General features: G+C 44.9%; 1 protein-coding gene across 2 annotated transcripts; it reads right to left on the reverse strand.

Annotated features, from left to right (window-relative positions):
- Positions 1-13346: 13346 nt before the first annotated feature.
- LOC120977492 (complement factor B-like) lies at positions 13347-97549 on the reverse strand. Of its 2 annotated transcripts, XM_040405470.1 has the most exons (19): positions 97528-97549; positions 92623-92770; positions 88807-89010; positions 87746-87931; positions 85793-85966; positions 84089-84184; positions 82298-82431; positions 60647-60785; positions 57701-57832; positions 57147-57242; positions 47610-47744; positions 47182-47282; positions 43191-43308; positions 42906-43050; positions 29242-29321; positions 26787-26890; positions 25564-25696; positions 25250-25299; positions 19130-19667 (listed from the first exon to the last, which is right to left on the reverse strand). In XM_040405470.1, exons 2-19 carry the CDS (start codon positions 92675-92677, stop codon positions 19512-19514), a joined length of 2238 nt encoding a protein of 745 aa, XP_040261404.1. In that variant the 5' UTR covers positions 92678-92770; positions 97528-97549; the 3' UTR covers positions 19130-19511. The 2 variants fall into 2 exon arrangements, with proteins under 2 accessions (XP_040261405.1, XP_040261404.1); XM_040405471.1 differs by lacking the exons at positions 19130-19667; positions 25250-25299; positions 25564-25696; positions 97528-97549 and adding exons at positions 13347-13356; positions 23021-23030; positions 25857-25864 and having other exon boundaries at positions 26838-26890; positions 92623-92752.
- Between the last annotated feature and the right edge of the window lie 46630 nt (positions 97550-144179).

A 144179-nucleotide genomic window follows, 5' to 3' on the forward strand; every position in this document is an offset into this window, starting at 1 on the left:
TGTCTTAACCCCGCTAACGGAGGCATGTTGCTGCAACGCTCTGACTAAAGTTATCTGCTCTATGCCCTACGGCAGATAGGCACCGGTGCCAAACTCACAGTTCTAAAGGTATCTGTGATGCAGTCTTTTCCCACAAAGTGGATGCTTGTCTTGTCCAGTAGGTGAAGAAAGATGTCCTCTGGCTCCTGATGCAGACACTTGACGGTCCCAACGCGTGGTCTTTACCTCGCTCTCTCAGGGATGCAGCTGCAAAACTTCTCTTTAGAGTTCCCTGTAACTCTGTGTCAGGAACAGTCAGTGCTCAGAGCATAATCAGCCAGGCTCTGTGTCTCCTCACCAGTCTCTGCTTGCCCTTCTCACATGGCAAACAGACTCTCTCTCCTTCTCAGGGCACACACACATGCTGTCCCTCTGGAGCTTCCTGCCCCCTCCTTCTTCTGAAAACCAACAAGACTTCAGCTGCTTTTGCCAAAGACACAGCAACATCCGTTTTTGAACGACGAATACAAATGCGGACTGAGGCGTCCGTCACTAGCACATCTTCCGCTAAGAGGCCACCCTGTTTGTATTTAGACGGAGGGAGTAGTTCACTAACCCGAAAGGCTCCGAAAAAGGCCAGGCAAAACGCGACCCGAAACAATAACACTTCCTCGGGAGAAGGACAGACAAGGCCCAGAGACTGAATTAGCTGGAGCAGGAGCTGGAACGAGACGGGGCGCCTGCACTCGGTACGTATACCTTCCTTACGCCAACCCTTAAGGGCCTGGCGAATAATGAAAAATTTGGTGACGTCCTCCCAACCCAATAAACAGAAATAAAAACTGATTCCCGCCAAGCGCCTTTGAGCCACCACCGCTGAAACCCCCGCCTCCCTCATTCGCACCACAAAGTGAACTGTAACCCCCAACCGGTCAGACACAGATGAGTGAACCGGGACATTACCAGCAAGCGCCACCCATTCAGCCCAGGCCTTACCATAACCCGTCCATGTTCGGGGCGCAACTGAAGCTTGAATCAGCGGCATCAACTGCTCAGCAGGATATCCCAGAGATGCGCCGGGCACCTGGAGCCCTCCGGAGAAGCCGCTGATACTAGGTCCCGGAACTCCTGCCAATTAAAGCGAGAGAGTGCATCGGCAGCTCTGTTAATGACACCTGGCACATGAGAAGCACGGAAATAAATATTATACTGTAAACATCTTAGAACAAGGTGGCGCAACAACGCCAGGACCGGGGGGGGCGAGGATGTCAAACGGTTAATACAGTGAACCACAGACATATTATCTGTCCAAAAACAGACCATCCGGTTCTGCAAAGAGGAACTCCATAACGCCACAGCCGCTACTATGGGGAAAAGCTCCAACAAAGTAATGTTAGAACAAAGACCCGCCGAGCGCCACTCATCAGGCCAGGGGGCGGAGCACCAGTTGGAGCCCATGATTGCACCGAAACCTAAAGAGCCAGCTGCGTCAGTAAATAGAGAGAGGTCATGATTTGAAACGGCTGGGAGTTGCCAGCACGTGTGTCCATTGTAACTAAGCAGGAACGAGCGCCACACCTGCAGGTCACGCTTCAGCTGGACAGTCAAACGTATGTGGTGCCTAGGATTAGAAAGGCCACGAGTGGCCAAAGACAAACGCTGCGAGAATACCCTACCCGTCGGCATGATGCGGGGCACAAATACCAGAAGGCCCAGGAGGGACTGCACTTGTTTAAGTGTAACCGATTTTACCGCGCAAAAACCCTCTAGCAGAGCTAACATTTTTTCCAATTTGTCGCTAGGGAGCCTGAAAACCATCGCCTGTGAATCTATTTCAATACCCAAGAAAACGATAGAGGTGGCGGGGCCTATTGTTTTAACCGGGGATAGAGGAACGCCGAATTTAGCAATTAGGAAACTAAACGTATCCAAAAGGAATTTGCACTGGGGGGAGTCACGAGGGGCCACAAAAAGAAAATCGTCGAGGTAATGGATTATTGAGTTGGAACCTGACTCATATCTCACGGCCCATTCCAAAAAAGAGCTGAATAATTCAAAAAAGTAACACGACATTGAACAACCCATTGGCAACCGTGTATCGTAATAGTAACAACCATCTAGCATGCAGCCAAGCAGATGGTAACAATCCGGATGCACCGGAAGCAACCTAAAAGCCGACTCAATGTCGGACTTAGCCATCAATTCCCCTTGCCCCGCTGTTCTGAGTAACGAAACCGCCCTATCAAAAGACACGTAGGAAACTGAGGCGTCGTCTTTTGTGATGCCGTCGTTAACCGAGTCGCCTTTGGGGAAGGATAAATGGTGAATGAGCCTAAAAGAGCCCGGTTCCCGCTTAGGGACGAGGCCTAATGGGGACACCCGGATGTTATTGAACGGGGGGTTAGAAAAGGGGCCCATAATCCTACCCAACTCTACCTCCTTTTGGACTTTGGACCTCAAAATTTCCGGATACCGAACCGCCGACGGCAGGTTAGGAGCCTTACTGGGGAACCATGACAGCTGGAAGGGGATGAAAAAACCGAATGAAAAACCAAATCTAATTTCCGCAGAAGCGCGCTTATTGGGGTAAAGATCTAACCACGGGGCCATCGCGGCTACTCTCACCGTTGTCTTTCGCGGTAGGAGGTTGTTTAGCTGACTGATGTCTCGGGCATCTGGTGGCTGCATGAGATCCCCCACAGATAGAGCACTCGTGTTTGTACTTACAGAGTGCAAAGAACTTACAGTGTCCTTCGTTATACAGTCAGCAGGCGCCCGGCCTGCGGATGGACACCGACCCCTGGCCGCCGGAAGACGAGCCAGAGGCCGAGGACTGAAAGGGCACCACTTTTTGTGACAGCATCAGCCGCAACCAGAGGTCCGTGGATTTGACTCCCCAACCGATGTCCGGTTGGAGTGCCAAACGCCTCCGGAATTCCTCGTCGTAGCGCCACCAGGCAGAACCGCCATGGGATTTGAAGGCGCTGTAAATGGATTCCATGTAAAGGAATAAACTACCACACCTCTCCGGATAATTCTGAGCCATCACATAACCTAACACTGAGAATGCCTGTAACCAATTACCCATGGTTCGGGCCACCTTGGGCTGGCGATCAATGAATCTATCGGAATTGGGGCGGCGTTCTTTGTCAATAGTAACTAAAGACCAAATGTCAACATACTGGTTGTTCTATATTTTTTCCAAAGTATCAGGGTCCAAATTCGACCCAAGGGGGGACAGGCCGCAAAAAAGTGAATCCTTATGATCGCCGGCCCTCGTAGGGGCCGAAGAAATTTTACTTGCGGAAACCTTACCCGCATCAAAGTGTGACAACAAAGCCTTAAGCACTGGGACCAATTGAGGAGCCATAGAGGTCCCCTAAGCCACTGCAAAGTTTAACTCACCGGAAGTTGGTGGACAGGGGGTGTCCACAGGAGAAGGCTGAGGATCCGGATTGTGCACCGCGCTGGCCCAATCGGCCCAGCGAGACGACCTTCCAGGCGCGGCGTTGCCACCCTTTCGACGAGAATGAGGCCTGCCAGCGTGATCGCTGATGGGGTATAAGTAACTCCATTTTGTCTTTTTCAGCAAGATGTATTACGATTACATCTGGCCAGTGCACTGTTCCAAGATCCCCCTTCTCCCTTCCCCCCTCTGTAGAATTTGAGACCAGTTTAGAATAGGCATACATGCCTTTGTTTAAACAGCCTTACTTTACAAGGTCATTCCCACTCAAAGCATACTAGCCCACGTGTTTATACCTGAATGATTAACTGTTGTTACTATGAGTCATCTATTCTGTAAATGCAGAGCTCATGTGTATTCAGGCCATAGGTTAAGACAAATGCTAACATATGATTGGATGTAATGGGAGGTCAATCCTCCCTATATTAAGTGTTTGCAAGCAATGAATAAACAGAGTGGATTGGAACAAGACACGTGTTTTAGTCTTCAATCCGATTCATTCTCCTGGTACCAGATAAGACTTAATTCAAGCTTGCCGCCGAAAAGTCTGGTGTCAGGGAAACCATATAGGCAAAGAGTCCAGATTGCCTTACAGCTTTGGGGGCTCAGGTTCGGGATTGAGAGGGTCACCCTTGGGTCTGCTGTGAAAGACATCAATTCTTGTCCTCCCTCGGATCCGAGGGCACTGACCACGTCTCGACCCAAGTAAGTTAAACCATTTACTTAAGACTTCGGTACATTTTTGTGTCCAGGGGACACATCAGTGCTCAGGGAGCCAAGAAAGATGATTATAAGAGACTCTGGGAGTCCATATCACTAGATATAAATATAGTGCACTATGAAGAAATCCTGTTCAGGGAACAGAAGATTACAAGCTTGGATTAACTCTTATGTATATATAGTATAAGTATTTTAGAAGTGATAAGATTATCTGTCTGTGTGAGATGTTGACCGGGTGGTAAGTATACGATCACATCCCACTGTGAAATCATTCTGTTTCCATCAATGCCAACATGTAAACTTTATGTTGCATGGTCTAGTCCCACAAATTACTTCCTAGTTAACCCATAGGTAGACAATTTGGCAGGATGTGAGAATTGACAGTTAAAATGTGAAACAGAATGTTATGCCCGGCTGGCAACAGGGATGAAAATCTGTAAGAATCTGTGAAGATAGAGCTTACAGACTGTGTACATCAGAACTCCTGTGATGGTGAAGGGGGGGCTCTGGTGAGTGAGAAAACAGAGCAGTGTCAGGAAGTTAATTGATGGCACTAAGCAAGAAAGAAAGTGCTTTAGTGTCTGCAATCAGAAAGGGCTTGTGTTAAATGTTCAGAAATGAACTGGTTAAGTTTTGTTGCCCTAATGATATGTGTGTGTTTAAATAGGGACGATCCATAGCCCTAGAATTAGAGATTACAGCAGTAAAAGATGGTCAGTTAATGGATAAGTGTATTGAAGGAAAAGAGAAGTTGGTTGAAGGATAATAATAGGCTGGTGCATACTGAGTTATGATGAAAAGTGTCCATGGAAGTGACTGAGAGAAATTGAAAGTTGGAGAAATGAGTAGCATTTCTTATTACAAGATGGAGGATTTTGAATCCTACAGAGAACAAAGAAGTTGCCATGTGGCATCCCTTCCCCCACCAAATCTGCTGTAACATTCAAAAGCAATTATTTTACTTGTAGTTCCTCAAGAACTTTTCCTGTTTTCTCTCTGGAATGTGCTCTTATTGAAATCCCCCTGAGGAATCAACCCCCCTCCATATGAAAGGGGGGGGGGGGCTGGTAATTGGTAATGCATATGCAGACTGTGAAGATACTAATGTATGTTATCTATAGATCTTACAGACAGGGCTCCAGCATTGGATTAGATCCAATGATGTTTGCAAATCCACTAGTTAAGAAAGTGCCCACAGTGATTGTGCTATGATGCCAATTGGAAGTGTCCAATCCTATCAATCTAAGGTTGCACCCATTCTAAGTCCTTATTCAGATATGAGTAAAAGTTTGAACGTTCTGTGATGGACGGATTTACTTCTCCTGCCTTAAACAAAGAAACATTCTTGAGATAAGAGACGCAAGGCAAAGGAAATGGGGGAAGGGGAATTATATAGGGTAAGTGACATATGTGTGCAACACTAAACTAAGACCACATGGCATATAAGATGATTTGAGTTTTAACAAAATTACTGTATGATTATAACATGTATATTGTCTTCTTATAAGAGTTGATTAATCACTGAGTGAAGACCAGAAGACATTGGAAAAAGCAGCACAAACAGTGACAGACCATTAGCAATTCTGGGTGTGGTGTGGATATCTGTTTCCAGGAAAGCTGTGTTTGTCTGTGCTGCAAGTTTTGGAATGAAACAAAGAAATTGTGTGACTGGGTTGAAAGATACATGATTCAGTGGAATGTGAATGGGTGTGGCTTTGAGTTGTAGTGGAGTTGAAAATGTACGAAGAGTGAGAGAAGTTTTTAGCAGAGCTGTGTGTGCAATTCAGTTTTTATGTATGAGGGCGAGGTTATGAGCTGTTTGTGAAAATAAGTATATGAAAATGTGAATGCGTATGGAGTACGGTATTTGTTTTCATATAATATGCGCAGTGAGAATTAAATTTTATTTTTCTTGGAAGTTTTTGGTTTTTATTGGTGCCAACAGCATTGATCAAGCTGTACATTTTTTTTATTGAAATCAATGAAAAGTTTTTATGGGCCTTTTGTGTGTTCATGCCTGTTTTGTCAGATCTGTTTGTTTCAATGTTTGGAGTTATGTGTTACATGTTAAGTGTTGTGCTTAACATCTGAGCTCTGTTCTCATGGGCAGCTGGGACACTAATAACAGACAGAAGGAGGACCACAGAGTCCGACTAAAAGGGGTGGACTTAGATGACTAAAGAGTGGGAGGAAAGAGAATCTGAGCCTTCTATGTGAATTAATGGGGTTTTGACAAAATCTTTCAAAACTGACTCACTACCACTCGAGACCATGGACAGGGAATACATCACAGATCATGTATTTAGCATTATACTAGATTGCCCAGTCAGCCTGTTAGGGAGAGATTTGTTCATTAAGCTTGACTTGCAGGTATCAGCAAAGAATCAGGGCATAAGAGTACACTCAGATCTCATTTAAATCTCTACACCAGTGCCACCGATTCTTGCAAACATACAGGATCACCCAGAACTTAACAACATTAACCCTGCATTATGGTCTTCAAATGAATATGACACAGGATTCATAGATTGCACACTTTACACAGCTACTGTGAAACCAGGTGTCATCTCAGTGTTCCAGAAACAATACCCGCTGTCAAAAGAGAAACTTGATGGACTTGGGCCAATGATAGAAGAATTCCTACAAAAGGGAATCCTGGCAGAGGTGATTTCACCCTACAGCACGCCCGTGAATCCAGTGACAAAGGCAGATGGTGCTACCTGCTTGTACAGGATTTAAGGGCCATCAACAACATCATTGTGCCTATAGCCCCTGTTGTATCTGATGTCACTTAATTATTATCTGCCATTCCAGCAGACGCTGTTTGGTTCAGTGTGATCGATCAGAAAAATGCATTCTTTTCTATCCCAGTTGATAAGTTGATAAGATAACCAGACTACTTTTTGCTTTTTCCTTTGACAACTGACGTCAACTGACCTGGTGCAGAAAGGCCCCAGGGATATGCTGATTCACCTGTAGTGTACAGCATAGTCCTCCAAGCCACGTTAAAACCATGGTACCCCCCCCCCCCCCAAGGTTCTGTGCTGCTGCAATATGTCAATGATTTGTTACTGTGTAGCATGTCAGTGGAGGCCAGCATTCAGGATGGTTTATCACTGTTAAAATGGTTGTCAGGATGTGGTCACAAAGTAGCACTTAAGAAATTGCAATGGTGTAAAATGCCGGTTGAATACTTGGGCTTTGTCCTCACAAAAGGTGAAAGGAGAATCAGCGCAGAAAGAGTCCAGTCTATTGCGGGTCTGGTCACCCCGCACACCAAGAAAGAAATGTTATCTTTCCTTGGGATGATAAACTACTGTAGACAATGGATTCCTGATTGCTCCTATTATGACAATGTTTTGAGACAAGCCGCTCTGGACGAAAATCCAGATTTGATTAAATGGTCTTCTGAAAATGTACAATGCATTTGATTATCTGAAATGTTTACTCATGTCGAGTCCAGGGCTGGGCCTCCCTGACTATAATATGCCCTTCCACATGTTTGCACGCCAAAATTGTAAAACCATGGCGGGTGTACTGATACAAGAAAACGGAGGCAAGTTGCGTTCTTGTGTATTTTTTCTCAAAGGTAATGCCCACCCCTGTCCAAGGGATGCCGGCATGTCTGTGTTCTCTTGCAGCCTGTGCTATGATGGTAGAGTTGGCAACTCCTTTCATAATGTGACATTACACCATTTTGCACACCACTCATGATGTTGTGGGCCTACTCAAGGACATCCATACTCAACACAGCAGGCAGCTGAGCTCATTGCACTCACTAGGGCATGTATTCTACATACTGATAGACCTGTCACCATTTATACTGAGAGTAGGTACACACATGGGGTAGTGTGGGACCATGGTATGATTTGGCAAAGGAGAGGATTCACGGCAGCAGATGGTAAGGATCATGTCTCACAGGGCAATGCACTGGCAGATAAGGTGGCGAAATGAGTGGCCAAATGCAACCTCACAGGTTTGTGTAACCATTGGGAGATGCCATGTTTGGCACCTCCAACCCCTGAGATGTTGCAAATGCTTACTGATCTTCAGTGGTATGCTACTGAACATGAACAGTAAGACTGGTGTTATCCAGTATTGCAGAAAAATCCTAAGATAGGATTAGTCTGCGAAGAGGGGAAGCTATGCATTCCCCAACACAGTGCTTCCATCTTAATAGCACATTTCCACGTAGTAGGACATAACAGCATTGAGATACTCATGGGGAGGCCTTTCCCCACCCCCTGGGCCCAATGATAGTGTAGGAAGGAGACCTTGATTTAGTAAGGGAAGACTATGTCACCAAATTGATACAGGTACTTAACAAAACTGAGAAAAAAAAAAAAGTTGCTTGTAAGTCTCCCTCTCTTCCACAGGAACCCACCCACCCATACAGGGTGGGGGGTGAGGTGGTGGTCGAAACACTGAAGAAAGGAAGAGCTCAAGGTGATTTCGTATATGGCCCACCTACTACTGTGGTTGTAGTAACCAGAACAGCTGTGCCGACTGAACAATCTCCAATTTGGATCCACGCCACACGAGTGAAGCTTGTGAGAGAAAGAGAGGAGGCAGGAACGGAGGCAGACAGCCTTGGCCTTGAAGAAGGACAGGAGGTACTAACGGGGGCAGACAGCCCTGACCTCCAACGAGGCCCGGAGGTACTAATGGAGGCAGACAGCCTTGACCTCAAAGAAGATACAGAAGGGGTACTAACGGAGGCAGACAGCCTTGACCCCCAAGGGATGGCTGAGATGCAGTGCCTTAATAATTGCAATTTTGTGTCTCCTACTTACTGTCCCACGGCTGTGGAACAGACAGACATACCTGAAAACGGAATGCAGAGGGGAAGACAATCTGTGGAAGACAAAGGAGAACTTATGGCTGTACCTGGCCAAAACTCTGAACTTAACTGACTTCTTTCTCCGAACCACTTTATCTGCATCTAACATTTTGGAGACATGTCTGGTAGCAGTCCCCACCCCAGTAGATGTATGGACTGGGCTCCTACGTTCCCAATGGAATGACACAGATTTGGAGGATCATGATGTTAAATATGGATATGTAAATCCTTATCATGCTTGTTATGACTGTCCTACATATGAGACTCTGCAAAGTAATATGATAGAAATAATTACAGGTCTTGTCACAGCAGCAGAAATATGTTATAATTTCACCTGTGATTAGACACTATTGCCCCCCTGCATACAAGCAAAAATGCAGAACAAGACTAAGCCAAATATTTGCGATAGAGATCTAGATAGTTGTAAAAAGATAGTATCAGGAAAGAATATGCAATGTAATATTACTAAAACAGTACCATCCCTAGACAAACATGTACCTCTACCAACAGGATGGGTATTGGCCTGTGGAAATACTAGTCACACATACATACCGGCCAATATTACAGAGGGACCCTGTACAATAGCTAGGTTGACATTAGCAATGATACCACTATTCCCAGCAATGCAGACACGACACACGAGAGACACTTCCCTACAGCTACCAGAAAATTGTGACTATAATGTGAATCTCCTCTCTAGATCAGAATATATGAGTTTAGGGATGTCTTTGATAGGGGTACCAGGGTTGGCCATATATAACCACAGGACAATATCAAAACTTGCCTGTTTTATGGTAAAACAAATAAATGTCACTAGTGCAATTCTGCAAGATATGCGGCTGGATATACAGGGTGGGCCATTTATATGGATACACCTTAATAAAATGGGAATGGTTGGTGATATTAACTTCCTGTTTGTGGCACATTAGTATATGTGAGGGGGGAAACTTTTCAAGATGGGTGGTGACCATGGCGGCCATTTTGAAGTCGGCCATTTTGAATCCAACTTTTGTTTTTTCAATAGGAAGAGGGTCATGTGACACATCAAACTTATTGGGAATTTCAGAAGAAAAACAATAGTGTGCTTGGTTTTAATGTAACTTTATTCTTTCATGAGTTATTTACAAGTTTCTGACCACTTATAAAATGTGTTCAATGTGCTGCCCATTGTGTTGGATTGTCAATGCAACCCTCTTCTCCCACTCTTCACACACTGATAGCAACACCGCAGGAGAAATGCTAGCACAGGCTTCCAGTATCCGTAGTTTCAGGTGCTGCACATCTCGTATCTTCACAGCATAGACAATTGCCTTCAGATGACCCCAAAGATAAAAGTCTAAGGGGGTCAGATCGGGAGACCTTGGGGGCCATTCAACTGGCCCACGACGACAAATCCACTTTCCAGGAAACTGTTCATCTAGGAATGCTCGGACCTGACACCCATAATGTGGTGGTGCACCATCTTGCTGGAAAAACTCAGGGAACGTGCCAGCTTCAGTGCATTAAGAGGGAAACACATCATCATGTAGCAATTTCGCATATCCAGTGGCCTTGAGGTTTCCATTGATGAAGAATGGCCCCACTATCTTTGTACCCCATATACCACACCATACCATCAATTTTTTTGTTCCAACAGTCTTGGAGGGATCTATCCAATGTGGGTTAGTGTCAGACCAATAGCGGTGGTTTTGTTTGTTAACTTCACCATTCACATAAAAGTTTGCCTCATCACTTAACAAAATCTTCTGCGTAAACTGAGGGTCCTGTTCCAATTTTTGTTTTGCCCATTCTGCAAAATCAGTGCGTCGATCTGGGTCATCCTCATTGAGATGCTGCAGTAGCTGGAGTTTGTAAGGGTGCCATTTGTGAGTAGCTAATATCCGCCGAAGGGATGTTCGACTAATGCCACTCTCCAGTGACATGCGGCGAGTGCTATGCTGTGAGCTCTTGCTGAATGAAGCTAGGACAGCCACTGATGTTTCTTCATTAGAGACAGATTTCATGCGTCCACATTTTGGCAAATCCAACACTGAACCAGTTTCACGAAACTTAGCAAGCAGTTTGCTAACTGTAGCATGGGAGATGGGTGGTCTCGTAGGGTGTCTTGCATTGAAATCTGCTGCAATGACCTGGCTACTGCGTTCACCAGACATCAACACAATTTCTATTCGCTCCTCACGTGTTAACCTCGGCGACTTGTTTCTCTAAACAAAGAGAAACTTGTAAATAACTCATGAAAGAATAAAGTTACGTTAAAACCAAGCACACCATTGTTTTTCGTGTGAAATTCCCAATAAGTTTGATGTGTCACATGCCCCTCTTCCTATTGAAAAAACAAAAGTTGGATTCAAAATGTCCGACTTCAAAATGGCCGCCATGGTCACCACCCATCTTGAAAAGTTTCCCCCCTCACATATACTAATGTGCCACAAACAGGAAGTTAATATCACCAACCATTCCCATTTTATTAAGGTGTATCCATATAAATGGCCCACCCTGTACAATCATATAAAAAGGCTATCTTGCAGAATAGGGCAACTATTGACTATTTATTGCTTCAACATGGTATAGGATGCTCAGCGTTTGCAGGGATGTGTTGTTTCAATTTATCAGATCACTCCCGTGGAATAAAAGATAAAATAGGCCAACTAGAAGAGATGATTAAACATATAAAACAAGATGTTGACCAAGGTTGGTGGGACTGGCTTTTTGCCTTACAATCGCTACAGGAGCTAACCTCCAATGATGAAGGCGACCGCCAGCGAGACGATCTGGAACGGGTACTCCTACGCGTCCGCCTTCCAGACCGTGAACGATGACGGGAACAGCGGGATCGACAATTCACCGACCTGCGCCGGTAACGGTGAGTTTGAGGAGGAACGTCTGAGAATAAGATCCCATGTCCCTTTGAACAGTTGGTGCAGGGGCCCCAGGAGGAGACACAACTTGCCCTGCATTCATATGTGAGGAGGAAGGGTTAATGCTACCAGAGGCAGTAGCATGAGTGTTTGGGGAACATCCTGACATATAGTGGCTGCAGCCTGAGCTGACTGGGGAGGGGGAGGGGGCACCTGACTGGGATCGATTACAGTCTGAGTAGCCTGGCCATCAGTAGATGGTTCATTTCCAGGCTCCTCAGCAGATGAGACCGCAGACTGATTATTGCCCATTCTGCTTTTATTCAGGAGGCCACAGGTAGGTAGGGGACCGGAGTAAAGTGCGGGAAAACTACCCGCTCTGCCGGCACTGGCGGGGGGCGGAGCCACAGACTGCGCTGCCGGAAGTTCACCGGGAACTCCGGTCACCGCTCTGGAAACAGCGCCCCCCCCGCTGCAGGCCTGAAGGAAGCGCTGCATGAAGAAGCGCCAAAAATTCGTCACAAGCCTGTGCTCCGGCTGAGAACGGCGGCAGGCGGACCGATGGGGACAAACTCGGGACCACGCCTGGACCGGAGGTGCCAGAAGCAGCAGGACCCACAGGTGTATAGGCGGGGGGCGGAGGGCCAGAACGCGCCGCCTGACGGGTCACACGCGGGACCGCTTGCTAGCAGTTAAGTGAGGGGGACTGGGGCTGAGCCTATCTGGGGGTCTAGTGCGCCGCCTCGGGCGAACATAAGGTTCGTCCCTCACAGCAAGTGCAGGAGGGGGCTCCCGCAAGCCTGCAATTACAGCTGACAAGAACGCAGGATTTTCTTGTACTCTAGCAGCAAGGGCTGCTAGGAGGGCTCTATCATCAGCCATATCTGTTAGGTGCTGGACAAAGAGGACGAAACCCAGGAGGCCCTCCTTTTTATTATCTTTGAAGGGGGAAGAGGAGGGGCGCCCTGGCATTTTCCCACCCCTTAAACCTCTGCACCCTTTAATGCCCTGCACTACCCTGGTCAGCCAGACAGAAAGGGGATATAACAACTGCCTACACTCCGTCCCAAGTCTGCAACGCCTGCGCTATACGCTATGGCGTTTTATAGGACAGCTTTTCCAGGGCAAACTCTGCCAGTTGCGGCCACAAATCCAGTTTGGCCGGATCTTCAATGTGGGGTTGCAGGTTGCTGTCCAAGTATGCCACAACCTGCTGGTTCAGGTCCTGCTCCAGGTCTAGCTGCTGCTGCTGGTGAGTAGTTTCTTCACTAGGTGGGTAAGGAAAGCTGCTCATCAGCGACTCTAGACTAAAGTTGCTGCCGATGGAGCTGGAACTGCTCCTACCCCCCATCCTGCCACAGTAGCCATTGCAAAGGAACGTGAGCGCAGAGGGCCCCCCAGTTAGACCTGCGAGAGGATGGATGATGGCGCAGATAGGCAGCGGCCAAATGACTACATAGGATGTCTCTATAGTAGTTCAGTTTGTCCTCCCTCTCAGCGGGTGTAAAAAAGGCCCCCATTTTGGACCAGTAGCGCGGGTCCAACAAGGTAGAGAGTCAGAAGTCATCCATCTGCCAAATGCTGAGAATTTGGCTGTCACTACACAAGCAAGTGAGCATGCATCAGGCCATTTGTGCAAGTGACTCGGAGGTACTCCCTGCCTCCATCTCCACTGCATACTACCATGGTGTGGGTCCTCTGCCTCATCTTCCTCATCGCCCTGTAGCTCCTCCAGATGCTCCTGCTCCTCCTCTCCTGTCAACTGTGTATACAAAACCACCCATTTCGCTACACATTGCTTGTGTTCCAATGTCCTCCTCCTCCAGTTCAGCCCCCACAGGGCTCATGTGGCCGTGAGATCTAGGCGCCACGTCTCCTGTCACCTGACCAGACAGATTTACCAGCATCTGTTCCAGGACATGAAGCAGTGGAATGAGGTTTATCCCGTAGTCCTGGCGACTGACAAATAACGTGGCCTCCTCAAAGGGCCTGAGCAAACGGCAGGTGTCACGCATGAGCTGCCACTGTCTGACATCGAAGTTACACAGGGGAGTACTCCTATCCGATCATCAAGAAATCATTTATGTCCTTTCTTTGTTCGTATAGTCGGTCCAACATATGGACAGTGGAATTCCAACGGGTGGAAACGTCGCATATCAGCCTATGTTGGGGGATGCCGTTCTGCCACTGCAGCTCAAGGACGGTGTACTTTGCGGTGTACGAGTAGCTGAAGTGCATGCAGTTTCCTGGCCATTTTTAGGATGTCTTGCAGATGGGTGGAAGACTTCAGGAACCGCTTGACAACCAGATTAAACACGTGCGCAATGCAGGGCACATGGCTCAGCCCTCCTTGACGCAGCACCGACACCATGTTCTTCCCGTTGTCGGTCACCATGGTTCCGATTTTGAGTTGTTGCAGAGAAAGCCAGGACTCAATTTCTTGATGAAGGACACAGAGCAGTTCCTCCCCTGTGTGACTCAGTTCACCCAGGTAAACGAGGTGCAGAACAGCATGACACTGCTGTGCCCTGCACATGTGGTATGCTGGAGGGGAACTGTGACTTGTCTCTGCAGTAGAGGCTGAGGACATGGTGGAGGATGAGGAGGCAGAGGCAGACTTTGTAGAAGGACCAACGGCGTGAGAACGTGGAGGCAGAAGCGGCGTCACCTGGCCAAGTTGCCGGTGTGGCTGTGCAGGAACCACGTTCACCCAGTAGGCCGTAAAGGACATGTATTGTCCCTGACCGTAATTACAGCTCCACATGTCGGCGCTGACGTGCACTTTGGCAGACACTGACAGGCTCAAGGACTGGCCCACCTTCTGTTCAACATACTTGTGCAGGGCTGGTACTGCCTTTTTGGCAAAGAAATGACGGCTTGGGACTCTCCACCTCGGTTCGGCACAAGCCATCAGTTCTCTGAAAGGTGCAGAATACACCACTTGGAAAGGGAGGGACTGCAGCACCAGCAACTTGGCCAGGAGCACATTCAGTTTCTGCATAGTTGGATGAGTGCAATCATACTGTTGTCTCTTGGCAATTGCTTCGGTGATCGATTGCTGACGGAATGACTGACAAGGAGGAGGAGCAAGTGCATCAGGACCAGCAGATGATGGGAAGGACAGACAGCTCCCTTCGACTCAGGTGGTGGAGCCTTGACTGCCTGAAACCGGGTGCATGCCACTGGGTGATGCAGCGGTTGCTGCAGCAGGCTGGACCACCACATCGGAGCCACAGTTCTCCCAGGCCACTTTATGGTGACGCTGCATATGTTGACGCAGGGCCGTGGAGTCAAAATTGGCACCCTGGCCACGCTTCACCTTCTGCCCACAGATTCTACAAATGGTCATGTTCACCTCCTCCGGCGGCTTAACAAAAAACTACCACATCGCCAAGTAGGTGATTTTACCCTTAACACTTCGCACTGACTGACTGCTCCCGCCGCTGCTTCCATGAACCCCTGCACCACTACTTTCCAGGCAGGTAGGCTCCTGCAAAGCGGGTGGTCTACCCCAGGCACGTTTGGTTCCCGACCTCCCACTGCTGCCACCCTGCTGACTCCTGGCCACGTTAGCGACTTGCTGGCTCCGCCGCTGCCTCACAGGCAAGCTGCCACCCTCTTCTCCCGATAATGATGAAGCCCCTAATTCATCTAGCTCCTAAGTGCGATCAGCTACATTATCATCATCGAGTACTGTCTGTACGTCACTGATGTCCTCCTCAACGGTATCTGGGTCAGGAGCCTGACGAGGTGGATGACCGAGTCAACCATTCAAGAACCGCTGAGTTGCTGGTCAAGACACGACCACTAGATGACACCGGGAGCTCAGGCCTCTCGCTGCGACTCCTGCTGCCATGGCCCCTTACTCTGCTGCGACCTGTGCCTGCGCCAGAAACATTTAGGCCTCTGCCACTCCCCTGTGCATGGCCTGGCACTTCTCTGTCTGACATACTGTTAGATCAAATAAGTAAATAAAACGGAAATTAAAACACCCCAAAAAAGTCTGTAATTTTCTCACTTCACCACACAACAGCTAATAAGTCCTTTTTTCCCACTAATACACACCAAAGAAGGCTTTAGAACATATAACTGCACCGCTGAACGGCAAATAATATATATATTTTTGCCACTAATACACGCCAAAAAGGGATATCATTTGCTCACTTCACCACACAATGGCTAATAAGCCCTTTTTTCCCACTAATACAAGCCCAAAAATGCTTTAGAACATATAACTGCACCGCACAAGGACAAATAAGACGTAGAAATATTTCCTTGTAATAAACCCTGTTAACCACTTCCCATCTGGGCCCTTTGCCCCCTTCCTGACCAGGCCAAATTTTGCAAAACTGACATATCTCACTTTATGTGGTAATAACTTTGGAACGCCTTTATTTATCCAAGTCATTCAGAGATTGTTTTCTCGTGACACATTGTACTTCATGATAGTCATAAATTTGAGTCAAAATATTTAACCTTTATTTATGAAAAAATCCCAAATTTACCCAAAAATTTGAAAAATTCGCAATTTTCTAAATTTCAATTTCTCTGCTTTTAAAACAGAAAGTGATACCTCATAAAATATTTATTATTTAACATTCCCCATATGTCTACTTTATGTTGGCATCATTTTGGAAATGTCATTTTATTTTTTTAGGACGTTAGAAGGCTTAGAAGTTTAGAAGCAATTCTTCAAATTTTTAAGAAAATTGCCAAAACCCACTTTTTAAGGACCAGTTCAGGTATGAAGTCACTTTGTGGGGTCTACATAGTGGATACCCCCATAAATGACCCCATTGTAGAAACTACACCCCTCAAGGTATTCAAAACCGATTTTACAAACTTTGTTAACCCTTTAGGCGTTCCACAAGAATTAAAGGAAAATGGAGATCAAATTTTTAAATTTCACTTTTTTGGCAGATTTTCCATTTTAATCAATTTTTTTCTTTAACACATCGATGGTTAACAGCCAAACAAAACTCAATATTTATTACCCAGATTCTTTGGTTTACAGAAACACCCCACATGTGGTCATAAACTGCTGTATGGGCACACGGCAGGGAGCAGAAGAAAAGGAACTCCACATGGTTTTTAGATGCCATGTCCCATTTGAAGCCCCCTGATGCACCCTTACAGTAGAAACTCCCAAGAAGTGACCACATTTTGGAAACTAGGGGATAAGGTACCAGTTTTATTAGTACTATTTTTGGGTACATATGATTTTTTGATCATTCATTATAACACTTTATGGGGCAAGGTGACCAAAAAATTGGTTGTTTTAGCACAGTTTCTATTTATTTATTTTTACAGCGTTTACCTGAGGGGTTCAGTCAAGTGACATTTTTATAGAGCAGATTGTTACGGACGTGGCGATACCTAATATGTATACTTTTTCTCATTTATTAAAGTTTTACACAATAATAGCATTTTTGAAACAAAAAAATTATGTTTTAATGTGTCCATGTTCTGAGAGCTATAGTTTTTTTATTTTTTGAGAGATTTTCTTATGTAGGGGCTCATTTTTTGCAGGATGAGGTGACGGTTTTATTGGTACTATTTTGTGGGACATACGCATTTTTGATCACTTGGTGTTGCACCTTTTGTGATGCAAGGTGACAAAAATTGCTTGTTTTGACACAGTTTTTTTTTTTTTTTTTTTACGGTGTTCACCCGAGGGGTTAGGTCATGTGATATTTTTGTAGAGCTGGTTTTTACGGACGCGGCAATACCTAATATGTATACTTTTTTTTATTTGTTTCACTTTAACACAATAATAGCATTTTTGAAACCAAAAAAATGATGTTTTAGTGTCTCCATGTTCTAAGAGCTATAGTTTTTTTATTTTTTGAGAGATTTTCTTATGTAGGGGCTCATTTTTTGCGGGATGAGGTGACGGTTTTATTGGTACTATTTTGTGGGACATACGCGTTTTTGATCACTTGGTGTTGCACCTTTTGTGATGCAAGGTGACAAAAATTGCTTGTTTTGACAGTTTTTTTTTTTTTTTTTACGGTGTTCACCCGAGGGGTTAGGTCATGTGATATTTTTATAGAGCTGGTTTTTACGGACGCGGCAATACCAAATATGTCTATTTTATTTTATTTTTTCTATTTTAAATTTTTTTTTTTATTCCTTACTTGGGAACTTTTTTTTTTTTTACATGTGAAACTTTATTTTATTTTTTCAACCCTTTATTTTTTTTATTTTTTTTTACACTTTTCGTCCCCCATAAGGTCATACAAGACCTCTGGGGGACATTTGCTTCACTTTTTCTTTTTTTTTTCACTGTTGATTTCTCCTGTAACTGGGGCTGACATAGTAGCCCCAGTTACAGGACAAATACACCCCTAGAGAGGCTGTACAGCAGCAATCCAGCGCTGTACAGCCTCAGAGCAGGGCTGATCGAGGTCTCTGAGAGACCTCACACAGCTCCTGCACACTCCGGTCACGGCGGTCACATGACCGCCGGGCCGGAACAGGAAGCGCACAGCGCTGTGTCTGCAGCGATCGTGAAGGCAGGGACACCTGGGCACTGTCCCTGCCTTGTCTTAGGGTTGCCCTGCTGTCACTGACAGCGGGCAACCCGATCAGCAGCTGCACGATTAGCGTGCAGCTGCCATTTCTGACAGGACGTTCTAAAACGTGCTGTCAGAAATAGACGTCCACCCATAGGAGGTTTATAGTCTATGGGCGGACGTGAAGCGGTTAATGGCTGTAACACCCCATTAACAAGAATGGTTTGTTGGAATTACAGAGCTGTATAATGGAAATTTGGATCCGCAGTCAGTGCAGCAAGGTGTAATAGGATTGTTCCTATTACCCAGGCTGTAACCTCCCCTACTGAACCCTGTTCTGCTTCAATACTGTGGAATGATTCCTCCCTATCCTTTCCCTGAACTTCTATACAGCAAAATAAAAGTTTTAAAGTCTTTCCTAGCACTGTCTCCCTGCACTAGGTACATTGGAAAATGGCTGAATCCAAGATGGCTGAGGCTATTTATAGGGCTGTGACATCACAGGGCTGGCTGCTGATTGGCTGCATGCATGGTATTGTGGGTGATCCCTCATTCCCAGAGTTCCCTGCTCCAAGTCCTAACATGTGCAGCAGCCATTTTAGGGAAAAATGTGATTCGTTACCACGAAGCGTGAGAAAATTCGGATTCGTTGCAAATTAAATTTTTCCTGAAATTCGGATCGACGTCCACTTCGTCATCTTCGATTCGCTCATCTCTAATTGGTGATTAAAATACATCTTTCAGGCAAAACTGAAGTTTTATTTATTTATTTTTTTGTCAGAAATGATCCTCTCTCAAGTAAAAAACTGGGAAAAAACATTATATTAATAAAAAAAATAGGTAATATAGGGCCTCTCTGATAAACATTAGTTTAGAGAATAAGCGGGGGTGTTACCGACAGGAGCCAATCAGATTATAGCTCTTGTATCAGAAGCAGGCAACATCGCCACCTACTGACTGCACTACTTATTATACACGAGCATAAATCTTACATATCATTAGGAAGTCAGAGGGTCAATAGGGTCAGAGGTAATTTCATATAATTTCAGTAGTACATTTATTGTATTTGTGCAGATGATTGCTCGTAACATTTCCAAAAGCTCTCTGAAGCACGGCGCCATCGCCTGGAAGCTTTATTCCAAGAAGTCCAACTCATACGCCTTTTCCTTTATCCAATCCAACATGTGGAACAGGTCAGTATGGAAGTCCCGAGACAGAGCCGGCACCGGACCTTTATTTCTTTTGGGTCCCTTACAGCTGTTGATCGTCCCCCAGCTAATAACACCCACCTAAACGGTAAAGAAGAAATGAAGTCAGTGCAAATAGAAAACACCTGAACCTTACAAAAACTAACAAAAGCTCAAAGAGAGGATAGTGTAATATGGGTTACTAAATGTTAGACCTTTCAATGTGCGTATGAAGACAGCCAGGATCACTTCTACAGAGGGTGCAGTGGTAACAGTTATGGCTGGTCCCTGATGCCTCCCCAAAGGCTCCTCTGCTACATTAGAGGACACTAGTATTACATATTCAGCATGGTAAGTAGGGGCCCTGTTACAGATTTTGCAATGGGGCCAAGAAGTTGCTGTTTTGCAGAACACTCAGAGGATTTAGCCCTGCAGAACCCCAGAGTAAGGCTACATGCACATTACCGTTCAGTTTTTGCGATCCGCAAACCGCAGATCCGTAAAACACGGATGGCGTCCATGTGCGTTCCGCAATTTGCGGAACGACACGGACAGCCTTTAGTATAACTGCCTATTCTTGTCAGCAAAGCGCAGACAAGAATAGGACAGGTTATATTTTTTTTACGGGGGCACGGAATGGAGCAACGGATGTGGACATCACACGGAGTGCTGTCCGCACCTTTTGCAGCCCCATTGAAGTGAATGAGAAACGCACACGGACGCCAATCCGTGTTTTGCGGATCTGCGGTTTGCGGACCGCAAAAACGGAACGGTCGTGTGCATGTAGCCTTACTTCGGCTCGGATGCGGACCAAAACAACGGCTGCGTAATGTAATGTTATACTTTGTTTTGCACCCAGCATAACCATGGATGGATGGCACAGCCAGGGTTAACAATCCTGGCTCAGTCCTTGTAGAATGGTAGGTGTGGGCTGGTCCTATCCCTAACTGTAAATTAGTTCAGAGTTTTCAGAGAAAGTGAGCAGTTGTGTTATGCCATCTCTGCGTGACTTACCAAGAAAGAGACCTTTACGTTGAGATACAGAGAGATAGAAAAAAAAAAGAAAAAGTCGAAAACCTAGAGTCTGCATGGCTGAGCAATGGAGTAGTAAAGTAAGCTGCTAATAAAGCTGTTAATACTTTACTGCCTTGAAGTACATCGTTAAGGCGCTCTATGCACCTGGACACAACCTGGCCAGCTGTAACTCTAAAACCCTGTATCCCTAAGTGAACATTACTGCCACCATTACAAGAGTACAATTGCCCACCATAGATTCTGCAGGAAGAAACTTGAGAAAGATAGAGACGCAAGAAGGCCATAACTCCCATCCATGCGTAAATCTGTACATTGTTGTCGGGGAAGAATTGCACCGTCTACAATTGGAGCAGTGTTTTTTGCTATAATTGGATGTACTAAAACTCCTATTTTACACTAAAGTAAACAGAGATGATTGTTCTGCTACAAATGGCCTTGTTACTGACTCCTGCACCATATTCTGGCTATTGTACTCTACGGACCTTGTCTTGCACCCCCTACAAACACTCAACATCACAGGCACTCCAGCTATTATCAGGCAGGAGCCCCAAAGCCAGGGTGTGCCCTCGTTCCACTGCATGGGTCCTAGGGAGCAACAGTATGAAAGCCGCCATGATTGACTGTAACAGCCTGATCCAAAACTACTGCTATTTTCTGCTCCAGCTCCTCAGGGGCTTGCTGCAACAGCAACTCTCTAATCTCTATCCTTTTTCCATTCCAGCTCTGGACTGGCACACTCACAGACCATTTTTAGGCTAGGACTATGCAATGACTTGTGGCCTTGTAACATTAAGATTGCAAAAGTCACGCTGAGGCTACATTCACACGTCCGCAAGTGTTTTGCGGTCCGCAAATTGCGTATCCGCAAGACACAGAATGCACATGGCCGGCACTATCATAGAAAATGCCTATTCTTGTCCGCAATTGCCGTCAATAATAGGACATGTTCTATTTTTTTGCGGAAGTGCGGAACGGAAGCGCGGATGCGAACAGCACATAGTGTGCTGTCCGCATCTTTTCCGGCCCCATTGAAAATTAAGGGGTCTGCACCGGTTCCGAAAAACGGATGCGGACCCATTCATGCGGATGTGTGAATGCACCCTGACAGTGAATGAGGTGGTGCAGAAATGAAGCAGGCTGGGATTTTTGAAGGACCCAGCTGGACTTCTGCTGCAGCTTGATTCTTCTTTGTCAGCAATATTCTCTAAATGATTGTCTAAATACATCAAGGATAAGTTGGCAGGTCACAACCTCCCCACGACCCTTGATGACTTAATTTTCCTTGTTTCTAAAGTGGTCCTCCGATTCTGACAAAGGTGTTTTGAAAGGGAATATATCTGTCGACATTCTAGTCTTGAGCCCATGCAATTGGGTTGATTTGTCCTAACTCCACAAGAAAGAAGCAATGAGCTAATGAGCTAACCCCCCCAGACTATTTCTGGATTGTGGAAAAAAACATCACCAGTGTTGCAACTGTTTTGTATGTCCAAAGATGTCAGAAAACTACTGGGACTAGGTGACCGTGGGGACATCATCTTATACCTAACTGCTACATGCTATGATGGCAAATTTCTGGTGGCTGCCACTCAAAATAACAAGACCAATGTTCATTTTATGACTTTACAAGATCCTGGATTCATCGATTTTAACCTGGTAAACATACTTCAAATTCTTCTGCTGTTACTTCAAAATCCTGTTTATTTAATTCCTATTGATAGATCTCCATTTTTACTGGGCCATGTTGTCTACCATATGGGTCCAGTATATATTCAAGTGGATGCTTTTTATTCTGAAAATATTTCCTTGCTGGTCTTACCTCACACCAGCAGTCCAGTACTTAGGGTATGCCCTGGCTCAGGCGTCATTCACCATCTGTTGACTGGTTATTTACCCAGATCAATCACTGGGGTACCTTCTGCTTCCATTAATGCTTCCTAAGCTTAAGTCATCTTCATTCTCTTCCATTAGGATCTGTATCCACAATTCAAAATCCTTATCTGGATTTTTGTGATGTTTTTATGTATATTGATCTAAACAAAGGGTGAAGACTCTACTAAAACATCATCCCCTTGATTATCCCATTCCAATTTTCCTTGTGGCAGCGGCAGCCCGCTCTCCTCTAGCTCATAAAGGGCAAGTACACACTAGTCTTCAACCTTGGGGTACTTACAGGATCTTCCAGTGTAGGAAGGTGCCTGAGCATTAAGTTCCTAGTTCTCTAGTGTTCTGCTAGGTGTGCTGTCATACTTTGTCAGCCGAGTACCAACTTCTGCCTGTTTTCCAGATTTCACCCTTCGCTGCCTGTTCTGACCCCTGCCCAATTCCCGTACTGACCCCGGACTGCCTGCCCAGACCTTTAACAGTTTTTTGGATTGCACATACTCTGCCTCCCCTGATCAGAGCTTGTCCCCAACTATCACTTTCTATTGACTTCCCCATGGGTCAGCTGTCAAGATAACTGAGATTACTCCAAGAGATAGCGGCCTGGTTGTTCCCCTTAAGCGAAGTCCAGATCCTTGTATAGGGTTTAAAAGATGAAAACCAGGGAGGGGGGCAAGTTAAGGGTCTTAGGCGTAACCCCAAGTCAAATCTGTCCCATTTACACAGTGGTTCCACACCCTCTGTGTAACACTCCCTGGTCTTGAGCTTCCCAGAAGAAGGGTATATCCTCTGTCTCTGCCTAAAACCAAAGGCAATGTCACCTTATTTTAACGAAAACCTAAAGAGAGCCTTCATCTGGAAAAGTTTCTTGCCTGCCAAAGCAGCACACCTCTTATTGAAGAAGGACGAATCTCCGAGACCCTGTATAGATTATCATTGTCTGAAAAAAGGTCATGGAGAGACCAATAACCACCACCTCTAATCTCCAAGCTTTTTAACTTGATCCATGGGGCTTAATTTTTTATCAGACTGGATCTTCGTGGAGCCTATGATCTGATCCAAATTAAGGAGGATGACAGGTGGAAGAAAGTATTCATTACCCAGTATGGTCACTACGAACATCTGTTTTGACAATACCTTCATCTACTTCAATCTCTGAAGACCCATCTACTCAATGTCAACTCACTTTTATGAAGGTTACGGAAAAATCTTCATTCTTCTCCCACTTCCTAAAACTCAACATGGAGAAAACTGTATTCATTGTCTTTCCCCCATGTCACTCAGCCCCAATACTTGACCTGTCCATTACAGTTAACGCTTTCTCCACACTTAAGGGTCTTCTGTCTGGGGATAACATTTGATCCTGCCCTGTCCTTTAAGCCACACATCCAAACCCACACCTCCACCTGCCGTTTCCAACTTAAGAATATCTCTTGTATTCGCTCCTTCCTCACCCCTGAGTCAACTAAAATACTAGTGCATGCTCTCGTCATCTCCCGTGTGGCCTCCCATCCAGCACTCTTGCTCCCCTCCAATCTATTCTCAACTCCGCCGCCCAGTTAATCCACCTATTCCCTCCTTTCTCCCCCCTTTGCCAATCTCTTCACTGGCTCCCCACTGCCCAGAGAATACTAACAACTACATGTAAGGCTGTCCACAACCTGTACCCTCTTCACAACCTCCTCCTCTGTTCTCCTCTCATCTGTTCTTCACACAATCCACTACAGGATTTCTCACATGCCTCTCCCCTACTCTGGAACTCTCTACCCCAGCACATTAGGCTCTCCCCCAACATCCAAACCTTCAAGAGTAACCGGAGAACCCACCTTTTAAGGAAAGCCTACCATCTGCAATGAGCCTGCTGCCACCACACAGCCACATGAGCAGCATTTACCCTCACCCACTGTGTTCTCCCCTTCCCTTGTAGATTGTAATCTCTTGCTGGCAGGGTCCTCTACCCCTTTGTACCTGTGTGTTAATAGTTTCTTGTTTATTATATTTTTATATTTGTGTAACCTTGTCTGGATATACAGCACCATGGAATTAATGGCGCTTTAAAATAAATAATAATAATCTGTGTTATCATTCATCAGAATAACTGACTGACCGACTTTTCAACTGCAGTTGGAGAATTATCTATGTTACAGAATGGAGCTGTATGTTAACATTTATTCCTAGAGCAAACCGTGAAGTGGAACGTCTCTCCTGTTATTCCAAAGTGAACACTGGTCGAGTGCAAAAGTATTTTATTTGTGACTGTGTACTTTAAAGAATGTGGACTCTTTTCTTACTACAATTGCTGTACCTGCAGTTTAGTTGAGTGATTTTTGAGGGATGGATAATATTATTATATTGGATCTATTAAGGTGCTTTATAAAAACTTTAAAATTTGGGTCAAGATCGTTCATAATTAGGAGTGGTTCTCACAGGACTTTTCACTGGTTTCTAGTTTACACCCACCCAATGCCATGAGAAGAGAACATGGCATCTTTTCACTCACCCCTACTGGAGTAGAGGGAAGCATGAGCCTGGGGTTGGATGTTCCTTCCATGGTTTGCTGTGAAGAGAGGGAGCCATGTGGAACAGAAGGTGCCTCCCTCTCCATAGACCGTAGAGGCTGCCTCTAGGCATGCAGCGAACATTTGGCTTTACCATTTGAAATCATGACATCCTATTACAGTATGGTGGACAATAGACCCAACATGTAGCAAACTCAGCCCTAAAACCGGAAGGGCAAAGAGATGAGCTTCTATATGAAAGTCACTTACCTGAATGTAGCGTTGCTTGTATTGCACAATAACAGGACCTCCAGAGTCACCTAAAATAAGACAAAAAGACATTTAACGCTGGTCTCATGGTTGTACTAGGCCTTTTCCAATAATGACCAAGTATTTCTCAATTGAGGGGGTCCAGCTGTCCCCAAGCTGCCATTCATGAGTATGTAAAGCCCTCCTCTTGGTATTCCTTAATTCCATTCCCCCATGGGGGATGCAGTTGATAACCATAATACTAAATTACTGGTGGGTTGTGGTCATGAACACACCCAAAGGAAGTTCTGAAACAAAAGACTATGAATGTTTACCTTTGCAGGTTTGTGGATCCACCTGAGGTTCTATTCCCCCAGTACATAAGAAATTGTCAGTCACAGCGTCTCTAATGTCTGGAATATCCTTGAATTTATCTATTTTTTTGGTATCATCTAGACAGGCTTGTCTCTGTGGAGAAGAAGAGAAGTTGCCATTGCAAAAAGGAAACTGTTTATTGTACAAAGCAAATTACATCCTTAACCAGCTCAAGACCGGGCCTTTTAACTTCTTCCTGACCGGGCACATTTTCCATTTTTTTTTTTAGTACATGCATCTTCAAAGCCATAACTTTTTTTTCTATTCAGTTATGTAAATATTTTTTGTGCCTTTATTCGGTGATACATGGGGCTTTATTTTTATTTAATTTTTCGTATTTTTTGTCTTTATTTTTTTATAAAAAGGAAATATAAAATAAAGGGGGAAAATGTCTATTTTTCATATTTTTTATATCAATTTTTTTTTATTATGTCACCTTTATATATTAGTCGTTTTGATATATGTGTTGTATGGATTATGGTCACTGGGAGGGAGGCCTAGAAGCTGCGGTATGGCATGTGGTGGTGTTTTTTGTCTTTATGTTTTAATTCACTGTACAGCCTCACTGGAGAGCTGATCTGGTTCTACTAAGACCCAGCAGCTCTGGCAGAGTCCAGGGCCCCTGAAATCATATGACCGCTGGGAGCAGAGGAAGAAGCGGCATTGCTGTTTTCTGTTCTCTATACAGAATGCTCCCTCAGCACTGTGTATACACTGTGTCTGTGAAAAAAGTCCCTGCCTCCTCTATGCGGAGCCCTGCTGTCACTGACAGCCGTCTTCCTGCTTCTGCAGCTGCACGATTAGCATGCAGCTGTAATCTCTGCAGGGATATTTTAAAAAGGCTGTGTCAACGGACGGTCGGGAAAGGGTTAAAGTTAATCTCCACCTTTTATAATATTAAAAAAAAAATAACAAAAAAATAACTAAAGTTTATGTTCACTTGACGATTTATACAGGCTGAAAAATATGACGCTGATTTCAAGAAAATTCTGCATGAGAAATGTTTCGTAGGTGTGTTGACCTGTTTTTGATGCACGGACTGATCAGTGCAGAATGCCAGCCAAGAGCTGATACTTCTAATCAGCGGCATAGAAATCAATGGAATGTTTTTTGAGAGCGTAATCCACACAAAACATCCAGTAAAAAATATGGTGTGAACATGTTCATTGCTCATTCTTCTTACCTTACTCCCTCGCTTTATCAACACATTCATCCTCTCCAATTTTTTATCAACTTCCTCTGCAACAAACATGGCCTTCACCGCTTCAGACGAGAGGATTTCCTTTTCTAGAAAATAAAAAATATTATGGGTTCAGACTTTTTTTGTTTTTATATTTTCATTGCTCAGATTAGGGCTCTTTCACACTTGCGTTGTTGGGTTCCGGCAGCATGCTGTGCTTTTTGCTCCGGCCAAAAATCCTAAACACTTGCCGCAAGGTCGGATCCGGAATTAATGCCCATTGAAAGGCATTAATCCGGATCCGGCCTTAAGCTAAACGTCGTTTCGGCGCATTACCGGATCCGACGTTTAGCTTTTTCTGAGTGGTTACCATGGCTGCCAGGACGCTAAAGTCCTGTTTGCCATGGTAAAGTGTAGTGGGGAGCGGGGATGACGTGTCGCATGGATCACGTCATCCATGCGCATGGGGCGCCCTGACGTCATTCTGGAGCGCCCCGGGAGCCGCAGGGGCTGTAAGCTCCCCCGCTCCCCACTACTACTATGGCAGCCAGGACTTTAATAGCGTCCTGGGTGCCATAATAACACTGAACGCATTTTGAAGACGGATCCATCTTCAAATGCTTTCAGTTCACTTGCGGTGTTACGGATCCGGCGGGCACCTCCGGCAAATGGAGTGCACGACGGATCCGGACAACGCAAGTGTGAAAGAGGCCTTACTACTCAATGGCACTTTAGACTGTAGACCTAGTTATTTTGTCTGCTGCCACCCACCACTAGGGGGAGCTGACTGAAGACAGATTAATACAACTCCCATTGAACTCAATAATAAAACTGTCTTCAGTCAGCTCCCCCTAGTGGTAGCTACAGACAGCCAGAATTGGCTGTGTGAGGGGAAGCAAATTATTTGGAGCTTTGTATCATAAAAATGAACTCTGATTCCTTTACAGTGCCTTGAAAAGGTATTCATATTCCCTTGAACTTTTCCAAATTTTTTTCATGTTACACCCACAAACTTAAATGTAGTTTTGGGGGATTTTATGTGATAGACCAACACAAAGTAGTAAGTATATGTGAAGTGAAAAAAAAAAGATAGATGGTTTTTAAAATATTTAACAAATAAAACATTGGAAAGTGTGGTGTGCATTTGTATTCAGCCCCCCTGAGTCAATACTTTGTAGGACCAGTCTTTTGGGGGATGTCTATACCAGCTTTGAACCTCCAGAGGCTGAAATTTTTGCCCTCTTTTTTTTACAAAATGCAGTGGCTCGCCCACAGTCAGAATGGATGAAGAGCATCTGTGAATAGTGTCAACTCTTTTGCAGCCTCTACCAGGTTTTCCCCCAGGATTGCCCTGTATTTAGCTCCATCCATCTTCCAAACAACTCTGACCAGCTTTCCTGTCCATGCTGAAGAAAAGCATCCCCGCAGCATGATGCTGCCATCACCATGTTTCACTGTGGGGATGATGCCTTCAGGATGGTGTGCAGGGTCAGTTTTCCACCACACATAGCGTTTTGCATTTAGGCCAAAAACTTTGGTCTCATCTGACCAGAGCACCTTCTTCCAAAACTTTGCTGTGAGCCCTACATGGCTTGTGGCAAACTGCAAATGGGACTTCCTATGGCTTGCTCTCAAAAATGACTTTCTTCTTACCACTCTTCCACAAAGGCCAGATTTGTGGAGTACACCACTTATAGTTGTCCTATGGACAGATTCTCTCACCTGAGCTGTGAATCTCTGCAGCTCATCCAGAGTAACCATGGGCCTCTTGGCTGCTTTTCTAATTAGTGCTCTCCTTGCTTGGGCTGTCAGTTTAGGTTGGTGGCCATGTCTTGGTAGTTTTACAGTTGTGCCATTCTCCACCATTTTTGGATTATGGATTGAACAGTGCTCCGTGAGAAGTTCGGAGCTTGGGATATTTTTTTATAACCTAACTCTACTTTACACTTCTCCACAACTTTATCCCTGACCTGTCTGGTGTGTTCCTTGGTTTTCTGTTAGATCACTAATGTTCACTAACAAACCTCTGAGGCCTTCACAGAGCATCTACAGTTATACTGAGAATAAATGACAAACAGGTGAACTCTATTTACTAATTAGGTGACTTCTAAAGGTAATTGGTGACACTGGATTTTATTTAGGGGTATCAGAGTACAGGGGGCTGAATACAAATGCACGCCACACTTTTCAGATTTTTCTTTATTACAAATTTTCACTTCACACATACTTGCTACTTTGTGTTGGTCTATCACATAAAATCCAAATAAAATACATTTAAGTTTGTGTGCGTAACGTGAAAAAAATGTGGAAATGTTCAAGGGGTACGTATACTTTTTCAAGGCATTGCAAATTTACTGTAAAATTAATGAGAACAGAATATTGGACCTAAACATGAAACCATGTCTATAGCTGGAAGCACACACATCTATTCTGTTAAATTCTTCCTTCTGACACTCACCGTGATCACTGCATGTTACAGATTTCCCTAGTTTCCTCAAAGCCCAGGATGTCCCCGATGTGCATGGAAGGCAAATGGGTCTGCAGGAAAAGCAAGCATATATTTGCTTTCTAAATAATTATATTCAATTCCACTCTATTTAAATAAGCTGTAAACCAAATTTATAGGACTTATCTAGTCCTATAGATGGCACTGTCTGCTCAATACAGACTTTCTCCAGCACGCCTACAGTGGGTTTCCATCTCTCCAGTGTCTAAATGAAGCCATATAAATATTATTGGAAATGGCTACTTAATACACTGCTCAAAAAAATAAAGGGAACACTTAAACAACACAATGTAACTCCAAGTCAATCACACTTCTGTGAAATCAAACTGTCCACTTAGGAAACAACACTGAGTGACAATCAATTTCACATGCTGTTGTGCAAATGGGATAGACAACAGGTGGAAATTATAGGCAATTAGCAAGACACCCCCAATAAAGGAGTGGTTCTGCAGGTGGTGACCACAGACCACTTCTCAGTTCCTATGCTTCCTGGCTGATGTTTTGGTCACTTTTGAATGCTGGCGGTGCTTTCACTCTAGTGGTAGCATGAGACGGAGTCTACAACCCACACAAGTGGCTCAGGTAGTGCAGCTTATCCAGGATGGCACATCAATGCGAGCTGTGGCAAGAAGGTTTGCTGTGTCTGTCAGCGTAGTGTCCAGAGCATGGAGGCGCTACCAGGAGACAGGCCAGTACATCAGGAGACGTGGAGGAGGTCGTAGGAGGGCAACAACCCAGCAGCAGGACCGCTACCTCCGCCTTTGTGCAAGGAGGAACAGGAGGAGGACTGCCAGAGCCCTGCAAAATGACCTCCAGCAGGCCACAAATGTGCATGTGTCTGCTCAAACGGTCAGAAACAGACTCCATGAGGGTGATATGAGGGCCCGACGTCCACAGGTGGGGGTTGTGCTTACAGCCCAACACTGTGCAGGACGTTTGGCATTTGCCAGAGAACACCAAGATTGGCAAATTCGCCACTGGCGCCCTGTGCTCTTCACAGATGAAAGCAGGTTCACACTCAGCACATGTGACAGACGTGACAGAGTCTTGAGACGCCGTGGAGAACGTTCTGCTGCCTGCAACATCCTCCAGCATGACCGGTTTGGCATTGGGTCAGTAATGGTGTGGGGTGGCATTTCTTTGGAGGGCCGCACAGCCCTCCATGTGCTCGCCAGAGGTAGCCTGACTGCCATTAGGTACCGAGATGAGATCCTCAGACCCCTTGTGAGACCATATGCTGGTGCGGTTGGCCCTGGGTTCCTCCTAATGCAAGACAATGCTAGACCTCATGTGGCTGGAGTGTGTCAGCAGTTCCTGCAAGACGAAGGCATTGATGCTATGGACTGGTCCGCCTGTTCCCCAGACCTGAATCCAATTGAGCACATCTGGGACATCATGTCTCGCTCTATACACCAACGTCATATTGCACCACAGACTGTCCAGGAGTTGGCAGATGCTTTAGTCCAGGTCTGGAAGGAGATCCCTCAGGAGACCGTCCGCCATCTCATCAGGAGCATGCACAGGCGTTGTAGGGAGGTCATACAGGCCCGTGGAGGCCACACACACTACTGAGCCTCATTTTGACTTGTTTTAAGGACATTACATCAAAGTTGGATCAGCCTGTAGTGTGTTTTTCCACTTTAATTTTGAGTGTGACTCCAAATCCAGACCTCCATGGGTTGAAAAATTTGATTTCCATTTTTTTTATTTTTGTGTGATTTTGTTGTCAGCACATTCAACTATGTAAAGAACAAAGTATTTCAGAAGAATATTTAATTAATTCAGATCTAGGATGTGTTATTTTTGTGTTCCCTTTATTTTTTTGAGCAGTGTATATACAAACTGAAAAGAATGGCGTGGTATTAAACAAGCAGGAAGTGCTCAAGCCCACATGCAGTTATGCACATATATACAGGGGAGCAAATCCTGCACTTGTGGCCCGTTGCTAATGACGATCCCCAGCAAAAATGCATACAGTGGAGGATGCCCGCAGCGAACCACAAGTACCACAATAGACATCCTACACAAGATAGCAATTATGTGGATGTGATACTCAATATAGCAATATAACAAAATAATAGCAAAGACAGGTGCACTCTGCGGTCTTACTAAACACTCAAACTGGTTTTAAAATTGAGAGATTAGCCAACATATCCTACGGTGTAGGACATGTCTGAGCCCGAGCACCGCTAATCTCTCAATTTTAAAACCAGTTTGAGGGTTTAGTAAGACCGCAGAGTGCACCTGTCTTTGCTATTATTTTGTTATATTGCTATATTGAGTATCACATCCACATAATTGCTATCTTGTGTAGGATGTCTATTGTGGTACTTGTGGTTCGCTGCGGGCATCCTCCACTGTATGCATTTTTGCTGGGGATCGTCATTAGCAACGGGCCACAAGTGCAGGATTTGCTCCCCTGTATATATATATATGCACAACTGCATGTGGGTTTGAGCACGTCATGTTTGGTTAATGCCACGCCATTCTTTTCAGTTTGTATATATAGAGATTCCTGGAGGTGTATAAACTCCAATTTAAATGTGCCTGTTTTCCATCTACAGGCTACATTTAGGTGCACCTGTGAGGCCTGGGCCATACCAGCCATCTTCAGTGGGACTCGCAGACTCCTCCCTCCTCCCATTGCTAGCATGGTTACATGCTGGAGGTAACTGGTGAGCTGTTTGTGAGTCGGCCTCCTGCGCCTGTAATTTGCCCACTGGTTCCTGGTAATGCCCATATGGCACAGGTAGGTGAGGGTTAGGCTACTTTCACACTAGCGTTGTTTTAATCCGGCGTTCAATTCCGACACCGGAACTGCCTGCGGGATCCGGAAAAACGTGTGAAAACGGATTACATTTGAATCCTGATCAGGATTTTGATCACAATGAAAAAATGCATTGGAAAAAACGGATCCGCCATTTATGGACTTTAACTTTTTTTTTCACATTTTTCGGGTTTAACATGCAAAAGCCGGATCCGGTTTGACTGAACACACAGCGCCGGATCCGGCGTTAATGCAAGTCAATGGGAAAAAGACCGGATCCGGCGTTCAGTCAAAGTGTTCAGGATTTTTGGCCAGAGGTAAAAATACAGCAGGCTACGTTTTTCTGAAAAGCCTGATCAGTCAAAAAGACTGAACTGAAGACATCCTGATGCATTCTGAATGGATTACTCTCCATTCAGAATGCATTAGGATAAAACTGATCAGTTCTTTTCCGGATTTGAGCCCCTAGGACGGAACTCAGCGCCGGAAAAGAAAAACGCTAGTGTGAAAGTACCCTTAGGTTCCCAACCTAATAGAGAAACCTTGGCGCGGTGCTCGGGCTCAGACATGTCCTACACCGTAGGACATGTTGGCTAATCTCTCAATTTAAAAATCAGTTTGAGGGTTTAGTAAGACCGCAGAGTGCACCTGTCTTTGCTATTATTTTGTTATATTGAAATGGCTACTTAACCCTTTTTTTTTCCTTATAATCTTTATTATGTTTTTTTTTTACATCATACAAAAAGTATTATAACAAACTTTTAATTTCATAACATTGCATACAACTTAACCCTTTAATGACATTGCCATTGTTCGCCAAATTTTGGAAATCTGACATGTGTCACTTTATGTGGCAATAACTTTGGAACACTTTTACTAAGGCTACTTTCACACTGGCGTTTGGTGCGGATCCGTCATGGATCTGCACAAACAGATCCGCACCGATAATATAACCGCATCCATCCGTTCAGAACGGATCCGTTTGTATTATCTTTAACATTGCGAAAACGGATCCGTCTTGACCACCATTGAAAGTCAATGAAGGACGGATCAGTTTTCTATTGTGCCATATTGAGTCAGTGAAAACGGATCCGTCCCCATTGACTTACAATGTGTGTCAGGACGGATCCGTTTGGCTCAGTTTCGTCAGACGGACACCAAAACACTGGTTGCAGCATTTTGGTGTCCGCCTCCAAAGCGGAATGGAGACTGATCGGAGGCAAACTGATGCATTCGGAGCGGATCCTTTTCCATTCAGAATGCATTAGGGCAAAACTGATCCGTTTTGGACCGCTTGTGAGAGCCTTGAAACGGATCTCACAAAAAGGAAACCAAAACGGCAGTGTGAAAGTAGCCTTATCTATGCCATTCTGAGACTGTTTTCTCGTGACACTGTGTACTTCATGATAGTGGATTTGAGTCAATATAAATCACCTTTATTTAATTCTTTAAAAAATCCAAAATTTAGAGAAAATTTCCAAAACCCACTTTTTTAAGGACCAGTTCAGTTATGAAGTGACTTTGTGGGGCTTACATAACAGAAACCACCCATAAATTACCCCAATTTAGAAACTACACCCCACAAGGTATTCAAAACTGATTTTACAAACTTTGTTAACCCTTTAGGTGTTCCACAAAAAGTAAAGAAAAATGGAGATGAACTTTCTAAATTTTACTTTTTTGGCAGATTTTCCGTTTTAATCCATTTTTTTCCTGTAACACATCAAGGGTTAACAGCCAAAGAAAACTCAAAATCTATTACCCTTAGGCCTCATGCACACGACCGTTGTGTGCATCCGTGGCCGTTGTGCCGTTTTCCGTGGACCCATTGACTTTCAATGGGTCCGTGGAAAAATCGGAAAATGCACCGTTTTGCAGCCGAGACCGTGATCCGTGTATCCTGTCCGTCAAAAAAATATGACCTGTCCTATTTTTTTGACGGACAACGGTTCACGGACCCATTCAAGTCAATGGGTCCGTGAAAGAACACGGATGCACACAAGATTGGCATCCGTGTCCGTGATCCGTGGCTGTAGGTTCGTTTTTATACAGACGGATCCGAAGATCCGTCTGCATAAAAGCTTTTTCATAGCTGAGTTTTCACTTCGTGAAAACTCAGAACCGACAGTATATTCTAACACAGAGGCGTTCCCATGGTGATGGGGACGCTTCAGGTTAGAATATACTAAAAGAACTGTGTACATGACTGCCCCCTGCTGCCTGGCAGGTGCTGCCAGGCAGCAGGGGGCAGCCCCCCCCCTGTAGTTAACACATTGGTGGCCAGTGTGGCCGCCCCCCCCCCCTCCCTCCCCTGTAGTTAACTCATTGGTGGCCAGTGGGCCCCCGCCTCCCCTGTAGTTAACTCATTGGTGGCCAGTGGGCCCCCCCTTCCCCTGTAGTTAACTCCTTGGTGGCCAGTGGGCCCCCCCCCTCCCCTGTAGTTAACTCATTGGTGGCAAGTGCGGCCGGCCCCCCTCCCTCCCCTGTAGTTAACTCATTGGTGGCCAGTGGGCCCCCCCCTCCCTCCCTCCCCTGTAGTTAACTCGTTGGTGGCCAGTGGGCCCCCCTCCCTCCCCTGTAGTTAACTCGTTGGTGGCCAGTGGGCCTTCTCCCCTCCCTCCTCCTCCTAATTAAAATGACCTGTCACTTACCAGTAGGAGGAGCTCCCGGCCGGCCTGTCACTTACCAGTAGGAGGAGCTCCCGACCGGACGCAGACATCGCAGCTCTTCAGGTAAGTATAATGGTTCTACAAATTGCTAAGTAACCATGGCAACCGGGACTGCAGTAGCGTCCTGGTTGCCATGGTTACCGATCGGAGCCCCAGCGATTAAACTGGGACTCCGATCGGTACACTCCGCTGCCACCAATGATAGGGGGGAGATTTTAATTAGGAGGGGGAGGGAGGGGAGAAGGCCCACAGGCCACCAACGAGTTAACTACAGGGGAGGGAGGGGGGGCCCACTGGCCACCAAGGAGTCAACTACAGGGGAGGGAGGGGGGGCGGCCGCACTGGCCACCAATGAGTTAACTACAGGGGAGGGGGGGGCCCACTGGCCACCAATGAGTTAACTACAGGGGAGGGGGGGGCGGCCGCACTGGCCACCAATGAGTTAACTACAGGGGAGGGAGGGGGGGGGCCGGCCACACTGGCCACCAATGTGTTAACTACAGGGGGGGGGGGCTGCCCCCTGCTGCCTGGCAGCACCTGCCAGTCAGCAGGGGGCAGTCATGTACACAGTTCTTTTAGTATATTCTAACCTGAAGCGTCCCCATCACCATGGGAACGCCTCTGTGTTAGAATATACTGTCGGATTTGAGTTTCACGATGTAACTCAAATCCGACGGTATATTCTAACATAGAGGCGTTCCCATGGTGATGGGGACACTTCAAGTTAAAATATACCATCGGATTGGAGAAAACTCTGATCCGATGGTATATTAACTCCTGACTTTACATTGAAAGTCAATGGGGGACGGATCCGTTTGAAATTGCACCATATTGTGTTAACGTCAAACGGATCCGTCCCCATTGACTTGCATTGTAATTCAGGACGGATCCGTTTGGCTCCGCATGGCCAGGCGGACACCAAAACGACATTTTTTTCATGTCCGTGGATCCTCCAAAAATCAAGGAAGACCCACGGACGAAAAAACGGTCACGGATCACGGAAAAACGGAACCCCGTTTTGCGGACCGCCAAAAAATACGGTCGTGTGCATGAGGCCTTATTCTGCAGTTTACAGAAACACCCTATAAATGGCCATAAATTGCTGTAAGGGCACACGGCAGGGCGCAGAAGTAAAGGAGTGCAATATGGTTTTTGGAGGGCAGGTTTTGCTGGACTGTTTTTAAGACACCATGTCTCATTTCTAGCCCCCTCATGCACCCTACGGTAGAAACAATCAAAAAGTGACCCCCATTTTGGAAACTGTGGGATGAAGTGACAGTTTTGATATTATTTTGGGGTACATATGAATTTTGATCACTTTATATTATGCTTTTTGTGAGGCAAGGTTACCACAAATGGCTGTTCTGACACAGTTTTTATTTTTTGTTTTTTAAAAATGTTCACCTGACAGGTTAGATCAGGTGAAATTTTTATAGAGCAGGTTGTTACGGACGTGACAATATCAAACATGTCTACTTTTTTGTTTGTTTCAGTTTTACATAATAAAGCATTTTTGAAAAAAAATCATGTTTCTGTGTCTCCAATTTCTGAAAGACATATTTTTTCTAAGAGACGAGATGATGGTTTTATTGGTACTATTTTGGGAGGCATATGTCTTTTTGATCGCTTGGTATTGCACTTTTTCTGATGTAAGGTGACAAAAAATGGCTTTTTGGCACAGTTTTTAGTTTCAAAAATCATTTATTTGGTTTTTGAGAAATTTAAACAGAAAAAAGACATACAAAACAAAGTCTTTTAAATAAAGTACAGAAACAATAATTAATGTTTAAGGCATATACATGTTTGTTCAAGATTCGATATATTCATCGCAGATGAAGTTCTATCAGGCCCTATTGAGGGCATCATGTAACAGATAAAGGTCCATACATCGAGTAATGTTTGACACGGGGGTTTATAAAGAAATACTATAGCGTATATCTGGGGCATAGGAGGAGGACAGCCAAGGCTCCCAAACCCTTTCAAATGAACAGAATGTATCCGTACGTATGGCAGATAATTTTTCACCTTGAAGAATTTTGTTAATCCTATCAAGGACCATCTGAAAGCAAAGTACATCAGTACGCCACTTAAAAGCTATGTGGATCCTGGTGGCCATCAATATGTGTTGGGAAAGTTTAAACTTGGCGGATGTCAGCCAATGTGGTTTATCGCCCAATAAGCATAAGGGAAGTGATGTAGGGTAATCACATTGTAAAACTGTAGACAATAGTGCAGTTGTTTGGGCCCATAGCCTTCTAACGATTGGGCAAGTCCACCAAATGTGGATCATAGACCCCTCTTCTTCACAACCTCTAAAGCAATTTGGGGAAACCTCTGGGTACATACGATTGAGTCTAGTAGGAACCATATAGGTTCTGTGGAGTATTTTAATTGAGGTTTCAGCTAGTGTGACCTGCCATGATCCTTTTGTAAGGGTCTGCGATCTCTGATACCATTTGGGGAACGAGGATTCCAGTTGCATGTCCTCCTCCCAGGCCTTCATGTAAGGTAGTTTAACCTCTTCGGGTTTTTGACAGAGTAAGCCATAGATACGAGATAATAGCCCCTGCCTATAAAGGGAATATGTGACTGATCTTTCAAATGGGGAGAATGAGATATTCCTATCCGCTATTTGCAATGACTTCAAGAAGGAGAATACTTGATTCAAACGCAAATTCTCTTCGGGTGGAGGGGAGTGCATCTCCTTGAAGCTGTCAATTGTTAACAATTTACCTCTAGATAAGAATTTATGAAGTATACATAATTGATTGCTCATCCACCATGAAAAGTTGCGATGTTGGAGACCCGGGGTGAACTGCGGGTTCCCTAGTAAGTGAGCTAGAGGGGTGGGTTTGGATTGAAGATTACTCTTGAATCTAACCGATCTCCACAGGAGTAATGAGTAGTATGTTAAAGGTGAAATAGACTTAATAGTACGCGGGATACTACCAACATTCCAGATCAAAGCTCTCCAGGAATATGGAGAGAGACTGGAGGCCTCCATTTCAATCCACAGGGGATGTAGTTTTGGATCTAGGTGGGTTAAGAACATTTGTGCCAGTCTGGCTGCTTTATAATACTTCGACATATCTGGGACAGATAGCCCCCCGACTGACTTGTGCCTACACATAATTGATTTGGCAATTCGAGGACGTTTATTCGCCCATATAAACCTAAGCACGTCTCCCTGAAGGGATCTCAGGTCCGATAGTGGGATGGGTACTGGGAGAGCTCTAAATAAGTACAATAACCTTGGAAGCGTAACCATCCTAATTATGTTAATCCTCCCCACCCATGATATTGGAAGTTTCTGCCATGACGCTAGATCCTGGCGAATCTTACGATACATTGGTGGATAATTTATTTTATATGTTTCTTCTAGTGAACTCGGTATCGAGACCCCCAGGTAGGAGACGTGCCTTGGTCTGCACTGAAAAGGGAATTTTTGTAAAAGTAAGGTTTTTGTTGTTTCTGGTGTATTACAAAGCATTAGTTCAGATTTGGTGTGGTTTATTGTTAGGCCCGATGCTTTGGAAAAAGAGTCAAGCAGTTTTAGTAGTGAAGGGAAGGAAATAATAGGGTTAGTAATTGATAGCATTAAGTCATCAGCGAACAGACTCAACTTGTGCTCAGTGGCCCCAATCGAGAAGCCTGTAATGTCTTTGTGTGCTCTAATACGGGCCGCTAAGGGTTCAATGGCCAAGGCAAAAAGTGCTGGGGATAGGGGGCAACCTTGACGCGTTCCCCTCCCTATATGAATGGGTTGGGATAGAGTGGTCGGGAGTTTGAGATTGGCTTTAGGGTTGGAGTAGAGAGCTTGGATAGCCCTAAGAAAGGGTCCCCTAACACCTATTACTGTAAGGACCTTATATAAGTATGGCCAGGTAACTGTGTCAAAGGCCTTTTCAATATCCAGTGCCAGGAGCGCAAGCGGGATCTTTTGCTTCTGAGATGAGTGTATTATGTTCAATATTTTTCTTATGTTGTCAGGGGCTTCCCTCCCAGGGATGAATCCCACTTGGTCTCTATGTATGAGGTCTGGAATGAACCTGTTAAGTCTGTTAGCTAATATTGATGTAAAGAGCTTGTTGTCAATATTCAATAGAGAAATTGGTCTGAAGTTAGTTGTAAGCAAAGGGTCCTTATTAGGCTTGGGGATGACCGTAATGGACGCTTTAAGAAACTCTTCCGGGGGTGGGGCTCCCTGCATAAGCTGGTTGCATATGTTAGTAATGTGAGGGATAAGTAGTGGAGCCAATTTTTTATAATAAAGAGCAGTATACCCGTCGGGGCCTGGGGCTTTTCCAAGTTTAAGGGACTTAATGGCAAATGTCACCTCGTCTGTCGAAATTGGCTTGCTTAATTCAGACTGCGCCTCTGGGGATAGAATAGGAAGTCTAGTCGATGACATAAATTCATCTATCTGAGGAACAGTATCCCCCCCTGGTGGAGTATAGAGAAGCTCATAATATTTATGGAAAGTTTTATAAATAATATCTGGGTGGGAAGTTACATAGTCAGGCCTAGTACGGATCTGAAAAACCTGATTAGTTTTTTGTCTCGCTTTTAGTTGACTGGCAAGTAGTCTGTCAGGCTTGTTAGCGTACCTATAATAAAAAGAACTTGTCCAGCGGAGGGCTTTCTCAGTATTATTAGTAAGTATCATATTTAGCTGCTGTTTCACATCTTTAATGGCTTTTAGGAGGTATAAAGATGGGTTCTTTTGGTGTGCCCATACAAGTCTATTAAGTTTAAACTCCAGGTTAGTTTGAGTCTGTGTACGTTCTTTTTTACGTCTGGATGCTATACTGATCAACTTACCCCTCATAAAAGCTTTATGTGTAAGCCAAAGATTCATGGGGTCCATATCAGGGGTAGCATTGTCCGCAAAGAAGTGGGAAACATCCTCTTGCAATTGGGAAAGAATTGTAGGTTGTGTCAAAATGGATTCATTGAGTCTCCATACTGCTCTGGTAAAGTTTTGGTGGGATGCTGAGAAAGCTGTAAGGACCATATCGTGGTCTGACCAGGGTGATATAATATGCCTGGAATAAGATAGGTTAGGGAGACTGGATGAAGAGGCAAGGATCAAGTCAATACGGGAGTATACCTGATGAGCAGGGGAGTAATATGTATAGCTCCTTTGAGAGCCGTTATGTTCCCTCCATGTGTCGGCCAAAGAAAGGGATTGCAGGAGTTGGTTTATTCTGCCGGATAAAGTTTTAGAGCGTGGAATAGGTTGCGGGACTGAACGGTCTAAAGTAGGGTGAATGGTAATATTAAAATCACCGCACCAAATTATTTTATGGTAGGAAAGGGATTCAACTATTTTACTTACTTCCTCTAGGAATGAAATAGGTCTAACATTAGGGGCGTAAGTATTGACCAAACATACAGTTTCTTCTCTGTATATCCCCATCAAGATAACAAACCTTCCCTCCAGGTCAATATTGGTATAGGTAACAGTCATGGGGAAGGAATTTCTCAAAAGTATTACCGCACCCCTGCTTTTAGAGAGGTAAGTGGACGAGTAATATCTCGAGTACTGAGCATGAAGATATTTAGGGTGGGAGGTGTGTGAGAAATGAGTCTCCTGAAGGCAGATGACATCTGGCGCGTGTTTAAGATATGAAGAAAATGCGGTTTTCCTCTTCCTAGGAGAATTAAATCCCCTAACGTTATGGGTTAATATTTTATACATCTTGAAAGGTTAGAGGAGAAGCCTGAACGCGCCATACCTCATCCGCCTCCAGCCACACCGCCCCCCCAGTTGTCCGAACAACAACATCCGCCATAGTCGTGTACATATGCAATGCCTCAAAATGGTGAACAACATAAAAATGGGTATAAAACAGCAAAAAGTAACATAAAGGGCTTTGGGGCCCATAACTTACAACCTGTTTGGTTGGTAGATGCGGTAGGGGAAACAGCCAAACTTTGGTCTGCCTCATCCCTCCACATAAACACATGGTTAAGGTCAACATGAAAGTCCACATGCCGATACCCTATAAGAAAAAAGGTTAGCCTAAACTGTATAAACTTAACAGATGTCGATAGACAAATAAGAAAACGGATCCAAGTGGATCTAGAGACCTCATCAGTGTGCTAGGTATGAGGAGAAGATATAAAAATCAAGAGGTCTTCTGTCTGCCCGATCTAGAGGATGTTGGAGTGACCAAGGTCCAAACTCTTGCTGGTCGCTGCGGTAGCGGAGCGGGGCTGGGAGGCGATGCTATCTCACACTGCACTCCGGCCCGCTGTAGTGCTTCCAGCCCTTCAGACGGTGAACGCACCGTATGTGAGCGAGAGTTCACTTGAAAAGTCAGGCTAAAAGGGAAGCCCCATCTATACCTGATCTGGGCCTTTTGGAGAGCTTGAGTAACCGGTCTCATTTCCCGCCTTCGTCGGAGCGTGGATGGAGCAAGGTCTGCATATAGGTGGACAGATGGAGGCAGACCCGGAAGGGTCGGGTTGCCTCTGGCTGCAAATAATATTTTATCTCGGGTCCCAGGATGATGAAATTTAAGGATAACGTCTCGAGGTAAGTCCGAGCTGCGTGGTTTCCCTAATGCTCTGTGGACCCGATCCATCTTTAAATAGTTGAGTTCTTCCTGTGGTAGGAGCGTTGAAAACAGGGAGGAGAGGGTGGCTTGAAGGTCTTGATAAGATTCAGGGAGCCCCCTGACCCGTAGATTTCCTCTCCTGGACCTATTCTCTAGGTCTTCAATTTTTAGCTCCAAATCCGCCAGTTGGGCCTCATGTGAATTAACATCATCCCTATTGCGGCCTATGGCGTCTGAGATGTCATCCGTGCGTGTCTCTAGGTCAGAGACTCTGTTCCCTAGATCGTGGATCTGGCGGGAAAATTCCGTGACCGCCTGGGACAATTCAGACCGGAACAATGCTGCAATGTTCTTGTAAAGGTCTTCTTGACCCACATTATGGTCGCTGATGTCCGGAGTTGGCTCACCTTCAGAAGAGGAGACGGGGCTCGGTGGATCAGCGGCGGCGTCCGCCATGGCAGTGTGCCTTGTCTGCCGGAAGAGTTCCGGTAAGGTCTGTGAAGGAGCGGGTGTACCGGGTATTTTCGACCTCCCCTTGGAGCGGGGCATCTTAGGGGTCTGATGCATATACTTGCAGGCGTATAGGAGCCTGGTTCAGGCGCTAAAGTGAGGGTAAGTCGGCGTGCGGTGCGGAGCTCACAGAATCATGTCTTCCTCGTGAGCCTCGTGCATGCGCCTCCTTTGGCACAGTTTTTATTAAATTTTTTACGGCATTTACCTTTTGGGGGTAGAGAGTGTGATATTTTTATAGTGCAGGTTGTTACAGACGTTACAATATCAAACATGTCTACTGATTGATTTTGGTTTTATACAATAAAAGCATTTTAGAAAATGAAAAAAAAAATTGGGGTCTCCATTTTCTGAAAGCCATATTTCATTTTTATTTTTTGGGCGATTGTCTTTTATAGGGGCTCATTTTTTGCGGCATTAGGTGACGGTTTGATTGGTACTAATTTTGGGTACATATGACTTTTTTGATCACTTTAATACAATTTTTTGGGAAGTGAGGTGTCAAAATTTCAATTTTATCAGTTTTTCTTTTTTCTTTTTTTTTATGGTGTTCACTGTGCGGGGAATGTAATCCTTTTATAGATCAGGTCATTATGGACGAGGCAATACCAAACATGTTTAGTGTTTTTATATTTTTTTAATTTTTAATCAATTATAAATGTGCAGATATAGGAAGATTTTTTTTTTACTTTTCTTTAACACTTTTTTGACCCAGGCCCACTTGGTTCTTGAAGATCCAGTGGGCCTGATGCCTCTACAATACACTGCAGTACACTGTATAGTGTACTGCAATGTATTTTCATTCACAGTAAGCCTAATCAAGCTCCTATTAAAGTGCCCAACACAGTACCTGCCACATATAGAACAAGGCAAAGAGCTTGCCCATATAATCGTGCAAACCACAGTGCACCTAATAGCATTTTTTTGACATTAATGGTTAAAACCTTGCCTCACTGACTTAGGTTTCCAGGAGATGAACTGGGTCCACCCCCTGGTTAGTCAGTGCAGTCTGTTCTGTAACTGTGCTACAGTGAGGACCTACATGTGCATGCTCCTCAGAGCTAGGCCCAAGCCTATAAGTTAGTCATGGTGCTCCATGACTTTTACCTGCTATTTGAGGAAAATTCAATCTTCGTTTTTAGTTCAATGAGAGCCAAATCATAATCAAAGGATTTATCCACTTTCTTGTCCTGTTTGCCAGCTGGGTTGTACTTATTATGACGGTGGAGGTTCTTCGCTTTGTATTCCCTACCTACAATAAATGGAAGAAAATAGGGTAACATGCGCAGTCCTGTGCGCCTCACACTTTAAACTGGCCCCCCATCTGCCAGAACACGGAGGTTGTAGGTGGACAACAGCTGGAGATTGAATGAAATCCATGGGAGCACTTACCTCCGACTTCTACACTAATAGTATGGAGTTCTTCATCTAGATTAAAGCAGTGAGCAGCGGTCAAGATAAAATCTTTGCTTATGATAGAGCCTTTACATTTTTCTTGAACACCAGCGCGCTATAATAAAAAAAGGGAAAAAGGGAAAGTCTCAAAAATGTGATTTATAGCAGTTCCAAGGAATATGTGATTTTTACAGTCTTCTGGCACCAGAACACGTTTTCTCCAGCTACAGCTGAAGTCCATCCACCTTAGTTCATTAGAACTCAGTTTTTCACAATCTTGGGCCTCCTGCACACGAACGTTTTATTTTTCCGTTTATGTTCCCTTTTTTTGCGTTTCATATACGGAACCATTAATTTCAATGGATCTGCAAAAAAAAAAAAACGGAAGGTACTCCGTATGCCTTTCGTTTCCGTATTTCCGTTTTTATGTTTTAGTGTTCTTTCAGGGCCAGCTGTTCCGTTCCGCAAAAAACGGAATGCACACGGATGTCATCCGTATTTTTTTGCGGATCCGTTTTTTGCGGAACGCAAAATACTGAAAAAGCCATACGGTCGTGTGCAAGAGGCCTTGCTCGTGTTCTCTCTCTTCAATCAGTTTAGATGTGAAATGTCAGAATAAAAACAAGAGACAAGGATTTACTTAAAGTGGTCGTCTCACTTCAGTAAATGGCATTTATCATGTATGGGAAGTTAATACAAGGCACTTACTGATGTATTGTGATTGTCCATATTGCTTCCTTTGCTGGCTTCATTCATTTTTCCATCACATTATACACAGCTTATTGCCATGGTTACGACCACCCTGCAATCCAACAGCGGTGGTCGTGCTTGCGCACGATAGGAAAAAGCACTGGCCTATGTGCACTCCCGCGGTCCCGGCCACCAGAGAGGCCAGCGCTTTTTCCTATACTGTACATGGATAAGAGCAGTGTATAATGTGATGTAAAAATGAATCAAGCCAGCAAAGGAGGCAATATGGAGAATCACAATACATTAGTAAATGCCTTGTATTAACTTTCTCTAAATGATAAATGCTACTTGCTAAAGTGAGAGACGACCCCTTTAACTTTCCAAGTGGCTCAGAAGTTTACATACACGTGGTTAGCAGTGTTGGGCGCGAGTATTCGAATCGCGAATTTTTGTAGCGAATATCGCCACTTCGAAAACGCAGACGTTGCACGTATTGCGCCACAATATGCGCATTATTAATCGACGATTTTCGCAATCGCGAATATATTGGAGCACTCTATCTGGTTATAAAGCTATTGTAATGTTCTGCCGTGCCAACCATTTTCTCCAGTCTCAGGAAACTTCTAGCAGCTTGAAAAATTTAGCAAAAGTGACCCACCCCTGTATTGCGCGTGAAATATCGCAAATTCGAATATTGCCCCTGCCGCTCATCACTAGTGGTGGTTGCGTTGCCTTTAAATGAACTAACACGGGTCAGATGTTCTGGGTTCCGTTCCACAAGCTTCTCACAATCAATAGCTGGAATTGTGGCCCATTCCTCCTGACAGATTTGGTGCAACTGGGGTCAGGTTTGTAGGCCTCATTGACGGTAGAAGCTTTTCCAGTTCTGCCCATAAATGTTCCTTGGGATTGAAGTCAGGGCTTTGTGAATGCCATTACCTTCACTTCGATGTCCTTATGCCATTTTGCCACAATTTTGGAAGTTTGCTTGTGGTCGTTGTTCCAAGCTTTGATTTCCATGCTGATTTCTTGAGATACTGCTTTAATATCTCTATATACATTACTTTGCCTTCCTCATAATGCCATCTATTTAGTGAAGTGTGCCAGTCACAACATGATGCGGCCTCCCCTGTACTTCATGTTGTGACAGTGTTTTTGTCTCGCAAGCCTTCCTTTTTTTCCTCCGTACAAAACGATGGAGGAAAAAGTTTCATTTTTTTTTCATCAGATCAGAAGACATTTCTCCAAAAAGTAAGATCTTTGTCTCCATGTGTAGTTGAAATCAGCAGCCTGGCTTTTTTGTGGTAGTCTTAGAGCAGTGGCTTCTTTGCTGAGTGGCTTCTCATGTCCTTTCGATAGAAGACATGAGAAGCCACTGTTGACAGAGATACTTTTGGACCTTTTCCTCCAGCATCTTCATGAGTTTGTTTGCTGTTGTTCATGGATATATATATATATATTTTTTTACAAAGTACATTAATCTCTAGGAATATAGAGTGTGCGCTTCTTTAAGGGCACGATGTTTGGTGGCTCCATGGTGTTTATATTTGCATGGTCAACATGGTACCTTCTAGTGTTCAGAAATTGCTCCCAAGGATGTTCCAGACTTGTGGAGGTCTGCCATTAATTTCCTAATATCTTGGCTGATTTCTTATGATTTTTCCAACAATGTCAAACAAAGTAGCAATCTTATGGAAAGCTTCTAAATCCATGACATTGTTTTCTAGAAGTTTCCAAGCTATTTAAAGACACAGTCAACTTGTTGTATGTAAACCTCTGAGCCACTGGGAATTTGATAAGAGAAATAAAAGCTGAAATAAATACTTGTCTCTTGTATTATTCTCGAAATATAGTAGTGATCTGAAGAGACCGAAGAGAAGGAATGTGTGCTAGGATGATATATCAGGAATTATGAAAAACAGAGTTTTAATGAATGTGGCTAATTGGACTGAAATGTTAGTATATGGATGTTCAGTATATGGATTTCTGATAACTTATTGTCACTTTATGTGCTGCTGCCTGGCATTAGAAGACTATGGCATGCTGATACTGTTAATATACAGTTTTCTGATTCTATGTGACTTTCCGACAGTTCGTGGATGCAGTTCAACCTCAGCTTTTTTGCGCTAGATGGTTATAGCTTGCTGACAACTTCAGTCTGCCGCTTTTTGGCATTTGAGGCTTTCTGAAAACTTACTGAAACTGCCCATTTACACTTTTATGATGGTTGTGGACTTTCTAAAACCATTTATTCAGCCAACAGCTTCATGCTGCCTATTACATTATACATAATTTATTGAGTTAGTGAATCTCATAGCTCACACTTACTGGTGGATTGTCAGAGAGATGAGTGCTTGAGGTCCCTATACAGCCTTCTGCTGTCTGTGGCTTCCAGTGACGAGGTCATCTACCATTACCGATTATAATTTTGGGGAATCACTTACACTCCATGAAGGAACTCCAGGGGTTCCTGAAACCTAGTTTGAGACACTTCACTAGATAATTGTGTCTCTCTGACAGTTTACTGCCACCAGACAGAGGTTTCCTTGTTTTCTGTTGATCTATGTTTTTTTAAATAATGTGGTTCTGCATCTTTTGGACTGTGTATGTTTATGCCATTCTTGACGATTTATCACTATATGACACTACCTCTCTTCTTGTGTTGTATGTCTATAGTCTGCCATACACATTCAATAGCTATGGGTAGCTGCATAGCTGTTTCTAATTTCTAATCAGCTTCTGCTATATATGCTGTACTGTTTCATTCTCTGCCTGAGCAATAAAGTAGCTTACTACGGTGTTTGTTTCTGTTGTCTGCCTGTGTACTGACCTCTGCCTGCTTACCGGATTCTGATCCTCCACTATCTGACCCAACCTTTGCCTGTTTACCATAGTGACCCTCTGCTGCCAGCCATGACCTTGGTCTTGTTTCACATATTAGCACGTACTCTGCCTGCACTAATCTTGGTCTGTTACTGACTACAAGTTTGGCCTGATCCCTCGGTGCTCTGCACCTGTGTCTCTGATCCCTGTGGGTTAGCTTTCAACCACACCAGGACTACTCCAGGAAGCAGAGACATAGTGGCTCTCCTGCAGCGAAGTTAAAGGGTGAATACCAAGGTACTGCCAGCATGAAGCCCTTAGATTTAGCCCAAAGTCAAACTGGTTGATGGACACAGTGGTTCCACATCCACTGATCATAACTGTATGGTTTTGACACACTTAGCAGAAATGCACTTAAGTTATGAAGTCTAAAATGGTGCATTTACTTCTTAAGAGATAGGTGATTGCCACTTACAGTGATAATAATTTTAGCAATCCAGGGATACTTCACGTCCACTTTTTCATTTTCAGATGGTTCTTTGGCAAGTCCACACATATGAAGAGTTCCTGCACTGTCTAAAAGTAAAGTGTAAGAAGAGACATACTTTATAACAAAACCATTCTACCCACGAGACTCAAACCCCACTAAAGTATATTTATATATCCCCACAGGCATATAAAGGAGAGTTGCATGCCCGTGGCCATTGCCATTGAGGTTTACATGGCACCCCCCGAATAGCCATCACTATGTTGTTGTCTTTCCCACTTCGGCATACAGAGGTGCAGATCACAGGCCCATTCCAGACCACAGACATGTAGCCCGGGCTTCCTGCAGCTCGACACTAGCCGGAGCAAGGCATCACATCGCAACAATAGGCAAGGAATAAATCTAAGTTTACCTACCTATCATTTCATCAAAGGATTTCTTCATATCGTCTACTGTTTCCATACTGAAGACATGCTGGCTACTTTTCTTGGATGCAATATCATTGATTTCATTATGGCTTATCTCTTCACCCAGACCAAAGACATAGATATCTGTTAATGGCAGAAAAGAGATTGAATGTGGGATCATGTAAAATGTTGTGAAACACCGAGAACATATATTTTATTAATGTAACATGATATATATTGTTAAGTAATAAATGTTCTAGTCAGATAAAGGCAAGAGATCCGACAGGATTGGTAAAAACCTGTTTCAGCTGTATTGAAGATGACTAAGAGACACCGCAATAGCCTATGCACTTCAAGTGTTGACCACTCTTAATTATAGCCTGACTGCTGTGCAGCAGTGTAAGAACAAAGATGGCCTCGCGGTTTGCCCAGCGGTCATTTCGCGGGAAACTTTGCTCGTTTGCAGTTCGCCGAACGGTCGAATATATGGCGATGTCCGCGGGCGCCATATTCTTTTGTATTGTGCAGAAATTTGACCCATGACACATCCATCAGGTGGTACAGGACAGCCAATTGAGACGTTTCAGCACATGGACACACCCCCTACCTTATAAATAAACCTGATCTGGCCGCCATTTTACATTCAGTCTTTTGCCAGTGTAAGGAGAGGTTGCTGTGTGGAGCAGGGACAGGCTGTAAGGGACACCAAACACTAGTTAATAGGGCCACAAAAGTCCTTTTAAGGACTGGTATAGGTTTGCTATCGATAGGTGTGACTTACTGAGGGGTGTGATATACTTATAATATACTTTCTAACATAGAAATTATATTATAGTGCATTTGTATTGTGCAGCAGTTGTGTGCGGTTCTGATGAGATACCGCAGCTCTATAGAGGGACAAACGATATTGGAACAACTAATTTCAACTAGTGTGATATACCAGTTGCCCATCAAAAAAACTGATTGAGGTGGTGGTGTTATATACCTAGAATATAATTTCTATATAGTGCATTTGCATTGTGCAGCAGTTGTGTGCGGTTCTGCTGAGATACCGCAGCTATACAGAGGGACAAACGGTATTAGAAATAAAAATAACTGATTGAGGGGTTTGATATACCTGCTTCCTGTAAATAATCATTAAGGGGTTCCATATACCTGCTTACACAAATACTGCTCTTCTATAGGGACTTTGTCACAGGGTCATTTTGAAAATGACAGGCAGAGGAAGAGGCCGGCCATTCCGCAGGGGTGGTAGGGGTTGGGCAGGTGCACCAGGCCAGAGCCTAAGTGGGAAGTTGGAGAAGGTGCGTGTGATTACCTCAAAGGACGCACCAGAGTTGGTTGAGTGGCTGAGTGGTTGAGTGGCATCCCAGAGCTAAATGGCCACGTTCAGCGGCAAGTGAATGCATCTCTGGCACACAGTGTCGGTGCCAAGATACATCTGACCACAGACACATGGTCTAGTAAACAGAGTCAGGGAAGGTACATAACTTTTACTGCCCACTGGGTAAATCTTCTGACAGCTGCCAAAAATGCAACCCGTGGCATCCGTGTGGATTTGGTGTTACCGCCACGCATGCAGGCCTGCCTCTTCTTCTCCTCCTCCTACTCCATCCTCCGTCTCCTCCTCGGCCGACTCCTCCTTTTCCACTGCTACCGCCTCTTCCGCTGCACCCCCCAAGCTCCCTAGAATCTAATGTGCCAGGTGAGACGTTGCCATGCTGTGCTGCGGCTGTTGTGCCTGGAAGCCAAGAGCCACACCGGTCCTGCACTCCTTTCAGCTCTGCGGTCACAGGCCGATAAGTGGCTAACCCCGCTCAATTTGACAGTTGGTAAAGTGGTGTGCGACAATGGTGCCAATCTGCTGAGTGCGCTGAAACAGGGCAAAATTACACACGTGCCGTGCATGGCACACGTCCTGAACTTAGTCGTGCAGCGATTCGTTGCCAAATACCCCGGGGACCAAGACGTCTTGTGGCAGGACAGGAAAATCTCTGGCCATTTTAGAAGATCGTACACGGCCATGGCTTGCCTTGCTGACATTCAGCGGTGACACCACTTGCCCGTCAGATGTCTGATTTGGGACTTCCCAATGTGCCGGAACTCCACCTTGTATATGCTTGATAGGCTGCTCCAGCAGAAACGTGCCGTTAATGACTACCTGTATGAACTCTGCGGTAGGACAGGTTCTGGGGAGCTTGGTTTTTATTCACTGCGCCAGTGGCTGCTCATGTGCGACGCATGCAGACTTCTGTGGCCATTTGATGAGATCACCAAACTGGTCATTCGCAGCCAGGGCTTCATCAGTGACATCGTACCTTATGCCTTCTTTCTGGAGCGTGCATTGCGTCGTGTCATTGATCAAGTCGTCGAGGAGCAGGAAGATGAGGAAGTCGCAATGCTGAATGAATTCCCAGGGGGGCTACTCCATCTGAGACAAGTCAGCAGGAGTCTGAAGAGGAGGAGGAGGATGGTGCCGGGGGAGGAGGAGGAGGAGGAGCAGGAAGAGCATGCTTTCAACTTTTCTGGGATCCCTGGTGTTGTCCGTGGCTGGGGGAGGACATCGAGAACGATATTCTCATGGGCGATGAGCAGGAGCCAGGGCGCTCCACCACTTCCAATTTAGTGCAAATGGGGGCCTTCATGCTCCAGTGTTTGAAGAGGGACCCCTGTATAAAAAGCATAAAGGGCAAGGACCAGTACTGGGTGGCAACGTACTTAGACCCCCGGTACAAACACAAAATGGCGGCCATGTTACCAGCATCACAGAGACAGGTGTCCGACTACATCGGGTTAACATCCGATGTGGACTCTCTGAGAAGCGAGGAACCCCTGGACTACTGGGTGTGCAGACTTGACCTGTGGCCAGAGCTGGCACAATTTGCCATGGAACTCTTGGCTTGCCCGTCGTCGAGTGTCCTGTCCAAAAGGATGTTCAGTGCTGCAGGGGGTATCGTGACCGATAAACGCACTCGCCTAGCTCACATTTCTAAAAATGAATGAGGCATGGATCTTGGAGGAATATAACACCTGTGACGATCACGTTTAATTGAATTTCCTCATGCCAGTTCACTCATATCCGCCACCACCCAGAACAAAGAATGGTCCTTATCTTATGTATATACAGCGGCATAAAAGGCCTTTTCTGTCCGGTGAATGTCTAATGTTTGGGGCCTCGGAGGAATTCAACACCTGTGACGACCTCGTGTTATCGAATTTCAACTATTATCATTAGGGGTTTTTTCAAGAGGGGGGATTTCGTTAGCCATGTTTTTAATCTAATTTTATATTTTTAGTTCTTTTGAACATATGTATTTGACATGTATCTGTACTGGCCTGCAGTAAAATTGATATCCAATGACCGTGTAATCTACCTCCAGCCACATAATCACTTGTTCTTTTCTGTATGGTGAATGCCTAATGTTTGGGGCCTGTACTCCACTGGCCTGCAGTAAAATTGATCTCCAATGACCGTCTAATATACCTCCAGCCACATAATTACTTGTTCTTTTCTGTCCGGTGAATGACTAATGTTTGGGGCCTGTACTCCAGTGGCCTACAGTAAAATTTTTATCCATTGACCGCATAATGTACCTCGAGCCATATAATCAGAATTTCTTTTATGTCAGGTAAATGCCTAGTTTTTAAGGCCTGTACTCCCATGACCTAAAATAAAAAATTTCTAGGCTCCAGCAGGGCACATTTCTGCGAATTTCCCTTTAAAGGGAGTCTGTCATCAAAGTTTCACCTTTCTAACCCTTCCCATAGCTTTCTAGCAGCCTTACAGTTAATAAAATCATTACCTTTATGAGCAATCCTGGACTTATAAAACCGGCAAAAAACAACTTAGTAGCATATGCAAATGAGGGCTCGCAAGTGCCCAGGGGCGGCGTTACCCTCGTAGGTGCCCAGCTAGCTCAGCCTTATTGTCGCTTCCCCCCGCCCATTCTTTCCCTCTGACCACCCATCTACTTACTTCTTGTTTCGCCGAGATCCCGCGCCTTCGCACTCAGTCCGTCGGCCGGCGCATGCGCACTGCGATGCCCATTCCTTGTACGGCATCACAGTAATTAATGCACATGCGCCGGCTTCGCGTCGTTAATTACTGTGATGCCGTACAAGGAATAGGCATCACAGTGTGCATGCGCCGGCCGACGGACTGAGTGCGCAGGCGCGGGATCTCGGCGAAACAAGAAGTAAGTAGATGGGCGGTCAGAGGGAAAGAATGGGCGGGGGGAAGCGACAATAAGGCTGAACTAGCTGGGCACCTACGAGGGTAACGCCGCCCCTGGGCACTTGCGAGCCCTCATTTGCATATGCTACTAAGTTGTTTTTTGCCGGTTTTATAAGTCCAGGATTGCTCATAAAGGTAATGATTTTATTAACTGTAAGGCTGCTAGAAAGCTATGGGAAGGGTTAAAAAGGTGAAACTTTGATGACACCCTTTAAGATGCATAAAAATGGCCCCTGATTAAGATACATATTTTTTGTGGGAATTTTTGTCATTGATCCCCCTAGTATGTCACTGTCCATGTTATGGCACTATTTGTGCACTTCTACTAAGTATTTGGTGGCTGCAAATATGACCTGAAGGTTTTTCTGGTTCGCTTGCCATTAAAGTGAATGGGGCCCGCCGCAAACTTGCGGTTCGCGAACATTTGATCGCGTTAACGAATAGTCCCGGCCGATGTTTGTCCATCACTATTGCCAATGACCATCTGGATGATCCAGAGGAGGCATGTGAGAAAGTCATGTGGTCAGATGAGACCAAAGTAGAACTTTTTGGTCTAAACTTCACTCGTCGTGTTTGGAGGAAAAAAGAAGGATGAGTTGCATCCCAAGAACACCATCCCTACTGTGAAGCATGGGGGGTGGCAACATCATGCTTTGGGGGAGCTTTTCTGCGAAGGGGCCAGGACGACTGCACTGTATTAAGGAGAGGATGAATGGGGCCATTTATTGTGAGATTTTGAGCAACAACCTCCTTCTCTCAGTCAGAGCATTGAAGATGGGTCTTCAAACGTGACAACGACCCGAAGCACACAGCCAGGATAACCAAGGAGTGGCTCCGTAAGAAGCATATCAAGATTGTGGAGTGGCCTAGCCAGTCTCCAGACCTAAATCCAATAGAACATCTTTGGAGGGAGCTGAAACTCTGAAACCCCGAAACCTGACAGATCTAGAGGAGATCTGTGTGGAGGAGTGGTCCAAAATCCCTGTTGCAGTGCGTGCAAACCTGGTCAAGAACTACAGGAAACGTTTGACCTCTGTAATTGCAAACAAAGGCTTCTGTACCAAATATTAACACTGATTTTCTCAGGCGTTCAAATACTTATGTTCAGCAGTGCAAGACAAATACATTATTTAAAAATCATACAATCTGATTTTTTTTTATTCTGTCTCTCAGAGTGGGAATGCACCTACAATGTGAATTTCAAACCCCTCCATGATTTCTAAGTGGAAGAACTTGCAAAATCACAGTCCAATTTTGGTGAGCTCGTGCAAATTGTAGCCTCTTTTTCCTATTTGTAGTGGAGATGAGTGGTACCCGGTGGGGTCTTCTGCTGTTGTAGCCCATCCGCCTCAAGGTTGTGCGTGTTGTGGCTTCACAAATGCTTTGCTGCAGACCTCGGTTGTAACGAGTGGTTATTTCAGCCAACGTTGCTCTTCTATCAGCTTGAATCAGTCGGCCCATTCTCCTCGACCTCTAGCATCCACAAGGCTTTTTGCCCACAGGACTGCCGCATACTGGATGTTTTTCCCTTTTCACACCATTCTTTGTAAAAGCAGGAAATGGTTGTGCGTGAAAATCCCAGTAACTGAGCAGATTGTGAAATACTCAGACCGGCCCGTCTGGCACCAACAACCATGCCACGCTCAAAATTGCTTAAATCACCTTTCTTTCCCATTCTGACATTCAGTTTGGAGTTCAGGAGATTGTCTTGACCAGGACCACACCCCTAAATGGATTGAAGCAACTGCCATGTGATTGGTTGAATAGAAAATTGCATTAATGAGAAATAGAACAGGTGTTCCTAATAATTCTTTAGGTGAGTGTATATATATATATATATATATATATATATATATAGTGACACAGTGAGGGTTTGTGTCTGGCAGGGCAGGTTTTTTCCTCCCAGCATGTGCGTCTGGGCTGGTTTCCAGCCAGGTGAGGTCAAATACTGGACCGGAGTTTAAGTGCCTGTCCGGGTTTTTGCAGCACCTGGCTGTCCTTAAATAGGCTCAGCCCAAATGTCTCTGATTTTGGGATCTGAGGCTTTGTGCCGTGCTGGAGGGCTGAGAGCCGCACGCTGGGGAAACAGGCCCTTTAAAGTCTGCTGGGGACTACTGGAGGCAGAACTGCCAGCAAGGTGACTTGTGTTATATGAACTTTCCATTGTGTTTGAATTAACACCAAGACTGCAAAGTTACTGCTGTTTTGTGCAATTGCCTCAAGTGTCAATAAACACTGACGTTTTGAGTTAAGAACTTGTATTTTGCCTCTGTACTGCCCCCGCTTACCCCATCTACCTGAGCGAAACCCCACAATATATACAGTAAATATACATTTTTTTTTCTTTATATCAGCCACTTTACATCCTAGAAAAGTGGAAGTAAACTACACAAGGTAAACCTCAATCTGGCCATAGACATGTAATAACTCTTATTTGGCTGACAGCTCTCCCCCTATTCTCCCGTACACATTCATGTGTAGTACCCCAGACTTGGGGTTATTACTATTGTGTACTTTGGTAACTACATTTTATATACACTGCTCAAAAAAATAAAGGGAGCACTTAAACAACACACTGTAACTCTAAGTCAATCACACTTCTGTGAAATCAAACTGTCCACTTAGAAAGCAACACTGAGTGACAATCAATTTCACATGCTGTTGTGCAAATGGGATAGACAACAGGTGGAAATTATAGGCAATTATCAAGACACCCCCAATAAAGGAGTGGTTCTGCAGGTGGTGACCCCAGACCACTTCTCAGTTCCTATGCTTCCTGGCTGATGTTTTGGTCACTTTTGAATGCTGGCGGTGCTTTCACTCTAGTGGTAGCATGAGACGGAGTCTACAACACACACAAGTGGCTCAGGTAGTGCAGCTTATCCAGGATGGCACATCAATGCGAGCTGTGGCAAGAAGATTTGCTGTGTCTGTCAGCGTAGTGTCCAGAGCATGGAGGCGCTACCAGGAGACAGGCCAGTACATCAGGAGACGTGGAGGAGGCCGTAGGAGGGCAACAACCTAGCAGCAGGACCGCTACCTCCGCCTTTGTGCAAGGAGGAACAGGAGGAGCACTGCCAGAGCCCTGCAAAATGACCTCCAGCAGGCCACAAATGTGCATGTGTCTGCTCAAACGGTCAGAAACAGACTCCATGAGGGTGATATGAGGGCCCGACGTACACAGGTGGGGGTTGTGCTTACAGCCCAACACCGTGCAGGATGTTTGGCATTTGCCAGAGAACACCAAGATTGGCAAATTCGCCACTGGCGCCCTGTGCTCTTCACAGATGAAAGCAGGTTCACACTGAGCACATGTGACAGAGGTGACAGAGTCTGGAGACGCCATGGAGAACGTTCTGCTGCCTGAAACATCCTCCAGCATGACCGGTTTGGCATTGGGTCAGTAATGGTGTGGAGTGGCATTTCTTTGGAGGGCCGCACAGCCCTCCATGTGCTCACCAGAGGTAGCCTGACTGCCATTAGGTACCGAGATGAGATCCTCAGACCTTGTGAGACCATATGCTGGTGCGGTTGGCCCTGGGTTCCTCCTAATGCAAGACAATGCTAGACCTCATGTGGCTGGAGTGTGTCAGCAGTTCCTGCAAGACGAAGGCATTGATGCTATGGACAGGCCCGCCTGTTCCCCAGACCTGAATCCAATTGAGCACATCTGGGACATCATGTCTCGCTCTATCCACCAACGTCACGTTGCACCACAGACTGTCCAGGAGTTGGCAGATGCTTTAGTCCAGGTCTGGGAAGAGATCCCTCAGGAGACCGTCCGCCACCTCATCAGGAGCATGCACAGGCGTTGTAGGGAGGTCATACAGGCACGTGGAGGCCACACACACACTACTGAGCCTCATTTTGACTTGTTTTAAGGACATTACATCAAAGTTGGATCAGCCTGTAGTGTGTTTTTCCACTTTAATTTTGAGTGTGACTCCAAATCCAGACCTCCATGGGTTAAAAAATTTGATTTCCATTTTTTTATTTTTGTGTGATTTTGTTGTCAGCACATTCAACTATGTAAAGAACAAAGTATTTCAGATGAATATTTAATTAATTCAGATCTAGGATGTGTTATTTTTGTGTCCCCTTTATTTTTTTGAGCAGTGTATTTCATATGCAGTTCTGTGTGATGGTATACACTGTATGTCTCTTTTACTTTGCCATCTTGTCCAATGGCAATGGCTGGCTGTAGCAGGGCTTAACTAACCTGTTCCACCCCTCCTGGGACAGTGGACTCATTCAGCTTCCAGCCAGGAGGAGGAAGCCTAGATTTAGTTCAGTCTATAGTAAGAGATAGGCGGAGAGGGGTCCTGTCCTAATAATGGTGGAGAGTAGGTAAGCAGCTCATAGAGCACCCACACTGAGGGACCACTTCTGAGAATCAGGATCCAGATAACCCTTTCCTGCCCAAGAGTGAGAGCTCCTTGAGACCTCACTCTCAAGAATTGAAGAAATAACTCAGGTGAAGCCTTGCGATCCCAGACAGCAGAGTGAACTGCGACATCACTCTTATAGACACTACTGTGAGGTGAGGGAATACGGCTAAAGACACCCTCATCACTAAACAACCACTAGGCCAGCAACATCTAAGTGCAGAACTGCAACCATACAACCTGCCACCATATCTCCTCAGCTGGTGCCAGAGAAGAATCGCACCAAAGACTGCTGCCACTGTATGTATTTTCAAGTTCTACATTGCACCTAGTAAAAAGGACTTTGCTGCGTTCAACTTTGTCCTCATTCTTTAGTGCTAAAACTTTCACTGCAACTGACTCCAGGGAGCAATGGCCCGAGGTAGGACACCATGATGCTACATCACTACATCAGGGTCACTACCACTCCCATCCTCTACACCGGCTCCCACTGGAGCATGCTGCACATTGTTTATGTAATGAATGGAAGAGGGGAAAAAAGCCACTACCAGCTTCCTCTTATCTACCTGCTCACAAAAGGCTCAGGTATTGAAATCCAACATGCCCCATACCTATCTCTCCTGACATCAGCCATCAGGGTTAAGTCGGAAGGCCTCTTACACATTAGATGGACAGCAGAACCCAATGAAATCGGCAAGTTCATCCAATACTTCAAAAGAACATGGCCAGCTTTAGGGTGTTTTTACTTCTAGTAGGCGTAATAAAGGAATGGCAGAACACAAGAACACAGAGTCATAAGAATGGATGATCCAGAATTGTTATTACATGGGGAATGCAAGTAGTTGATAAAACAGACATTTCAGGAGAGGGGACATGTCCTCTTTAAATGAGGCACACTTATAATTATATACCACATATATTCCATACCCAGATAATCTTCTCGTTCACTGTCCTTCTTGATGTCCAGAATTTCTCTGATCCTCTTCACCTCCACTGTAGGGTCTCCACCCATATTGTGTTTTCCTAAGTGGGTGAAAGGTAAATGCTGTCAGGGCAAGGATAAAGAACTTGCTGCAAATTAGAGGAGGAAGATGAGAAAAGTATTAGACTATGTTTTTTGGGGCCTCAGAAACCATGATTTTTGAGGGCCCACCTTCATACCTTCTGTCCATCTTGCTAACACTACACATACACAGGAAACATCATCAATAAGATCCAAAGTTATATGTGAATCATCCCAAAAAAGTAGACCCTATGGGCAAGTGATTGGATCCAACAACTCGAAATTAGGCTTTCTGCTGGAAATTTAGGACCTATCATATTGTCAGAGCCAGACTTGCCCACCAGAGGATCTGACAATATGAGAATCTGATAGAGCACTGGCTATGAAATGAAGAGGAAACAAGGCTGAGATGGTATTTGTGAGGGCAAGGGAGATTTTGAGGAGTAATCTGAAGGACCAGCTATGATTTGATACTTGCCATCTGTGATCAGAAGGATAACATTTTTAGTTTTCAGGAAATTTTGTGGATCTCTCACATTTTGCAGAGACAGCATTGCGTAAACTTTAGCCAGAGCCCCCCGAGTATTCGTTCCCTGTTTATCTCCATGTGCTGCAAAAAAAATATATATATGAATAATAATAGTAAACATAATGTTGAGGAAAGATAGAGGTACCATAGACTGTCTTCAGGTGTTTCCATAATATATGGGTCATCTAAATGTTTCAAGGCTTAAAGGGATTCTGTCACCAAGTTTTAGGTTATAGATCTGCGGACATGCACGGCTAGATCGGCGCTGGCATGTCCACAATATACCGGTCCTATAGGGCTGTGTGCTTTTATTTTCTTTAAAAAAGGATTTTAGAGATATGTAAATTAGTCTTGTAAGGTGACCAAGGGGCTGTACGAACCTTCCTGGTGCCCAGCTCGCCCGCCTGTGAAGGAGCCCAGCTCTGCCTATGTCCTCCGAATATTCTCCTTTCGTCACCGTTAGATAGCCATAATCTCGCGATGCGCAGTGCCGGTATAGTGTTCCTTCCCTGTGCTGGCATCAGCCTCAGGGAAGGAACTGCGCATGAGCGAGCTCGCGCATCGGGAGATTGCGGCTATCTATCGATGACGAAAGGAGGAGATTCAGAGGACATAGGCGGAGCTGGGCTCCTTTACAGGCGGGCGTGGCTGGGCACCAGGAAGGTTCGTACAGCCCCTTGGTCACCTTAAGAGACTAATTTACATATCTCTAAAATCCTTTTTTAAAGAAAATAAAAGCACACAGCCCTATAGGACCGGTATATTGCGGACATGCTAGTGGCGATCTAGCCGTGCATGTCCGTATCTCTATAGCCTAAAACTTGGTGACAGAATCCCTTTAAGGTGGATTTAGACAACCTATCACAGAAGAGAATGACTTTTCATATAAAACTTAACTTTTACTTCTAGATATTAAAATAATACCCCACAACATTTAGAAGATATGATAACATACTGTGCCAAAATAGAGAAGGCAGAGCCTTCCACCGACCGGAAGTAGCGCATTAGTGCCGATGTTCCGTTATTTTTTGCTACCTGTGAAATTTTGCTACCCTCGTCACTTCCTGTTGTGACGTAGCTGCAACGGAAGGTTTGGAAGGAGGTGTGTCTCGCTGCTCGCCACCAGAGTGGCTGAGAAGGAGGTGTGTCGGCGCATCCGCACAACGACGGGGTAGGCAAATTTCACACTTAGAGTTGCTGTGAACGCGCCAAGGGTAGGTAAAAATAACGGGCCACTGCGCATGCGCGCCTAGGGGAGGTAAAAATTACGGTAATTTTTTCCTACCCTGGGCGCGTTCACAGAAACTCTAAGTGCGAAATTTGCCTACCCCGTCGTTGTGCGCCTGCGCCGACAGACCTCCTTCTCAGCCACTCTGGTGGCGAGCAGTGAGACACACCTCCTTCCAAACCTTCCGGTGCAGCTATGTCACAACAGGAAGTGATGAGGGTAGCAAAATTTCACGGGTAGCAAAAGATAACAGAACACCGGCTTTGCGATTAGTTGCCTGAGGAGGAGGGGTGTTCTATTAGTGTCAAATTCAAGCTATTTAAGGCTGATTCACCATTATGTGAGCGCACCTTACTACACCAGTATGCCTATATCATTCTGCTATTATCATTGATGCCTAGGAATACTGGATTACTTACCTTTGGTCCCCTGATGAACCAGCTCGAATGACACTGGGGAAACGCGTCAGGACAAGCATTCATCATATTCACTGGCAGGGTCGCAGTAGGTGACAGCAAGGGCTTAGCCACCGAGAGGTGGGGTCCCCCCTTTCGGGGCAGGTGCTCCGCCTTTAGGCAGGGGTAGCATTTAGGGATACATCAGGGAAAAATTCCCCCCTGTCCTGACCTCACTTCTCGTATGCCAAGTATCCAAGCCGTCGGTCTCTAAACTGTAAGTTGTTGCATCTTTGTTTACTTGGATGGTTTTATCCTGGACACGTCCAAAGTAAGGCTCTGCCTTCTCTATTTTGGCACAGTATGTTATCATATCTTCTATATGTTGTGGGGAATTATTTTAATATCTAGAAGTAAAAGTTAAGTTTTATATGAAAAGTCATTCTTTTCTGTGAGAGGTAATTTTTGTACTTTTTAACTTTATAGTTTTTTTCAGTGATAGCCCTTGGATTTAGACAAACCAATGATCATCCAGATTATCAGGAATAACCACTCCTACGAACGCACGTTCTGGATAATCAGAATAACGAAATGTGACGCCGATCTCTCTATCCTGTCGTTTGTGCAGGAACCACCAATCATCGTTTCTGGGCAGCAGATTGCAGTCTAAACAGCCATCTGCTGCCTAGAAACAATGAATCTGTATGAGGACGAGTGATTGCTATACTGTATATACATACTGTGAAGGAGATCGCTCCATGTATATGCAGCGGTCTCCTTCACTGAGTGAGCAGCCAACTGTCAGGAAGAAACACTTCCTTCCCGACAATAGGCCTCTCCATCGGCCCGTGTAAACCCGCCTTTAGAAGGATCCTTTTCAAATAAGATTACAAAGTGTCCTCCTGATAGAACCCTCAGCGATCAGCTGTGTTTTGTGGGAAAGCTCAGTGTTTAGTTTCCCTATAGTGCTACCGCTGGGGAAAATAAGCATTACACCATGTCCATTCACATTAATGAGTTTCAGTAGAGCGTAAGACAGGCTAGGTCCTCCAGAGCAGGAGACGCCTTATGTATCTGCTCTTCCCTCTAGTCAAGAGAAGAGAGTGAAGAGATGAGGATCCTGAACAGAGGACCCCCCCAGAATTCCCTAATAGGTTATATAAAATGGGTTTTCTAAACGTTTTAACCTCAAGGACTTGCAGTCTTGTAGTGGTTAGCTGTGCCATTATATCATTAATAAAAATATGGGGAAAGCCACATGAACTACATTACCTGAATACTCAAATTCTTTCAACTTGTCGATGACCTTGTAAGCCTCTGTACTGTCATCGTCAGAGAGCTCAATGATGGGTTTTGCCTCTGTGGCGTACGAGATGATGGAATAGCGAGGGGAAAAATCAAAGCTGCTCATCTGTGGAGAAAATTATATCCATGTTGTATCCATCATATCCGGTGAAATAAAGCAAATGCAAAGAAGAACAAGAAGGTTACCCACAATGTCTAGTTTGCAGCCATCAACTATCAAAAGCAAGTTGGAACATGACAGCAATGACCTGACAGGTTGCTATAGGCAACAGCTCCATTGTTTAATAAGTGCCCCCTGATATATGTATGTAAACGAGCATAAAACACATTATCATGAAGTCATGGCTACTTCAATAAAATGGCCGGAGGCCAGAAGAACTCATCATGGACGACTCATTAGAGCAGTGCACTCCTGATGTAGGCTTCCAGAGGGCCCACAACCACCTAAACTGTCCAAGGACTTCGTGCAAATTGTGGTTTTACCACAGTTTTTCTCGAGAATTATGTGAAAAAACACAGCAGAACTGATTTGTGGCATGTTCTGCAGATACCTCTGAAGGTCCTCAATCCAAACGGGACAGAGAATAGCAAGAAAGCAGAGGGTGAGCTGCTGTAGAGGTGAATGGGGTCTGGTCTGGGGACGGTATTAGTTGAGGGGGTCTGTAGGGTCTGAATGTATTTATTAGCTTGCATTTAAGGGATCTGGTTTGGGGGAGGTCTAATCTGTTTCTGTACTTAGAGGGTCTTGTTTCGGAGCCTGCATTTATTTAGGAGGTCCAGTTCTAAGGATACATCCACATGGGGTGTATAAGCTGTGAATTTTCCGCTGAAGCATTGCACAGTAGCAGGATAAGAAATTTTAACAAATTCACACTTTATGTAAAAAAATAATAATAAATCCACGTGAAAATTGACATGCAGTGCAGATCTTAAATTTATACCTCAGATTTCTATAGATTTCACCCTTTGAACTGTATAGGATGAAATCTGCTGCAAATCCATAGCAACATCTGCATCAAAATCCATATATTGCTCGGATTCATTCAGATTTTGAACGAATACCACATGAATTCTGTTGCAGATTCAAGCAGAATTTGCAGCCGATTTTTCGGCTACTTTTTAATGTCCCACGTGACTGCTCCCTGCGGGTAATTTTTTTTTGTTATGGATTTGCTACAGAATGTAGTCATTGCAAGGAGTAAAATCTACAGAGAAAATCCACAGTATAAGGGCTCGTTCACACGACCGTGTGAAGCCCGTGCTGTGGACCGTAAATTGCGGTCCGCAATGCACGGGCATCGTCTGTGGGGCAGCCGCATGGGGATCGCAGACCCATTCACTTGAATGGGTCCGCGATCCATCTGTTCCGCAAAAAGATAGAGCAAGTTCTATCTTTTTGTGGTATGGAGGCACGGAACGGAACCCCAGAAAGCACTCCATAGTGCTTCCGTAGTGTTCCATTCCGCACCGTTCCACATCTCAGGATTTGTGGACCCATTCAAGTGAATGCTAAGTTCCAGCTAAATTTAATCACATTCATATATTGGGGTTAGAAAAATTCATCTACGTTCCAGCAAAAAAAAAAATCACAGTTTTATTGATATGCATTAAAAAAGATCCAGGAAGGACCTCCAATACCAGGACAAAAAATTACAATGAGGTGGTTTACTAATAGACTGCATCCAGATGAATGATAATGCTGCTGGGGAGAGGGGAATAGATTGTCCCTATACTTACCCCTATCCTAAAGCCTCAGCCCAGGGAGGACCCCTGATGGTGGAGACCCCCTGTCCACGTTCCTAGGCTATTATTAACCCTGTGTTATCCCTAAGGGTTTAAATGTCAATATGATATGGATACCCCCGGGTATGAGGCAGGGATAAAAAGTACACAAATACTGGATGCTATAGACAAAGTGCATATACAGTCGTGGCCAAAAGTTTTGAGAATGACACAAATATTAGTTTTCACAAAGTTTGCTGCTAAACTGCTTTTCGATCTTTGTTTCAGTTGTTTCTGTGATGTAGTGAAATATAATTACACGCACTTCATACGTTTCAAAGGCTTTTATCGACAATTACATGACATTTATGCAAAGAGTCAGTATTTGCAGTGTTGGCCCTTCTTTTTCAGGACCTCTGCAATTCGACTGGGCATGCTCTCAATCAACTTCTGGGCCAATTCCTGACTGATAGCAACCCATTCTTTCATAATCACTTCTTGGAGTTTGTCAGAATTAGTGGGTTTTTGTTTGTCCACCCCCCTCTTGAGGTCTGACCACAAGTTCTCAATGGGATTAAGATCTGGGGAGTTTCCAGGCCATGGACCCAAAATGTCAACGTTTTGGACCCCGCGCCACTTAGTGATCACTTTTGCCTTATGGCACGGTGCTCCATCGTGCTGGAAAATGCATTGTTCTTCACCAAACTGTTGTTGGATTGTTGGAAGAAGTTGCTGTTGGAGGGTGTTTTGGTACCATTCTTTATTCATGGCTGTGTTTTTGGGCAAAATTGTGAGTGAGCCCACTCCCTTGGATGAGAAGCAACCCCACACATGAATGGTCTCAGGATGCTTTACTGTTGGCATGACACAGGACTGATGGTAGCGCTCACCTTTTCTTCTCCGGACAAGCCTTTTTCCATATGCCCCATACAATCGGAAAGAGGCTTCATCAGAGAATATGACTTTGCCCCAGTCCTCAGCAGTCCATTCACCATACTTTCTGCAGAAGATCAATCTGTCCCTGATGTTTTTTTTGGAGAGAAGTGGCTTCTTTGCTGGCCTTCTTGACACCAGGCCATCTTCCAAAAGTCTTCGCCTCACTGTGCGTGCAGATGCGCTCACACCTGCCTGCTGCCATTCCTGAGCAAGCTCTGCACTGGTGGCACTCCGATCCCGCAGCTGAATCCTCTTTAGGAGACGATCCTGTCGCTTGCTGGACTTTCTTGGACGCCCTGAAGCCTTCTTAACAAGAATTGAACCTCTTTCCTTGAAGTTCTTGATGATGCTATAAATTGTTGATTGAGGTGCAATCTTAGTAGCCACAATATCCTTGCCTGTGAAGCCATTTTTATGCAATGCAATGATGGCTGCACGCGTTTCTTTGCAGGTCACCATGGTTAACAATGGAAGAACAATGATTTCAAGCATCACCTTCCTTTTAACATGTCAAGTCTGCCATTTTAACCCAATCAGCCTGACATAATGATCTCCAGCCTTGTGCTCGTCAACATTCTCACCTGAGTTAACAAGACAATTACTGAAATGATCTCAGCAGGTCCTTTAATGACAGCAATGAAATGCAGTGGAAAGGTTTTTTTGGGATTAAGTTAATTTTCATGGCAAAGAAGGACTATGCAATTCATCTGATCACTCTTCATAACATTCTGGAGTTTATGCAAATTGCTATTATAAAAACTTAAGCAGCAACTTTTCCAATTTCCAATATTTATGTAATTCTCAAAATTTTTGGCCACGACTGTACATATAATCAGGGTTAACCATATAGTCAACACTCAGAATAAACCTCGACGCGTTTCCCCCTAGTCAATACTTTGGCATCATCAGGAGGTAAAGATATCGATAATCGTTAATTTCTAACGATAATTTGTTTTCCCTTAGTCCTAACAGCAGCACAGATGGGGTTAACCACCCCCCATGGACTGGTAGGACCGTCGGAATTTTAATGAGCCCAAGTAATAATTAAACACTTAACCCTCCCCTATAAAGGAGGGAATCACCTCCAGCCCACTGTGTTATAGCAAGAAAGAACTAGTCTTACTAGGGTGGGAAATTTGTGTGCTGCTGTTAGGACTAAGGGAAAACAAATTATCGTTAGAAATTAACGATTCCCTTAAGTCCTACCAGCAGCACAGATGGAACCCCTAGGGAGGGCCATCATGCCTGGCAGAACTAAGAATAGTCTGCCCAAAGGCCGAGTACTCAGCTAATCTGGCATCTAGTATATAATGGGAGATGAATGTTGATTCAGAGCTCCAGGAGGCAGATTTGCAAATCATGTCGAGCAGAAGAAGACTCCTCTCGGCAAAAGAAGTGGCTACAGCCCTCGTAGAATGGGCTTTACAAACCCCGGAGGGTCTAGAGATTGGGAAACAAAGGATTCCTTATTAGCCTCCTTAATCCATTGACTGATGGATGGTTTAGATGCCTTACGGCCTTTAAACTTACCGGCAAACAGGATTAGAAGATTTACATCTTTCCTGAACTCCTTGATCTATCCACATAGATCCGGAGGCATCTCGAGACATCCAAAGGATGTATAGCAGGTTCCTCGGAGGAGGTAGAAGGTCTAGAAATAACCGGGAGGGATATCACCTGGTTGATATTCTGGAAAGAAGGAACCTTAGGCCTAAAGTACGGGAGAAATCTTAAAAGGACCCGGTCTTGCAACAAAATGGTATAGGGCTCGTGCGCTGATAGAGCTTGAAGCTCAGAGACCCTCTTGGCCGAAGTCACAGCAAGGAGAAAAAAAAGTTTCCATGTGACAAACTTGAAATCTACCTCCTCCAAAGGCTCAAAAGGGGGAGATGCTAACCCCTTGAGAACTACTGATAAATCCCATTGAGGGATGGGTTTCAGTACTGTAGGCTTTAATCTTTCAGCTCCTTTAACCTCTTAAGGACATAGGGCGTACAGGTACGCCCTTGTGCCCTGGTACTTAAGGACACAGGGCGTACATGTACGCCCTGTGTATTTTCGATCACTGCCGTGCGGCTGGCAGTGATCGGAACCCGGTGCCTGCTCAAATCATTGAGCAGGCACCTAGGCTAAATGCACGGGGGGGGTCCCGTGACCCCCCCATGTCGGCGATCGCGGCAAACTGCAGGTCAATTCAGACCTGCGGTTTGCTGCGATTTCTGCATTTTCTGATCCCCGCGGTCCCTGACCGCGGGGATCAGAAAGTTTATATGCCTAAAATAACGTTTTATTCACCCCCCCTGCACCCCCGAATGATTTTATGGTGGTGGGAGGTGCAGGGGGAGGGTTGCGGGCGGTGCGGGCGGTGTGGGAGGCGGGCGGTGCGGCAGGCGGGATCGCGATCCCCCGCCCGCCTCCCCTTGTATAATCGTTGGCTTCTAGTGGGTATACCAGGGTGCCAGCACATTGCTGGCACCCTGGTATAAACGGCTGACATCTGCGATGCGATGTCAGCCGTTTAACCCTTTCCATACAGCGGTCCGTACGGACCGCTGTATGGAAAAGGTTAACAGCGCAGGGAGCTCCCTCCCTCTCCCATCGGGGGGCTGCTGTGCCTTTGCAGCCCCCCGATGGGGAGGGAGAGAGCCCCCAGACAGCCCCCCGACAGATCCCCTCCTTACCCTTCCCCCTCTGCCCAGTTCTGACCAGTACTGAGCAGACGGGGAAGGTTCCCATGGCAACAGGACGCCTCTCAGGCATCCTGCTGTCCATGGTGCTGAACAGATCTGTGCTAAAGGCAGAGATCTGTTCAGACAGAGTGTAAGTAAAATACAGTACAGTGCAATATATATTGTACTGTACTGTATTATACAGACATCAGACCCACTGGATCTTCAAGAACCAAGTGGGTCTGGGTCAAAAAAAAAGTGAATAAAAGTGAAAAAAAGTAAAAATCAAAAAACACATTTATCACTGATTAAAAATGAAAAAAATAAAATTCCCTACACATGTTTGGTATCGCCGCGTCCGTAACGACCTGATCTATAAAACGGTCATGTTACTTTACCCGAACGGTGAACGCCATAAAAAATAAAAATAAAAAACTATGATGAAATTGAAATTTTGCCCACCTTACTTCCCAAAAAAGGTAATAAAAGTGATCAAAAAAGTTGCATGTACGCCAAAATTGTAACAATCAAACCATCATCTCATCCCGCAAAAATCATACCCTACCCAAGATAATCGCCCAAAAACTGAAAAAACTATGGAAACTATGGAAACACTAAAACATGATTTTTTTTGTTTCAAAAATAAAATCATTGTGTAAAACTTACATAAATAAAAAAAAAGTATACATATTAGGTATCGCCGTGTCCGTATCGACCAGCTCTATAAAAATATCACATGATCTAACCCCTCAGATGACCACCGTAAAAAAATGAAAATAAAAACGGTGTAAAAAAAGCCATTTTTTGTCATCTTACGTCACAAAAAGTGTAATAGCAAGCAATAAAAAAGTCATATGCACCCCAAAATAGATGCCAATCAAACCGTCATCTCATTCCGCAAAAAATGAGACCCTACTTAAGATAATCGCCCAAAAACTGAAAAAACTATGGCTCTTAGACTATGGAGACACTAAAACATTTTTTTTGTTTTAAAAATGAAATCATTGTGTAAAACTTACATAAATAAAAAAAATTGTATACATATTAGGTATCGCCGCGTCCGTGACAACCTGCTCTATAAAATTATCACATGATCTAACCTGTCAGATGAATGTTGTGAATAACAAAAAAAAAACGTGCCAAAAAAGCTATTTCTTGTTACCTTGCCGCACAAAAAGAGTAATATAGAGCAACCAAAAATCATATGTACCCTAAACTAGTACCAACAATACTGCCAACCTATCCCGTAGTTTCTAAAATGGGGTCACTTTTTTGGAGTTTCTACTCTAGGGGTGCATCAGGGGGGCTTCAAATGGGACATGGTGTAAAAAAAAACAGTCCAGCAAAACCGGCCTTCCAAAAACTGTATGGCATTCCTTTCCTTCTGCGCCCTGCCGTGTGCCCGTACAGCAGTTTACGACCACATATGGGGTGTTTCTGTAAACTACAGAATTAGGGCCATAAATAATGAGTTTTGTTTGGCTGTTAACCCTTGCTTTGTAACTGGAAAAAAAATATTAAAATGGAAAATCTGCCAAAAAAGTGAGATTTTGAAATTGTATCTCTATTTTCCATTAAATCTTGTGCAACACCTAAGGGGTTAACAAAGTTTGTAAAATCAGTTTTGAATACCTTGAGGGGTGTAGTTTCTTAGATGGGGTCACTTTTATGGAGTTTCTACTCTAGGGGTGCATCAGGGGGGCCTCAAATGGGACATGGTGTCAAAAAAACAGTCCAGCAAAATCAGCCCTCCAAAAACCAAACGGCGCACCTTTCACTCTACGCCCCGCTGTGTGGCCGTACAGTAGTTTACGGCCACATATGGGGTGTTTATGTAAACAGCAGAGTCAGGGCAATAAAGATACAGTCTTGTTTGGCTGTTAACCCTTGCTTTGTTAGTGGAAAAAATGGGTTAAAATGGAAAATTAGGCAAAAAAATGAAATTCTCAAATTTCATCGCCATTTGCCAATAACTCTTGTGCAACACCTAAAGGGTTAACGACGTATGTAAAATCAGTTTTGAATACCTTGAGGGGTGTAGTTTCTTAGATGGGGTCACTTTTAGGGAGTTTCTCCTCTAGGGGTGCATCAGGGGGGCTTCAAATGGGACATGGTGTAAATAAACCTGTCCATAAAAATCAGCCTTCCAAAAACCAAACGGCGCACCTTTCACTCTACGCCCCGCTGTGTGGCCGTACAGTAGTTTACGGCCACATATGGGGTGTTTCTGTAAACGGCAGACTCGGGGCAATAAAGATACAGTCTTGTTTGGCTGTTAACCCTTGCTTTGTTAGTGGAAAAAATGGGTTAAAATGAAAAATTAGACAAAAAAATGAAATTCTCAAATTTCCTCCCCATTTGCCAATAACTCTTGTGCAACACCTAAAGGGTTAACAACGTATGAAAAATCAGTTTTGAATACCTTGAGGGGTGTAGTTTCTTAGATGGGGTCATTTTTGGGTGGTTTCTATTATGTAAGCCTCGCAAAGTGACTTCAGACCTGAACTGGTCCCTAAAAATTGAGTTTTTGTAAATTTCTGAAAAATTTCAGGATTTGCTTCTAAACTTCTAAGCCTTATAACATCCCCAAAAAATTAAATATCACTCCCAAAAGAATTCAAACATGAAGTAGACATATGGGGAATGTAAAGTCATCACAATTTTTGGGGGTATTACTATGTATTACAGAAGTAGAGAAACTGAAACTTTGAAATTTGCAAAGTTTTCCAAATCTTTGTTAAATTAGGTATTTTTTGGTGCAAAAAAATATTTTTTTTGACTTCATTTTACCAGTGTCATGAAGTACAATATGTGATGAAAAAACGATCTCAGAACGGCCTGGATAAGTCAAAGCGTTTTAAAGTTATCAGCACTTAAAGGGACTCAGGTCAGATTTGCAAAAAATGGCCTGGTCCTAAGGTGTAAAAAGGCTGTGTCCTTAAGGGGTTAAGGAACCGTTTGATGAGCGGGTCCTGCGAAAAAGACTTGTTGAAACAAGCTGAAATGGCTGAAACTTGAACCCTCAAGGTAGATGGAGCAAGACCTTTGTCACGGCCATCTTGCAGAAACTGAAGGATGATGGGGAGGGGCGGATCTGCAGACGCCACCTCCTTTGAGAAACACCAAAAAGAGAATATCCTTATAATCTGTGAGTAGGCTCTCTTAGTAGAGTCTGCTCTTGAATGAAACTGCGTTCTCAGGACCGACTCTGAAAGCCCTTCTATTCTGGGAAGGGACTGATCAACCTCCAGGCTGTCAGGTTGAACCTGTGCAGATCTGGGCAGAGGTGAGTGTCCCATGACACCAGGGTCTGCCGTGGGGGGAGCCTCCAATAATGTCCCCGACTCATCTGAAAGAGCTGGGTAAACCAGGATCTCTTGGGCCAAAACAGTATGATGGCTATTACCGAGGCCTGATCCTGACGAATTTTCATCAATACCCTCGGTATCATGGAAAAGGGAGGGAAGATGTAAGCCAGCCTGAACCTCCAGGATATTGGCAGAACATCTATCGCAAGGGGGTTGTCCTCCCTGTAAAGGGAGCAAAACCTCTCCACCTTGGCGTTGAACCTTGTTGCCATAAGATCCACCTCTGGCATTCCCCACTTGAGGACTATCTGCTTGAATATCTCCGGATGTAAAGACCACTCCACTGTTGGAAGACCGCGGCTCTACCTATCCGCTATCATATTGAGGGAGCGAATGTGGATCGCAGATAAGTGTGAAAGGTTCAATTCTGCCCAATCCAGAATCACCCCGATCTCTGATAAGAGGGTAAGTGATCTTGTGCCTCCCTGCTTGTTGATGTAAAGTACCGCAGTCATATTGTCTGACTGGACTTTCACCGCTTTGCCCCGGATCTGAGGGGCGAAGTGAAGGAGGGCTAGCCGGATAGCTTGAATCTCGCGGAGATTGGATGAGAGGAGCCGCTCCTGTGGAGACCAGGATCTGTGAACTGGAGAATCGTCTAGATGAGCACCCCAGCCTACTTGGGACGCATCTGTTGTCAATATGACCCAGGTTGGCTGGGTCATAGACTTCCCGTCTAAAAGATGGCTCCACCATCTGAGGGAATGCAGAGTTTGCCAAGACAGGGAGCACAGGGAGTTCAGCCCGGCGGGGCTGCCATTCCATTTGGAGAGAACCTCCGACTGCAGCGGCCGGAGGTGCCATAAAGCCCAAGGGACTGCTTACACAGACGCTGACATGAGCCCCAACATCTTCACGAGAGTCCAAATTGGAACTCGCCAAGGCACGGATAGGAATTCTGCCATGTTCTGTATTCGGGATCTTCTTTCTGGAGTCAACCGGAGAGATATCCCAACGGAGTCGATTATGAAGCCTAAATCTCTTACTGAAGTCGACGGTCTCACGTTCGACTTCTGCCAGTTGATGATCCACCTTAGGCGGAACAGAAAGGAAATCGATACAAGAAGATGGTGGGTCAGGACCACAAAGGAAGAGGCTTTTAAAAGCCAATTGTCCATATAAGGAATGATGGTCAGTCCTTGGAGTCTTAGAGCCGCCACCACAGAAACTACCACCTTGGTGAAAGTGTAAGGGGCAGAAGAAATGCCGAAGGGAAGGGCAACGAACTGAAGGTGTCTGGTGACACCTGACACCTGGACCGCGATCCTGAGATATTTCCTGGAAGCAGGATGAATCGGGATGTGCAAATATGCATCCTTGAGGTCCAGGGTTGCCATCACATCTCCAGGATTGAGAACGTGAACCACTGACCTGATGGCTTCCATACGGAACCTTACTTTCCTTACGTATCGATTGAAGAATCTAAAATCGATAATCATCCGGAGATCCCCTGACGCCTTGGGAACCAGAAACACTGGTGAGTAAATCCCTAAGCCCCGTTCCCCTGCTGGAACCTCCTCCAGAGCCCCCTTGTGGATGTAATCCTCAATGTAAGCCTCCAGAACCGACTGCCTTGCGGCCTGTAGAAGTTTGGTTCTGATGAACCTGTCCGGAGGCAGAGAAAGAAGATTGATTGAGTACCCCTCTGAGATGACATTCAGGACCCAGGGATCCGAAATCTCTCGGATCCAGATGTCCTTGAAGTGGGAGAGTTGATCTCCGATGGGAAGATGAGGCAGGGGAGTGGGGAAGTCTTCTGGCAGGATGGCAGGAGTAACGGGAGTCATCCAAGAGCCTTGAGGAGGCCCGTAGTCAGGAGGTGGATTTTTTATCCTTGACTCCTTCACGAGAGCGCCTCAAACCTCTTCGCTGCACTCCCCAGTCCCTCCGGGCTCTTGACTGCTGGTCAGACCTACCACCACGGTCTTGTCTGCCCCGCCCCCGAAAGGACTGTTGGGGAAGACTCTTCCCCCTTTTTATCTGACAGGTCTACCATTTAATTTTTTATTTTTTTTATCTTATCCAACTCTGAGTCGAACAAACGGTTGGGCTCAAAGGGAAGGCTACATAAATTATATTTAGAGGAATTGTCAGCGACCCAAGGCTTAAGCCACAAAGGCCTGCGGGCCGCTGACACCAGGGTCATGGTTTTAGCCGCCAACTTCAGCTGTTGTTGCGCTGTATCAGACAGTAAATCCATCGCTAGGTTGACAGTCTTGAAAGCCGCCAGAATGTCGTCCCGAGACACCTTCTGATCCACATCCATCTGGATCTGGTTTAATCGAGACCGGAGGAAGGTAGAAACTTCTGTAGCAGCGATGGCCGTAGACGAGGAAGCTGCAGCTGCCGTATAACCTCTCCTGAGTGTGCACTCTGCTCTCCTGTCAAGGGGATCCTGCAGACTCGACCCATCGTCCGCAGGAACCAGAGTGTGCTTGGACAGTTTGGCAATCGCCATGTCCACCTTGGGAATGGAACCCCACGATTCCACCATAGGTTTAGCCATCGGAAACATGGTTCTGAATCCTTAGTTAGAATCGGACCTCTTTCGGGTTTCTTCCACTCTGTGCGCATGACAGAGAGGAGGGTCTCATCCGCTTTAAAGACACGAAGTGCCCTACTAGCGGGATCAGAGGGCTCCCCCAGGTCAACATCATGGTCCCCCGACCTGATGGACTTAGGTAACTTTTGCGTCTTATCAGGAGGAAAGAAGCATGAAGTAAGCTCCTCCTCATCCGAGGAGGAGGAACTCAAGGAAACTACGGAGGGTCTCTCTACTGGAGCCGAAGACTCCATAGGAGTCTGAGTAGGAAACCTCTCATCCAGCAGGCTTATAACCCCTTTGATGGATCCATCAACATAGGTCTTCACCCACTGATACATATCCTGCATCGTAGGTTCGGTGGAAGGTTGGACCCTCGGACGGCAGCCGTCACACCTGGAGTAGGGACAGCTATCCTCCAAAAGCACGCTACAATCATAGCACGATAAATGTTTCCGCTTGGAACCCGCCTTTCTGCCATTTGAATCCCGTGGAGGCGACATCACTGCGGGGAAAAAAGGATAAGTAAAACCTTTGTAAACAACCAATAAATGTTTCAGGAGAAAGGTAAAAGAAAGGCAGACCGGCGGAAGCTGAAAATGAGGACCAGAAAAAAGGCACCAATAAGTGGAGGAACACCAGCTTATAGGACTCGGGAGCTAGCTTAAAAAGCATGTGCAGCCAGAGAACGACCTGGTTCACAATGTTTCCTTAAATAGGGGAGGGAGTGGCTCAGAATCGAGTCCCTGCCCCCAGAGGAGAAAAACACATATCAGAAAATAAAGGTTTCCTCCCCCCAGGAAGGAATACAATAAAACCTCCAACCGGAGGAAAAATCGCGAATTATATATAAAAAAAAAAAACGCAATAATGACGCGAAATCGCGTCGCAAGGAAAAATTCCGGAAGTGACGTCAGATTCCAACATCACTTCCGGAAGATGGCGGTGCCCAGCGGCCGCAAGGAAAAGGACCGAGGACGCCGAAAAACGCACCGCAGAGAAACACCTGTGCGCAGCGCCGGCAGCAGGTAAGCTGCCGGACAAGCCATCTAGTAAAAGCGGAGGCAAAGCCCGCAGATAAAATGAAAAAAAGAGGAGGACAGAAAAAAACAAAGAGGGCTGGAGGTGATTCCCTCCTTTATAGGGGAGGGTTAAGTGTTTAATTATTACTTGGGCTCATTAAAATTCCGCCGGTCCTACCAGTCCATTGGGCGTGGTTAACCCCATCTGTGCTGCTGGTAGGACGTAAGGGAATAATAATCTATCAAGTACTGATGTAACACAATATATATTGGGGCAATACCAGGTTACATAATGAGATAGCACTGCTACCAGTAGACCGCTTACCTGGGAGCGCTGAACACAAGGAGGCCTGTAGTATGTAAGTTAGACTGATTATGAACACTGAATGGACTGATATTTATCTGCTGATTTATATTTGGTGATCCTTTTCTTGATCATAGTGTGGGCCTTATCAAGGCCATCTGCAGTGGGACGACAGGAATGCTGTCTGAGTAGGGTGTACCATACCTTCAACTGTGAGTGTTAACCAGATCATTGCCATTTGATGTATATCATTATGGAACATCATCTTGATATTGGTATACGATTATTTCTGTTTAACAGGATGTGGAACACACTTTTCTCTGGCCTTCAGGACCTGCGACTGTAGCACCGATATTATTGCCACATCTGATATCCGTGGCTGAATTGGAACGGTGCTTTACCTTAAGTTGATTGGTCTCAGACTGCTCCCCATTGAAACTATATGTATAGCGGCTATCTCATTATGTAACCTGGTATTGCCCCAATATATATTGTGTTACATCAGTGCTTGATAGATTATTATTATTGATATCTTTACCCCCTGATGATCCTATAGTATTGACTAGGGGGAAACGCGTTGAGGTTTATTCTGAGTGTTGACTATATGGTTAACCCTGATTATATGTATATGCACTTTGTCTATAGCATCCAGTATTTGTGTACTTTTTATCCCTGCCTCATACCCGGGGGTATCCATATCATATTGACATTTAAACCCTTAGGGATAACGCAGGGTTAATAATAGCCTAGGAACGTGGACAGGGGGTCTCCACCATCAGGGGAGGCTTTAGGATAGGGGTAAGTATAGGGACAATCTATTCCCCTCTCCCCAGCAGCATTATCATTCATCTGGATGCAGTCTATTAGTAAACCACCTCATTGTAATTTTTTGTCCTGGTATTGGAGGTCCTTCCTGGATCTTTTTTAATGCATATCAATAAAACTGTGATTTATTTTTAATTTTTTGCTGGAACGTACATTCAAGTGAATGGGTCCGCATCCGTGATGCGGAATGCACACGGAACGGTGCCCGTGTATTGCGGATCCCTAAGGGCTCGTCCACACGAATGTTTTTTGCGTTCCGTATATGGAACTATTTATTTCAATGGTCCCGCAAAAAAACGGAATGTACTCCATATGCATTCCGTTTCCGCATTTCCGTTTTTCCGTTCCGTTGTAAGATAGAACATGTCCTATTATTGCCCGCAAATCGCGTTCCGTGGCTCCATTAAAGTCAATGTGTCCGCAAAAAAACGGAACACATGCGGCATGTACTCCGTATGTCTTCAGTATCCATTCCGTTTTTGCGGAACCATCTATTGAACATTTTATGCCGAGCCCAATTTTTTCTATGTAATTATTATATACTGTATATGCCAGGGCTGGCCAACCTGCGGCTCTCCAGCTGTTGCAAAACTACAACTCCCAGCATGCCCAGTCTGCCTACAGCTATCAGCCTACAGCAGGGAATGGTGGGAGTTGTAGTTTTACAACAGCTGGAGAGCCGCAGGTTGGCCAGCCCTGGTATATGCCATACGGACAAACGGAATGGAAAAACAGAACGAAATCGGAAACACTACTGAAACAAAAAGTGGAAAAATGGATCAGTTAAAAACGGCCCACAAAACACTGAAAAAGCCAAACGGTCGTGTGAACGAGCCCAAGGGTCCATTCAGACGTCCATAGAATGGGTCCGGATCCGTTCCGCAATTATGCAGAACGGGTGCGGACCCATTCATTTTCAATGGGGCCGGAAAAGATGCGGACAGCACACAGTGATGTTTGTTTGCACGTGTTAATTTGCTGTATAGCCGTGCAGTGATTTCTGTTAGTAGCACGTCGGGTTTTTAGTTTTCAGGATTGGTTTGGCATCGAGTTGTTCAGCAGATGATAGTGGTCTGAGGAAGGGGTGATTTTAAGCCCCGAAACGCGTTTTGTTCAAGACCCCCCTGATGAATCAGAATATCATCTGCTGAACAACTTGATGCCAAACCAATCCTGAAAACTAAAAACCCGACGTGCTACTAACAGAAATCACTGCACGGCTATACAGCAACTTAACACGTGCAAACAAACATCAGCGCGGGAGAAGGTGGTTCGAGCTCGCAAGACACCGGCTCCTTGTCATACCGGAGCGGCATCCAGAGCTACTGAGGGATACGGTAGAGGCACCTAAGAAGTTTTCCAGCAGCATACCAACCGGAATATCATCATTGTAAAGCTAATTATTGAAACAGCTCAGCGGGACGCCGCTGACCAGTGAGTACTGCGGGACGCCGCTAAACAATTACTGAGATTTAATACATATACATTGTATCACCACTGCAATTGGAGGAGATGCGAATAATGCTATTGTTCAGAGAACCTGTATAAGACACTAGTAGAAACACATATTCAAATTCAAGACTACTGCTGTGTTATCTATCACGGAGGTTTCATCTTGTACCATCCCAGATTATTTATATTACATTTTATATTTTATTATATATTTTATAGTCTGTACTAAGGTAGAGTTTATACAAGTTTAGAATCTTTCATGCACTGATTTTAGGTCATCGAATATATATACGATTTTAGGCCACTAACGTCTTAGCATTATCTATATATTGTTATATTCTAGTGTTTTAGCATTACTAATAATAAATTGTATGGTTTCCATATATTGAGAGTGCCCAGTATTTTTATTCTATTATACATTAGTAAGTGCCTTGTGTTAGCTTTCTGTACATGATAAATGCCATTAACCACCCCTTTAAGTAAAGTGGATACCAATGTTACAGATGGTTTCCTAAAGGGCTGATCTGATAAACTTCTTTTTAAATACTTTACTTATCTGAAGGACTTTCTTTCTTTTCTGTGGGTGGGCAGCAGCTCATCAAGCACCTGCATCTCCCAGGATGCATAGCAATTAGCTATTGATAACCCCTTCCTCCGCTGCCTAGAGAATAGCCCCTCACATATGGCCCCAGAGATACATGATATGAAATGCCCCCCACAATTCCCTTCTCCGCTGTCTAGAGAGAGATATAGCTGTATAAAGGTCTGTGAATTTAGAATGAAAGAAAGGTGTCCAGACCACGTCACTATGAGGTCACTACCAGCACTGGAGGAGGAAGGGAGCAGGGGACTACTGGGCATGTTAGTCCATCTGAATGCGGGAGAAGGTGGACCAGAAGGATAAACATCTCTGTACTCAGGACAGCAATATACTTGAATGCCGCGACGGGACATGAGAGCGATGTCTCCCCGGCCCACCGTTTCCTCTAATAGGCTTTAGTCCTAGTTCCTGTAGCCTATCAGAGGCCGATGTCATCATTATCGCGCTGGGCTGCATAGAGCTCAGGGCACCGACTAGAAGAGGTCCGAGTCTCGCACTGCATCGCTGACTGCAGAGTGGAGGTAAGTATTTGAGTTTATTATTTTTTTGGGCAGAATGCTGTTCGGCCTCAATGGGGTGGGGGGTGGTTTTTATTTTGTAACTGGAGAAAGCACTATGGGTACATTATGGCTATAAAAAGGATAATTTTTGTACGGGCACACATGATAAAGGGGCCACTATGGGGACATCCGTTCTACTGGGGCACTGAAAGGGAGTAGTTTTTTGTAGTGACACATGTTATAAGGGAATATTTTTTGTACTGGCAAATAAGGAGGCATTTATGTACTTAGCACACACTATAAGGGAGCATTTTTGTACTGGCACACATTCTAAGGTGACCACTATGGGGACATTTGTTCTACAGCGGCACTGAAAGTTTTTTTTTTGTACTGGCACACGTTTTTGTATTGGCACACATAAAGGGGTATTTTTGTACTGCCACACATTTTTGTACTGGGAAGGGGGAATTATTTTACTGGCAAACATTATAAGGGGTCATTTGTTGTACAGGCACACATTATAGGGGGAATTATTACAACTGGGGGCACTATGGGGGCATTATTACTATTGGGTACACTGTTACCACATGGTGCACTCTGGCAGAGAATTATTACTATTGGTGGGACTTTTGGGAGGACTGTTACATTGGGAGGCACCCTGGCACCGTATCAGCTTAGCACAATTATTTTTGGAGGACACTATGTTTACGGCACTATAAGTTTCAGGGACACTATTTGCTGGGCACCATTATTTTTTAGGGCACTGTGTGCCAATAATTATTGAAGAGGATCTATCTTTGGGGCACTAGAATTTTCTGTGGGATTATCTGTTTCGGCAGGATAGTATTGGGAAGCACTGTGGGCACAGTATTGGGGGTGGCAGGATGGGAGAAGGATGGAAAAGTAGGAAACTAAGATGTCTGTTTGTCGAACTCTGCAGAAACAAGAGATGGCTGAAAGAAATCATCATGGCTGAATGGAGAAGATGAGGAAAGAGAATATCTACATCAGAGGAGACGTCACTGGATGTAAGAGGTATGTTTTCCAAGTCTGTCTTTAACAGTAGGGCTGGAGGGAAGGGGTTAGGTGAAGAAATTGGCATGTGGAAGCGTTTCAGCAGAAAGGCTAGGTGAACCCCTGGATCTCACAACATGGGTTGGGGTCCAAATCCGGCCACATACATTTAAGGGTTTTTGGCCGAGCTCCTGACTTGTCACCGCCAGTTCTGTGAGAAGATCTGGCAGACGTTCTTCTCTACCTCTTGTATGATGTTCTTTGTTTTGGTTTCACTTTCTCATCTCCTTTCCTTCTGCCAGGTGTCACTTATTTCGACTAATCGTCTTCCTTTATAATCCCTCCCATACTGCCTCACTTTGCGGTTTATACTACTTCCTGGATGAGGTGTTCACTGCTGGAGGCTGCTTCTGCTGTTTGTTCAGATAAGTCATTTACTTTATTGTGTTCCCTTGCTTGCTTGATTCTAGGTGACCCTGACTCCGTCCGTATTAAGTGCAGGGAGCCGGTGGTCGTGTCCCCTCACTATTATAGGGTTTTCAGGTGTCACACAGTCGTGAGTCGTAGGTACGTGGGCATGCAATCGTCTACCATACAGACCCTTGCATGTGCATAGCAGTCAGGGAGAGCTCTTAGGGTTTTATAGGGCTTACCTATAAGCTCCATAGTTTGGGATCAAGCCAGTCGCTCATTTATTTATATGTTCCAGCTATCTGCTAACTTCATCCATGACATTATAAACCGCCATAACCATCTTAAGCATGGATCCGGTTTCAGCCTTGATTGACCGCATGCAAGGTCTTTCGCTGGAGGTAGCAGATCTCCGTAAAACTGTGTCTCATTTTCTGGTGACCGGTTCTGCTGGCGTTCATGGAGTTTGTTCCGAGCCTAAAATCTCGCTCCCGGATACGTTCTCCGGGGGTAGTGAGAATATTGTTCGCTTTAGAGAGGCTTGCAAACTCCATTTTTGCCTACTTCCCCATTCCTCTGGTGATGAGGAGCAGAGGGTGGGGATCATCATCTCGCTGCTCAGGGATAACGCTCAGTCTTGGGCCCTTTCGCTGCCGGTGGGGGCACGGCCCCTCCAATCGGTGGATGATTTTTTTGTAGCCCTGGGGCAGATGCATGATGACCCGGATCGTATTGCTCTGGCTGAATCTAAACTGCGTCTTTTATGCCAGGGTAAACAGTCCGCAGAGATATATTGTTCAGAATTTCGGAGATGGGCAGCTGATACTGGTTGGAATGATGCTGCACTCCGAAGTCAATTTTGCCATGGTCTTTTGGAAAGATTGAAAGATGCATTTGCTTTTCATGAGAGACCAGCGTCGTTAGAGTCAGCCATGTCTCTAGCTGTTCGTATTGACAGGCGTCTTAGAGAGAGAGAGGAGACTACTCTTTCCTGTCATATTCAGCCCAAGGACAGTGGGGCTGTCTCATTCAGTGCGCAGGGGTCTCAGTCTGTCTCAATCCCCTCAGGGGAGGAGGCCATGCAGCTGGGTTTGCTTGCCTCTGATAGTAAAGGATTCAGCTCTCAGAGGAGGGTTTGTTTCTGTTGTGGGTGTATAAATCATTTGGCTAATGTTTGCCCCTCTAAGAGATTCATGGCGTTTTCTGAGGGTAATAAAAACAAAAAAAAAAAAAACTTTAAAAACTTTTCATTTGCTACTATTGGCAAGGTTGATGCGGAAATTGAAGGTTTGCCGTTTGCTTGTAGTTCCCGTTTTCTCCTGCCTGCCAGGGTGGCGCTAGACAGCAAGAACATTGTTTGTGAGATTTTTGTAGATAGCAGCTGTCAATCTCATTGATAATCAATTTGCAACAACGCATGGTTTCCAGGTATGCACTTTGGAAAAGGATATACCTGTTTTTGCTATCGATTCCGCTCCACTTTCTCAAAGATCGTTAAAGGGCATAGTTCACAATATCCGTTTGACTGTGGGTGACGCTCATGTTGAGGATATGTCATGTTTCGTCTTAAGCGGATTACCTACTCCTCTAGTGTTGGGGCTACCCTGGCTCACTAAACATAACCCCACCATTGATTGGCAAGAAAGGCAACTAAATGGTTGGAGTGAGTTTTGCAGAGAGAATTGCCTCACGGCGTCTCTTTCAGAGGTTTCTACCAAGTATGCGCCATCTTTTCTCTCTGAATTTTCGGATGTGTTTTCCGAGAGTGGTGTCCAGGAGTTGCCCCCTCACCGGGAGTACGACTGCCCTATTAATCTCATCCCAGGTGCCAGGCTGCCAAAATCAAGACTATACAATCTCTCCCAACCTGAAAGAGTTGCTATGCGTACTTATATCTCTGAGAGCCTGAGAAAGGGACACATCCGACCCTCGAAGTCACCTGTTGCCGCTGGGTTTTTTTTTGTTAAGAAAAAAGATGCTTCTTTAAGACCTTAAGATTTCAGGGAGCTGAACCGTATCACGATTCGTGACCCATATCCGCTTCCTCTGATCCCGGACCTGTTTAACCAGATTGTTGGGGCTAAAGTTTTTTCTAAGTTGGATTTAAGAGGGGCATACAACCTGGTCAGGATCAGGGAAGGGGACGAATGGAAGACAGCCTTCAATACCCCTGAGGGTCATTTAGAGAATTTGGTTATGCCCTTTGGTTTGATGAATGCTCCGGCCGTCTTCCAACATTTTGTGAACAGCATTTTTTATCATTTAATGGGGAAATTTGTACTGGTGTATCTAGATGACATTTTGATTTTTTCTCCTGATTTCAAGACTCATCGGGACCACCTATGTCAGATCTTGCTGATTCTGCGGGAGAATAAACTATACGCTAAACTGGAAAAATGTGTGTTTGCGGTTCTGGAGATTCAATTTCTTGGTTTTCTTCTCTCCGCTTCTGGTTTTTGGATGGACCCTGAGAAGGTCCGCGCTGTGCTTGATTGGGAGCTTCCTGTGAATCAGAAGGCGCTGATGCAGTTTTTGGGTTTTGCCAATTATTACAGAAAGTTCATTTTTAATTATTCCTCTGTTGTTAAGCCACTCACTGATATGACTAAAAAGGGGGTGGATTTTTCCTCGTGGTCGGTAGATGCGCTTAAAGCCTTTTCTAGTATTAAAGAGAGTTTTGCTTCCGCTCCCATTTTGGTACAACCTGATGTCTCTCTACCTTTTATTGTTGAGGTGGACGCTTCTGAGGTGGGTGTGGGTGCGGTCTTATCTCAGGGTCCCTCTCCTGCCAAATGGCGACCGTGTGCCTTTTTCTCAAGGAAACTCTCCTCTGCAGAGAGAAATTACGATGTGGGAGACAGGGAGTTGTTGGTTATCAAATTAGCTTTTGAGGAATGGCGCCATTGGTTAGAGGGAGCCAGACACCCTATTACCGTGTTTACAGACCATAATAATCTGGCCTACTTGGAATCTGCCAAGCGTCTGAACCCGAGACAGGCCAGATGGTCTTTCTTCTTTCCTAGGTTTAATTTTGTTGTTACGTTCCGCCCTGGGGTTAAAAATGTGAAGGCGGATGCCCTGTCACGTTGTTTTCCGGGAGGGGGGAACTTTGAAGACCCAGGTCCCATTTTGGTTGAAGGGGTGGTCGTCTCTGCTCTTTATCCTGATTTGGAGGCAGAGGTTCAGGCAGCCCAGGCAGAGGCTCCTGATCTTTGTCCTCCTGGGAGGTTGTTTGTGCCTCTCGCTTTACGACACAAGGTTTCTAAGGAGCACCACGATATTGTCCTTGCTGGGCACCCGGGGAGTAGAGCCACAGTGGATCTCATTGCTCGGAGATTCTGGTGGCCGGCTCTTCGTAAGACGGTTGAGGGTTTTGTGGCAGCCTGCGAGACCTGCACTTGTGCCAAGGTCCCTCATTCACGGCCATCGGGTTCTCTCCTCCCGTTACCCATTCCTTCCCGTCCTTGGACGCAGCTGTCCATGGACTTCATTACGGACCTGCCTCGTTCCTCGGAAAGACTGTGATTCTGGTGGTAGTGGACCGTTTTAGCAAAATGGCACATTTCATTCCCTTTCCTGGGTTACCCAATGCTAAGACGCTGGCGCAAGCGTTTGTTGATCATATTGTTAAATTGCATGGCATTCCTTCAGACATCGATTCTGATAGGGGCACGCAATTTGTTTCCAGATTCTGTAAGGCCTTCTGATCTCGCTTGGGGGTTCGGTTGTCGTTCTCTTCTGCTTTTCACCCGCAGTCGAATGGTCAGACCGAACGCGTCAATCAGAATCTGGAGACATATCTGTGCTGTTTTGTGGCGGAGAATCAGGAGGATAGCAGTCAGGGAGAGCTCTTAGGGTTTTATAGGGCTCACCTATAAGCTCCTTAGTTTGGGATCAAGCCAGTCGCTCGTTTATTTATATGTTCCAGCTATCTGCTAACTTCATCCGTGACATGACTGCTCCATGCACATACACATTTGGTTTTGCATTGTCAATGCCATTGCTAGAAACTCCTGGTGTTGGCTTAGTTCCTGGGAGAACAAAAGGCGAAAATATTCAGCCAGTCCTATCCTTCTCATCTGCTAAGGGAGAGTTTGAAGCTCCCCATACACATTAGACTATCTTGCCGAAACCACTTTTCTTGTGTTAGAACATGCATGGGGGTCTTAAGAGAAGATCTAATATAAGGTCATTCCTGCATGGAGTAGTCTGAGGACAGAGGCCATAACATTGTTTATGTTGTTCTCCATACCTTCTCTATGAACACTTCACTTGCTTCTTTAGCGATATTAAAGTTGTCTTCTCCTAAACTGCTAGAGGCATCGAGAATAATGAAGATGTTCATGAAACCTCCCGTCGTCACTCCTATTGTACGTTGAATCCACTCTGTGTATAGAATGAGAGAAAATTTACCAGGGAAAGCATCAGGATCTGTACATCTGACCTAATGTGATGGCGGTAGAGGCCCCTGTGTTAAAACAGTGTTCCCTCACCAGAACATGACTGACCAGTGACCTTTGTGCCATCAGAACCAGTAAATGTAATCCATGGGTATCAGTCGTAGTAGTTCCTAAAATGTCATCTTGTAGACGGTACAAAGCGCTATTATTTCTATTTTCAGGAACCTCCCAAAACTGAAAGCAATGACTATTTTAATGCAAACCTTTGAGGAACATTCCCTGGACAGTCCTGCATAAAATCAGAACTGTTGGTGCTGCCTACCACCCATTTTCATGAAGGAACTTTCTTTGCCTTCACAATGTCTTAAAGTTCTTGCCAAACTCGGCTCCATTCCGGCTCCTTTTACTGGTCTTCAAGTCTCTGTCCTGTAAACTTCTGGATGGACGGGGTCACATGCGCTGATGCAGCCAATGACTGGCCTCAGCGGTGTCCCCAGTAGTGATGTCACCTGACACTGGTGAAACAAGTCACTGGCTGCAGCGGTTCACGTGACCCTGGCTGTCCTGAGGTTTTTAGGATGGAGATAGAAAGACGAGTAAAGGGAAGTAGGGAGCCAGAAAGGAGCGTCAGGAGCAGGCGAGTATGTACAGCTGGCAAATTTTTAAAAAGTTGTAAAAATAAAAATAGCAGGACAACCCTGTTTGAGGAAGAAAGAAGCCATGTTTTCCTAATAATGGACAACAACCTTTATTCTGTATTCCAAACACTGGCACTTCTCAGGAAATCTCATCTAAGCCTCTCATGACCTCATTTATCGAGAGGGAATTATTCAATGCAAACATCAACACTTTTTTCTTAGGAAGCCCAACTACGAAATATCAGTGGACCCTGAACCCAGCTCTGTTTGTTCTGCTTATTTGACTCGTTTGTCTGATCCTGGTCAAATATAATGATGAGAATTTAATTGTGAAATGTTTTGTTTGCTCGCGGTCTCTTTCCTGTCTGCCATGTATATAATGCACCCAAAGAGTAGAATAATATATTCATTTATATATATAGTATTTATGCCATACTATGAAAGGCAATGTCTCCGGTGACCTGTGGGATAACACCCATATACTCTCAAACAGGATGGCATGGGCGCTACAGATGTGTGCATAGTACTACACTTTGAATTCTGTGATACCTCACCGTAAATAGGTGTCATGCCTCTGTAAGTAAAGGGTTAAAGGAGCTGTGCTGTTGGCTCCTTCGCTTTGCTCCCAGGATGTTGCCTTCCATTTTGATGCTCCTGCAGTGGTGACCTGCATCCCTTGCGTCATGTCAAATGATCACATGACACACCAGCGATTGGCTGCAGCGGCGTCAAAATGGAAGTTTACATCTTGGGAGCACAGTGGAGAAGCCGATGCCTGTGAGAGAAGGAGTGGGGAGCCAGAGTTGGGAAGCAGGTAAGTAGGCGTCCCTTCAAGGGTATGTGCAAGAGGGGAAGTTTGCCAAAACCCCCTCCCCAAAGTTGCACAACCCCTTTAATGGCCATGCAAGGTCAGCTTATCCACACACTATGTGGTTCCTCCCGCCATCACTCCTGGGTAACGTCTGTCCGCCCTTACAGAGGTCATATAATATAATGCTCTCCTACCGTCTGTTTTATTCAGGTTCGAAGATTCAGCCGTTTCATAAAGAGAAGAAGCAAAATTCTCCGCCACTTCCTTTGGAGAATCAAACGTATACCAATCTACGAAAGACAGAGACTCATCAGTCATCCTAAAAAATCCGCCGGGACATCTCACTACTGTAGTTAAATGGATTTTATAAGATTAGAAGGCTAGGTTAAAGGGGTTATCCGAAACTATAAACTGCCCCCCCATGTGTCGGGCCCCTCACACGGAATATACTTACCCCGCTTCCCGCGCCGCTCCTGGTCCCTGCACTGCTGCTGCTGCTTCTTCCCGTGCACCGATGATAACATCCGGTGTCAGGAGGGAGCAGTCAATGGCGGGCGGGTACCAGGAGCGGCGCAGGGAGTGGGGTAAGTATATTCCGTGTGAGGGGCCTGGCACATGGGTGGGGGGGGGAGTTTATAGTTTTGGATAACCCGTTTAAGGCCACTTTACAAAGGCAGAGAATCTTAAAGATAATCGCTAACTAGCATTCATAGGAAAGCTCGTTAGCAATCGTATGGCGGTGTTTAGGTCCCTTTTACATGGGACGTTATTACAGCAGATTGTCGGGAAGGAACGCTTCTTTTTAACAATCTGCTCCTCTGTCGTCCCGTGTAAAGAGACCTTTAGACTCTTATGTATTGGCCATGTCTAGTATTGCAGCTCAGAGGCTGTGCTTTCTCATGAAAAAATTCTTTCAGCCCTAATCTGCGGAAACATCTGCAGATTACGGCGAAAACAATTCTTTCATGACAAAGCGGATCCGACATCACAAACGGAGGCGGAACAAGAAACGTCAACAAAAAGGACAACGATAGTTTGGGCCCCACAACCTGGACATAACCAAAATCTGCAAGAATACGTGTACTGGAAAAAAAAAAAAGTTCAATCTGATACTTTGGAAAAACAACACAAAGTAACAGAATCTCAGCGTAGAAGATAAGAAAGCAATAAAATCATTGAAATCCAATAAAGATATCCTCATCAAACCACCGGATAATGGTGGCACTGTAGTGATTATGAACAAGAAGCGCACAAGCAACGCTCAGACAAAAAATATCACACCCAACTTAAGGAGCACCTACGCAGAGGAACTTACACATATTATAAAGGACTTCACCCATCCTCCTGGACCTTATACCAGATAATCCTATAATGGGGACCTTTTACATGTTACCGAAAATACCTAAAGAATGGAATCCTGGTAGACCAATACCTCCCTTTCACACATGCGTCATGTTCTGGCAGAGAACCGCCTGCCGGAGTTCTTTGGATCTGGCACACACCAGAACACATTGACTATAATGGGGGGCGGCGGGGAACCGGTCGCTCCCCGGCTAATATGCCAAGATTCGGCCAGACAAAAAACATTGCATGCAGTAATTTGTGTCCAGACATATCTCATTATAGTCAATGGGGTCCGGGGGGGCACACAGCACTATCCGGTTATACCAGATCCAGAAAACTTCGGCAGGATGTTTTCTGCCGGGACAGCCTACCAGATTTCTTTGATGCATGGGTGAAAGTAGCCTAACAGATATCTAAACAATCAGACTACACACAGGGCTTGTTTGTAGTCTGTAACTGTGGAGAAAGCAATGCATAAGAAATCTTTAAGAGTGTTTGACGACCTACACAATGGAGCCATACATGGACATACTGAATACAGTAAAGCATCTTACATCTGCAGGACGGTTCAGCTCCGGACCAGCGCTTGTTCTCCATACATACTCTCTCCTTCGAGCCGAACATCTGCAGCCCCTTGTCACATTCGTACTTCACTTTATTTTCAATCTTGTAGGAAGTACCTGTTTTTGTGGCCCCAGGAGGAAACCCTGGGTTTGAACAGTCGCCCTCTGTGTGGGGGTAGGGAAAACAAAATGGTTGGAAATGTCAGGAGAGATCCATAGAGAAGAAAAGAGAGAACATGGGTGTAATATTGTAATCCATTTCCATCATACAGAGCATGACCACAACAGATAATACACCCAATAAATCACGTTTTGTGCAATTGCTCCTGTAAACTGCACAGCAGGGCTGGGATCAGGGGTAAATGAGGGAAGGAGTCCACATTTTATTTTTGCTTCATTTTTGCCAAAAATCACAATACATGTGAAATGTGCAATGGTACAGAATGTGCAGGTTTTGTTATTACAGAAGGACCTTCATGGGTCATATGTGTGAAGGTCCTCAAGTCACTGAGTAGAGGCACAAAGCCCTAGAGAAGAGTGTTAGCTGTCCTGTGTAAGTGTCTGGAGTCTGTATTTAGGGGGGGGGGGTCTGTATTTATATAGGGGGTCTGTAGTTATTTTGGGTGGGTTTATTCATTTTGAGGACAAGTCTGGGTCAGTATTTATTCTGGAATATATGTTTAATCAGGGGTCTGTATTCTGGGTGTAATCTGGGGTTTGCATTGATTCAGGAGTGCACATTTATTTAAGTGGTCTGGTCTCGGGTCTATATTTGTTCTATTTGTCTTTTCATTGTGGTTATCTGCTTAGCTCAGGGGAGCACCACCAATGAGGTCAGGTGAGGAGATCGCCTCAGGCAGCACCAGGTAGGGGCAAGAGGGGGCAGCTTAACAGCCATAGGCAATGAGCGCTTTCATTGTGGAAAAGGGGTTAAGTTAAGAAACTGGCATGGGGGGGGGGGGCGCTGTTTTCGTCTCAGGCAGCAGAAAGGCTAGGTGCACCCCTGGCTTAGGGCACCAAAATACCTTGTCCCAGACCTTGAATTTAGGGGGCCAAAATCCCATAGAGACTTGTCACCCAGCCATAGCGTTTACCTACAATAACCACTGTGCAAGTCCACTGCCTACAAAATGTTACAGCTCCCATTGAGTTCAATACTAGCTGTATGAACCATAAGAATATGAACAGGCATAAGCATTTTACAATTTGCATTTGGCTCCCCCTAGTGGTGGTTGTAGGCAGTCACAATGTTATTATTTGACTTTGTAAACAGGGAGAAGAATATCTGAGCCCCTTTACAGATTAGAAAATCATGGCTGCTTGCTTTCAGAAACAGCGGCACACTGGGTTGTGTTTGGTATTGCAGTTGAAGGAAAGACCACGGCACTCTCTCTTTTTTTGCTGTTACATCATAATGCTTATTTTTTTTTATTGCCTTATTGTTACCTTAAAAAAAAAATTGGAGCCACTGGCCAACGTTTCGGTCAATAGATCTTGATCACGGCTGTAGTAATGGTGCTAAGTCGAGTCATCCCTTTCCAGAGGTTTCCCCATCTCAACATTTATGGCATATCGCTAGGGTATGCCACAAATGTCAGATAGGAGCAGGTCCCAGAGATCAGATCTGCACCTATCTCCAGAACGGGGCACCAAAAGTGAAGGGAAAGCAACCATGCTTGCATGGCCACACTTCATTCAGCACTATAGGTGTCCTGAGAATAGCTTGCGAGGCCTGCTCTCCATTCACTGCTATGGGACTTCTGAAAATAACTGAATACGCTCATTGCCTATTTTCGTAAGTCCCATAGCAATGAAGGAAGAGGTGGCCATGTAGGTGCAGTGTGGTCTCCTTCACTGCTGGTGTATTGTACATTATATTACTGTATTATATATTTAAGCTTATCTTACATATTACATTTTTTGACATTTTTTACGTATTTTTACCTTTATCGTCACATTTCACATCAATTCCACTCCATTTGCCATTTGCCTGACAAGTGCGGTTTTCAGGTCCAAACATTTCAAATCCTCCCCAGCACTCAAAGTTCACCACGTCTCCGACAAAATGTTTTGCTTTCCTGGGATAGACCTCTCCATTATCAATCCTGTCTAGTCTGGGGCACTGCACGCCTATGGGGGGAACACATACAAATAAATGCTCAATATGGAAGCCATACTTCCCAACATTACAGAAGGTGACTTAGGGACCCTTCCCTGGAAACGCCCCCCAAAAAGGACTACCTATTGTGGGCAGAGTACACGTAAGCCACACCGATTATCGGCATGGGAAAGCCCAAATTTGCAGGGGCTGTTTCTAATGAGTAGAAATAATCGGTCGGCACTCTGGAAGAAGGTGGTGGTGCTCGTATCCCGGGTTGCAGGCTCATACATCCAAGTAGAAGATGTGGATCAGCACTCACCTTCTGATGCTAATAAATCTTCACTCCATTGCCATAAACAAAGTATAGGCAGATCTGACACGTTTCAGCTAAACAACCAAAGGCTGTTTAGCCGAAACGCGTCACATCTGCCTTTATTTTAATCAAGTGATGATTTATTAGAGTCGAAAAGTGATCGCTAATTACACTTCTTCTACTTATCGCTAAAAATTAGGGACAATCCCTGCAAATTCGGGACTGTTGACAACTATGGGATGCCATACTGGTTGTCTGAACCTCATATGAAGGGATGGAATCAGGGGTAAATGTAACAGTAATGGGCCCCAAATACAACCTTGTCTGAAGCCTCTGGGAGGCCAAAACTGCAAGTGTCATATACGTTATAGTCTTTAATACCAGAAGTATAACTTGAAGCTCCTAGGCCCAAATGTAAAGTCTCTACATCCCACCTACCAGGTGCCATTTATGATGCTGGTGTCACCTTATGTGGCAAAGGAGCCTTCAGGCCCTCACAGGCACCAGGGCCCAGGTGCTACTCTTACCTGTGCACCCCCTATAGCTATGCCCCTGATAATGGCGTCAGTCAGCAGACACATGGTCACTTACGTCTACACTGGGACTTCTCTTTCGCATTCGACCATTGACCGTCATTGAGGCACTCTCGTGAGGGTAACGGGTGCGGGTACTGTCCTTCAGGGCAGGTGTACACCACCTTACTGCCAACATTAGCACCATCGGTCAGATTATATTTACCCCCAGCAATGGCTATTTTACTAACATCACACTGATTGGCGGGGGCGGCGATGGACACTAAAAACAAAGAGACATGGCGATGATGAAGAACACACATTGCAAGAGCAGAAAAAGAAATCAGTTCATATGGACAGAGATTTGTAGAATTGTGCCCATTTTTGCTCAACCTTAAATTACACCCTGTATTATAATCCAGAGCTGCATTTACAGTTCTGCACTCTTTACAGCGGAAATCGCCCAGAAGTCCTTGTCGGTCGTTTCTTTAGAGCAGGCCAGAAGTAAATTAACTGCATCACCAGGTCACCTAGGTTGTTAAGGTGGCGTCTGACAACAAACCTGTCGACGGTTTCCTTTAGCCGCCAGCAGAATTGTGAATGCAGCTCTGGAGACGAGTAATGCAATGTATATACAAAGTTATTTAATTTTTATATAGATTTTAAAGTACTCTCCAGCTAGTAGCTCACACATTCCATTTAGCTCTCCTGTTGTTGGGAGCATCTGCATTTTACATAAGAAAATGGATGGCGTATGACTGTGTATACATCCTGATACCCGGTATTGCGGGTGGTTTGGGTTAGTGCAGGGGTTAGTGGAGGTGGATTAGGACAGGAAAATGTCGCTATAATTTATTGCTATTTAATCTAAATGATTCAAAAATTCCTTCTTCGGGTCAGAGCTCTGTGTGGTGACGCATGGCTCCAAATCCCCTGTTCCCGTTTACATAGCGATATATGGTGATCACATGGTAAAATATTGTTATCAGCCGCCTCTGGTGCAGAGCTCCCTGTATAGGATGTATACAGCGCCCCCTGAACTAAATAAATCCATATGCATCCAGAATTTGAAGAATTTTAACCCAAGCAAATAGAAACTAAGCTGCAGTACCCCGCATGGCCACTAGATGATGGATGGAGCCTTGTGCTTCTGGCTCAATCCACTGGGATGGGACCCCGCTGTCTGACATTGATAACCTATTGGGAGGATAGGTCTTCACTATCTAAAAGGTGGAAAACCCCTTGGTTTCTCATGCAAAGCTCAAATATTAGTTCTCTACGATGCTCATACAATACAACAATTCAGTGCCTAAAAAATACCACCATGTAATGCCTAAATAATAATGCTATATAGTAGGTAAATAATGTCCACATAAAGTTATTTCCCACACTATACTGCCACTCATTTACCAAATAGAAATAATTCTATATCATGCCTATGTAATACTGCCAAATAGTTCCCACATAATACTGCCATATAGAATGTGCATAAAACTTTCATATATATTCTATACAATACTGCCACTCACTGCTCAACTAAAAATGTCTCAAAAACATTTTAAATAATACCATCATGTAATTCTTGAATAATATTGCCGTAAAATATCCAAAAAATACTGCATAAGGCCTCAGGCCTCATACACATGACCGTTGTTGTGTTCCGTGTCCGTTGTTCCGTTTTCCGTGATTTTCTGTGGACCCATTGACTTTCAATGGGTCCGTTGAAAACTCAGATAATGCACCGTTTGTCATCCGCGTCCGTGATCCGTGTTTCCAGTCCGTCAAAAAAATAGGACCTGTCCTATTTTTTTCACGGACAACGGTTCGCGGACCCATTCAAGTCAATGGGTCCGTGAAAAAACACTGAGGCACACAAGAGAGTCATCCGCGTCCGCGCGTCCGTTTTTTTCCTATCATTTGCAAGGCAAACTTGACTTAGATTTTTTTTTCACTTTTCATGTCTGGTGATCCTCTAAAAATCAAGGAAGACACACGGAAACAAAAACGGAAACGGATCACGGAACAGCTTTTTGCGGACCGCAAAAAAATACTGTCGTGTGCATGAGGCCTCATGCACACGACCGTTGTGTGCATCCGCGGTTCCGTTTTCTGTTTTTTTTTTTTCGCTGACCCATTGACTTTCAATGGGTCCGTGGAAAAATCGGAAAATGCACCGTTTGGCAGCCGCATCTGTGATCCGTGTTTCCTGGCCGTGAAAAAAATAGGACCTGTCCTATTTTTTTCACGTTCAACGGTTCGCGGACCCATTCAAGTCAATTGGTCCGTGAAAAATCACGGATGCACACAAGATTGTCATCCGCATCCGTGATCCGTGTCCGTGATCCGTGTCCGTTTTTTCCTATCATTTCAATGGCAAACTTGACTTAGATTTTTTTTTCATTTTTCATGTCCGTGGATCCTCCAAAAATCAAGGAAGACCCCCACGGAAGAAAAAACGGACATGGATCGCGGAACAACGGAAACCGTTTTTGCGGACCGCAAAAAAAACGTGCATGAGGCCTAAGTCATATATTTCCCACACAATACTGCCACCCACTAAGTAAGCCAAAAGCATTCGGAGATTACTGCTATTTAATGCCTAACGTGGATAGTGTCCACATAACATTGCCATATATTTCCCACACAACACTGCCAGTCACTGTTCAAAATGCCCCAAAACAAGTGTTCACATAATACCGCCATACAATGTTTTTACGTGTAAATCCAAAAACTGAAAATAAATTGAAATATCATTTTTTCCTTTTTATTCTTTTTTTAAATTTGTGACAAACACATCTCCTGGCTATATTATTAACACATTATGGTATGGCGGTTATTGCAATGATTTTGCAATATGTGAATACGCTCTTAGGGTGCATTCACACGACCGTAAGTGCATATTGCAGACCGCACATTGACAACGCTACATAGAAAATGCCTATTCTTGTCCGAATAAGAATAGGACATGCGCTATATTGTTTGCGGGACCGCGGAACGTAACAAAGGATGTGGACAGCACACGGTGTTCTGTCCACATCTTTTGCGGCCCCTTTGTAATGAATGGGTCCGCACTCGTTGCACAAAATTGCAGAACGGATGCGAACCCAGAATTACGGTCGTGTGATTGCACCCTTAGGCCTCGTGTGCCGCCTGTTCCGACCATTGGGGACCACAATTTGCCAACCCAATGCACGGGCACCATCCGTGCAGTTGCCGCAGACGAATCCAGACCCATTAAACTTGAAGAGGTTCGTGATCCGTCCGCACCGCCGAAAGAAAATAGAACAATAGAATGGGTCCACATCCGTGATATGGTGTTCACACCGCCAGTGCCCGTATATTGCGGACCCTCTGTGTGTGCGGCCGGGCAACGGCCTTAGTATATTCAGGACATTTCAAATGGATAAAATACAACAGGCAAACGACAAAGCCTCACATTCCTTATGTCCAGTTCTATTTCCTATCATGTACTGTAAAAGCCCTTTCATTTTTGTCACTTTTCTTACCTCTAGACCAGGGTTAGGCAACCTCCGGCACTCCAGGTGTTGTGAAACTACAACTCCCAGCATGCATACTTACTCTGTTCTTCTCCGAACCCCCATAGAAATGAATGGAGCATGCTGGGAATTGTAGTTTCACAGCAGCTGGAGTGCCGAAGGTTGCTGACCGCTGGTCTTGACTATCAAATATTCTGAATTACCAGATGGTTACTGAAAACAATATCTTGTAGGGGTAGATAATCATTAATAAAGAAAGCTGAATATATTTCCAATTATATATATATATTGTATTCTGTGCTGGGTTATCAAATGCCAGATTAAAGAAATCTCACTATAGGCTTAATGGAGATCTGAAGGTGGAGTGTTCCCTTTTGTTGGGATCTCCTGTTACTTACGTGCCATTTGGCTGAGGAGAATCAGAGGTAACATCTTGTACCGCTTGTCTCCCATACACGTCCTTCTGCTTCCCTCTCCTCCTGTGATCTGAGCCTCGCTGAGGGATCGTTGCTGTGTATATAGCTGGGGCTGAGGACAAGTGAATTCCTGTAAATGAGAGAATAAACATTTGGGTTTCACAATAGGTATTTGCAGAGAGGAGGAGCCGGCCATGTTACCCAATTCCACAGAAAATGGGGAAGTTCCTCCCAATTTACTTTGACATTCTTAGAGATTTGCAGGCGAGGGGTTATCAAAACAGTATAATGAATATATATTCTTTTCATATAAATTTTTTTTTTTTTATATCATTAAAACTACCTGCCTAAAATGTAGTACTGTAGGTTTCCCTCGCTCATTGAAACAGCTCTGACTAGTGATTAGTCTATTGTTTCGTTCTGAACCGACGAGCGCCTTTCCCCGCCGGTGAAGACGCTACTCCTGCCGCTTGACACAACATTTTAGCTGCAACAATCTCATGCCTGCGCCTTGGTAGCAGCGCAAGCACAGAGGCTCTGCTTCTGCTTTCAGAGCAGCGACCCAAAAGTATAGCGGCACATGCACAGTCACTGCTCCAGTAGCGTAAGCAGAGCCTCTGAGCATGCGCTGCTACTCGGAGCAGCAGCAGAGGCACAAGATTGTCAGGGCTGGACCGGGATATCAGGTCCTTCAATCAAGCGGCAGGACGAGCGTCTACACCTGGAAGGTGCACAACTCTGGTTGATGAGACAAATCGATTTGTACAAAGCCATTCACTCAACTCTAGCTCTGACCCGTCGAGGCTTGGACTCCACAAGACATCTCTCTCCTGTGGTAGCTTACACCATGCATTTTATATGTATGTTGTGCATTTTATTAACTGCACTTTATGTGTATGTTGCGATATATATCCTGTTCATTTGCACTGTATTTGCGAGGCTCTAAGGATTAATGAATACTGAGAGACTTTTGGGACTTTGAATGAGAAGCTGTAATTTTCCAAAACTATCATACGGTTTAAAGAAGAGCATGTTTTGGAGGGAAAAAGCCAGACTTGTTTAACATCAAAACCAGACCGACTGACCTTTTGAATGTCTCTGTTATGTCTGGAAACTTGTTTTGTCTGAAAAAACTTCTGTGTCATTGCCATGGAGTATCATTGAAGTTCTAATGTAAGTCTATGAGAGACGGAAAGTGTAACAATGTATCTGTATGTGCTGAGTTTCTCCACTCACCCCTCCCACTAGAAGGTTCTAGTCTAGCTAGAAATGGTATATAAGGAGAGCAGTCAGAGCCCCTAGTGTCCTGCAGTTAGGTAACAGTACTCAGAAGAGGGGAATACTATTGAGGGGGCCAGACTATTGAGTGACCAGAAGAAGACACTGAGACAGGGATACTCTGCCACAGACCCTGGATCCCCAGCCTTTGACTAGGATACTGGCCTTCCGAAGACAGAAAGGTACAGCTAGATCCGGCCTTTGCTCAGCATCAAACCCTTCTTCTGCCAGGTAGGAGACAGGAGAATCCAGCCCAATGCCTCACCTGTATTGTTTGGCACCTGAATACCTCTAGTAAAGAGGCATTCTGGTCAACTGCAGGCCCTGACCCATTGGGGTGTACCACGCCTTACCATCCCTTCCAGAGAGCAGCAACACGTGGTGACACCTCGACGGTGTCTGGGGGACCCAGCATAGCATTGGAGCCACCCCAAACCCGGCCACTGCACCATATAGAGGAATACCCCTTTAAGTCAGATAAATTGCTTGGTGAGGCCAAGGATCAGACTTGTGCTTCCAGCACATTTTACAGATGCTCAATTGGATTAAGATCTAGGAAATTTGGAGAGAAAGTCAACCCTTTGAACTTTTTGTCATGTTCCTCAGACCATTCCAGTGTGGCTGGGGTATTATCTTGCTGATAGAGACCACTGCCATAAAGGGGAGAACTTGCCTGTACAATGTTCATGTAGGTGGTACTTCCATATGGTGGTACAGGTGGTACATCCATATGGTGCCAGGACCCAAGGTTTTCCAGAAGAACCTTGCCCAGAGAATCACACTGCCTCGGCCAGCTTGTCTTCTTCCTATAGTGCGTCCTGGTGTCATCTCTTCTCCAGGTGCACATGCGCCCAACACATCATCTAAGCTGATCCATCAGACCAGGACATCTTCTTCCCATAGTCTACCTGGTGCCATCTCTTCCTCAAATGGGCCAGTTGTCCAGTTCAGATGCCAACACATCCATTGTAGATGCTGTAAGTGGTGTACAGACGTCAACATGGGCACTATGGTCTGCAGCTGCAAAGCCCCTTCTTCCACAATCGGCTATACAGTCGCTCTTCTGTAGGATTGGACCAGGCAGGTGCCATTGTAATGAGAAAGTAAATGCTATTTATGTCACTATTCAGTACTTCTAATGTTCTGGCTGCTCACAATCACAATATGTACTTATATTGTTTGTATAAATATCTAGTTACAGCTCCCCCCCCCTCCCCCCCACCGGGGGCATCTGGAGGTACCCACAATGTTAATGATTGAAGTGAGGCTTTTGGAATTTGCATAATATTAGGTTTGGATTGCAGATCACTTTGCACCTTGTTACGTTAGACGTTGCATGAAATCCCGGACTTGGCATACCAGAGTCTGCAGCTGCTCTGCCCTGGTGTAGCGTGGGCTGATTGTGTTGTGTACTGAGGTTTCCCCGGGTAGCTAAGCAAACCAGTATTGATATTAAAATCAAGTGGCCATTGTTCCATTGTTTTCACATAGTGATTTCCTGATTAGCTCAAATGAATTGACTTGACTCCTATCAGTGACCTCTGTGGCCACAATGGGTTAAGGAGGGAGAGGTTCCCTTCACACTTTGGAATAAATGCCTTCAGCTTTTTTCACTTGCAGCCAGAACTTCCCCTCCCCTCCCCGACCCTCTGATCACCAGTCATTTTTTGCTAGTTTCCTTCTGATGGACTTTCCCTTCTGTGCAATCAATTCTCAGCCAAACAAGTTTCCCGACTTGCACCAGACCTTGGTGTGCACATATTAAAATAGGAGATAGACATGTAACATGGCAAACAGTGTTAAAAATTCCAAGTCTGGCATTGGACCGCCACCCATGGTTGGAGGGGATCCCAAACTGCTTTCTCTGCGTGCAGTGACATCTTCATACCTGCTAAAAGTTTTTAAAAAACTATGGAAAAGTGAAAAACGCTAAATGCAACTAAAGATATGTTACTCAGATGCTGAGTTCTACTGAGGGTACGACCACAGGGGGCGGACGTGCTGCGCCAGGGATGCAGCCACCTGTGCCCAAGTACCCTGTAGCTGAATGGGCCACAGTGCCATCCTATTTACTGATTACAACCGCATTGTTTCTTCGGTCTTCTTTAGTGATGACCATGTAGTTTTGCGCCCGCATTCCTGGTGTAGCACGGCTGCGCTATGTGGTCGTGAGCTGGAGCGTCACAATAAATTCCCTGCATCAAGATGATCAGTGTCAAAGGGAAAGATCCAAAGGTTAACAAAATGGATGATGAAATCTCAACAACAACTAGGAAGAGTGACCCTAGAGATCCTGATGATGTGAGTAATCAGAGGAGGGAAGCAACTGGAAAATCTAGGAAGGAGCATAGTCCATGTAGTCCACTCTGTAATCCTGCAGTGCTGATCAACACCACGATGACCACGACCATGATGTAGCTCAAAATTGTATTCAGTATATAAAAAATATGATCATTGACAATATTAATATTAAATAAGATAATAATATTGAGCAATAAAAATATCCCTACGTAAGTTCTAGGGGACGGTCAGCAAAGAAAGCACACCAACAAAAAGTGTATATTGGGGAAAAAAAGAAAGTATATTATTGCGCAAAATTAATATTAATAAGACACAAATAAACCAATTACCATAATATAAAAGAAAACCACGCTAAGCAATAAAACAGATATTTAACAAACCATAACCCAGCCTATATATGTGGGACAGAAACACAATTAAATCACAAAACTGAACAAAAATGTATGGACGAGCACTCTAACAGTTGGCACACATTTATTAAAGATATAATATAATAAGCTAGCAATAAAAAATAGATAAAACGATACAATAAAATACAAGTGTGTTAGTACAACCACTATGGGGTAATGGGTATTGGTAGATATTGTTCGATATCCAAACAATCCTAAGACAAGGTAATGAAGATGGTATAGAGGCTCAGCAAACCGCAGGACTGAAGCCGCATACGAAGGGGAGGTAAGCGGCTGAAAAGCCGGCAAGTGTATCTCTATTACAGCAATTTGTATGATACGGGACTATCACTGAATGTACTGAATAGTGGCAGCTTGCCAGAACCTTTGGAGCTATACGAGCATTATCGCAATCCGATTAGGGTATATTGGACTCCTACAGACACTTAGGCCACAACACCAGGCCTCTATACCATCTTCATTACCTTGTCTTAGGATTGTTTGGATATCGAACAATATCTACCAATACCCATTACCCCATAGTGGTTGTACTAACACACTTGTATTTTATTGTATCGTTTTATCTATTTTTTATTGCTAGCTTATTATATTATATCTTTAATAAATGTGTGCCAACTGTTAGAGTGCTCGTCCATACATTTTTGTTCAATTTCCATTTTCTCCAGAGAGGTAGGGTGTCCTCTCTCTGGACTTGTAGCATCATATCATAGGCTATATAGGAGAGCAGCCACCACCAACTCCATTTTCTTAAATCACAAAACTATTTCACAAATTCCTGGCCAAAGAATCCTAGTCATAAATCACAAAAACAAAACCTGTTAACCACAACAACATCACACGGCCTAATGATAATGTATAATAACTATTCAGTAATGTAGAATCCTTAAGTTGTAGCTACCAGAATAAGGTTCCTTTTTTGAGCTCTCAGGCCCCCTTCCCCCAAGAAAGCTCTCTCTGACCTAACCCTTTTTGGATCTTGGAACTCACTCCCCCTCCCATCAGCAAATATTTCCTACTTTAAAAGCCAGTTTTGATCTCTGTGTGTTCCCTCCCAATATGCACCAGGAGAATAAAAGGTGTCACATTTTCCCACACCTTGCATATTATGACAACTCTATTCTCCCGTCATTTGCACATTGTGATGAGATGACACTGACGAGAGACATCACGACTGGTTGTGATACAATCTAGTATTCGTATTTGAATGGGAGAGTCCATCTGCCATCAGGATGCCTTAGAAATGTAAATGATTGTTTCCCTTTCGTCCTAACCAGCAGCACAAGTGGGGTATTTGCCCCTGTGAAGCTGGTCAGGACAGGCGGAATTTTTAATGAACAAAAAATTTCTGCCTAAGTATCCTAATTAGTAATTAACTAATTAAGCCCCTACCCCATATAACCCGGCCCCCAACTGGACGGGGTTGTTTTCCTGGATGAAGCAGTTTATGGATACCTCCATTGCCGAAATCAAGGGAGCAGTCTCTAACAAGAGGCCCAGACAGGCTTCTCCTGGTCCTGTACCCATGTCTGAAGACGTCATTTCCATTGAGGATAATTCTTCCTCTGAGGAAGAGAGTTCGGCCTTCTCCTTTCCGGCCGAAAAGACTCAAAGACTGTTGCGCTCCATCAGGTCGAGGGACCATGATGTTGAGCAGGGGGAAGCTCCACAGTCCACCTCTAGGGGGCCAAGGGCTTTTAAAGTGGACAAATTAATGGCAACCGAGTGGAAACACCCGGAGAAAGGTCCAGTTTTAACAAAGAGGTTTAAACTAATGTTCCCTCTACAGGATGCGGATTCTTTAGTCTGGGTTCCACCTCCAAAGGTGGATATGGCAATATCTAAGCTCTCCAAAGAACCCTAGTCCCCTCAGATGACGGCAGCAACCTAAAGGACCCCCTAGACAGACGAGCAGAGTGCACGCTTAGATGCAACTACTCGGCTGCCTCCGCCTCTGCCTCGGTTGCTATAGCGTGCTCTGAAGTATCAGAGTTTATCCGTGCGCGCACTCTCAGAATCCAATCGGACTTGCACAATATCCTGGACCAATTCAAGACTCTCTTACTGGGGATTGATTCCTCCCAACAACAATTAAAATTAGCGGCCAAGTCTATGGCGCTTTCCTCAGCCAGCAGGCGCACAATCTGGTTAAAACCATGGGCGGCGGACAACACGTCCAAGTTTAACCTTTGCTCCCTTCCCTATGAACCGGGTAGATTGTTCGGTTCTGAATTAGATTCTCTCATGGAGAACTTAGCGGACAAGAAAGGTAAATCCCTTCCCCAGCAGTCCTTTCGGGGTCGAGGAAGAGGTAGAGAAGGAGGAAGATTTCAGGGGGGAGATAGAACCCAGAGGCGTTCTGAAGGTAGTAAGAGAGTTAGGGGTCGCGGTCGTGGAAACCGCAGGGCTGATCTATGACTCTCTACAGCCCGTCAATTCCCCTTCCCCACCCCCCGGTGTCCCAGAGGAAGGACCAGTTTTCAGTCCCCCAGTCGGTGGACGTTTGAGTCTATTCAAAAGTTTTTGGATGCAAAAAATTCCAGACCCTTGGGTGCTACAAGTGATAGCGTCAGGGTACACAATAGATTTAATTTCCCTTCCTCGGGACAAGTTCGTCCTAACAAGGACTTTAGCACCCGACAAACAATTAATCCTGGAAGACTCGGTTCCCCAGTATATACGGAAAGGAGCATTAGAGGAGGTTCCTCCTCGCGAATGGCGGCAGGGGGTTTATTCCCCCATCTTTCTGGTACTAAAACCATCAGGAGACTGGCGGATGATCATCGATTTACATTACTTAAATCGTTTCATCAGGAAGAAGCGTCTCCGGATGAAAACCATTCACTCTGTATTAAACATCCTGAACCCAGGAGATATGATGGTAACTATAGACCTGAAGGATGCTTACCTTCATGTTCCCATCTGCCCAGCACACAGGAAATATCTCAGAGTTGCTGTGGCCTTGCAAGGGGTAGTGAAGCACTACCAGTTTGCTGTATTGCCCTTCGGCATATCCTCAGCTCCGCACACCTTCACAAAGGTAGTGGCTCCTGTGGTTGCCCATTTAAGACTTCTTGGGCTAGAGGTCGTACCGTACTTGGACGATTGGCTTTTAAAAGCCGCAAACGCAGATGTCCTGCAGAGTCAGCTTCAACAAGCTCTCCAGATTCTCCAGGGTCTGGGTTGGTTGATAAATTGGGACAAGTCGCACTTAGTCCCGTCAACCACGAGAACGTTCTTGGGGTTTGTGATCGATTCACAACTGATGACCCTATACCTGTCCCCACAGAGGAGGGACAGAGTAATAAAAGCCGCACAGTCTCTTATACCGCCCAGACGAGTCTCCATAAGGTTTCTTATGAGGATGTTAGGCCACATGTCAGCATCTGCAGAGGCAGTTCCTTGGGCCTTATGGCACTTACGCCCTCTTCAGGAGGAGGTCTTAGCAGCTTGGAGTCGCAAGCCCAAAGACCTAGACAGAATGCACTCCCTGTCGGTAGAAGTCCGTTCTTCGCTCAAGTGGTGGAAGAACCTAAAGGATGGGAGGTCTCTGGTCCAACCTCGTTGGGTCACGTTGACCACGGACGCTTCTCTGCTGGACTGGGGGGCCCATCTGGAGGACAACCCAGTACGAGGTACTTGGAATCCCCGGGAGAAAATCCTCTCATCCAACTGGAGAGAGCTGAGAGCGGTCAAACTAGCCCTCCTTCATTTTGCTCCTATCATCCGCGGTCAGGCGGTGAGAGTCCGGACAGACAACACAACTGTGGTCGCTTACCTAAACAGACAGGGAGGGACGAAATCACTAACCCTCCTGAGGGAGGTGGGTTCTATTCTCTCTTGGGCAGAGATCAACCTATCTCACCTAATGGCAGTCCATATCAAAGGGGATCTCAATGTGGTGGCAGATCGCCTGAGTTGGGGTCTACCGGTTCCAGGGGAATGGTCCCTGAACAAGAGTATCTTCTCCATGATTGTCCAGCGGTGGGGCACCCCGGAAATCGACCTGATGACTACCCGATTGAACGCCAAGGTGAGCAGGTTCTGTTCCCTTTACAGGGAGGACAACCGGGTAGCGATAGACGCTCTGTCCATAACGTGGAGGTTCAGGCTGGCATATATCTTCCCTCCAATTTCCATGATACCGAGGGTATTGATGAAGATCAAGCAAGACCAGACCTCGGTGATTGCCATCATGCCATTCTGGCCAAAGAGGTCTTGGTTCACCCAGCTCATGAAGATGAGTCAGGGAAATTATTGGAGACTTCCCCTAATACAGGACCTTGTGTATCAGGACACAGGTGCCTGTCTAGATCTGAGGAGGCTCAATCTGACAGCCTGGAGATTGACAGGTCCCTTCTAGAAGCTAGAGGGTTATCTGTGGAGGTCCTGAGAACAATTTCTCACTCCAGAGTGGAATCTACAAGCAAGAAGTATTCTAGAATCTACAGAATATTCCTGCAATGGTGTAATGACAGAGAGGTAGTTGCCTCAGACCCTCCTCTCTCCGCTATCTTACAATTTCTCCAGGATGGTCTAGACAAGGGTCTAAGCCCATCTACACTCAGAGCTCACGTCTCTGCCTTATCGGCATGCCTTAGCAGACCGATTTCTCAGGACCCGCTAATCAAGAGGTTCCTGAAGGGAGCCGAGAGGCTTAAACCCAGAATCCTGAGACCAATCCCACAGTGGGACTTAACAGTGGTTCTAAAAGGGTTATGTGTTTCCCCTTTTGAGCCTTTGAATGAGGTAGACTTGAGGTTCTTATCTCTAAAGATCACCTTCTTACTGGCTATCACGTCAGCTAAGAGAGTTGGGGAACTTCAGGCTCTGGGGGCTTCCGAGCCCTATTTAAAATTCCTTCAGGACAAGGTCCTGTTAAGGTTTTTGCCAACCTTTTTGCCAAAGGTTTCTACTTTTTCTAATATCAATCAGACGATATGTCTGCCCACTTTTTCACCGGCTGCGGCTTCTCCCGAGGAGGAAAGGCTCCGTACATTGGACATCTCAAGAGGTCTTAGGATATATTTGGACAGAACAAGTGATTTTAGAAGATCGGCAAACCTCCTTCTGACCTATTCAGGGAAGAACAGGGGTCTGAAGACCTCCAAACCCACTCTGAGCAGGTGGATTAAAGAAGCAATCCGTCTGGCCTTTCTGTCCCAAGATTTGACGCCTCCTTCCTTTGTCTCCGCCCATTCTACTAGGGCTGTATCCACCTCTTATGCTGAAAAGAAACTGATCCCCTTAGATCAGATTTGTGCAGCCGCTTCTTGGAGTTCTCTGAACACCTTCATCTCGCATTATCGTCTAGAGGCTAGACAGGCGGAGGGAATGGCCTTTGGACAATCCGTTTTAAGTGCCGCCTTCTCCTGAGAGGGGAGTAGGGAGCTCTCCCAATTTGGGTGAGGTTTCTTGCTACTTCCCCACTTGTGCTGCTGGTTAGGACGAAAGGGAAGCGTCAATTTTGACGTAAATTTGTTTTCCCTTAGTCCTAACAGCAGCACACAAATTTCCCTCCCCTTGTGTGATTTATCATTTACTTGTTATAAAGCAACCCCGTCCAGTTGGGGGCCGGGTTATATGGGGTAGGGGCTTAATTAGTTAATTACTAATTAGGATACTTAGGCAGAAATTTTTTGTTCATTAAAAATTCTGCCTGTCCTGACCAGCTTCACAGGGGCAAATACCCCACTTGTGCTACTGTTAGGACTAAGGGAAAACAAATTTACGTCAAATTCAGCTGCATAAAAGAACAAGTGATTATGTGGCTCGAGGTACATTATGCGGTCAATCGATAAAATTTTTACTGTAGCCCACTGGAGTACAGGCCCCAAACATTAGCAGTGCACCGTACAGAAAAGAACAAGTGATTATGTGGCTGGAGGCAGTGGCGTCGCCAGGGGGGGCCCCACTACATCACGCTGTGCCCCCCCCCATGTTTTCCCCCAACTAAAATGCCCCCCCAAGTAAGCTGCCGCAGTCAGGCACAGGGAGATGAGCGCTTCCATTGTGCTCATCTCCATAGTCATCTGCCTGTGCTGCGGCGGGGCAGGGGAGGGAGAGGCGTGTCCCTTCCTCTGATAGGCTGCTGGCCTAGTGCCTGCAGCCTATCAGAGGCCGGCGCAGGCGGCGCAATGACATCATCGCTCCGCCTGAGCCATACAGCGCGGGACACAGGCCGGAAGAGGCCTGCATCGCATCACTGACATGGATGTAAGTATAAGTGTTTTGTTTGTTTTTTACAATAGTTTTACAGGCACATTAGGGGGGCTCTTATTACTGGCACATTGGGGGGGCTTATTACAGGCACATTGGGGGGGCTTATTATTGGCACATTGGGGGGGCTTATTACTGGCACATGATGGGGGGCTTATTACTGGCACATGATGGGGGGCTTATTACTGGCACATGATGGGGGGCTTATTACTGGCACATGATGGGGGGCTTATTACTGGCACATGATGGGGGCTTATTACTGGCACGTGATGGGGGGCTGGGCTCTTATTACTGGCACATTGGGGGGCTCTTGCTACTGACACGTGATGGGGGGCTCTTGTTACCGGCACGTTATTGGGGGCACTTATTACTGGCACGTTATTGGGGGCACTTATTACTGGCACATTATTGGTGGGCACTATAGGGGCATCTACTGAGGCCACAAAGAAGGGGTATTTTATATGGGGGGCTCTGTACAGTAGCATTTTATACTGGGACACATTATAGTGGGTACTATGGGGAAGGGGGGAGAGGAGTACTATGGAGTCATCTACGGGGGGCACTAAGAAGGGGTATTTTATACTTGCAAATTATGGGGGACACTGAGGGCATCTACTGGGGCACGATATATGGGGCATTTTATACTGGTACATTATGGGGGGCACTAGGAGGAAGGGGGGAGAGGAGCACTATGGGGGCATTTACTGGGGGCACTATATAGGGGTATTTTATACTGGCACATTATGGGGGACATTAGCTCAACTACGGGCATTACAAGGGGGTATTTTTTGCATTGTCACATTATAAGGAGAACTATTTCTACTGGGGGGGCATTATGGTGGGCTTTATTACTCCCCCATGGTATGACCCCCTAGTAGCAGCACCAGCCTCTCTCTGCTCTGCTATCCCTCTGCCCCTTCTCCAAATCCTTATTATGAAATCTTTCTCATTAGGATAAAACACAACATCAGCTCCGCCGAGCCCCCGGCCAAAGTGTGGAAGTGGTGTCCGAGATCCCCAAGGGCCAAGCCAAGTAATTGTAAGTTTTCATGTGAAATATGTTTATGTTATACACATATAGCCTACACTGTGCCACACAATGTACAGTATACCTCTACACTGTGCCACACAATGTACAGTATACCTCTACACTGTGCCACACAATGTACAGTATACCTCTACACTGTGCCACACAATGTACAGTATACCTCTACACTGTGCCACACAATGTACAGTATACCTCTACACTGTGCCACACAATGTACAGTATACCTCTACACTGTGCCACACAATGTACAGTATACCTCTACACTGTGCCACACAGTGTACAGTATACCTCTATACTGTGCCACACAATGTACAGGATACCTCTACACTGTGTAGTCTGTTCTATAAGCACCCTTGTTCTGTGGCGGCGGACAGAAAATAATCTGGAAGTGCCCCTCCCGAGACCAGGCTCTGGATCCGCCACTGGTCTGGACCGCTCACAGGAGTGTTCATTTCTTCTAAACTGTAATCCGTATGCTCTGACCTGCAGAAATAAGCGCTCGCTCGGTAACAACTAACAGGCAGTGCCTGTAGGCTGTAGCCTGGCCCTGTTACCGAAGCTAGCCGAGTGGTGTAAGGTTAAGGTACTAGTAGAGATGAGCGGCTGCTTAATCCTGATTTAAAGTTAAAGTCACGGATTACAGTTTAGAAATGTCAAATGTACACTCCTGTGAGTGGCGGGGAGGGGGATCTGTGGATGACACTGTTATAGGGAGGGGGATCTGTGGATGACACTGTTATAAGGAGGAGGATCTGTGGATGACACTGTTATAGGGAGGGGGATCTGTGGATGACACTGTTATAGGGAGGGGGATCTGTGGATGACACTGTTATGGAGTGGGAAATGGGGATGACACTGTCATGGGGTGGATCTGTGTATGACACATATAGCATAAGATGCTATATACGGTATGTGTCATCCACAGATCCCCCCCATAGCAGTGTCATCCACAGATCCCCCTCCCTATAAAAGTGTCATCCACAGGCAACTAGGACATGTTGAAATCTGAGTGATAGTTTTTTTTTTTAAAACCACAGACAGCAGGACTTTTCTTCCCTGTTGCGGTTTTAGGTATTGGGTAAAGTATTGCAGCATTTCTAAGCGTACTTGTGTAAATGTATCGTTGTTATAACTGCCCCCCCTACTTTTGTACTGGCCCCCAGTGTGCCCCCCAAAATTTGAAAGCTAGAGACGCCACTGGCTTGGAGGTACATTAGGCGGTCAACGTATAACAATTTTACTGTTGGCCAGTGGAGTACAGGCCCCAAAAATTATGCATTTACCGCACAGAAAAGATCAAGTGATTATGTGGCTGGAGGTATATTGGACGGTCATTGGATATTAATTTTACTGCAGGCCAGTGGAGTACAGGCCCCAAACATTAGGCATTCACCGGACAGAAAAGGCCTTTTATGCCGCTGTATTTACATAAGACAGGGACCATTCTTTGTTCTGGGTGGTGGTGGCTATGTGTGGGCTACAAGAGAATTTAGACTAGAACCTTCAGAATCACAGGTGCATATCCATGAAGCAAACATAATTACAAAAAACAAGATGGCTACACACCATTATACATACAAACAATAGAGCTCAGACATAGGGGTCATTCTAGATAAAAGTGGTACAATACTGACTATAAATGAGTTAATGGAAGCTCTTAGCGCACATATTTGCGCAAATATATATTTTGAGCCAATAGGTGCGCTGAGCTTCCATTAACTCATTTATAGTCGGTATTGTACCACTTTTATCTAGAATGACCCCTATGTCTGAGCTCTATTGTTTGTATGTATAATGGTGTGCAGCTATCTTTTTTTTTGTAATTATGTTTGCTTCATGGATATGCACCTGTGATTCTGAAGGTTCTAGTCTAAATTCTCTTGTAGTATATATTGAGGGTAGCACCTCTTTTAGACTGAACAAGCCCATCTACCTCGGACTTCTGAGCAAAGTACGTATATAGCTGGTCTCTACACTGCCCTGAATATTGTAGGCTTAAGTAAGTCCAAAGAGAGGCGGTATATTTAGTGTTAGGGACCCATCTGCGGAAGCCACCTTGACGCCTGGTAGATGGGCCTGACACATGTTTGAGCAAATATGTGCGCTGAGAGCTTCTATTAACTCATCAGCCTGAGTGCATCCGAAAAAGGTCTGCACATGTCCATTGGAATATCTCCAATATAATGCATTAATATTATAACTGAATAGGCTTTGCATGTATAACAACTCTTTAAGGACCTCCCCAAACATGGCGCCCACTCGCACGTGCAGTGGGCGCCATAGCCGCCGGGTTTCTGCTATTTTAAATAGCAGAGACCTGCGGCACATGTATGCGATCAGCCAAAAGGCTGATCGCATACATTTTCCCTTTCAGATGCCATGGTCAAATGTGACCACGGCATCTGCGCAGTCTAGAAGCGGAAGACGCGCACTTCCGCTTCGGTAACGGCGTTCCCCGGCTGAGATCGGGGAACCTGTTACATTGATCTAATAGGCTGAAGCCTCAAGCAGGCTTCGGTGCCTATTAGATGACTATAGCAATACAGGCCACTAGGTGGCAGCATTGTATTGGTATAGTGCAAATGAAGTGTTCAATGGTGTCTATATAGACATCAATGAACACAATAGGCACTCTAATAATTGCCAGTTATTGTCACCCAATGTGACTTAAAATAGTAAAAAAAAAAGAAAGAAAAAGTTTTTGCAAATATAAAAAAAAAAAAAGTTCAAATCACCCCCCTTTCCTTTAAATAAAAATACTTAAACAATAAAAAAAATATATATATCATGGGCATCACCGCGTGTGAAAATGCCCATACTATTAAAATATAACAATATTAATGGCATACGGCAAATGGTGTAACGGGGGAAAAAAATAAAAACTACCAATTTGCCATTTTTTGTCACTTCAACTACCCAATAATTGTTTTATAAAAAGTGATAAAGTCGTACACACTTCAAATTGGTATCACTGAACAGAAAAGATCGTCCTGCAAAAAAAGCCGTACACATAACTACAAAAAAGTTATAGTGGTCAGAATATGGTTATAATTTTTTATTTTTTTTTCAGTATTAAAACGCAAAAAAAATTATACAAGTGTGGTATCGTTGTAACCGTACTGACCTGGAGAATGAAGTGTACAGTGTAGAAACAACCGTAAATGGTGCCACTAGAAAGTACATGCAACCGTAAATGGTGCCACTAGAAAGTACAACTTGTCCCACAAAAAATAAGCAATTATAAGGCTATGTGAATGGAAAAATAAAAAAGTTAGGACTATGGGAAGGCGGGGAGTGAAAAACGAAAACGCAGAAATGGAAAATCGCAGGGTCCTTAAGGGGTTGAAATCTAGACGTGTCAGGCAAATTCCGAGTTCATATTTGGAATCAGCGCGCTCATTTTAGTATTAGGCCTCATGCACACGACCGTATTTTGTTTCCGTGTCCGATCAGTTTTTTTGCGGATAGGATGCAGACCCATTCATTTCAATGGGTCCGCAAAAAACGCGGTCAGCACACCGTGTGCTGTCCGCATCAGTATGTCCGTTCCGTTGCTCCGCAAAAAAAATAGGGCATGTCCTATTTTTTTCTAGTTTGCGGACAAGGATAGGCTTTATTACAATGGATCTGCAAAAAAAACGGATCCGCAAAAAAAATAAAAGCCATACAAAACACATACGGTCGTGTGCATGTAGCCTAAATCACATGTTAAAGGCATATTATCTTTTCTCCTTCTGTGAACACAATATATATAACAGTTATATGACATCCAAACATGAAGTCACCGTAAATAACTCTGTTTTTGTCTTTAACACACAAACATAGGAACTGTATTAAGGTTATTGGCAGGTTTAGCTGTATAAACATATAAACTATATTAGCAACATAGGACAGGTCTTAGCTGGCCAGCTACACCCCCCTGCTGCACTAAACGTCCTTTCGGACAGGACACTAGGCGAGGGTCTAGCCAGAAGTTTCATGGCAAATTGTGCCAGCTCTAACCACAGGTCAAGCCTGCACACCAGGTTGTCCAGGGGTTCCTCGCTTCTCAGAGCGTCCACATGGGCTGTTAACCCGATATAATCGGACACCTGTCGGTCTAGGTCAGGGATCAGCAACCTTCGGCACTCCAGCTGTTGTGAAACTACAATTCCCAGCCTGCATCATTCATTTCTATGAGAGTTCTTAGAAGAGCAGAACAAGTATGCATGCTGGGAGTTGTAGTTTCACAACAGCTGGAGTGCCGGAGGTTGCCTACCCCTGGTCTAGGTGTTCCCTTAGGCTGAATGTGGAGGGCGGCTGTCGATGGGTTGGCTGCAAGAATGATCTCATATCCGAAGTGACCAATACATCTTCAAACCCCCCTTTTCTTGCAGGTGTGGTAGGATTGGTACCTGCACCTGTTTCGCTGTGGGTGGAAATTCCTCTGCCAGCGCCCGCAACAGCAGAATGCAGCAACTTTCGAAGCAAGCCATGGAAATGCTCCATACTGACAGCCCTCTGTGATGCTGGGAACATGTCCGCCATTTTGTGTTTGTACTAGGGGTCTAAGGACGTTGCCACCCAGTACTGGTCCTTGCCCTTTATGCTTTTTATACTGGGGTCCCTCTTCAAACACTGGAGCATGAAGGCCCCCATTTGCACTAAATTAGAAGCGGTGGAGCTCCTTGGCTACTGCTCATTGCCCAGGAGAATGTCATCCTTGGTCTCCTCCCCCCAGCCACGGACAACACCAGGGATCCCCGAAAAGTTTAAAGCCTGCTCTTCTTCCTCCTCCTCCTCCCCCCAGCCACCATCCTCCTCTGACTCCTCTTCAGACTCCTGCTGACTTGTCTCAGATGGAGTAGCCCCCCCCCCTGGGAATTCATTCAGCATTGCGACTTCCTCATCTTCCAGCTCCTGCTCCTCGACGGCTTGATCAATGACACAACGCAATGCATGCTCCAGAAAGAAGGCGTAAGGTACGATGTCACTGATGGCGCCCTGGCTGCGACTGACCATTTTGGTGATCTCACCAAATTTGGCCGCAGAAGTCTGTATGAATCGCGCATGAGCAGCCACTGGCCCGGTGAAAAGAAACCAAGCTCCCAGAACCTGTTCTGCTGCAGAGTTCGTACAGGTAGTCGTTAACAGCACGTTGCTGCTGGAGCAGCCTATCAAGCATATACAAGGTGGAGTTCCAGCACGTTGGGCAGACGTCTGACGGGCAAGTGGTGTAGCCGCTGAACGTCAGCAAGGCGAGCCATGGCTGTGTAAGATCTTCTAAAATGGCCAGAGATTTTCCTGGCCTGCCGCAAGACATCCCCGGGGTACTTGGCAACGAATAGCTGCACGACTAAGTTTAGGATGTGTGCCATGCACGGCACGTGTGTCATTTTGCCCTGTTTCAGCGCGCTCAGCAGATTGGCATCGTTGTCGCACACCACTTTACCAACTGTCAAATTGAGTGGGGTTAGCCAATGATCGGCCTGTGACCGCAGAGCTGAAAGCAGTGCAGGACCGGTGTGGCTCTTGGCTTTCAGGCACAACAGCCGCAGCACAGCATGGCAATGTCTCATCTGGCACGTTGAATAGGTTCTGGGGAGCTTGGGGTGTGCAGCGGAAGAGGCGGTAGCAGTGGAAAAGGAGGAGTCAGCCGAGGAGGAGACGGAGGATGGAGGAGGAGAAAAAGAGGCAGGCCTGCATGCAATCTGTGGCGATAACACCAAATCCACACGGGTGCCACGGGTTGCATGCTTGACAGCCGTCAGAAGGTTCACACAGTGGGCAATAAAAGTTATGTACCTTTCCTGCCTGGGTTTGTTAGACCACGTGTCTGTGGTCAGATGTATCTTGGCACCGACCCTGTGTGCCAGAGATGCATTCACTTGCCGCTGAACATGGCCATATAGCTCTGGGATGCCCTTCTGGGAGAAATATTTCCTTCTGGGGACCTTCCATTGCGATTTGCCAATGGCAACAAATTTTCTAAAGGCCTCCGAGTCCACCAGTGTATATGGCAGTAGTTGACAGGCTAGCAGTTCCGACAAGCCAGTGGTCAGCCATTGGGCAAGAGGGTTATCCAGCGTCATCAACTTGTTACGTTCGAACGTTTGGGCCACGGAAGCCTGCCTTTTGCCAGATGACAGCATGGTGGAAGGTGGAGTGGAGGACAAATGGGAGGAGAGAGGAGAAGAAGAAGAGGCAGGACATGGAGCACTGGGAGTATGGCTTTGTGGGTTCTGACGGTGATGCTCCCACTGGGCCCGGTGATGGGAGGCCAGGTGCCTTCTTAAGGCAGTCGTCCCTAGGTGAGTGTTGGGCTTAGTGCGACTTATGCGTTGACAGCACAGGCTGCAGATGGCAACACTATTGTCAGCAGCCCACACTGCAGAGCCATGTGCCGGCGTCCTGGGAGCGCCAGATGTGACCATGCATGGTGGATGGCTCGCTGGGTGGCAGCCATTGCTACCTCCTCTTCCTGATCCGATGCCAAGAATGGCTGCGCATCGGTAAGGTCTGGGAATGGATGGGAAAATAATTCCTCTGACTCGAGTGGAGGGGCTATGGAGGTGGTGGTGGTGGTGTCTTTGGGAGTGCACACAGCAGAGAGTGAGGAGGGTGCAGATACAGAAGATGAGGAGGGTGCAGAAGCGGAAGGCTGAGTGAGCCACTCAACCAACTCTGGTGCGTCCTTCCTACTTAGGCTCCGGCCTGGTGAACCTGCCCGACCCCTACCACCCCTGCGGAATGGACTGCCTCTTCCTCTGCATGTCATTTTCAAAATGACCCTGTTACAAAGTCCCTATAGAAGAGCAGTATTTGTGGAGGCAGGTATTTCGCAGGCCTCAATCAATAATTGGTGGAAGCTGTATATATCAAACCCCTTAATCAATATTTGGTGGAAGCCGGTGTATCGCAGGCCTCAATCTATATTTGGTGGAAGCCGGTATATCAATCCCCTCTATCAGTATTTTGTGGAAACAGGTATATAGAACCCCTTAATGAGTATTTGCTGGAAGCTGGTATATCAAACCCCTTAATCAATATTTGGTGGAAGCCGGTGTATCGCAGTCCTAAATCAATATTTTGTGGAAGCCGGTGTGTCACACCCCTCAATCAATATTTTGTGGAAGCTGATGTATCACACCCCTCAATCAGTATTTTGTGGAAGCAGGTATATCAAACCCCTTAATCAGTATTTTGTGGAAGTAGGTATATCGCACCCCTTAATCATTTTTTTGGGGGCAACAGGTATATCACGCCAGTTGCAATTAGTTATTCCAATAGCGTTTGTCCCTCTATCTAGCTGCAGTGTTGCAGCAGAACCGCACACAACTGCTGCACAATACAAATGCACTATAATATACACTGCTCAAAAAAATAAAGGGAACACAAAAATAACACATCCTAGATCTGAGTTAATTAAATATTCTTCTGAAATACTTTGTTCTTTACATAGTTGAATGTGCTGACAACAAAATCACACAAAAATAAAAAAATGGAAATCAAATTTTTCAACCCATGGAGGTCTTGGAGTCACACTCAAAATTAAAGTGGAAAAACACACTACAGGCTGATCCAACTTTGATGTAATGTCCTTAAAACAAGTCAAAATGAGGCTCAGTAGTGTGTGTGGCCTCCACGTGCCTGTATGACCTCCCTACAACGCCTGTGCATGATCCTGATGAGGTGGCGGACGGTCTCCTGAGGGATCTCCTCCCAGACCTGGACTAAAGCATCTGCCAACTCCTGGACAGTCTGTGGTGCAACGTGACGTTGGTGGATAGAGCGAGACATGATGTCCCAGATGTGCTCAATTGGATTCAGGTCTGGGGAACGGGCAGGCCAGTCCATAGCATCAATGCCTTCATCTTGCAGGAACTGCTGACACACTCCAGCCACATGAGGTCTAGCATTGTCTTGCATTAGGCGGAACCCAGGGCCAACTGCACCAGCATATGGTCTCACAAGGGGGTTGAGGATCTCATCTCGGTACCTAATGGCAGTCAGGCTACCTCTGGCGAGCACATGGAGGGCTGTGCGGCCCTCCAAAGAAATGCCACCCCACACCATTATTGACCCAATGCCAAACCGGTCATGCTGGAGGATGTTGCAGGCAGCAGAACGTTCTCCACGGCGTCTCCAGACTCTGTCACGTCTGTCACATGTGCTCAGTGTGAACCTGCTTTCATCTGTGAAGAGCACAGGGCACCAGTGGCAAATTTGCCAATCTTGGTGTTTTCTGGCAAATGCCAAAAGTCCTGCACGGTGTTGGGCTGTAAGCACAACCCCCACCTGTGGATGTCGGGCCCTCATATCACCCTCATGGAGTCTGTTTCTGACCGTTTGAGCAGACGCATGCACATTTGTGGCCTGCTGGAGGTCATTTTGCAGGGCTCTGGCAGTGCTCCTCCTGTTCCTCCTTGCACAAAGGCGGAGGTAAGCGGTCCTGCTGCTGGGTTGTTGCCCTCCTACGGCCTCCTCCACGTCTCCTGATGTACTGGCCTGTCTCCTGGTAGCGCCTCCATGCTCTGGACACTACGCTGACAGACACAGCAAACCTTCTTGCCACAGCTCGCATTGATGTGCCATCCTGGATAAGCTGCACTACCTGAGCCACTTGTGTGGGTTGTAGACTCCGTCTCATGCTACCACTAGAGTGAAAGCACCGCCAGCATTCAAAAGTGACCAAAACATCAGCCAGGAAGCATAGGAACTGAGAAGTGGTCAGTGATCACCACCTGCAGAACCACTCCTTTATTGGGGGTGTCTTGCTAATTGCCTATAATTTCCACCTGTTGTCTATCCCATTTGCACAACAGCATGTGAAATTGATTGTCACTCAGTGTTGCTTCCTAAGTGGACAGTTTGATTTCACAGAAGTGTGATTGACTTGGAGTTACATTGTGTTGTTTAAGTGTTCCCTTTATTTTTTTGAGCAGTGTACTTTCTATGTTAGAAGGTATATTATAGGTATATCACACCTCTTAATCAGTTTCTTTTTGGGGCAACAGGTATATCACACTAGTTGCAATTAGTTATTCCAATAGCCTTTGTCCCTCTATCTAGCTGCAGTATTGCATCAGAACCGCACACAACTGCTGCACAATACAAATACACTATAATATACTTTCTATGTTAGAAGGTATATTATAGGTATACCACACCAGTTGCAATTAATTATTCCAATAGCATTTGTCCCTTTATCTAGCTGCGGTATCTCAGCAGAACCGCACACAACTGCTGCACAATACAAATGCACTATAATATACTTTCTATGTTAGAAGGTATATTATAGGTATATCACACCCCTCAATAATTTTTTTTTTTGGGGGGGGGGCAACAGACATATCACAGCAGTTGCAATTAGTTGTTCTAATAGCGTTTGTCCCTCTATCTAGCTGCGGTATCTCAGCAGAACCACACACAACTGCTGCACAATATAAAATGCACTATAATATACTTTCTATGTTAGAAGGTATATTAAAGTTATATCACACCCCTCAATCAGTAGTTATTCCCAATAGCGTTAGTCCCTCTGTCTAGCTGCAGTATCGCAGCAGAACCACACACAACTGCTGCACAATACAAATGCACTATAATATACTTTCTATGTTAGAAACCATATTATAAGTATATCACTCCCCTCAGTATATCACACCTATCGATAGCACACCTATACCAGTCCTTAACCCCTTAAGGACTGGGGCAATTTTTAGCAAATCTGACCAGTGTCACTTTATGTGTGAATAACTTTAAAACGCTTTTACTTATCCAGACCATTCTGAGATTGTTTTTTCGTCACATATTGTACTTCATGACACTAGTAAAATGGAGTAAAAAAAAACATTTTTATTTATAAAAAAATACCAAATTTACCAAAGATTTGGAAAAATTTGCATATTTCCAAGTTTCAATTTCTCTACTTCTATAATACATATTAATATCGCCAAAAATAGTTATTACTTTACATTCCCCATATGTCTACTTTATGTTTGGATCATTTTGGGAATGACATTTTATTTTTTGGGGACGTTACAAGGCTTAGAAATTTAGAAGCAAATCTTGAAATTTTTCAGAAATTTTCAAAAACCCACTTTTTAAGGACCAGTTCAGGTCTGAAGTCACTTTGTGAGGCTTACATAATAGAAACTGCGCAAAAAGGACCCCATTCTAGAAACTACACCCCGAAAGGTATTCAAAACTGGTTTTACAAACTTTGTTAACCCTTTAGGTGTTTAGGAGTTATTGGAAAATGGAGATGAAATTTGAGAATTTCAATTTTTTGGCAAATTTTCCATTTTAATCATTTTTTTCCAGTAACAAAGCAAGGGTTAACAGCCAAACAAAACTCTATATTTATTGCCCTAATTCTGTAGTTTGCAGAAACACCACATATGTGGCCGTAAACTACTGTACGGGCACACGGTAGGGCGTAGAGGGAAAGGTGGGCCGTCTGGTTTTTGGAAGGCAGATTTTGCTGGACTGGTTTATTTACACCATGTCCCATTTGAAGCCCCCCTGATGCACCCCTAGAGTAGAAACTCCTGAAAAGTGACCCCATCTAAGAAACTAAACCCTTCAAGGTATTCAAAACTGGTTTAACAAACTTTGTTAACCCTTTAGGTGTTCCACAAGAGTTATTGGCAAATGGAGATTAAATTTGAGAATTTAATTTTTTGGGCAAATTTTCCATTTAATCCATTTTTTCCAGTAACAAAGCAAGGTTTAACAGCCAAACAAAACTCTATATTTATTGCCCTGATTCTGTAGTTTGCAGAAACACCACATATATGGCCCTAAACTACTGTACGGGCACACGGTAGGGCGTAGAGGGAAAGGTGCGCCGTCTGGTTTTTGGAAGGCAGATTTTGCTGGACTGGTTTATTTACACCATGTCCCATTTGAAGCCCCCCTGATGCACCCCTAGAGTATAAACGCCATAAAAGTGACCCCATCTAAGAAACTAAACCCTTCAAGGTATTCAAAACTGGTTTTACAAACTTTGTTAACCATTTAGGTGTTCCACAAGAATTAAAGGAATATGGAGATAAAATTTCATAATTTCACTATTTTGGCAGATTTTCCATTTTAATAATTTTTTTCCAGTTACAAAGCAAGGGTTAACAGCCAAACAAAACTCAATATTTATGGCTATGATTCTGTAGTTTACAGAAACACCCCATATGTGGTCGTAAACTGCTGTACGGGCACACGGCAGGGCGCAGAAGGAAAGGAATGCCATACGGTTTTTGGAAGGCAAATTTTGCTGGACTGGTTTTTTGACACCATGTCCCATTTAAAGCCCCCCTGATGCACCCCTAGAGTAGAAACTCCAAAAAAGTGACCCTATTTTAGAAACTACGGGATAGGGTGGCAGTTTTGTTGGTACTATTTAAGGGTACATATGATTTTTTGTTGCTCTATATTACACTTTTTGTGAGGCAAGGTCACAAGAAATAGCTGTTTTGGCACCGTTTTTATTTTTTGTTATTTACAACATTCATCTGACAGGTTAGATCATGTGGTATTTTTATAGAGCAGGTTGTCACGGACGCGACAATATCAAATATGATTTTTGGTTGTTTGTTTCAGTTTTACATAACAAAGCATTAAAAAAAAAAAAAAAGATTCTTTAGTGTCTCCACATTCTGAAAGCCATAGTTTTATTTATTTTTTGGGCGACTGTCTTGTGTAGGGGCTCATTTTTTTCTGGATGAGATGACGGTTTGATTGGCACTATTTTGGGGTGCGTATGACTTTTTGATCGCTTGCAATTACATTTTTTGTGATGTAAGGTGACAAAAAATAGCTTTTTTCACACTTTTTTTTTTTTTTTCGTTATTTACCTGAGGGGTTAGGTCATGTGATATTTTTATAGAGCAGGTTAATACAGACGCGGCGATACCTAATATATATACTTTTTTTTATTTATGTAAGTTTTACACAATGATTTCATTTTTGAAACAAAAAAAATCATGTTTCAATGTCTCCACAGTCTGAGAGCCATAGTTTTTTCAGTTTTGGGGCGATTATCTTGGGTAGGGTACGATTTTTGCGGGATGAGATGATGTTTTGATTGGCACTATTTTGGGGTGCGTATGACTTTTTGATCGCTTGCTATTACACTTTTTGTGATGTAAGGTGACAAGAAATGGCTTTTTTGACACCATTTTATTTATTTTTTACGGTATTCACCTGAGGGGTTAGGTCATGTGATATTTTTATAGAGCAAGTTAATACGGATGCGGCGATACCTAATATATATACTTTTTTTTATTTATGTAAGTTTTACACAATGATTTCATTTTTGAAACAAAAAAAAATCATGTTTCAGTATCTCCATAGTCTGAGAGAAATAGTTTTTTCAGTTTTTGGGCGATTATCTTGGGTAGGGTACGATTTTTGTGGGATGAGATGACAGTTTGATTGGCACTATTTTGGGGTGCGTATGACTTTTTGATCGCTTGCTATTACACTTTTTGTGATGTAAGGTGACAAAAAATTGCTTTTTTACACCGTTTTTTTTTTTTACGGTATTCACCTGAGGCGTGAGGTCATGTGATATTTTTATAGAGCAGGTTAATACGGACCTGGCGATACCCAATATATATACTTTTTTTTATTTATGTAAGTTTTACACAATGATTTCATTTTTGAAACAAAAAAAATCATGTTTCAATGTCTCCACAGTCTGAGAGCCATAGTTTTTTCAGTTTTGGGGCGATTATCTTGGGTAGGGTACGATTTTTGCGGGATGAGATGATGTTTTGATTGGCACTTATTTGGGGTGCGTATGACTTTTTGATCGCTTGCTATTACACTTTTTGTGATGTAAGGTGACAAAAAATTGCTTTTTTTACACCCTTTTTTTTGTTTGTTTTTTACGGTATTCACCTGAGGGGTTAGGTCATGTGATATTTTTATAGAGCAGGTTAATACGGACGCTGCGATACCTAATATATATATACTTTTTTTTTACACAATATTATCATTTTTGAAACAAAAAAAAATATCATGTTTTAGTGTCTCCATATTCTGAGAGCCATAGTTTTTACAGGGGCTCATTTTTTGCGGGATAAGGTGACGATTAGATTGGTAATATGCCTTTTTGATCGCTTGGTGTTGCACTTTTAGTGATGTAGTTCCCGATGCCGTGTAAATTGACAAAAACGGCTTTTTTCTACACAATTTTTATTTTTTATGGTGTCTATCAGATGGTGTGGATCATGTGATATATTTATAGAGCCGTTCATTATAGACGCGGCGATACCTAATATGTGCGGTTTTTCTTTTTTTTTCAGTTTTTTATTAGAAAATCAGGGGAATGGGGCGTGTTTTTTTTTTTTACTTGAAACTTTCTTTTTTTTATTCAAAACACTTTATTTATTTTTTTACTTTATTTCTGTCCCACTCTTTTGGGGGTCTGATCCCCTCTGCAATGCATTACCATACATCTGTATTGTAATGCATTGCCTGTTAGTGTAAGACACTGAGTCATACACTAACAGGTTGCCTAGGAGACCCAGCCTGAGGCTGCATCTCCTCGGCTCCCGTAGAAGGCAGTTCCCGATGCCGTGCAGGGCATCTGGCTGCTTTGTCACACATCGGGTCCCCGCCACAGCAGCGCGGGGACTCGATGCAATCACTCACCTGCCACAGACCGCGGCATAGAAGGGGTTAATCTGTAAACACCGATGCCGGCGGATACCGCAGGGGCCCGGATACCAGGGACTGCTGGACCCCTGCAGTGATCAGGCGCTCACCACTCCGGTGCCCGCCCGATCATCCTGCCGTGCATGTACGGCGGAATGCATTCTGGCAATGCATCCCCCGCCGTACATGTACGGTGCTCTGCGCTATGGGGTTAAAATGAATTTTGTGGCCCTATTAGCTAGTGTTTGGTGTCCCTAACAGTCTGTCCCTGCTTCACACAGCAACCTCTTCCTACACTGGCAAAAAACTGAAAGCAAAATGGCTGCCAGATCGGGTTTATTTATATGGTGGGGGTGTGTCCATGTGCTTAGACGTCTCAATTGGCTGTTTTGTCCCACCTGATGGATGTGTCATGGGTGAAAGTTCGGCACAATGTAAAATAATATGGCTCCGGCGGACATCGCCATATGTTCGAATGTTCGGCGAATGAGCAAAATTCGCCGCGAAACAACTGTCGGGCGAACCACAAGGCCATCTCTAATTAACAATACAGAAGGCTTCTCTACAACAATTGACCCCAAGAATATTAATTAGAAAACCATTTTATCTGTTATGTCAATGACTCTACAAATCTGATATAGTTCACTCAATTCATTAAATTATAACTCAACCCATAAGACCTTTCATACTGTATGACCATATCTTACAAATATTTAAAAACCTGTATATATTCAGGAATACCAAACAATCTCCAGTAATCTAATACAGATATCTTGTAATGTTATGGTCTTCTACAGGAGAATCCTATATAAGGGCAGGTTAGGATAGAGGAGAACATGCTGGATATATCATTTTGTGTGGTATTTCCTTTTAACAAGCTGCTGTCAGGACTCAATGAGAAAGCCATGGGTTCCTCTTCCCCTCCCACACATAGACAAAGCCTGTGAGTCCTGTTTCCTTTGTCAACTCATAGTGAAAGCCTGTGAGCCCTGCTTCCCCCTTCCACATAGAGAAGGCCTGGGGTCCTGCTTCCCCGGCCACACATAGAGAAAGGCTGTGAGTCCTGTTTCCCCTTGAAACACATAGAGGAAGCCTGTGAGTCCTGTTCCCCTGCACACACATAGAAATATGCTAGTCCTGCTTGCCTAGTCCATTCATAGAGAAATTCTGTGAGTATTCCTTCCCCACTGATAGAGAAAGCCTGAGTCTTGCATCTTCTGCACACAGAGAAAGCCTAAGACCTGCTTCCCCTGCACATACAAAGAGATATACTGTGAGTCCTGCTTTCCCTGCAAACACAGGTCTTGAGTCTTGCCTGCCCAGTCCACTCATAGAGAAAGTCGGTGAGCCCTGCTTAACCACTGAGAAAGTCTGTGCGTCCTGCTTCCTCGGCACACAGAAAGCCTAAGTCCTGCTCCCCCTGCACATACACAGAGAAAGTCTGTGAGTCCTGCTTGCCCAGTCCACTCATAAACTCTATGAGTCCTTCTTCCCTACTGATAAAGCCTGTAAGTCCTGCTTCCTCTGAACAGAGAGAAAGCCTAAGTCTTGCAAGGGGCCCATACATGGAGAAAGCCTGTGAGTCCTGCTTCCCCTGCACACACACAGAGAAGGCCTGTGGGTCCTGCCTCCACTGCACACACATGGTGAAAGCCCATGAGTGCTGCCTCCTCATAGAGAAAGCCTGTGATTCCTGCTTCCCCTGCACACACACACACACACACAGAACGCCTGTGGGTCCTGCCTCCTCTGCACACACATGGTGAAAGCCCGTTAGTCCTGCTTCCTCATAGAGAAAGCTTGTGAGTTCTGCTTCCCCTCTATGCAGACATTAATAGATGGCTAATACAAACTCTGTGCAGGCAGGGAAATAAGAGTTCATTTTCCCCCAGCCCTCTGATCTGTGCGGTGCAGCAGCTGCTAACTAGAGGACCTGTCACCTGCTAAAACTCATAGTACCCCAGATCCAGAGCTCCCCCATAAACACATGTCCTCCGGTGTATTTCGGATGGCAGGAGTTTCCAGTAATATTTAAACATATAATTCCAGCATTTCTCAGATTCCAGGAGATCAGGCATAAGAGATAAAAAGATCTCCATCTCTGCAGATGTATCTGGAATTCATCAGGCCCACCATCAAGAAAATTACACTCTGTAGATTTTCCATATCAAATCTACTTAAAATAGAAAGACCTAGGGCTCAGATTTTTCCACGTGGATTTGAAATGCGTGTTTTGGGAAAAACATTGGGATGTCCCTTCTAGGCACAGGTGGGCCCATGTGGATTAGCCCCATTGAATAGGCCTAAATATGTATGTTGATCTGCAGCATTTACATAGGGGTGCTAGCTGGCCTGTAAGCCACCAGCAAAGCCAGTATTACCAGTAGAAGGACAGTAGCCATATTTTTTTTACCGGCACACAGAAGATAACAAGGAGATGCCTCCTTGCTACTAACAACAATATCTTAGGCTGTATAGCAACTAGAGAGATGAAGCCTAGAATCTAAGATTTAAAACAAGACCAGATTTGTGGTGCTAGCTGTCATACAGCCAGAGATATAACTCAGGTCGGGAATGGGATCTGGAGGTGGAACTGGGTTTGGGGGACCTTCCTGGAAAAGGGACATACATGTCCTGAATTTACCAACTCCAATGTTGGTCATTATAAATGGGGAGTATGGGAAGTAATCCAGAGTAAATCAGGAGAACTACAGAGCCCAGGTACAGAGACATTACTGTTATCTAATGCTCAGGTACACTGTACTTAGCGTTTTTACAGCACTAAGGTTGACGATGCAAATGACTGTAGAGAAGTACATAAGAGTGTGAGACCTGTCACGGTCCCTCCCATGACAGATGTTAGAAGATCTGAGAGACTGGCTGCACATGAGGTTATCTGACAGTCTCTCTGTTTTCACCTGTTGCAGTGTTGTTGGTAATGACCACACCTCTTGTCTCAGGTGCAGCTTGTGGTCATTATTGCTCCTCTATTTAGTCTGGACTCACTCTTCATACCATGTGGTTGATATTCTCTGCCTGGAGTTGGAAGAGCTGGTGTGTGGTCCTCATCTGAGTTCCTGCTCATCCATTTTCTATTGAAGATAAGTGTACTTCTCTTTGTATTTTGTTGTTCCCATTTGCTCGTTGTTTTCTAGGCCACAGGGAGATGCTGGTTCGTTCACCTGGGAAGAAACCAATAGTTTCACACTCTGTCACTACTCTTAGGGCTATTCAGGGTTACTAGGGCCTAGGTGTCACGAGGGTGTCAAGAGCCACGCCTGACTTCGTTGTACCCGGGGTCAGGAGGTCGCAGCGGTTGGCTGCGCGCTCTATGTAAGATAGGGCTGTTTCCTTATGGTAGCTTTCTGGGTTTGCTTTGCAAACCCTTTTGGCTCACTCAGGGATCCGTAGCTCCTTCTCCTCAGCTGTTCCTTGTCCAGCACTCCCAAACCGCCTTATATTCCCCTCTCACACTTCTCTGGTTGCCAGATATAGAGCTTCCTGCCTGGACATCTATTCTGACCCTCTGGAGCTGTGTTGCTGCGTTCTCTGGTTGTTGATCCAGAACGCTACCCTCCGGATCCCTGTTGGACCTTTGTGGACTGCTGTGGTCGCCCACCTGGGTGTATGTGTTTGTCTGTATTGTCTGTCCTCTCCCTGGTGTTTCCCTCTTAGTTCAGTGGTGCGGACTAGCGATCCCACCGGCCCGTTCACTATCTAGGGCTAATTTTCAGGGAAAGCCAGGGTTTAGGCACGTGATCGCCGCACGGGTGAGGAACCCGTCTAGGGACGTAAGGGCAGTCAGGTGCCAGCTGCAAGGTGAGTCAGGGGTCACCACCTTACCATCTCCCTTGGGCAGGGCTTTCCCTTTTCCCTCCCTGTGCGTGACGCCGGTCATTACATTATATCTGGCCCTTATTTTTGTGTAGGTAAAAAAAAATAATAATAATAATTTTAGAATCCAGTATGGATCAAATTGCTGCTCTGTCCAAACAATTTCATGGCCTGTCTTTGGAGGTGGCAGGATTGAAGGCGTCGGTCCTCCAGCAACAGCAGCAATTACAACAGACCGCAAGCCCAGCGGTTGCTACTGGTAACCAGGTTGTTGCGGAACCCAAGGTCCCTCTCCCTGACAGATTTTCTGGGGGAAGGGACAAGTTTTTGACATTCCGTGAGGCCTGTAAATTATACTTTAAACTGCGCCCTTACTCCTCTGGTAATGAGGAACAGCGGGTGGGGGTTGTTATTTCCCTGTTGCAGGGGGACCTGCAGTCCTGGACGTTCTCTTTACCTACTGATTCCCAGGCGCTTCGGGCAGTGGATGAGTTTTTCGGGGCCTTGGGTCTCATATATGACGACCCTGACCGAGTCGCACTGGCTGAATCAAGATTACGGAGACTCCTACAAGGAAAGCGGCCGGTAGAGGAATATTGCTCTGACTTCCGTAGGTGGGCTACGGATACCCAATGGAACGACCCGGCTCTCAGGAGTCAGTTCTGCTCTGGGTTATCCGAAAGGGTTAAGGATGCGCTTGCATTATATGAGACCCCCTTTTCCCTTAATGCAGTCATGTCCCTTTCTATCCGAATAGATAGACGTCTTAGGTTAAAAAAACCGGAGCCATTGGTAACCCCTCCCAAGCAGCAGTTAGTCTGTACGGACTTAGACGAGCCTATGCAGCTAGGAGGAACTACTCGTCAGGTCCGTCCTCCTGTGGCTCGCCGTAGGCGTGGGGTTTGTTTTTCTTGTGGGGAGAGGGGTCATTTCATTAATGTCTGTCCTTCTTTCCTCAGAAACAAAAGACCGTCGGAAAACTACTAACCCCAGGCTGTGTGGAGGATGTCAGCCGGGGGGTATACGTTTCCTCCATACGTACATCGCAATTTGTGTTGCCAGCGGTTATTGTTTTTGGTGATAAGACAGAGACTATTTCTTTCTTTCTAGACAGTGGAGCAGGGGTAAATTTGATAGATGCCCATTTTGCCCGCACTATGGGTTTGTCTCTATGTACGCTACAGAGACCTATTCCCATATTTGCTATTGATTCTGCTCCTCTGTCTCAGAAAAAACTCACCCACATTGTTCATAATTTACACCTTCGGGTAGGGGACCACCATAATGAGATGCTTTCATGTTATGTTCTGGAGGGACTTCCCACTCCGATAGTGCTGGGTCTTCCCTGGTTGGTAACGCACAATCCAGTGGTGGATTGGCAGGCCAGGGAGATATTGGAGTGGAGTGAGCAGTGCAGAGAAAATTGCTTAAATAGCAATTGCTTAGTCGCCTCCATAACTACCCTACCTACATTTATTTCGGATTTTGAGGACGTTTTTTCTGAAAAGGGTTGTCAGAAGTTACCACCTCATCGTCCTTATGATTGCCTGGTTAACCTTATTCCCGGCGCAAAATTACCCAAGACCAGGTTATATAATCTTTCAGGTCCAGAGAGACAAGCCATGAAAGATTATATCTCCGAGAGTTTGGCTAAGGGACACATCAGACCCTCTTCTTCACCCGTGGCTGCAGGGTTTTTCTTCGTTAAAAAGAAAGATGGGGGCCTGCGTCCTTGCCTAGATTTTCGTGAATTAAATCGGATAACCATCCGAGACCCATACACTCTTCCTCTCATTCCGGACCTGTTTAACCAGATTGCGGGTGCTAGGTGGTTCTCCAAACTTGATCTTAGGGGGGCCTACAATCTGATTCGTATTAAGGAGGGGGAGGAGTGGAAGACAGCTTTTAACACCCCTGAGGGGCATTATGAAAATCTAGTTATGCCTTTCGGTCTGACCAATGCTCCTGCCGTCTTTCAACATTTCGTTAATGACATTTTTAGTCATCTAATCGTCAGGTTTGTGGTAATATACCTAGATGATATTTTAATTTATTCGTCTGATCTGAGAACACATGAGGTGCATGTCAGACAAGTACTGCAGGTCCTACGGACGAATAAATTATATGTTAAAATTGAAAAATGTGTCTTCGCCGTTCAGGAGATACAATTCCTAGGTTATTTTTTATCTGCTTCAGGTTTCCGTATGGATCCTAGGAAGGTCCAGGCAATTTTGGATTGGGATCTTCCTGAGAACCTCAAAGCACTACAACGGTTCTTGGGCTTCGCAAATTTCTATAGGAAATTCATTAAAAATTATTCACTTATTGTAAAACCCCTTAGGCTACTTTCACAATAGCGTTCAGAGCGGATCCGTCTGATGTTTCATCAGACGGATCCGCTCCGATAATGCAGGCGTTCGCATCCGTTCAGAACGGATGCGTCTGCATTAAAACTTAGAAAATTTTCTAAGTGTGAAAGTTGTCTGAGCGGATCCGTTCAGACTTTACATTGAAAGTCAATGGGGAACGGATTCGCTTGAAGATTGAGCCATATTGTGTCATCTTCAAGCGGATCCGTCCCCATTGACTTCCATTATGAGTCTGGACGGATCCGCTCGCCTCCGCACGGCCAGGCGGACACCCGAACGCTGCAAGCAGCGTTCAGGTGTCCGCTCACTGAGCGGAGCGGAGGCTGAACGCTGGCAGGCGGATGCATTCTCAGTGGATCCGCCTCCACTGAGAATGCATTGGGGCCAGACGGATGCGTTCGGGGCCGCTCGTGAGCCCCTTCAAACGGTGCGCACGAGCGGACACCCGAACGCTAGTGTGAAAGTAGCCTTACTGACATGACTAGAAAGGGGACTGATTTTTCTAAATGGTCTGACGCCGCTAAAGTTGCTTTTTCCTCTCTAAAAGAGAGGTTTACCTCAGCACCTGTACTAGTCCAACCTGATGTCTCTCAGCCTTTTATTGTTGAAGTCGATGCATCAGAGGTGGGAGTGGGGGCTGTACTGTCTCAGGGTCCGTCTCCTGGCAAATGGCGTCCTTGTGCTTTCTTTTCTAAAAAACTATCTGCAGCAGAAAAGAACTACAATATTGGCAATAGGGAACTGTTAGCTATTAAACTTGCGTTTGAGGAGTGGCGTCACTTTTTAGAGGGGGCAGTCCACCCCGTCACAGTGATTACGGACCACAAAAATCTTCTGTACCTCGAATCAGCTAAGCGTCTCACCCCTAGACAGGCTAGGTGGTCGTTTTTTTTTTACCAGGTTTAACTTTGTGAACCTATCGTCCTGGGGCAAAGAATACCAAGGCTGATGCACTATCTCGTTGTTTCCCTGGAGGGGGTAATGTGAGTGATCCGGTGCCCATTCTTCAAAGAGGAGTGGTTGTTTCTGCGGTACACTCTGTTCTGGAGGGGAAGGTGTTAGAGGCCCAGGGGGACGCCCCGGTCTCTTGCCCCTCAGAGAAATTGTTTGTACCGTCGAACCTACGTTTCGAATTATTAAAGGAACATCATAATTCGGCACTTGCTGGGCACCCGGGTAGTAAAGCAACCTTGGAGCTATTGTCTCGTCGTTTTTGGTGGCCAAGGTTGCGTCAGGATGTATTGGATTTTGTGTCTTGTTCTACCTGTGCGCGCGCAAAAGTTTCACATACACGTCCTGCAGGGTCTCTATTACCACTAGTCATTCCCAATAGACCATGGACACATCTGTCAATGGATTTTATCACTGACTTACCTTTGTCTGCGGGTAAAACAGTGATTTTGGTAGTAGTGGACAGGTTTAGCAAAATGGTACACTTCATTGCGTTACCCGCACTACCTAATGCTAAAACTCTTGCTCAGGTATTCGTCAGTGAGATCGTGAAGCTTCACGGGGTCCCCTCCGATGTTGTTTCGGATCGGGGTACCCAGTTTATTTCTAAATTTTGGAAAGCTTTTTGTTCTCGTTTGGGGGTACACTTGTCCTTTTCCTCAGCTTTCCATCCTCAGTCGAATGGACAGACTGAGCGTACCAACCAAAACCTGGAGACATATCTAAGATGTTTTGTGTCTGAAAACCAAGAGTTGTGGTCATCATATTTACCGTAAGCTGAGTTTGCCATAAATAATCGTCGTCAGGAATCCACTGGCAAGTCACCATTTCTTGGTGCATATGGTTTTCATCCCCAATTCTGTACTTTCAAAGAGGGGGGGGTCTTCTGGGGTTCCCGAAGAGGAACGGTTTTCGTCATCTCTTTCATCGGTATGGCAGAAGGTGCAAGCTAACTTGAAAAATATGGGAGGTAAATACAAATGCATGGCTGATAAGAGACGAAGTGAATGACTATGTGTGGTTGTCTACTAGGAATATCAAATTGAAGGTTTCCTCTTGGAAACTGGGTCCTAGGTTTATTGGTCCTTACAAAATTGTAGCCATCATCAACCCCGTGGCTTTTCGCCTGGAGTTACCTCAGACTTTTAAAATCCATAATGTCTTTCATAAGTTGTTACTCAAAAAATATGTTCCACCTCTAGAACCGTCACCGCTGCCACCCCCTCCTGTTGTCGTGGATGGTAATCTAGAATTTCAGATATCCAAAATTATTAATTCTCGTCGGGTCCGCCGCTCTCTTCAATATCTGGTGCATTGGAGAGGTTACGGTCCCAAGGAAAGAATGTGGGTTCCTGCGTCTGAGGTAAACGCCGACAGGCTAGTTTGGGGTTTTCATGCCTCTCATCCTGAGAGACCTGGTCCTGAGTGTCCGGAGGCCCCTCGTAGAGAGGGGGGTACTGTCACGAGGGTGTCAAGAGCCACGCCTGACTCCGTTGTACCCGGGGTCAGGAGGTCGCAGCGGTTGGCTGCGCGCTCTATGTAAGATAGGGCTGTTTCCTTATGGTAGCTTTCTGGGTTTGCTTTGCAAACCCTTTTGGCTCACTCAGGGATCCGTAGCTCCTTCTCCTCAGCTGTTCCTTGTCCAGCACTCCCAAACCTCCTTATATTCCCCTCTCACACTTCTCTGGTTGCCAGATATAGAGCTTCCTGCCTGGACATCTATTCTGACCCTCTGGAGCTGTGTTGCTGCGTTCTCTGGTTGTTGATCCAGAACGCTACCCTCCAGATCCCTGTTGGACCTTTGTGGACTGCTGTGGTCGCCCACCTGGGTGTATGTGTTTGTCTGTATTGTCTGTCCTCTCCCTGGTGTTTCCCTCTTAGTTCAGTGGTGCGGACTAGCGATCCCACCGGCCCGTTCACTATCTAGGGCTCATTTCAGGGAAAGCCAGGGTTTCGGCAAGTGATCGCCGCACGGGTGAGGAACCCGTCTAGGGACATCAGGGCAGTCAGGTGCCAGCTGCAAGGTGAGTCAGGGGTCACCACCTTACCCTCTCCCTTGGGCAGGGCTTTCCCTTTTCCCTCCTTGTGCGTGACGCCGGTCATTACACTAGGTTTCCGGTGTATGAATATTCCCTCCTTCAGGGTCTATTCATACTGACAGGAGTCAGGGCTAGGTTTAGGGGTTTCATAGGTTGTTCCCTTTCCCTAGCCTTGAGGCTTAGTTCCTGGTCATTTTCCTTCTGTTGTCATTCTGGTGTTCCTCCCCTCCCCTTACACCATGACATTATCAACCGCCATTTTTGGGTGCCATTTTGTGTCAGTGCAGCGATTGATACTTTTTCTGCACTGGTTCGACAACTGCAGGAGCTGTCTTTGGAGGTAGCTGACCTCCGCACAACCATCTCACAGATCCAAAGACCACAAGCGGCTGGTTCCGGCAGCAGGAACCAGGCCTGTCCTGAACCTAAGGTCGCTCTCCCGGATAGATTTTATGGGGGAAGTGACAACTTTATTCGGTTCAGGGAGTCGTGCAAATAATATTTTAAACAACGTCCTAACTCTTCTGGGGACGAGAGTCAAAGAGTGGGTATAATCATTTCATTACTTAAAGGTGACGCTCAGTCTTGGGCCTTTTGTTGCCGACCGGATCACAGTCCCTCCGGACAGTATATGAATTTTTCAGAGCTCTAGGTCTTATCTACAATGACCCAGATCGGATCTCCCTGGCCGAGACTCAGTTGCGTGGCTTACGGCAGGTAGAGCGTTCTGCGGAGACCTATTGCTCTGAATTTAGGAGATGGGCTACGGATACGGAGTGGAATGATCCAGCTCTCCATAGTCAATTCAGTCAAGGGTAATCCGAGAGCCTGAATGACGAGTTGGCGTTTCACAAATATCCTGAGTCATTGAAAGCGGCCATGTCTCTTGCTGTACGTATTGATAGACGCCTGAGGGGGAGATCTAAGATTCCTCACACTCAGGATGTACTATCATATGGGGTGGCGGCCTCCTCCGACACTTTGGGTATAGAGACACTTGAGCTCATGTCTAGTGACGAGCCAATGCAGCTGGGGGGAGCTACCCCTGGACCTGGTGATAAGAACTTTGGGTTTAAGAAGAGACTCTGCTTTTTCTGTGGAAAAAGGGGACATTTTGTTAACGTATGTTCTTATGTTCAGCGTCAAGGTGAAAAGAAAAAAAAGATGTTTAGTCCTCATCTCACTCTTTTGTCATTTGCCGGTAGTACCAGATTTCTCCTGTCTGCTGAGGTGGTGCTAGATTCCAAAACTGTGGGAATAGAAGTGTTTATTGACAGTAGGGCAGGGGTTAAACTAGTTGATGGTCAGTTAGTCCGTATGCATGGGTTGACAACAAGTGCATTAGACAAAAATATTTCTGTGTTTGCAATTGGTTCCGCTCCACTCACACAGAAACGTTTGTCACAAATGGTGTAGGACATTCGTTGAAATGTGGGTGATTTTCATCTAGTGATGAACGGCAGGAGTCATATTCGAATTTGTGATATTTCACAAATATTTTGTAGAATATTCGTCGAATATTCACGAATTCGAATATTCGTTATATTCTACATTCTTTTTTTTACTTGAAAATCGCCACGGTAATGATCTTGTAATATTCGCAAAAAAGAATGTAGAATATAACAAATATTCGATCAATACAGGCGTGGGTCAACAACGAATATATAGCACTGTTCACTTCAGATGGAAAAAAATGACGAATATTCAAAAAAACAAATATATAGCACTATATTCAATATAGTGCTATATATTTGTTTTTTAGAATATTCATCATTTTTTTCCATCGGAAGTCATGATTCCTCCCTGCTTAAGTTGCTTGTGGGCCAATGACTAATTGGCCAACAAGCAAGAAGCAGGGAGGAATCATGTGTTCAGATGGAAAGAATGACGAATATTCGATATAACTAATACATAGCACTATATTCTAAATATTCTCGAATTCTCGAAGTGGTGATATTCAAGATAAGAATTCGCTTTTCGAACATTCGTGCTCAACATTATTTTCATCAAGAATCCATTTTGTGTTTTGTGCTGGAGGGTCTGCCTGCTGCCTTGGTGCTAAGTTTTCCATGGTTAAGCAAACATAATCCTACCATCGATTGGCAAGCGAGACAGATTCTTGATTGGAGTTCTTATTGCATTGACAACTGTCTTAGCACGTTGCTTTCTGTTGTAGCCACTAAAGTTGTACCTTCGTTTATTTCTTATTTTTCTGATGTATTCTCTGAAAGTGGAGACCAGGACTTACCTCCACATTGGGAGTATGATTGCCCCGTCAACCTTATTCCCGGAGCTAGGTTTCCCAAGTCTCAGTTGTATAATCTTTCTGAACTCGAAACAGCAGCCATGCGAGAATATATCACCAAGAGTTTGGCTAAAGGTCATATTAAACCATCCAAATCCCCAGTGGATGCAGGATTATTCTTTGTTAAGAAAAAGGACGGAACTCTTAGGCCATGTTTGGACTTCCGTGAGCTTAATCGCATTACTGTCCGTGATCCTTATCCCCGTCATTTGATCCCATATTTGTTCAATTAGATTGTCGGTGCCAAGGTGTTCTCTAAGTTGGATTTGAGGGGGGCATATAATCTGGTAAGGATCAAGGAGGGGAACGAATGGAAGATGGCCTTTAATACACCTGAAGGTCATTTTGAGAATATGGTCATGCCTTTTGATTCGACCAATGCTCCTGCGATTTTTCAACATTTCATCAATGACATCTTTCATTATCTGGTGGGCAGGTTTGTTGTGGTGCATCTAGATGATATTCTAATTTATTCTCCTGACATGGAGATGCATCAGGATCACGTGAGACAAGTGTTACAGATCCTAAGAGAGAATAAGCTGTATGCCAAGATGGAGAAGTGTGTATTTGCAGTTCCAGAAGTGCAATTCCTGAGTTACCTACTCTCATCTTCAGGTTTTGCATGAATCCTGAAAAGGTCCGTGCTGTGTTGGACTGGGATGGACCCGAAAATCTGAAAGCGCTTATGCGATTTTTGGGGTTCACGAACTACTACCTTAAATTTATTTTGAACTACTCGACTGTTGTTAAACCTTTAACGGACATGACTAGGAAAGGTTCGGATATCTCAGTCTGGCCTGATGCAGCATTACAAGCCTTTTCAGCTGTGAAGGAATGTTTTGCTTCTGCTCCTATACTGTTGCAACCTGATGTGTCACAGCCATTTATTGTGGAAGTTGGCGCATCCGAGGTGGGGGTAGGATCAGTCTTGTCACAGGGTCCTTCACCTAGTAAATGGCGCCCATGTGCTTTCTTCTCTAAGAAGCACTCAACTGCTGAAAAAAATTATGATGTAGGTAATAGAGAGTTGCTGGCAATTAAGTTGGCTTTTGAGGAATGGCGTCATTGGTTGGAAGGAGCGATTCATCCCATTAAGGTAATTACCGATCACAAAAATCTAGCATACCTGAAGTCAGCTAAACGTCTGAACCCCAAGGCAAGCCAGATGGTTGTTTTTTACCAGATTTCATTTCGTTGTCACCTATCGCTCTGGGGTTAACGTCAAGGTGGATGCTTTATCGCGTAACTTTCCTGAAGGGGGGGGTGATTCGGAATATCCTGGTCCGATATTAGCTGAAGCGGTGGTAATATCCGCCCTTTATCCCGAACTTGAGGCAGAGGTGTTGGAGGCCAAGGGAGATGCACCAGATTCTTGTCCTCCAGGGAAGATGTTTGTTCCTTCTGAATTACGGCACAACGTGTTCGAAGAACATCACAGTTCTGTTCTTACAGGACACCCTGGGAGCAGATCCATGGTTGATCTCATTTCTCGTAGATTCTGGTGGCTGGGGTTGCGTAAATGTGTTGAGGGCTATGTGTCAGCTTGTGAGCCTTGTGCACGTGCCAAGGTGACACATACTCAGCCTTTAGGATCTCTACTTCCGTTGTCTATCCCACCCCGACCTTGGACTCATTTAGCCATGGACTTTATCACAGATTTGCCGAATTCCTCAGGGAAAACTGATTCTGATGGTTGTTGATCGCTTCGGCAAGATGTCGCACTTTATGCTGTAGCATTATCAGATCTACCTACACTACACTACCATACTGTGAATGCTCTAACAGGAAAGAATCCCCTTAGCTGCTGATGAAGAAACCTATTTTTCCTGGATGCCCCTTGTCATGGTTAAAGGTCTTGGCTTGAATAAACCTTTGTCTTGAACTTACTGCACCACATCCCAGCCCTAAACTCTTCTTCTGGCGATCAACACCGTTCTGGTCTCAATGACTATGATCTTAGAGGGGTTGGCCGGTACATGCGACAATTGCACAGTCACATTGCAATTTGATCCTTGTGGCTTATTTAACCCCACTGCTCTTCCCTTACTACCTGGACACTACTGTGCTACCGCATCTAGCAGTTTCTGCTAAATAAGAGTGAATTTTCCCCCAGCCCTCTGATCTGTGCAGCAGTTGCTAACTAGAGGACCTGTCACCTACTAAAACTCTGAGTACCCCAGATCCAGAGCTCCCCCAAAAACACGTGTCCTCCGGTGTATTTCGGGTGGCAGGAGTTTCCAGTAATATATAAACATAGCATTCCAGCATTTCTCAGATTCCAGGAGATCAGGCATAAGAGATAAAAAGATCTCCATCTCTGCAGATGTATCTGGAAATTCATCAGACCCACCATCAAGATAAGTACACTCTGTAGATTTTCCATATCAAATCTACTTAAAATAGAAAGAACTAGGGCTCTGATTTTTCCACGTGGATTTGAAATGCGTGTTGTGGGAAAAACACTGGGATGTCCCTTCTAGGCACAGGTGGGCCCATGTGGATTAGCCCAATTGAATAGGCCTAAATATGTATGTTGATCTGCAGCATTTACATAGGGGTGCTAGCTGGCCTGTAAGCCACCAGCCAAGCCAGTATTACCAGTAGAAGGACGATGCCCATATTTTTTTTACTGCCACACAGAAGATAACAAGGAGATGCCTCCTTGCTATAAACAACCAAATCTCAGGCTGTATAGCAGCTAGAGAGATGAAACCTAGAATCTAAGATTTAAAACAAGACCAGATTTGTGGTGCTAGCTGGCATACAGCCAGAGATATAACTCAAGTCGGGAATGGGATCTGGAGGTGGAACTGGGTTTGGGGGGCCTTCCTGGAAAAGGGACATACATGTCCTGAATTTACCAACTCCAATGGTCATTTTGAATGGAGAGTATGGGAAGTAATCCAGAGTCAGTCAGGAGAACTACAGAGCCCAGGTACAGAAACATCACTGTCATCTCATGCTCAGGTACACTGTGCTTAGTGTTTCTACAGCACTAAGGTTGACATTGCAAATGACCGTAGAGAAGTACATAAAAGTGAGGACTGCCATTGAGGAGTGCTTTGTGAATTAACTCAGTCCTTTCCGCTTTTTGTGAGACACCTTGATCCCAAAAAATCAGCCAAATTATCAGAATGTGAATTAAAAAAAAAGAATACAACAGCCCCATGAACAGGTTCTGTCTACCTACCTTTCACCAGCCTCAGCTTATGTATGCACCCCTATATTAGCCAATATTTTAGTTGGTAAATCTAGGTCATTTTAGCCCTGCCCTTGATCTGTCCCAAAGCAGCCTGGAAACACCCAATTCTGGGCAGGCATTACAAAAACAACCAGAATTTGATAGGAATTTGCTTGGGACAAGTCTGGCAAATTTGAGACTGTTGGTAACTATGCATCTACACAACCAATTCAATGATTACGACGTGAGTCAAATATTTCATATAGTTTAGGAGTGATAGATAATTTCAAATTGGGGACTGGTCACTGCTGAGGCCAGTCATTGGTCAAGGCTGCATTCATGATCCTGTCTTTGTGGAAGTTGACAAACAGGGACCAGAAGACCAGTGAATACAGCCCAGGAACCAGAATGCAGCAGCACAGAGTATGGATTTTTCCACTGATATTCCATGCTGGGGTGCAAATTTTGAAAAACCTGGATAACTGTTGTGACAAATTGAAGATGTGAAAACCAAGGTTTCATGAGCTTTGTTTAGCATGATGTTTTAGATGATTCCTGGGTAGCATAAATGCTATAGATCAGCTATAAGCAAAGAGGTTGCGTTACTCATGCAAAGGTTGGGGTCAAATTGACCACAGCAACCATACTATACTCAAGTGGTCAACTAGAAAGGACTCCCTGCCAAAGAAACCAGGGCTTATCCAATGCTGGAGATGTCACCAGGTCAGATGTGCTTTTTTCCCATTGCCCTCTTACCTTTGGCCTTTGAGTGCAGTTGCTATTTACAGAGCCAGTGAGTTGCATCACCATGACCAGAGACTGAGCCGCAGATCTGCAATATTACGGTAAATGACTGTCCAGTCATGGCCTTGTCACCTTGGTAGCTGGGGATTTTATATATTGAGCAAAATAAGGCAGCACAACAAAAATAGGTGGAAAAATAGTGGGTGATAGCAGCAACGTTTCAGCTCTACTCAATGGAGCCTTTGTCAAGCTATAGTGACATGGGCAATACATATATAGCAATCTCAATAAAAACGTGATTACATAATTATCTCAAAATTCATGATTATAAAAAAGAACCTTTAGTTAAAAAAGGCATAATTTCATTTTATCTTTCATAATCTTCCATAGCATAATTCATAAAGTGTCCATAGTGCCGGTATCCATATAAAAGTCCATGTAGTGTTCATGATTAGTGTCAATAAACATGATTGCTAAAAATAAAAATTCAGGTGTACATGATATAGTAATAAAAAATTGTTAAAAAAGCACTTGAACAGTCTCACATGTTGCCGGAGAAATCAGGACCCAGTCGGCGCCAGGAAATGTGCTCTGCGCAAGTGTCGCACATCCGGGTACGCCCCTTGGAAAATCACCTGACTGCAAATATATCACAAATAAATCAGTAGAGCCCACTATCTTCAACATTTTAAACTAAATAAGCCTGGTTGAAGGCAAATGAGTAGACTTGTGGGCCACCACAGTCACCCATATTCCAAGCTCAGGACAGAATCACCACCCACCTACCATGTCAGCAATGACTCTGCCATCACCATAACAATCATAATCGGCATCAAAATAGAACAATATAAATCCAGGGGGTAAAGTGGCCTCCCAGGGATCACCCTCAGGTGGACGCAGCACCCAATTAGGAAAAGGATGCCTGGCATCACATTTATGTGACCCAGAATCCCAATCCAGATCCTGTGTAGGAGCGTATGAAGAATATTTAATAAAATTAAGAAATATATGATCACTGGGTCATCGTGTCATGAGTCGGAGCCTCATATGTCCCGAGGGGGCAAGTGAGGGACCAAGTTGGGAATCCCGATCCCAGAATACAAAATGGAAAATCGTATTGTTTCTGGTATCCTATACAGAGGCATAATATGTAAAATTGACGGAAGGTACGTGTCACCAAGGTTCCTGGCCTCAGTGAGATAGGAACCGGTAATTTTGTGTGTCAGCGGCAGCTAGTGCTCGCTGACACTGTTTTTACTTAGTGTGGCTGTAAAGCCGATCCGGGCTGGTTCTTATTGGGAGCAGCCAAAGAGCAGGGTGGGTGGCTGTTCCCCACGTTCCAGGCCAGGTTTTGGTCTGGGATTTAAAAACCCAGCCAGCAGCTCAGCTGGGTGTTGAATGATCCTCCAGGTGATAGTGGAAGCTCTGTGTTTGGGAGCTGAGGAGTTCCGCCATACTGCAAGGCTGAGAGCCGCCTGCCAGGTGACATGTTTTGTTCTGTGGACTCTTGCTGTGTGAATTAACACTAGGACTCTTGCTGTGTGAATTAACACCAGGACCCTGCAAAGTATTGTTTTTCTTTTTGTGTGAATAAACACTGAACTTTTGCTTTTTAACCACCTCAGCCCCCAGTGCTTAAACACCCTGAAAGACCAGGCCACTTTTTACACTTCTGACCTACACTACTTTCACCGTTTATTGCTCGGTCATGCAACTTACCACCCAAATGAATTTTACCTCCTTTTCTTCTCACTAATAGAGCTTTCATTTGGTGGTATTTCATTGCTGCTGACATTTTTACTTTTTTTGTTATTAATCGAAATTTAACGTTTTTTTTGCAAAAAAATGACATTTTTCACTTTCAGTTGTAAAATTTTGCAAAAAAAAACGACATCCATATATAAATTTTGCTCTAAATTTATTATTCTACATGTCTTTGATAAAAAAAAATGTTTGGGTTAAAAAAAAAATGGTTTGGGTAAAAGTTATAGCGTTTACAAACTATGGTACAAAAATGTGAATTTCCACTTTTTGAAGCAGCTCTGACTTTCTGAGCACCTGTCATGTTTCCTGAGGTTCTACAATGCCCAGACAGTACAAACACCCCACAAATGACCCCATTTCGGAAAGTACACACCCTAAGGTATTCGCTGATGGGCATAGTGAGTTCATAGAACTTTTTATTTTTTGTCACAAGTTAGCGGAAAATGATGATTTTTTTATTTTTTTTTCTTACAAAGTCTCATATTCCACTAACTTGTGACAAAAAATAAAAACTTCTATGAACTCACTATGCCCATCACGAAATACCTTGGGGTCTCTTCTTTCCAAAATGGGGTCACTTGTGGGGTAGTTATACTGTCCTGGCATTCTAGGGGCCCAAATGTGTGGTAAGGAGTTTGAAATCAAATTCTGTAAAAAATGACCTGTGAAATCCGAAAGGTGCTCTTTGGAATATGGGCCCCTTTGCCCACCTAGGCTGCAAAAAAGTGTCACACGTCTGGTATCTCTGTATTCAGCAGAAGTTGAGGAATGTGTTTTGGGGTGTCTTTTTACATATACCCATGCTGGGTGAGATAAATATCTTGGTCAAATGCCAACTTTGTATAAAAAAATGGGAAAAGTTGTCTTTTGCCAAGATATTTCTCTCACCCAGCATGGGTATATGTAAAATGACACCCCAAAACACATTCCTCAACTTCTCCTGAGTACGGAGATACCAGATGTGTGACACTTTTTTGCAGCCTAGGTGGGCAAAGGGGCCCATATTCCAAAGAGCACCTTTCGGATTTCACAGGTAATTTTTTACAGAATTTGATTTCAAACTCCTTACCACACATTTGGGCCCCTAGAATGCCAGGGCAGTATAACTACCCCACAAGTGACCCCATTTTGGAAAGAAGACACCCCAAGGTATTCCGTGAGGGGCATGGCGAGTTCCTAGAATTTTAAATTTTTTGTCACAAGTGAGTGGAAAATGATGATTTTTTTTTTAATTTTTTTTTCATACAAAGTCTCATATTCCACTAACTTGTGACAAAAAATAAAAACTTCCATGAACTCACTATGCCCATCAGCGAATACCTTGGGGTCTCTTCTTTCCAAAATGGGGTCACTTGTGGGGTAGTTATACTGCCCTGGCATTCTAGGGGCCCAAATGTGTGGTAAGGAGTTTGAAATCAAATTCTGTAAAAAATGACCTGTGAAATCCGAAAGGTGCTCTTTGGAATATGGGCCCCTTTGCCCACCTAGGCTGCAAAAAAGTGTCACACATCTGGTATCTCCGTACTCAGGAGAAGTTGGGTAATGTGTTTTGGGGTGTCATTTTACATATACCCATGCTGGGTGAGAGAAATATCTTGGCAAAAGACAACTTTTCCCATTTTTTTACACAAAGTTGGCATTTGACCAAGATATTTATCTCACCCAGCATGGGTATATGTAAAAAGACACCCCAGAACACATTCCTCAACTTCTCCTGAATACAGAGATACCAGATGTGTGACACTTTTTTGCAGCCTAGGTGGGCAAAGGGGCCCATATTCCAAAGAGCACCTTTCGGATTTCACAGGTCATTTTTTACAGAATTTGATTTCAAACTCCTTACCACACATTTGGGCCCCTAGAATGCCAGGGCAGTATAACTACCCCACAAGTGACCCCATTTTGGAAAGAAGAGACCCCAAGGTATTCGCTGATGGGCATAGTGAGTTCATGGAAATTTTAATTTTTTGTCACAAGTTAGTGGAATATGAGACTTTGTATGAAAAAAAAAAAAAAAAAATCATCATTTTCCACTAACTTGTGACAAAAAATAAAAAATTCTAGGAACTTTCCATGCCCCTCACGGAATACCTTGGGGTGTCTTCTTTCCAAAATGGGGTCACTTGTGGGGTAGTTATACTGCCCTGGCATTTTCCAGGGGCCCTAATGTGTGGTAAGTAGGTAAATGACCTGTGAAATCCGAAAGGTGCTCTTTGGAATGTGGGCCCCTTTGCCCACCTAGGCTGCAAAAAAGTGTCACACATGTGGTATCGCCGTATTCAGGAGAAGTTGGGGAATGTGTTTTGTGGTGTCATTTTACATATACTCATGCTGGGTGAGAGAAATATCTTGGCAAAAGACAACTTTTCCCATTTTTTTATACAAAGTTGGCATTTGACCAAGATATTTATCTCACCCAGCATGGGTATATGTAAAATGACACCCCAAAACACATTCCCCAACTTCTCCTGAATACGGAGATACCACATGTGTGACACTTTTTTGCAGCCTAGGTGGGCAAAGGTGCCCAAATTCCTTTTAGGAGGGCATTTTTAGACATTTGGATACCAGACTTCTTCTCACGCTTTGGGGCCCCTAAAATGCCAGGGCAGTATAAATACCCCACATGTGACACCATTTTGGAAAGAAGACACCCCAAGGTATTCAATTAGGGGCATGGCGAGTTCATAGAAAAAAAAAAAATTTGGCACAAGTTAGTGGAAATTGATTTTTTTGATTTTGTTCTCACAAAGTCTCCCTTTCCGCTAACTTGGGACAAAAATTTCAATCTTTCATGGACTCAATATGCCCCTCAGCGAATACCTTGGGGTGTCTTCTTTCCAAAATGGTGTTATTTGTGGGGTGTTTGTACTGCCCTGGCATTTGAGGGTCTCCGCAATCATTACATGTATGCCCAGCATTAGGAGTTTCTGCTATTCTCCTTATATTGAGCATACAGGTAATGAGATTTTTTTTTTCCGTTCAGCCTCTGGGCTGAAAGAAAAAAATGAACGGCACAGATTTCTTCATTCGCATCGATCAATGTGGATGAAAAAATCTCTGCCAAAAAAAGAAAAAGGAGGGGAAAGGCGTCTGCCAGGACATAGGAGCTCCGCCCAACATCCATACCCACTTAGCTCGTATGCCCTGGCAAACCCGATTTCTCCATTCACATCAATCGATGTGGATGAATAAATCATTGCCGGGATTTTTTTTTTTATATATACAAAGTGTTTGCCAAAGTATATGAACACCGCCACCTCCTCAGCTCATATGCCTCGGCAAACGTATCTTTTACTGCAGAGGAGAAATCTCGTCTTGCAGCGCCGCATACACCGACTTGCGTGTAATCTGACAGCAGCGCAATGCTTCTGTCCGAATGCACATCAGTGCTGCAGCTAGTCGATCGGTTGGTCCACCTGGAAGGTAAAAAAAACAAAACAAAAAAGAAAAAACCAGGCCGCAAAGCAATAACTTTATTAACCACCTCAGCCCCCAGTGCTTAAACACCCTGAAAGACCAGGCCACTTTTTACACTTCTGACCTACACTACTTTCACCATTTATTGCTCGGTCATGCAACTTACCACCCAAATGAATTTTACCTCCTTTTCTTCTCACTAATAGAGCTTTCATTTGGTGGTATTTCATTGCTGCTGACATTTTTACTTTTTTTGTTATTAATCGAAATTTAACGATTTTTTTGCAAAAAAATGACATTTTTCACTTTCAGTTGTAAAATTTTGCAAAAAAAACGACATCCATATATAAATTTTGCTCTAAATTTATTGTTCTACATGTCTTTGATAAAAAAAAAATGTTTGGGTAAAAAAAAAATGGTTTGGGTAAAAGTTATAGCGTTTACAAACTATGGTACAAAAATGTGAATTTCCGCTTTTTGAAGCAGCTCTGACTTTCTGAGCACCTGTCATGTTTCCTGAGGTTCTACAATGCCCAGACAGTACAAACACCCCACAAATGACCCCATTTCGGAAAGTACACACCCTAAGGTATTCGCTGATGGGCATAGTGAGTTCATAGAACTTTTTATTTTTTGTCACAAGTTAGCGGAAAATGATGATTTTTTTTTTTTTTTCTTACAAAGTCTCATATTCCACTAACTTGTGACAAAAAATAAAAACTTCTATGAACTCACTATGCCCATCACGAAATACCTTGGGGTCTCTTCTTTCCAAAATGGGGTCACTTGTGGGGTGGTTATACTGCCCTGGCATTCTAGGGGCCCAAATGTGTGGTAAGGAGTTTGAAATCAAATTCTGTAAAAAATGACCTGTGAAATCCGAAAGGTGCTCTTTGGAATATGGGCCCCTTTGCCCACCTAGGCTGCAAAAAAGTGTCACACATCTGGTATCTCCGTACTCAGAAGAAGGTGGGGAATGTGTTTTGGGGTGTCATTTTATATATACCCATGCTGGGTGAGAGAAATATCTTGGTCAAATGCCAACTTTGTATAAAAAAATGGGAAAAGTTGTCTTTTGCCAAGATATTTCTCTCACCCAGCATGGGTATATGTAAAATGACACCCCAAAACACATTCCCCAACTTCTCCTGAGTACGGAGATACCAGATGTGTGACACTTTTTTGCAGCCTAGGTGGGCAAAGGGGCCCATATTCCAAAGAGCACCTTTCGGATTTCACAGGTCATTTTTTACAGAATTTGATTTCAAACTCCTTACCACACATTTGGGCCCCTAGAATGCCAGGGCAGTATAACTACCCCACAAGTGACCCCATTTTGGAAAGAAGACACCCCAAGGTATTCCGTGAGGGGCATGGCAAGTTCCTAGAATTTTTTATTTTTTGTCACAAGTTAGTGGAAAATTATGATTTTTTTTATTTTATTTTTTTTCATACAAAGTCTCATATTCCACTAACTTGTGACAAAAAATAAAAACTTCCATGAACTCACTATGCCCATCAGCGAATACCTTGGGGTCTCTTCTTTCCAAAATGGGGTCACTTGTGGGGTAGTTATACTGCTCTGGCATTCTAGGGGCCCAAATGTGTGGTAAGGAGTTTGAAATCAAATTCTGTAAAAAATGACCTGTGAAATCCAAAAGGTGCTCTTTGGAATATGGGCCCCTTTGCCCACCTAGGCTGCAAAAAAGTGTCACACATCTGGTATCTCTGTATTCAGGAGAAGTTGAGGAATGTGTTTTGGGGTGTCTTTTTACATATACCCATGCTGGATGAGATAAATATCTTGGTCAAATGCCAACTTTGTATAAAAAAATGGGAAAAGTTGTCTTTTGCCAAGATATTTCTCTCACCCAGCATGGGTATATGTAAAATGACACCCCAAAACACATTCCCCAACTTCTCCTGAGTACGGAGATACCAGATGTGTGACACTTTTTTGCAGCCTAGGTGGGCAAAGGGGCCCATATTCCAAAGAGCACCTTTCGGATTTCACAGGTCATTTTTTACAGAATTTGATTTCAAACTCCTTACCACACATTTGGGCCCCTAGAATGCCAGGGCAGTATAACTACCCCACAAGTGACCCCATTTTGGAAAGAAGACACCCCAAGGTATTCCGTGAGGGGCATGGCAAGTTCCTAGAATTTTTTATTTTTTGTCACAAGTTAGTGGAAAATTATGATTTTTTTTATTTTATTTTTTTTCATACAAAGTCTCATATTCCACTAACTTGTGACAAAAAATAAAAACTTCCATGAACTCACTATGCCCATCAGCGAATACCTTGGGGTCTCTTCTTTCCAAAATGGGGTCACTTGTGGGGTAGTTATACTGCTCTGGCATTCTAGGGGCCCAAATGTGTGGTAAGGAGTTTGAAATCAAATTCTGTAAAAAATGACCTGTGAAATCCAAAAGGTGCTCTTTGGAATATGGGCCCCTTTGCCCACCTAGGCTGCAAAAAAGTGTCACACATCTGGTATCTCTGTATTCAGGAGAAGTTGAGGAATGTGTTTTGGGGTGTCTTTTTACATATACCCATGCTGGATGAGATAAATATCTTGGTCAAATGCCAACTTTGTATAAAAAAATGGGAAAAGTTGTCTTTTGCCAAGATATTTCTCTCACCCAGCATGGGTATATGTAAAATGACACCCCAAAACACATTCCCCAACTTCTCCTGAGTACGGAGATACCAGATGTGTGACACTTTTTTGCAGCCTAGGTGGGCAAAGGGGCCCATATTCCAAAGAGCACCTTTTGGATTTCACAGGTCATTTTTTACAGAATTTGATTTCAAACTCCTTACCACACATTTGGGCCCCTAGAATGCCAGGGCAGTATAACTACCCCACAAGTGACCCCATTTTGGAAAGAAGAGACCCCAAGGTATTCGCTGATGGGCATAGTGAGTTCATGGAAGTTTTTATTTTTTGTCACAAGTTAGTGGAATATGAGACTTTGTATGAAAAAAAAAAAAAAAATCAGCATTTTCCACTAACTTGTGACAAAAAATAAAAAATTCTAGGAACTCTCCATGCCCCTCACGGAATACCTTGGGGTGTCTTCTTTCCAAAATGGGGTCACTTGTGGGGTAGTTATACTGCCCTGGCATTTTCCAGGGGCCCTAATGTGTGGTAAGTAGGTAAATGACCTGTGAAATCCTAAAGGTGCTCTTTGGAATATGGGCCCCTTTGCCCACCTAGGCTGCAAAAAAGTGTCACACATGTGGTATCGCCGTATTCAGGAGAAGTTGGGGAATGTGTTTTGGGGTGTCATTTTACATATACCCTTGCTGGGTGAGAGAAATATCTTGACAAAAGACAACTTTTCCCATTTTTTTATACAAAGTTGGCATTTGACCAAGATATTTCTCTCACCCAGCATGGGTATATGTAAAATGACACCCCAAAACACATTCCCCAACTTCTCATGAGTACGGCGATACCAGATGTGTGACACTTTTTTGCAGCCTAGATGCGCAAAGGTGCCCAAATTCCTTTTAGGAGGGCATTTTTAGACATTTGGATACTAGACTTCTTCTCACGCTTTGGGGCCCCTAGAATGCCAGGGCAGTATAAATACCCCACATGTGACCCCATTTTGAAAAGAAGACACCCCAAGGTATTCAATGAGGGGCATGGCGAGTTCATAGAAATTTTTTTTTTTTGGCACAAGTTAGCGGAAATTGATATTTTTAATTTTTTTCTCACAAAGTCTCCCGTTCCGCTAACTTGGGACAAAAATTTCAATCTTTCATGGACTCAATATGCCCCTCACGGAATACCTGGGGGTGTCTTCTTTCCGAAATGGGGTCACATGTGGGGTATTTATACTGCCCTGGCATTCTAGGGGCCCTAAAGCGTGAGAAGTCGTCTGGAATATAAATGTCTAAAAAATTTTACGCATTTGGATTCCGTGAGGGGTATGGTGAGTTCATGTGAGATTTTATTTTTTGACACAAGTTAGTGGAATATGAGACTTTGTAAGAAAAAAAAAATAATAATTCCGCTAACTTGGGCCAAAAAAATGTCTGGAGCCTTACAGAGGGGTGATCAATGACAGGGGGGGTGATCAATGACAGGGGGGGTGATCAATGACAGGGGGGGTGATCAATGACAGGGGGGTGATCAATGACAGGGGGGGTGATCAATGACAGGGGGGTGATCAGAGAGTCTATATGGGGTGATCACCACAGTCATTGATCACGCCCGTGTAAGGCTTCATTCAGACGTCCGGATGCGTTTTGCGGATCCGATCCATCTATCAGTGCATCCGTAAAAATCATGCGGACGTCTGAATGGAGCTTTACAGGGGGGTAATCAATGACAGGGGGGTGATCAGGGAGTCTATATGGGGTGATCACCACAGTCATTGATCATGCCCCTGTAAGGCTTCATTCAGACGTCCGGATGCAGTTTGCGGATCCGATCCATCTATCAGTGGATCCGTAAAAATCATGCGGACGTCTGAATGGAGCTTTACAGGGGGGGGTAATCAATGACAGGGGGGGTAATCAATGACAGGGGGGTGATCAGGGAGTCTATATGGGGTGATCACCACAGTCATTGATCACGCCCCTGTAAGGCTTCATTCAGACGTCCGGATGCGTTTTGCGGATCCGATCCATCTATCAGTGCATCCGTAAAAATCATGCAGACATCTGAATGGAGCTTTACAGGGGGGTGATCAATGACAGGGGTGTAATCAATGACAGGGGGGTGATCAGGGAGTCTATATGGGGTGATGACCACAGTCATTGATCACGCCCCTGTAAGGCTTCATTCAGACGTCCGTATGCGTTTTGCGGATCCGATCCATCTATCAGTGGATCCGTAAAAATCATGCGGACGTCTGAATGGAGCTTTACAGGGGGGTAATCAATGACAGGAGGGGTAATCAATGACAGGGGGGTGATCAGGGAGTCTATATGGGGTGATCACCACAGTCATTGATCACGCCCCTGTAAGGCTTCATTCAGACGTCCGGATGCGTTTTGCGGATCCGATCCATCTATCAGTGCATCCGTAAAAATCATGCAGACATCTGAATGGAGCTTTACAGGGGGGTAATCAATGACAGGGGTGTAATCAATGACAGGGGGGTGATCAGGGAGTCTATATGGGGTGATCACCACAGTCATTGATCACGCCCCTGTAAGGCTTCATTCAGACGTCCGGATGCAGTTTGCGGATCCGATCCATCTATCAGTGGATCCGTAAAAATCATGCGGACGTCTGAATGGAGCTTTACAGGGGGGTAATCAATGACAGGGGGGGTAATCAATGACAGGGGGGTGATCAGGGAGTCTATATGGGGTGATCACCACAGTCATTGATCACGCCTCTGTAAGGCTTCATTCAGACGTCCGGATGCGTTTTGCGGATCCGATCCATCTATCAGTGCATCCGTAAAAATCATGCAGACATCTGAATGGAGCTTTACAGGGGGGTAATCAATGACAGGGGTGTAATCAATGACAGGGGGGTGATCAGGGAGTCTATATGGGGTGATAACCACAGTCATTGATCATGCCCCTGTAAGGCTTTATTCAGACGTCCGGATGCGTTTTGCGGATCCGATCCATCTATCAGTGCATCCGTAAAAATCATGCGGACATCTGAATGGAGCTTTACAGGGGGGTGATCAGGGAGTCTATATGGGGTGATCACCACAGTCATTGATCACGCCCCTGTAAGGCTTCATTCAGACGTCCGGATACGTTTTGCGGATCCGATCCATCTATCAGTGCATCCGTAAAAATCATGCGGACATCTGAATGGAGCTTTACAGGGGGGTGATCAGGGAGTCTATATGGGGTGATCACCACAGTCATTGATCACGCCCCTGTAAGGCTTCATTCAGACGTCCGGATGCGTTTTGCGGATCCGATCCATCTATCAGTGGATCCGTAAAAATCATGCGGACGTCTGAATGGAGCTTTACAGGGGGTTGATCAATGACAGGGGGGTAATCAATGACAGGGGGGTGATCAGGGAGTCTATATGGGGTGATCACCACAG

Source organism: Bufo bufo, chromosome 8, assembly GCF_905171765.1.
Source record: "Bufo bufo chromosome 8, aBufBuf1.1, whole genome shotgun sequence".
In the NCBI taxonomy this organism is placed as follows: Eukaryota; Metazoa; Chordata; class Amphibia; order Anura; family Bufonidae; genus Bufo; species Bufo bufo.

Coding starts and splice junctions, on each gene's coding strand:
- LOC120977492 (XM_040405470.1), bottom strand. CDS start 92,677: ATGGGAGACAAGCGGTACAAGATGTTACCTCTGATTCTCCTCAGCCAA. Junction 84,185..85,792: donor AGCTGAACCGTCCTGCAGAT/GTAAGATGCTTT, acceptor TGTCTTTCGTAG/ATTGGTATACGTTTGATTCT. Junction 82,432..84,088: donor GAACCTGAATAAAACAGACG/GTAGGAGAGCAT, acceptor TTCTATACACAG/AGTGGATTCAACGTACAATA.